Genomic DNA, 144,179 nt, shown 5'->3' on the forward strand with positions numbered 1-144,179 from the left:
CACTGGGCTCTGCACACTCACTCACTGGGCTCTGCACACTCACTCACTGGGCTCTGCACACTCACTCACTCTGCACTGCACCCACTCACTGGGCTCTGCACACTCACTCACTGTGCTCTGCACCCACTCACTGGGCTCTGCATATTCACCCTCTGGGCTTTGCACACACACTGGGCTTTGCACACTCACTGGGCTTTACACACTCGCCCACTGTGCCTTGCACACTCACCCACTATCCTGCTGGGGCTTTGCACTGTTTCTGTTGGGGAAGCTCTCTCCTCATCCACTTTCCCCACCTTTGTGCTGGTGAATGGAGTTATTGCTAAACTTGCACCATTCAAATACAAACCGATATCAATATGTGTTGTCAGTGTGTTGGCTCTTTATAAATATCTCATTATCTTTCTTGCAGAGACAACTTGTTGAAACTTAATTTGGTTTATTTCCTTGTTAAAATTAACTTGTCTTTCTGAAACAATTCTCAATTTCCTGAGTTTCTGCCGTTCCCCCTCCCCCAGATAAATGTTCCTATTGGGAGGAGCAAGGCTGGAAGTTGCAGGATTCCTGTCTTCAACATGAGCCACACAATAGCTTCATTGTTGAAGTCATTTTTATTACATTGACCTTTACTTTGGACTCTCATACAGCTGTCTTCATTTTTTGTATTTTGTTTTGCAACTTAATGAATGAAAAGGCTCCAGTATATTTCAGAACCTATGTGGTGAGCGAGGTGAGGTCTGCCCTGGGAATTGATGCAAATATTCGCTCTGAACAGTCATCTTACCTGTAGCAAGTTGAAGGTGTTAACGTTGCTGACCTTTAGCCTGTGCTGAGGTGTTTCTCGATGTTTGCCTCTCGCTCCTGGTACACACCCTGTGATTGAAGGGGTAAACTCAGTGTGTGTGTGTACCAGGACAATAAAGCCCTTACTTAAATCAGCTGGCAGGATCTTAAAACAGATCACTGGTGGGCTGTGTGTGGGATAGTGTAGAGGCAGCTTCAATCTCTATATAAATAAGGGACGCGATGGCCTAGTGATATTATCACTATTCTATGAACAACAAAGAACAATACAGCACAGGAACAGGCCCTTCGGCCCTCCAAGCCCGCGCCGCTCCCTGGTCCAAACTAGACCATTCTTTTGTATCCCTCCATTCCCACTCCCCATATGGCTATCTAGATAAGTCTTAAACGTTCCCAGTGTGTCCGCCTCCACCACCTTGCCTGGCAGCGCATTCCAGGCCCCCACCACCCTCTGTGTAAAATACGTCCTTCTGATATCCGTGTTAAACCTCCCCCCCCCCCCCACCTTGAACCTATGACTCCTCGTGAACGTCACCACCGACCTGGGAAAAAGCTTCCCACTGTTCACCCTATCTATGCCTTTCATAATTTTATACACCTCATCCTCCGTCTTTCCAGTGAGAACAACCCCAGTTTACCCAATCTCTCCTCATAACTAAGCCCTTCCATACCAGGCAGCATCCTGGTAAACCTCCTCTGCACTCTCTCTAAAGCCTCTACGTCCTTCTGGTAGTGTGGCGACCAGAACTGGACGCAGTATTCCAAATGCGGCCGAACCAACGTTCTATACAACTGCAACATCAGACCCCAACTTTTATACTCTATGCCCCGTCCTACAAAGGCAAGCATGCCATATGCCTTCTTCACTACCTTCTCCACCTGTGACGTCACCTTCAAGGATCTGTGGACTTGCACACCCAGGTCCCTCTGCGTATCTATACCCTTTATGGTTCTGCCATAAAGGGTGTATTAATCCAGAAACTCAGCTAATGTCCTGGTGACCCGGGTTTGAATCCCGCCACGGCAGGTGGCGGAATTTGAATTCGATGTAAAAATATCTGGAATTAAGAATCTACTGATGACCATGAAACTATTGTCAGTTGTTGGAAAAATCCATCCGGTTCACTAATGTCCTTTAGGGAAGGAAATCTGCTGCCTTTACCTGGTCTGGCCTACATGTGACTCCAGACCCACAGCAATGTGGTTGACTCTCAACTGTCCTCCAGCTGACTAGCTGTTAGTTCCCAGGGGGGGCCTGGAATGGGGGTAGGTTAGGTGTGGAGGGGGTGGGATGAGGGGCTGGAGTGAGGTGGGGGGGCGGGATGTAGTACAGTAATGTTGGGGAAGGCGAGGGATTTGCAATCCTCACAGATAGTTGTACAAAATCATTGAAACAAACAGGAGGCCATTCAGCCCATGGTGCCTGTGCTAGATCTTTGAAAGATCCAATTTGTTGCATCCCCCGGCCCGTTGCCCGCTCCCCTCCCCGCCCACTCCCTCCTCCCAGTTTTCCGCTTCCCCCCCGCCCGCACCCTCCTCCTCGTTTCCCACTCCCCCCCCCCCCCCGCCTGCTCCCCCCTCCCCATTGCCCGCTCCCTCCTCCCTGTTTCCCGCTCCCTCCTCCCCGTTGCCCGCTCCCTCCTCCCCGTTTCCCACTCCCCCCCCCGCCTGCTCCCCCCTCCCCATTGCCCGCTCACTCCTCCCTGTTTCCCGCTCCCTCCTCCCCGTTGCCCGCTCACTCCTCCCTGTTTCCCGCTCCCTCCTCCCCATTGCCCGCTCCCTCCTCCCTGTTTCCCGCTCCCTCCTCCCCGTTGCCCGCTCACTCCTCCCTGTTTCCCGCTCCCTCCTCCCCGTTGCCCGCTCCCTCCTCCCTGTTTCCCGCTCCCTCCTCCCCGTTGCCCGCTCCCTCCTCCCTGTTTTCCGCTCCCCCCTGCTCTTTCCCCAGCTCTTGTATGTACACCAATTCCCTTTTAAAGTTATTGTTGAATTTTCTTTCCCCATCCTTTCACTCAGCATTTCCCAGATTACAACAACTCGCTGCAGAAACACTTTTCCCTGTATTTCTCTCTGATTCCTCATCCAATTATCATTAATACTGTGTCCGTTGGTTACAGGGTGGCACGGTAGCACAGTGGTTAGCACTGCTGCCTCACAGCGCCAGGGACCCGGGTTCGATTCCCGGCTTGGGTCACTGTCTGTGTGGAGTTTGCATGTTCTCCCCGTGTCTGCGTGGGTTTCCTCCGGGTGCTCTGGTTTCCTCCCACAGTCTGAAAGACGTGCTGGTTAGGGTGTATTGGTCGTGCTAAATTCTCCCTCAATGTACCCGAACAGGCGCCGGAGTGTGGCAACTAGGGGGTTTTCACAGTAACTTCATTGCAGTGTTAATGTAAGCCGACTTGTAACTAATAATTAAACTTTACTTTTACTGATTTTTTCTGCCGGAGTTTAATTAAATCTGCACAAATAATCAGTTTAAAATGCAGCCTGGCAGTGATTTCTGTCGAACTCAGTTGTTGGAAAAATCCATCCGGTTCACTAATGTCCTTTAGGGAAGGAAATCTGCTGCCTTTACCTGGTCTGGCCTACTGCCCGAGCCTTTATCCTTTCTGTTTTAATTGTAGTCTAGAATTTCACACACTTTGTCTTTTTTCCTCAGATATTAATTATTGGGAGGCTGTGAACAACGCAAATGAGGAAGAGCAGACATGTCTGTACTTGACCAAGCTTTTTGAGAACTCTCTGTCCAGAGCTAAGAAGACAAAGTTGAATTGCTCTGAGGTTTTAGTTCCCGAGAGATTGATCAGAAAGATAGCCCGAGATGTCCTCTGCTTGTCATCCTGTGAGCCCTGTGGCCTACGTGGATCCATCATTTACATCAACATGGAGATTGAGAACATGTGCAAAAAACTGGACCGGATCGTGTACGATTCCAGCGTCGTTCCAACTTTTGAATTGACATTAATATTCAAACAGGAGGGGAGCTCTTGGCCAAGTCTCCGAGATTTCTTTTTCATCGGTACGTGTTTCACGCCTGGGTTCAGGCCAGCACTCAAACTCAGTCCTGGCTTCTGTCTGATCAAGAAGAAACTGTATTCCTCTTCAGCTCGAACTGTTATTGAGTGCTAAAAATAAACCCAAGCCGGCACTAAGTGCTCTTTATGCTGGGTTTGACTCATTTTCACGCCAGTGCTTCACTGTCGCATAAACATTAACTCTCCTCATTCGATCCATCTTCAGTTTTGCTGTTTAAACCCATTATCCACTTAGCAATGTGACTCCCCTCAGTGTGTCCTTTACCCGGTTTTGTACGCGCCTTGCTTGTCGAGACATTGCATTGATACTCTTTAGACCCAAAGAACTTGTCAGCCAATGGGATTTGAGCTTGTCCTTGCAGGTAATGTGGCCATGAAACTGTACAGCCCCCACAATTCCTCAGATGAATAACTGGGGTCTGAGATGGCTTGGGTGGGGAGGGGAGGGAGGGGGTGTCGATGAGTGAGGAGGAGTGAATCATGACTTGGATCCACGTCGCTATGTCCGAGGTCATTAATCGGAACTCCTTTCTCACATTTTGCTGTGGGATTACTGAAGCTACCAGCAGAGGTAGAGAGAGCTGTGGTTTGATATCCCGTCCAAATGAAAAGGTACCTCTAACAATGCCTTGGAACTGAACTAAAGTCAACAGGTTGGATTGAGCTAAATGGGGTTTGAACCAACTCTGGGAGAGCTACAATACTGAGCCAGCCTAGTGTTGGATTGACTCGGTAGTTGATTGGGGGCTGGTTAGTGATGCAGAAGCACCCCAACAGCATGGATTCAATTCCCGTACCGGCTGAGGTTATCCATAAAGACCCCGCCTTCTCAACCTTGCCCCTTGTCTGAGGTGTGCTGATCCTCAGGTTAAATTACCACCTGTCAGCTCTCTCTCTCCAAGAGAAGAGCAGCCTATGGTCATCTGGGACTGTGGCAGCTGTACCTACTTGATTGGAGTAGAACTATTGGTACAACGGGAGCCCCTAATCTCAAGGTCAAGTATGCCTCTGATCGCTCTAATTACTGGAAATTTCCCTGGTCTTTTTTTTGAAACTTTTCAGGTGTCTGTTCTGTAAGTGAGCTGGACTGTTTGAATAAGCAGAAACGGAGTTCATATATCCAGAAACCAGCTCTTACTAAGAGCAGAAAGCTCTCTCAGGTTGTAGATGGGGGAGGGGGTACATTGCCAATCTGAAGCTTTGACCTGCGTGCTAAGTTTTGGGTTAAGTAATGTGGAGAGTAGCTGGGGGAAATCTCAATTTCACATTTGCCCACTTGCACTTTCGTTAGATCAATTTGCACTTTTCCTTTGCCATCTTGCACTGCTGTTGTGAGTGTTGTTTTGTTTGCGAATGCTCTCTAAGCTGCTGCTTCAGTCATTGGAGTAATTTGAAGATTGATTCTGAGGGTTTACTCTTTATCCTGCACATTTAATTAATGCAGTAAAAACATCAAAAAGAAATGCTTATTTCAAAGGAAACTTGTACATTTTTTTTGGACAATAAAATGATTTTTTATAACCTGACGCTTTTCAATTCTGTAGATTTAAAACTATGTTGTGGAGATGCTGGCGTTGGACTGGGGTAAACACAGTAAGAAGTTTAACAACACCAGGTTAAAGTCCAACTGTTGGACTTTAACCTGGTGTTGTTAAACTTCTTACTGGATTTAAAACTAATCAAAGCTCTAGACTACTTGAAGTGACTGGAAGGATTGTACACAAGTGTAGGTCACAAAAAAATTAAACATTGACCAGAATCAAAGCAGAAATACAATTGAAATGGAGTTGACTGAAAGTAAGCAAAGTTGGAAGCCAACCTCTCCAGCCAGGAGGAACACATTAATCTGGTTTTAATGTTTCCTTTAATAATCCTGGTTAAACCTCCTGGAATTCCAGATTTGACATGCTGGATTGGATTAGGAATCTTACCACAAAGAACAAAGAACAATACAGCACAGGAACAGGCCCTTCGGCCCTCCAAGCCCGCGCCGCTCCCCGGTCCAGGATTGAATCCTGAATCCAGGATCCCCGCCCAATTGTCCAGCCTATCTACATACCAATATCCTCCACAGCTACGATGCTTTGTTCATTACAACCTATTAACTCACCCCCACCCCCCCCATTCCAGACCATGTGATCTCCAGGGAGAGGCGAAAACCCAGAGTGAAAAACCCCAGGGCCAATATGGGGAAAAAAAAATCTGGGACCTTTAAACAGCATGTCTAAAAGCAAGGGATTCCATACTTGTACAATGCTTTCCCTTCAGAATTAGCAAATGTCCAAATCATTTAAAATTAACCCAGCTACAGCAAATGGGTGGTGCGTGTGTTGACCAGTTTCAGACGGATGATTTGACATGGAGTGACTCGGACAGCGCTCTTGCCTTTTGAGGATCTGGGTTTATTCCTGACAACCGGTTTGAACACAAAGATCAGGGCTGATGTTCCAGAGCGGTACTGAGGGAATGCTACACGTTAGGGGCGGCACAGTGGTTAGCACTGCTGCCTCACAGCGCCAGGAACCCAGGTTCAATTCCGGCCTTGGGTCACTGTCTGTGTGGAGTTTGCACGTTCTCCCCGTGTCTGCGTGGGTTTCCTCTGGGTGCTCCGGTTTCCTCCCACAGTCAAAAGATGTGCAGGTTAGGGAGATTGGCCATGCTAAATTGCCCCTTAGTGCCCCAAGATGTGTAGGTTAGATGGATTAGCCATGGTAAATGTGTGGGGTTATAGGGATACGGCGGGACAGAGGGCCTGGGTAAGATACTCAGAGAGAGTCAGTCAGTGCAGACCCAATGGGCTGAATGGCCTCCTCTGCACTATAGAGCTTCTATGATTTGGACGAGATTCTAATTGAGGCCCCATCTGTCCCTCAGATGGAGGAGAATTGTTTTAAGAAGAGTCGAGGAGTTTTCCCCAGTGTCCTGGTTTAGAAATCCCTCGAACAGCATCACAGAATCCGATTCCATCGTCACTGCATATTGCTGTCTGGGGGAGTTTGCTGTGTCTAAATTGGCTGCTACATTCCCAATAATAGAACAGTAACTACACTTCAAAGACACTTCATTGGCAGCAAAGCACATTGAGGCGTTGAGTGATCAGGAAGCATGATATAAAATGAAGACTTTATAGAAAAAAACTCAGCGGCAGTGAAAAGATGCTCCTGCCCCCAGGTGTAAGAAAGATGATGTCAGAGTATCTCAGGTTTGGGAGAGGGGAGGGGAGAGGGAGGGACAAGACCACTCTGGGATTTGGAAACTGGGATGAGACTATTAAAATTGAGGTGTTATTTAAGCCGGCCTGTGAGTGCGGGTACATTCGGACAGCAGAATCCTGGATGACCCCCGGTTCACAGAGAGTATAGATAGAGTAAATAAACGGAAACTGTTTCCACTGGCAGGAGGGGCAGTGACCAGAAGGACACATTTCAGGTCATTGGTAAAGAACATGGAGATGAGGGAATGTTTGTAACAGCAAGTTGTTGTGATCTGGTGTGTGCTGTCTGAAAGGGCGCTGGAAGCAGATTCAATTCTAACTTTCAAACACTTGGTGAGGGGGAATAAATACTGGAGAAAGAGCAGGGCACAATGGACCAAATGGCCTTTTCTCACAGGATGTGGGTGTCCCTGGCTGGCCAGCATTTATTGTCCATCTCTAGTTGTCCCTTGAAGTGGTGGTGAGCTGCCTTCCTGAATCGCTGCAGTCCATGGGGTGTAGGTACACCCACAGTGCTGTAGGGTGGTTTGATAATATGCATAAGTACTTGTTTTTGTGAATTGTAGAGGCTTTTCTATCTGAGAGCTACATTCAATCAATGGTTTTGATGCACAGTTAACATTCCACAGAGAAGTGCGGGATAAGAGTTGTTAAAACGCTCAATGTCCACTGGCTGAACAGTTATTCTGATGATATCAAGGGAAGTTTGCCAAAAACATCAGGAACATTTTTATTCTGATTTTATTTGAAAAATGCCTGTGATTGACCATCTGATGACAGGAACCTCGGCTGGGTTGATGGGAGGCATAACGTGGATTCCATCAGTAATGACCGTGAGTGTCTGTTAGGTTCTCATTGGGTGGTGGGGGGGAGGAGGAGTGGGCTGGGTGTTGGTTATCCCAGCTGGCTAGGTAGTTTGATTATTGCCACCAGCACAGGATTTCATACCCTATATGGCTCAGGTAGATTCGGGGTTTGCTTCCTCGCCCTATCCAGAATACCATGAATTTTTACTTTGCCATGTGCCATGGTTAGGTGTAAAATGACCAAGAACCTGCCTCAGGCAAACAAACTCGAGGAGATGATTTTCTGTGTGCTCTGGAAGTCTTGGAGACGGAGAAAAGGCTCCTTGACTGACAGCCAGAAGTCATTCAATTGGGTGATAAAGAGTCTACTCACTTTCTGATTGGTCATGGCAAGCATCACTTTGTGAGGAAGCACCAATGATATGATGGTGGTTGTATAGGGTTCGGGCAATTGGAGGCATGAGGTCATGTGATGAAGCTTCCAGTATGTATTCAGAGTTAGCAATCTCATTTTGGAGAAGGTTAGATAAACACATGAGGGAAAAAGGAATAGAAGGGTGAGATATAGAGGGTTGGGAGGAGGCTCATGTGGAGCAGAAGAACCAGCATGGAGCAGTCGGGCTGAATGGCCTGTTGCTGTGCTGTAAATACTGCGGAATGTAATTTTGCCCCATCGATAGTCATGTGGTTTGATGTGAATTGAAATATGTCGCTTATGTTTGTGTAAACAAGAAGCCTTTAAATATTGGCAGTAGGTCACAATCGACTGGTTGAAAACACTGGATTAATTTAGTTAAGGTCCCTGATAAGTGTTAACCTTAGGATCTAATTTCAGGATCTAATCTTGAGGAAGATGCAGTAAGACTATCTATGCTGCTGTCATGTGTCAAAGCAGTAATTCTATTTAATTGAGAGCTATGATTCCAGTTCCATAACTTCATTACAAACACTGCCTCTGCAACATTCCCCTTTTTCATCCAAGCTTCAGATTTGCCACTACTGGAAGCCTTAACTCTACGCTTCACAACTCCACTGCTTTCCTAGCTGCCTTTCCATCTTGCACCCACCATAAAATCCAGCATGTTCTAGATTCTGCAGCCCCTATCCTAGCATGTGCTTACCCATCACTCAATTCTTCCTGACTTATGATAAATGCAAATTACTGCAGATGCTGGAATCTGAAACAAAAACAGAAAATGCTGGAAAATCTCAGCAGGTCTGACAGCATCTGTGGGGAGAGAATCGAGCCAACGTTTCAAGTCCAAATGACCCTTCGTCAGAGCTGATAAAGGGTCATCTAGATTCAACATTGGCTCTATTCTCTCTCCACAGATGCTGTCAGACCTGCTGAGATTTTCCAGCATTTTTCTGTTTTTGTTCTTGCTGATCTATATTGCTCCCCACTCTGGCAGCTCCTCAATTATAAAGTTCTCATCCCCTGTGTGCAGAAGGTCTCTGCGTTTCCCTTCCCTTTAATCGCTCTACAGCGCTCCGAGATCTCTACACTCCTTCATCTCCAGCCTCTTGTACATTCTCCATTTCCTTTGCTCCACCTTTAGCAATCGTGCCGTGAGCTGCCTGGCCCCCAAGCTCTGGAGTTCCCTCCCTAATTCTTTAAGAGTAGGGGGTTTTAGTTCAGTCGGGCAGCATGGCTGGTGCAGGCTTGGAGGGCCGAAGAGCCTGTTCCTGTGCTGTAATTTTCTTTATTCTTTGTTCTAAACCTTTACATCTCTCTACCTCTTGTCCTCCTTTAAGGTTCTCCTTAAACCCATCTCTTTGAGAGAGTTTTCTGGCGAATCTGTCCTAATCTCACCTTGTGCGTCAATGTTTGTCTGAAATATTGACCAGTACTCTAGATCAATCATTGACTCTGGTTGTATATTCCCCAGTCTCACCATCTGTCTCCTCTCTATCAGCACTGAACCTCAGAGAATATTCATGTTCATCAAACCAAACTCAGCCACGCTACTTTGTAGGTGCACCGATTAATGTTTCACGAATTTTAATTCTTTTTTTAAAAAAGCTCTCTTGCGAGTTCCATTCCAGATGTTCAGACGGATGATCACGTTCTCAACATCTGGCCCCAGTGATTTATTGGATTGGCCTGACGATTACCTGCCGATAATTTAGATTTATTTTTGCACCCTTCAGGTTCAAGTTTTTTCCCTGTAACTTGTTGTGAGCGTGTGTTGCGAACAGCGTGGCGTGGACAACGCAACATTTGGGACCTCAAGTGAATGAGGGGACCAACAGTTCATTTCCTTAACCGATATAATGGAGGGATCCAGAAAGAAATAGAGAAATAACAGAGAATGAAGCAGGTACTGATAGAACTGGATAGAGAACCTGGGTTCAGAGAGAGAAAAAAAAACTTAAATTTTAAAAATCTCTTAACAATTTACTAGCTGTAGGATTGAGACTCCACAGTTTTAGTTGTTTCCTCTCTGGGTTAGAGAGATTGAATGGAATCATAGGAACATAAATCTCCTTGTTACAAGAGCAGGTCAGAGGCTAGGAATTCTACAAACTCCCCAAAGCTGTATTAAATTCGACATTACGCTGTCAGCAGTGTGGTTTGCTAATGCACCTTTAATATATTGTGACCAAGGGGGTAGCAGGAGGCAGAGTGGCCTTGGCACTTTCTGCTCCCACTAAAGAGGTTCCCAACATGTGTTTTTTTTAAAAATGAGAGGCTGTAACTCAGTGACTATAAAAAAAGTGCGTTCAGAAGCAGAATGAGGATTGCTTCGACATGTGAATATTTATTCCTGAGGTTGGGACTGAGCCGAGATAAGCTTGTGACCTGTTTGCGGGAGGGCGCATGCAGTCGGAGAATGCGTAGAAAGTTAGCTGCTGTCACTGCGTAAATATCATGTTGTCTTGGCAAAACAGCAGCATGTCATGTGGCTGGGGTGATGTCAGTGAGGGAGGCTGGAATCACACCCAGTTCTGGAGGATCAGGGCCTGCTCCCAGCTCCAGGGGAGGAGCTGGAACACATAGCTGGGATCTAAACAAGCTCACGCTCTGTCAGTAGGTTTACCACGTCACCCAGTTTCCTAGATAGATAACCGATAGAAGGAAAATAGCCAGAGTTCTTGTTACACCACAAGGAATTCAAAGATTTCACAATGAATATATTTAACAGAAGATATGTTAGAGGAAAACAGAATGTATATTTACATAGCGCCTTTCAAACCCTCAGGACCTGCCAGGGTGCTTTACATCTAATTAAAGTGTTGTTATTGTTGTCTTGTCGAAAATGCAGCAGCCAATTTGCACACAGCAAGATCCCATAAACAGCATGAAAACGACGGGATAATCTGAGTGATGCGATCTGACCAGGACACACAGACACAGACACACACACACACACACACACACACAGACACAGACACAGACACAGACACAGACACAGACACACACACACAGACACACACACAGACACACACACACACACACACTCACAGACACAGACAGACACACAGACAGACACACACACAGACACACACACACACACAGACACAGACACAGACACACACAGACAGACACACAGACACAGACAGACACACAGACACACACACACACTCAGACACACACACTCACACTCACAGACACACACACAGACACAGACACACACACACACAGACAGACACACAGACACACACACACTCACAGACACACACACACACACTCAGACAGACACACAGACACAGACACACACACACTCACAGACACACACACACTCACAGACACACACACACTCACAGGCACACACACACACTCACAGACACACACTCAGACACACTCACAGACACACACTCACAGACACACTCACAGACACACACTCACAGACACACACATTCACACACACACACACACACACACACACACACACACACTCCAACACACTCACAGATACACACACACTCACAGACACACTCACAGACACACTCACAGACACACACTCTCACACACACACACTCACACACACACACACTCATACACACACACTCATACACACACTCACAGACACACAGACACACACACACTCACACACACTCACAGACACACACACACTCACAGACACACTCACACACACACACACTCACACACACACACACACACACCACACACACACTCAGACACACTCACAGACACACACTCATACACACACTGACACACACAGACACATACACACACACTCACACTCACCACACACACACTCACAGACACACACACACTCACACACTCACAGACACACAGACACACACACACACTGACACACACAGACACATACACACACACACACTCACAGACACACTCACAGACACACACTCTCTCACACACACACACTCATAGACATTCACACACACACTCACAGACACACACACTCACACACACTCACAGACACACACACACACACACACGCACACACACTCACAGACACACACACACTCACAGACACACACACACTCACAGACACACACACACACAGACTGAAACACACACACACATACTCACACACACACACACCACACACTCACAGACACACACACACTCACAGACACACACTCACATACACACACACACACACACACTCACACTGACTGACACACACCCACACTGACACACTCACACACACACTCACAGACACGCACACACTCACAGATACACACAGACACACACACAGACACTCACACGCTCACAGACACACACACAGACACACAGACACACACACAGACACAGACACACAGACACACACTCACACACACACAGACACACACACACACACACACACTCACAGACACACACACTCACACTCACAGACACACACACACACACAGACACACACACACACACTCACAGACACACACACTCACACTCACAGACACACACACAGACACACACACACACACACACACACACAGACCGACACACACACTCACAGACACACACACTCACTCACAGACACACACACAGACACACACACAGACACACACACACACACACAGACACACACACATCCCTCACTCATCTTCACTAGAGCAGTCATGTGATATTTACATTCAATTGAAAAGGCAAACAGGGCTTCGGAGTAATGTCTCATCTAAAAGATAACATCTCCAACAGTGCGGCACTCCCTCAGTACTGACCCTCTGACAGTGCGGCACTCCCTCAGTACTGACCCTCTGACAGTGCGGCACTCCCTCAGTACTGACCCTCTGACAGTGCGGCACTCCCTCAGTACTGACCCTCTGACAGTGCGGCACTCCCTCAGCACTGACCCTCTGACAGTGCGGCACTCCCTCAGTACTGACCCTCTGACAGTGCGGCACTCCCTCAGCACTGACCCTCTGACAGTGCGGCACTCCCTCAGTACTGACCCTCTGACAGTGCATCACTCCCTCAGCACTGACCCTCTGATAGTGCGGCACTCCCTCAGCACTGACCCTCTGATAGTGCGGCACTCCCTCAGTACTGACCCTCTGGCAGTGTGGCACTCCCTCAGCACCGACACTCTGGCAGTGCGCCAGTCCCTCAGCACTGACCCTCTGACAGTGCAGCACTCCCTCAGCACTGACCCTCTGACAGTGCAGCACTCCCTCAGTACTGACCCTCTGACAGTGCGGCACTCCCTCAGCACTGACCCTCTGACAGTGCGGCACTCCCTCAGTACTGACCCTCTGACAGTGCATCACTCCCTCAGCACTGACCCTCTGATAGTGCGGCACTCCCTCAGCACTGACCCTCTGATAGTGCGGCACTCCCTCAGTACTGACCCTCTGGCAGTGTGGCACTCCCTCAGCACCGACCCTCTGGCAGTGCGCCAGTCCCTCAGCACTGACCCTCTGACAGTGCAGCACTCCCTCAGCACTGACCCTCTGACAGTGCAGCACTCCCTCAGTACTGACCCTCTGGCAGTGTGGCACTCCCTCAGCACCGACCCTCTGGCAGTGCGCCAGTCCCTCAGCACTGACCCTCTGACAGTGCAGCACTCCCTCAGCACTGACCCTCTGACAGTGCAGCACTCCCTCAGTACTGACCCTCTGACAGTGCGGCACTCCCTCAGTGCTGACCCTCTGACAGTGCGGCACTCCCTCAGCACTGACCCTCTGACAGTGCAGCACTCACTCAGTACTGACACTCCAACAATGCAGCACTCACTCAGTACTGACCCTCTGACAGTGCGGCACTCCCTCAGTACTGACCCTCTGACCGTGCGGCACTCCCTCAGCACTGACCCTTTGACAGTGCAGCGCTCCCTCAGTTCTGACCCTCTGACAATGCGGCACTCCCTCAGTACTGACCCTCTAACAGTGCAGCACTCCCTCAGTACTGACCCTCTGACAGTGCGGCACTCCCTCAGTACTGACCCTCTGACAGTGTGGCACTCCCTCAGTACTGACCCTCTGACAGTGTGGCACTCCCTCAGTACTGACCCTCTGACAGTGCGGCACTCCCTCAGTACTGACTCTGTGACAGTCCGGCACTCCCTCAGTACTGCCCCTTTGACAGTGCAGCACTCCCTCTGTACTGACCCTCTGACAGTGCGGCACTCCCTCTGTACTGACCCTCTGACAATGCGGCACTCCCTCAGTACTGACCCTCTGACAGTGCGGCACTCCCTCAGTACTGATCCTCTGACAGTGCAGCACTCCCTGAGTACTGACCCTCTGACAGTGCAGCACTCCCTCAGTACTGACCCTCTGACAGTGCGGCACTCCCTCAGTACTGACCCTCTGACAGTGCATCACTCCCTCAGCACTGACCCTCTGATAGTGCGGCACTCCCTCAGTACTGACCCTCTGACAGTGCAGCACTCCCTCAGCACTGACCCTCTGATAGTGCGGCACTCCCTCAGCACTGACCCTCTGACAGTGCAGCACTCCCTCAGTACTGATCCTCTGACAGTGTGGCACTCCCTCAGTACTGATCCTCTGACAGTGCGGCACTCTGTCAGTACTGACCCCCTGACAGTGCGGCACTCCCTCAGTACTGACCCTCTGGCAGTGCGCCAGTCCCTCAGCACTGACCCTCTGACAGTGCGGCACTCACTCAGTACTGACACTCCAACAGTGCAGCACTCCCTCAGTACTGACCCTCTGACAGTGCGGCACTCCCTCAGTACTGACCCTCTGACAATGCGGCACTCCCTCAGTACTGACCCTCTGGCAGTGCGGCACTCCCTCAGTACTGACTCTCTGACAGTGCAGCACTCCCTCAGTACTGACCCTCTGGCAGTGCAGCACTCCCTCAGTACTGACCCTCTGGCAGTGCAGCACTCCCTCAGTGCTGTAAATGCAGAGCTGTTAATAGTGAGCAAGTTATTGGTGAAAGGGTTTCAGACGTACTTTATTCACCTGTGACTGAATTACAACAAATTCATAAACCTAATTCAAATGATATGTCACATGAATCTCAATTGAAAGCGGTAACAAATTTCTTACTGTATGCCGTTGCTTCGGCAACAACTTACATTTATATAGTGCTTTTCGTGTAGAAAACATCCCAGGAACATTCATCAAACAAATTCTGCTGCAGCCTCATTAGGAGACACTGGGCACCAGAGTATTGTTTAAAGATTTTGATTTGATTTATTATTGCCGCACGTATTAACGTACAGTGAAAAGTATTGTTTCTTGCGCGCTATACAGACAAACCATACCGTTCATAGAGAAGGAAAGGAGAGGGTGCAGAATGTAGTGTTACAGTCATAGCTAGGGTGTAGAGAAAGATCAGCTTAGTGCGAGGTCGGTCCATTCAAAAGTCTGACAGCAGCAGGGAAGAAGCTGGTGAGAAGAGGTCTGTTTTAAGGTTCATCTTAAAGGTGTTGGTGAGGCAGAAATATTTCGGCAGAGAATTCCAGATCTTTAGCTTCGAGGCAGCTAAAGATGCGATTGCCGATTTTGGAATACACAAGGGGATGGGCCAAGGTCTCTCAGGAACACAGAGACACACACAGAAGCCAGTCAGATGCCTAATTCTGATCCACTCTGTTCAATATGATGATGGCTGATCTGTATCCTACCATCACCCACAAACCTTGGCTCCAGATCCTTGCTCCTTCGTCAGACAAGTGGGAGTTCTGTTCACAAACAGGGCATATAAAGACACAAACTCAATTTACAAAATAATGGTTGGAATGCGAGTCTTTACAGGTAATCAAGTCTTAAAGGTACAGACAATGTGAGTGGAGAGAGGGTTAAGCACAGGTTAAAGAGATGTGTATTGTCCCCAGCCAGGACAGTTGGTGAGATTTTGCCATCCCAGGCAAGTCTGGGGGTTACAGATAGTGTGACATGCACCCAAACTCCCGGTTGAAGCCGTCCTCATGTGTGCGGACCTTGGGTATCAGTCTTTGCTCAGCGACTCTGCGTTACCGTGTGTCGTGAAGGCCGCCTTGGAGAATGCTTACCCGAAGATCAGAGGCCGAATGCCTGTGACCGCTGAAATGTTCCCCAACAGGAAGAGAACACTCTTGCCTGGTGATTGTCGAGCGGTGTTCATTCATCCGTTGCCGTAGCGTCTGCATGGTCTCCCCAATGTACCATGCCTCGGGACATCCTTTCCTGCAGCGTATCAGGTCGACAGCGTTGGCCGAGTTGCAAGAGTAGGTACCGTGTACCTGGTGGATGGTGTTCTCATGTGAGATGATGGCATCTGTGTCGATGATCCGGCACGTCTTGCAGAGGTTGCTGTGGCAGGGTTGTGTGGTGTCGTGGTCACTGTTCTCCTGAAGGCTGGGTAGTTTGCTGCGGACAATGGTCTATTTGAGGTTGTGCGGTTGTTTGAAGGCAAGAAGTGGGGGTGTGGCGATGACCTTGGCGAGATGTTTGTCTTCATCAATGACATGTTGAAGGCTCCGGAGAAGGTGTCGTAGCTTCTCCGCTCCAGGGAAGTACTGGATGATACATGGTACAGGGTATCATATAGGTACACGGTACATACACTTGCAACTCTGCCAACGATGTTTACCTGATACGCTGCAGGAAAGGATGTCCCGAGGCATGTTACATTGGGGAAACCATGCAGACGCTACGACAACAGATGAATGAACACCGCTCGACAATCACCAGGCAAGACTGTTCTCTTCCTGTTGGGGAACACTTCAGCGGTCACGGGCATTTGGCCTCTGACCTTCGGGTAAGCGTTCTCCAAGGCGGCCTTCACGACACACGACAGCACAGAGTCGCTGAGCAGAGACTGATAGCCAAGTTCCGCACACATGAGGATGGCCTCAACCGGGATCTTGGGTTCATTTCACACTATCTGTAACCCCCATGGCTTGCCTGGACTTGCAAAATCTCATTAACTGTCCTGTCTGGAGACAATACACATCTCTTTAACCTGTGCTTAACGCTCTCTCCACTCACATTGTCTGTACCTTTAAGACTTGATTACCTGTAAAGACTCGCATTCCAACCATTATTTTGTAAATTGAGTTTGTGTCTCTATATGCCCTGTTTGTGAACAGAACTCCCACTCACCTGACGAAGGAGCAGCGCTCCGAAAGCTAGTGGCTTTTGCTACCAAATAAACCTGTTGGACTTTAACCTGGTGTTGTGAGACTTTTTACTGTGTTTACCCCAGTCCAACACCGGCATCTCCACATCATCCAGATCCTTGGACAGCTTTGGTTAGCAAAACCAATCAGATTCTGTATCTGGAACAGTGTAAATCTCCAATATGATGGATATCTGAAACAAGGAGAGGACTGGTTTTCAGGTAGCTGAGATTGTTGTGGCCCTGGCGAAGAAGTTGCTTCCTTTCTGATAAGATTATCTTGGCCGCTGTAATTATAGGAGGGTAAGAAATGTCACAGTCTGAATGCTCAGCCACTCTCTGCTGTGAGGAAAAGAATGGACATCCTCAAGGATTTTCCAGCCAGTGTTAGGAGTTTACTATAGGCCCCCAAATAGTAATAGAGATGTGGAGGAAGAAATTGCTAAGCAGATTATGGATATGTGTGGGGGTCACAGGGTAGTTTAACTTTCCAAATATTGATTGGAACCTTTGTAGGTCAAATAGTTCGGATGGGGAAGTTTTTGTGCAGTGTGTGCAGGAGGGTTTCCTGACACAATATGTGGATAGGCCGACAAGAGGTGAGGCCACATTGGATTTGGTACTGGGAAATGAACCGGGCCAAGTGTTAGATTTGGTTGTGGGAGAGCACTTTGGAGATAGTGACCACAGTTCGGTGTCTTTTGTTATTGCAATGGAGAGGGATAGGGCCATATGGCAGGGCAAGGTTTACAATTGGGGGAGAGGTAATTATGATGCGATTAGGCAAGAATTAGGGGGCATAAGATGGGAACAGAAACTGTCAGGGAAAGGCACTAATGAAAAGTGGAACTTTTTCAAGGAACAAATACTGGGTGTCCTTGATAGGTATGTCCCTGTCAGGCAGGGAGGAAATGGCCGAGTGAGGGAACCATGGTTCACGAAAGAGGTGGAATGTCTTGTGAAAAGGAAGAGGGAAGCTTATGTAGGGATGAGGAAACAAAGTTCAGATGGCTCGATTGAGGGCTACAAGTTAGCAAGGAATGAGCTGAAAAAGGGGCTTAGGAGAGCTAGGAGGGGACATGAGAAGTCCTTGGTGGGTCGGATCAAGGAAAACCCCAAGGCTTTTTACTCTTATGTGAGGAATAAAAGAATGACCAGGGTGAGGTTAGGGCCGGTCAAGGACAGTAGTGGGAACTTGTGTATGGAGTCAGTAGAGATAGGCGAGGTGATGAATGAATACTTTTCTTCAGTGTTCACCAAGGAGAGGGGCCATGTTTTTGAGGAAGGGAAGGTGTTACAGACTAATAGGCTGGAGGAAATAGATGTTCGGAGGGAGGATGTCCTGGCAGTTTTGAATAAACTGAAGGTCGATAAGTCCCCTGGGCCTGATGAAATATATCCTAGGATTCGTTGGGAGGCAAGGGATGAGATTACAGAGCCTTTGGCTTTGATCTTTGGGTCCTCACTATCCACGGGGATGGTGCCAGAGGACTGGAGAGTGGCGAATGTTGTTCCTCTGTTTAAGAAAGGGAATAAAAATGACCTTGGTAATTATAGACCGGTTAGTCTTACCTCGGTGGTTGGTAAATTGATGGAAAAGGTCCTTAGGGATGGGATTTACGACCATTTAGAAAGATGCGGATTAATCCGGGAGAGTCAGCACGGATTCGTGAAGGGCAAGTCGTGCCTCACAAATTTGATAGAATATTTTGAGGAGGTAACTAAGTGTGTTGATGAAGGTAGGGCAGTTGTTGTCATATACATGGATTTTAGTAAGGCGTTTGATAAGGTCCCTCATGGTCGGCTTATGATGAAAGTAAGAAGGTGTGGGTTAGAGGGAAAGTTGGCCGATTGGATAGGTAACTGGCTGTCTGATCGAAGACAGAGGGTGGTGGTGGATGGAAAATTTTCGGACTGGAGGCAGGTTGCTAGCGGAGTGCCACAGGGATCAGTGCTTGGTCCTCTGCTCTTTGTGATTTTTATTAATGACTTAGAGGAGGGGGCTGAAGGGTGGATCAGTAAATTTGCTGATGACACCAAGATTGGTGGAGTAGTGGATGAGGTGGAGGGGTGTTGTAGGCTGCAAAGAGACATAGATAGGATGCAAAGCTGGGCTGAAAAATGGCAAATGGAGTTTAACCCTGATAAATGTGAGGTGATTCATTTTGGTAGGACTAATTTAAATGTGGATTACAGGGTCAAAGGTAGGGTTCTGAAGACTGTGGAGGAACAGAGAGATCTTGGGGTCCATATCCACAGATCTCTAAAGGTTGCCACTCAAGTGGATAGAGCTGTGAAGAAGGCCTATAGTGTGTTAGCTTTTATTAACAGGGGGTTGGAGTTTAAGAGCTGTGGGGTTATGCTGCAACTGTACAGGACCTTGGTGAGACCACATTTGGAATATTGTGTGCAGTTCTGGTCACCTCACTATAAGAAGGATGTGGAAACACTGGAAAGAGTGCAGAGGAGATTTACCAGGATGCTGCCTGGTTTGGAGGGTAGGTCTTATGAGGAAAGGTTGAGGGAGCTAGGGCTGTTCTCTTTGGAGCGGAGGAGGCTGAGGGGAGACTTAATAGAGGTTTATAAAATGATGAAGGGGATAGATAGAGTGAACGTTCAAAGACTATTTCCTCGGGTGGATGGAGCTATTATAAGGGGGCATAACTATAGGGTTCATGGTGGGAGATATAGGAAGGATGTCAGAGGTAGGTTCTTTACGCAGAGAGTGGTTGGGGTGTGGAATGGACTGCCTGCAGTGATAGTGGAGTCAGACAATTTAGGAACATTTAAGCAGTTATTGGATAGGCACATGGAGCACACCAGGATGATAGGGAGTGGGATAGCTTGATCTTGGTTTCAGATAAAGCTCGGCACAACATCGTGGGCCGAAGGGCCTGTTCTGTGCTGTACTGTTCTATGTTCTATGTTCTATGAAGTACTCTGGAATTGTAACCATTGTTGAAATAGAAGAAGCAAAGCAGTCAATTTGCGCACAGCAAGACTCCACAACAGCAAGCGCTGGATCATTTGTTTTTAGTGCAATTGGTTGAAATATTGACTCCAGGCATCAGAGAGAATTGTTACGTGATTCGTCCAAGGAGATTGATATTTCCTTTAGAAGTGTTTCTCCTTTTATTATAATTTTTGCTTAAAAACTGTCAAATAATCTCCCGTTGAGTATAAGATGAAAGGGTAAATTTTCCACTCAGGATTCAATCAGAAGATTACACCCAAGATACGACTGAGTTTGCGGTGGTTTAGGATTCTGTTGTTTGTTTACATCATCACAAATCAGCACATTGGGGAATTGTGATTGAATTTAGTCATTGTTAATTGCAGTAAAGAATATTCCCTCATGTGTTTAAAAACATTAACCTGTTACAGTTTTATTAATCCAGCTGAAAATGGCTTCTAAACTCCAACAAGTTTAGAGTGCCAGAGCCTCATCTGTTCCTCATACGACAAGCTCTTTATTCCAGGAATCGTTCTTGTGAACCTCCTCTGGATCCTTTCCAAGGCCAGCTCATCTTTCCTTAGACATGTGCCCCAAAATTGCTCACAATACTCCAAATGGGGTCTGACCAGAGACTTATGCAGCCTCAGAAGTACATCCCTGCTCTTGTATTCTAGCCCTCTCAACATGAATGCTAACATTGCATTTGCCTTCCTAACTGCTGACTGAACCTGCATGTTAACCTTAAGAGAATCTTGAACAAAGACTCCCAAGTCCCTTTGTGCTTCTAATTTCCTAAGCATTTTCCCATTTAGAAAATAGTCTATGCCTCCATTCCTCCTTCCAAAGTGCATAACCTCACATTTTTCCACATTGTATTCCATCTGCCACTTCTTTGCCCACTCTCCTAACCTGTCCAAGTCCTTCTGCAGCCCGCCTGCTTCCTCAATACTACCTGTCCCTCTGCATATCTTTGTATCATCTGCAAACATAGCAACTGTGCCTTCAGTTCCTTCCTCCAAATCGTTAATGTATATTGTGAAAAGTTGTGGTCCCAGCACTGACCCCTGAGGCACACCACTAGTCACCGGCTGCCATCCTGAGAAAGACCCCTTTATCCCCACTCTCTGCCTTCTGCCAGTCAGCCAATCCTCTATCCATGAGCTTAGAAGGATGAGGGGGGATCTTATTGAAACTTACAGGATACTGTGAGGCCTGGATAGAGTGGACGTGGAGAGGATGTTTCCACTAGTAAGAAAAACTAGAACCAGAGGGCGCAACCTCAGGCTAAAGGGACAGAGATGAGGAGGAATTTCTTCAGCCAGAGAGTGGTGAATCTGTGAAACTCTTTGCTGCAGAAGGCTGTGGAGGCCAGGTCATTGAGTGTCTTTAGGACAGAGATAGATAGGTTCTTGATTAATAAGGGGATCAGGGGTTATGGGGAAAAGGCAGGAGAATGGGGATGAGAAAAATATCAGCCATGATTGAATGACGGAGCAGACTCGATGGGCCGAGTGGCCTAATTCTACTCCTATATCTTATGGTCTTATGGCTTAATCACTTTTAAAGCAGTCCGGTATCTGTGAATAATTGTTAGAAAATGACTTTATTAAACTGTACTGAACAGTAATTTCATTGGTAGACATCATTCAGTTTCTTAGTAAAATAACTATTTCGTGATATGAAAGAAAATTAATGTTGCTGGCAGAGTCCGTGTGTCTGAGAGTATGGGCGCAGTTTGAAGAGTCATCCCTACCTGCCACAATCGGTGGAATCTCGCAATGTCTACCTCAGCCTTGGCTTGTTTTAAGGCTGTGCCTGATTCAGGGACATTTATTCAGGTATCCTAACTAGTGTTCGGGACCAGATCAGAAACCTGCATTCTGAAGCCAGACTACACCCCAACAATTTTTCTATTTTGGCATAAATATGAAGAAAGAATACTTCCCTCCAGAAGCGATTCCACCAACAAATTAGGGATTTCTTTTAACAAAACAAGCTGTATTCATAACACAGTTTAAGCTTAACTCTAACAAAATAAAATAATTTAACTCTTAACCATTGAACAATCTTTAAATGTGAAAAGAAAGAACTTCTAACTTTTAACTTTTTACTATTCAGTTCCAATTAAACAATATTTGTCTTATAGACTTAGACACCACTTTAAAAATAGTTAGCAAATCCAGGCATACTTGCTTTAACCTTGTTAACAGCTTTGGAGCTTACGGAGAGAGAGAGCACTGTTTATAGGCTGCTACCTTTAAACAGCCCTCTCCAGCAACTGAACTCAGAAAGCTGCTTTTCTCAGCTATAAACCTAGCTCCCCCCATTTCTAGTATCCGTACCCTGTATACCGAACTCACCTTTCCATTACTTTAATCAAGAAAACACCCCAAGGTGTTTGCTAACGAAAAGCTCATTAAGCCTTCTGCTAAATAAACACTTACATTATTAAACTGAGCAATTATCCTGCTTTCCTTATTACAGGAGGGATGTGGAAATGATTGAAAGGTTGCAGAGAAGATTTACAAGGATGTTGCCTGGATTGGGTGGCATGCCTTATGAGGATAGGTTGAGGGAGCTCGGTCTTTTCTCATTGGAGAGACGAAGGATGAGAGGTGACCTGATAGAAGTGTACAAGATGTTGAGAGGTATAGATCGGGTGGATTCTCGGAGGCTGAAATGGCTGCTACGAGAGGACACAGGTTTAAGGTGCTGGGGAGTAGGTACAGAGGAGATGTCAGGGGTAAGTTTTTCACTCAGAGTGGAATCGGCTGCCATCAGTGGTGGTGGAGGCAAACTCAATAGGGTCTTTTAAGAGACTTCTGGATGAGTACATGGGACTTAATAGGATTGAGGGTTATAGGTAAGCCTATATATAAGCCTAGGTAGGTAGGGACATGACCAGCGCAACTTGTGGGCCAAAGGGCCTGTTTGTGTTGTATTTTTCTATGTTCTATGTTTCCAGCATCTGCTATATTCCCTCCAGACAAACCGACTGCTTATAACAAAATACTGAATCTTAAAGCAGTGCACCCTCCAACATAAAATATATTAATAGCACGGTTTCATCACACTAAAACCAGCAGAATAAAACTGGCCAAAAACAGGAATGTGAATGGTTTTGGGCATAACTCACTTTTAAAATTTCTTAAACTTTTGCTCTGATTAAGTCAATTACATTTAGATTACACTTGACTCACTGGCAGAAACTTGACTTTGTAATCTTTAATACCCAGTTCAGTGGTTACATCTGGAAATACAGTGACTTGTGGCGAATGTTAATGAGAGACTAGCACATACACAGAAGCTGCCTGATTAATAACCTGAGTCACTTGTAATCATTTAACTGAAAGTAATAAAATTGCCAGCTTTACAAGAAGCATCCTATCAATCACCTGTGCTGATAAAATATCTTGTGTTATTTCACTGGTGTTAGTCATCTTTTATGTGTTTATATATAATTGTGCAATTTTTCTGTGGAAACTAAATTCATTGGAAAATCCTCCACTGGTTGGAGTCACACCCGGCACAAAGGAAGATGGCTGTGGTGGTTAGAAGTCCATTATCTCAGCTCCAGAACATCGCTGCAAGAGTTCCTCAGGGGAGTGTCCAAGGCCCAAACCATCTTCAGCTGCTTCATCAATGACCTTCCTTCCTTCATAAGGTCAGAAGTGGGGCTGTTCACTGATGATTGCACAATGTTCAGCACCACTTGTGACCCCTCAGATACTGAAGCAGTCCATGTCCAAATGCAGCAAGACCTGGACACTATCCAGGCTTGGGCTGACAAGTGGAAAGTAACATTCACACCACACAAGTGCCAGGCAATGACCATCTCCAAGAGAGGATCTAACCACCCATCAGCCCTTGACATTCAATGGCATTACCACCGCTGAATCCCCCACTATCAACACCCTGGGGGTTACCATTGACCAGAAACTGAACTGGACTAGTCATATACTTTGGCTACCACATCAGGTCAAAGGTTAGGAATCCTATGGAGAATAATTCACCTCCTAACCCCCCAAAGTCTATCCACCATCTACAACTGACAAGTCAGGAGTGTGATGGAATACTCCCCACTGGCCTGGATTGGTGCAGCTCCAACAACACTCAAGCAGCTCAACACCATCCAGGACAAAACAGCCCCGCTTGGCTGACACCCTATCCACAAACATTCAGTCCCTCTCCCAATGATGTACAGTGACAGCAGTATGTGCCGTCTACAAGATGCACTGCAGCGACTTGCGAAGGCTCCTTCAACAGCACCTTCCAAACCAGTGACCTCCTCCATCTAGAAGGACAAGGGTAGCAGGTGCATGGGAACACCCCCACCTGCAAGTTCATCTGCAAATCGCTCACCATCCTGACTTGGAAATGTATCACTGTTCCTTCACTGTCAGAGGACCTAAATCATGGAATTCCCTCCCGAACAGCACTCTGGGTGTACCTACACCACACAAACTGCAGCGGGTTCAAGAAGGCAGCTCACCACCATCTTCTCAAGGGAAATTAGGAATTGAAAATAAATACTAGCCCTGCCAGTGATGCTCACATCCCGTCAACAAATAAATAGAGAACAAAATTAATTTGTCCAACCTTTCTGTAACATTCAATGGTTTCATTGATCTGTGTTTGATTGTGTTAGTCTGTTCATTTATCTATCTTCGCTGTATTCTAAAACCTGCAGGTGGAGCTAGAAAGCTAAGTAACTGACATAATTCAGAAGGTTCTGGAACCTGGGTTGAGATCATGGCTAGAATCTTTTGCCCCCACAAGGGTGAGGAAGTAGGTGGGCAGGCCTGAGAATTTGGTGAGTTTGGCTTTGGGACTAATACCCAGTGCCTTCTTGCCTCACTGTTTGGGAAACTCTGGGTGAGGGAACCCATGGTCAAATTTTCTCCCCTATCTCCACTTGAGACCCTCACTTGGCCAACTGATGACTACTTCAGCGCTTCATCCTGCCTTTGCTGCAATCTCTCCAGCTCCAGGCGGAGTTGCCAATGTGCAGCCTGCATGGTTGGAGCAGCCATGCAGCTGGAGATGGGGGAGGCATGCTTCCGATCTGCACTGAGCTGTGCATGATCGAGAGAATGGACATGGGCCAGGGAGTTGGCCAGTGACAGCCAATCCCCTGCACTTGCTGCCAGCCCCCATGAACCCTCCCTGGCTCTATGACCCTCACCACATGAGGGGGTGGGGGGTGGTGTTGTTCTGGCAATGGCCACAGCCTCCACCGTGGGGCTTGTGATTGGCCAACAGCTCTTGGCAAATAGAGAGTCATCTTTCACACTTAGAAGCTGAGAATCCCGACTGTGCAGAAGGAGGCCATTCAGCCCATCCAGTCTGCACCGACTCTCCGAAAGAGCATCTTACTCAGGCCCACCTCCCTTCTCTCCGCCCTATCCCATGCATTTCCCATGGCCAATCCCCCTAGCCCTCACATCTTGGGACACTAAGGGGCAATTTAGCACAGCCAATCCACCTGACCTGCACATCTTTAGATTGTGGGAGGAAAGCGGAGCACCTGGAGGAAACCCACGCAGACACGGGGAGAACGTGCAGACTCTGCACAGACAGTGACCCAAGCTGGGAATCGAACCCAGGTCCCTGGCGCTGTGGGGGTCTTCAATCTGGACGGCTGTCCGCTGAACTGCTTGATGGGCAGATGATGCAAGGAGGTCCTGCTTAAAGTGGTGGTTCTGTTCCTGAAAATCACCACTTTAAGTGAAGCATTGGAATGAGGCATGGTTTTCTTTCAGAATCAATGTGAAAGCCAGAGTTTGTCCAGGAAAATCGATGTAAAAATGGAAGCAGTGTTCCACACCATCTGGAATACTGCAATGTAAGTAGAGAAAGTGACTTTAAAATGACTGCCTTGCCTGCAAACTTCTTCCTAGAACAGACCTCTTGAAACTCACAGTTTACAAGAGGTTCCTCAAACACAGGTACTGTATCGTACATTACAGCACAGTCCCCTCTACTGCAAAGAAACATTTAAAAACCAGAAGCCACAGAGTCCCTCAGGAACATACTGTACCGTTAGTAAAGAAATTTGAAAGACAAAGTTTACAGAACTCTGAGTACCTGCACTGTGAGATAGAGTATAGTGGAGAATTCTTTCAAAGAACAAAGTCCATGGAGTTTCGCAACTAATACAGTGTACAGTAAAAAAAAGTTTTAAAATGAAGTTTAATCTGGGGGGTGTATCTGAAATACAAAAAAAAATCAATCTCCCTTGACTGTACAGCAAGAACAAAATGGCACTGACCACAAGCCAAAGTCCAAAGATGTGCGAGTTAGGTGTATTTGCCGTACTAAATTGCCCCTTAGGGTCAGGGGGATTAGCAGGGTAAATGCATGGGATTATAGAGATAGGGCCTGGGTGGGACTGTGGTCGGTGCAGACTCAGTGGGCCGAATGGCCTCCTTCCGCACTGTTGGGATTCTATGGTTCTATGAAGTCAGACTTCACACACAATCACTGTACCTGGCTACGCAACAACATCATCACATTGCACCCTGTAAAACAGGGAACATTGCACTTTCAATGGAAGTCATGATGTGGAGATGCCAGCGTTGGACTGGGGTAAGCACAGTAAGAAGTCTCACAACACCAGGTTAAAGTCCAACAGGTTTATTTGGTAGCAAATTTGCTACCAAATAAACCTGTTGGACTTTAACCTGGTGTTGTGAGACTTCTTACTGTGCTTTCAATGGAACCCAGACATAAAAAAAAGCCCTTTAAAATAAAGCCTCTTTAAAAGGGGACACTTAAAATTGGGATTTACTGTATTTCCTCAGAGTAAGTGTCTCGCCACCTTTCCAGGCAGCGAGCAAGAAAGCTGCCGAGAATGGAAGATTTTGCCCCTTGTGTCTGTGTAGAAACAGTAAGAAGTCTAACAACACCAGGTTAAAGTCCAACAGGTTTATTTGGTAGCAAAAGCCACGAGCTCGTAGCTTTTGCTACCAAATAAACCTGTTGGACTTTAACCTGGTGTTGTTAGACTTCTTACTGTGTTTACCCCAGTCCAACGCCAGCATCTCCACATCTGTGTAGAAATCCAGTGATTGCTGAGGTATTTGTAAGTACTGTAAACAAACTTGTTGTTGATTTAGGACTGATGTTATCTATGCATTGCCCTGAGGTAAATCAGATTTGTAAGATACACAGCAAACTGGCCAGTCCATCACACTTTCTACATAGACTGCTCTGTAATGATGATCTAATTGAACCGATGACTCATTCATCCTGAATTTATATTGATCCGAATAATTATTTTTGCAGACACAAAATGATCAATCTGAAATGGTGAATATCTTAGATCTGGGTCAGGCCTTTTAAATACTAATGTCAACTTCCTTTTCCTGAACGTTTTTTGACAATTGAATCTATTTTTAAGGTTTTGCCAGTTTTTCGCTTCTGCTGCTTATTTAATGATTGGGCTAAAGTCTTCAGAGATCCTGATTGGTGCTTACACATTTAATCATGCCATCTAACACTCTCCTCCTACTCTGTGTTAAAAATAAAACCAAGCCGGTGTCCTTTTCACCAACCTACTGATTAACTAAAACCCTTCCAATTTAAATTAATCAAGAACACAAGAAATAGGAGTAGAAGTAGTCCATTCGGCCCCCTCGAGCCGGCTGTGCCTTTCAAAACCATCATGGCAGATCTTTGGCTTCAACTCCATTTTCCACTTGTTCCCCATATCCCTTAATTCCCCGAGAGACCAGAAATCTCTCTGTCCCAGAAATCTCTCTGTCCCAGCCTTAAATGTATTCAACAATGGGGCTCCCACAACCCTCTGGGGTCGAGAGTTCCTCAGGTTCACAGCCCTTTGAAGTAATTTCCCCTCATCTCAGTCCTAAATGATTGGTCCCTCATCCTGAAAAATTGCCCCGTGTCTTAGACTCCCCGACCAGCGGAAACAACCTCTCAGTGTCCACCCAATCAAAACCCCTCAGAGTCCGAATGCGATTGCCTCTCATTTCTCAGAATGAGAGAATATAAATCCAATTTACTCAGCCTCTCATCATAGGACAACAATTCCCCCCCCCCCCCCCCGCCTGCCCCAGGACCAATCTAGTGAACTTCCGCTGCAAGTATATCTTTCTTAATGATGGAGACCAAAGCTGCACACAGCATTCCAGCTCCGGCCTCACCAAATCACCAAAGTTAGAATGATGCAGCAAGAAGGAGGCCACTTGGCCCATCAAACCTGTCCTGCCTCTTCGAAGGAGATTTCTTGTGAGTCCCACTCCTGTAACTCTATCCGTGGATTCCTGAACATTCTCTCTCTTCAATGCTATATTCATTTCCTTTCTGTAGACGGGAATGAGACCATTGCTGAATGAAATTTCTAGTGTCATGTCTTTTTGTGACAGATTTCCAGTATTTGATTGGTTTGTCTTGTCTCTCTTCGACAAATCCTCCCAGGTTAGAAAATTCTGAATCCCAGAAAAAAACATTGAACTGGAAAAACAATTGTCCCTTAATGTCTCAAGATGTATAGGTTGGGGGGATTAGCCATGGGAAATGTGTGGGGTTACGGAGATGTTGCTGGGGATAGGGCCTGGGTAAGACACTCTGTCAGAGAGCCGGTGTAGACTCGATGGGCAGAATGGCCTCCTTCTGCACTGTAGGGATTCTATGATGACCAATGGATTATTTCACCTCTAAATCAGAATCACTGATTACCTGATTCCACAAAAGGTTGATTTTTCTGTCCTCGATTGTACTTGATCAGTACTTTCTCGGTAATAATTTAAGAAACAAATCTGATAAGTTAGTGTAAAGTTTTAGTGCAAACTGGAAGGTCCACAGATTACTCCAGGGCAGCACACCTTGGCTCAAAGAGTTGAAAGCTGGTGTTTTGTTAACTGGCAGCAGAGCAGCCCACAGCAAACACTGACTTCATCACTATTCAGCCTCCCTCAGATCTGTCAACGGGAACCAGTAAACAATGCCATCAATCACCAGGACAGCACTAACCCAGTAACTGGGCGGCTGAAAGCCAACTGTCGACAGGCAAAGGCTGAGAAATTGACATCTTTACAATACATTCTCTTCAACGGCCTTCTCTATCACTTCAATTTCTCAAGCATGACCACACTGGAACACGCAAGCCCTTCCATAAATACCCCAGGGCATCTCTTTCTATTAACACTGAAGAGAGCTGCCTTAAAGAAGCACAATGTCTATTTGTAATAGAGAGCATTCTGAATAAACACTGGGGACCAACAACAAATGAAAATGGCAGATTGAAAGCACCAGATTTGGTCATTATGGGATTATAAATGAAGAAAATTCTCTTTAACCAATGTTAATTTGTTGTAACTAAATCATTTCTAAATGGGACTGATGCCCCAACCCCCCCTTCACCCCACCCCCCCCCCACTCCCCCCCACTCCCCCTCACTGGTGTGAATTGTCTGACAACCTCTGCATTGCACAAAGTGCTGTAAACTCATGAAACTCAGTTCGCCCAAAACGCTTTGAGTTTTTTAAAAAATCGCCTCCTCCCAACTCTCCGCAACGATATATCCCATTGAGAAAGATGCATTGTCCATAGTGAAAGTTAAGGAGAGTGTCAAGTTGAAGGGAGAAGCAATGATATAATGATTAGTGGTAAGTCAGAAGATTGGACCAATTTTAGAAACCAGCAAAGAATGACAAATAAAAGCGAACCAACTCAGAGGATGAGAAAAAGCTAGCTAGTAAAAGTTATAAGTATTAGTTAGACCAAATGACCATAAGACATGGGAGCAGAATTAGGCCACTCGGACCATCGAGTCTGCTCTGCCATTCAATCATGGCTGATATTTTTCTCATCCCCATACTGGTCAAAAGGAAAAGAGAGGCGTATGTTAGGTCCAAGCAGCTAAAAACGGAGGGAGCTCTGGAGGAGTACAGTGAAAGTAGGAAAATACTCAAACGGGGAATTAGAAGAGCAAAAAGGGGTCACGAAATGTTCTTGGCAGACAGGATTAAGGAGAATCCCAAGGCATTTTATTCATACGTTAGGAACAAAAGGGTTGTTAGGGAAAAAATCGGACCTCTCAGGGACAAAAGTGGGGACTTATGCTTGGAGCCCAAAGAGGTAGGGGAGATCCTAAATGAATACTTTGCGTCGGTATTCACAAAGGAGAGGGATGTGTTGACTGGGAGTGTCTCGGAGGGGAGTGTTGAACCGTTGGAGAAAATCTCCATTACAAAGGAGGAAGTGTTAGGTTTGTTAGAGAATATAAAGACTGACAAATCCCCAGGGCCTGATGGAATCTATCCAAGGCTGCTCAGGGAGACGAGAGGTGAAATCGTTGGGCCTCTGACGCAAATCTTTGTCTCGTCACTGGACACAGGTGAGGTCCCAGAGGATTGGAGGATAGCCAATGTGGTCCCGTTATTTAAGAAGGGTAGGAAGGATAACCCGGGTAATTATAGGCCGGTGAGCTTGACGTCCGTGGTGGGGAAGTTGTTGGAGAAGATTCTTAAAGATAGGATGTATGCGCATTTAGAAAGGAATAAACTCATTAACGATAGTCAACATGGTTTTGTGAGAGGGAGGTCATGCCTCACTAACCTGGTGGTGTTTTTTGAAGAAGTGACCAAAATGGTTGACGAAGGAAGGGCCGTGGATGTTGTCTATATGGACTTTAGTAAAGCGTTTGACAAAGTCCCTCATGGTAGGCTAGTGAAAAAGGTTGGATCCCATGGGATAAAGGGGGAGGTGGCTAGATGGGTGGAGAACTGGCTTGGTCATAGAAGACAGAGGGTGGTAGTGGAAGGGTCTTTTTCCGGCTGGAGGCCTGTGACTAGTGGTGTACCGCAGGGCTCTGTATTGGGACCTCTGCTGTTTGTGATTTATATAAATGATCTGGAAGAAGGAGTAACTGGGGTGATCAGTAAGTTTGCAGACGACACAAAACTGGCAGGACTTGCAGACAGTGAGGAACATAGTCAGAGGCTACAGAAGGATATAGATAGGCTGGAAATTTGGGCAAGGAAATGGCAGATGGAGTTCAATCCTGATAAATGTGAAGTGATGCATTTTGGTGGGAATAATGTAGGGAGGAGCTACACGATAAATGGAAGAACCATAAAGGGTGTAGAGACGCAGAGGGACCTGGGTGTGCAAGTCCACAGATCTTTGAAGGTGACGTCACAGGTGGAGAAGGTGGTGAAGAAGGCATATGGCATGCTTGCCTTTATAGGACGGGGCATAGAGTATAAAAGTTGGGGTCTGATGTTGCAGATGTATAGAACGTTGGTTCGGCCGCATTTGGAATACTGCGTCCAGTTCTGGTCGCCACACTACCAGAAGGACGTGGAGGCTTTGGAGAGAGTACAGAGGAGGTTTACCAGGATGTTGCCTGGTATGGAGGGGCTTGGTTATGAGGAGAGATTGGGGAAACTGGGGTTGTTCTCCTTGGAAAGACGGAGGATGAGGGGAGACTTAATAGAGGTGTATAAAATTATGAAAGGCATGGATAGGGTGAACGGTGGGAAGCTTTTCCCCGGGTTGGTGGTGACGTTCACGAGGGGTCATAGGTTCAAGGTGAAGGGGGGGAGGTTTAACACAGATATCAGAAGGACATATTTCACACAGAGGGTCGTGGGGGCCTGGAATGTGTTGCCGGGCAAGGTGGTGGAGGCGGACACACTGGGAACGTTTAAGACTTATCTAGACAGCTATATGAACGGAGTGGGAATGGAGGGATACAAAAGAGTGGTCTAGTTTGGACCAGGGAGCGGCGCAGGCTAATTGTTCCTTGTTTCTCGTTTCAAGGCTTCATTCTATGATCATCTTGCTGGTGCCAGTACAGAGCGAGACTGCGGATAGTTGGGAACCTGTCTCGGGGGCAGGGAATTCATATGGTGTTCGTGGAAGTGGAAATGACTAGGGTTGGGAAGCATTTTCCGATCAGGGCCATTGTGATCTCCTGGACTCGTTTCGATCGCCTCAGGGGGTCGGAGAGGAATTTCCCAGATTTTTTTTTCCCCATATTGGCCCTGGGGTTTTTCACTCTGGGTTTTCGCCTCTCCCTGGAGATCACATGGTCTGGAATGGGGGGGTGGGGGTGAGTTAATAGGTTGTAATGAACAAAGCATCGTAGCTGTGAGGGACAGCTCGGTGATTGGTATGTAGATAGGCTGGAAAATTGGGCGGGGATCCTGGATTCAGGATTCAATCCTGGACCGGGGAGCGGCGCGGGCTTGGAGGGCCGAAGGGCCTGTTCCTGTGCTGTATTGTTCTTTGTTCTTTGTTCCTCCCTTTTCCCCATAACCCCAAATCCCCTTATTAATCAAGAACCTATCTATCTCTGTCTTAAAGACACTCAATGACCTGGCCTCCACATCCTTCTGCGGCAAAGAGTTCCACAGATTCACCACTCGCTGGCTGAAGAAATTCCTCCTCATCTCTGTTTTAAAGGATCGTCCCTTTAGCCTGAGGTTGTGCCCTCTGGTTCTAGTTTTTCCTACTAGTGGAAACATCCTCTCCACGTCCACTCTATCCAGTGTCACAGGTACACTTACATTAACACTGCAATGAAGTTACTGTGAAAATCCCCTAGTTGCCACACACCGGCACCTGTTCGGGTACACTGAGGGAGAATTCATCACGACCAGAGTACCTAACCAGCACATCTTTTGGACTGTGGGAGGAAACCGGAGCACCCGGAGGAAACCCACGCAGACACGGGGAGAACGTGCAGACTCCACACAGATAGTGACCCGAGGCCGGGAATTGAACCTGGGTCTCTGGCGCTGTGAGACAGCAGCGCTAACCACCGTGCCACCGTGCCACCCAGATACAATGAGTTTCGACAAATATTTAAAAGGGCAAAGAGTAATTAAAGTGAGCATTCATTCCTCGGGTGAGACTGGGAAACTAATGATGGCGAACAAGGAATTGGTGAAAGGACTAAACAGCTATTCTGTGTCTGTCTCCTCTGTGAAGACAATAGAAAATCCCAAGAATACTTGAGAATCATGAGGCAGGTATTTAAAACAATCAGAATCACTAGGAAAAGGCACTGGGAAAACTATTAAAACTAAAAGCTGAAAAGCCCCCTCGACATGATGGTTTACATCCTCGAGTCGTAAAAGGAGTTGCTGCAGAGTTAATATCTGCATTGGTTGCGATCTTCCAAAACTCCCTAGATTCTAGAAAGGTCCCAGTGAATTGGAAAATCATTAAAGTAACATTTCTATTCAAGAAGGAAGGAAGACAGAAATCAACAAACTTGTAGGGCAGTTATGATGTGGAGATGCCGGTGTTGGACTGGGGTGGGCACAGTAAGAAGTCTCACAACACCAGGTTGAAGGACAGTTAGATGAACAACTGTCATTGGGAAAATGCATTATTGAAATTTATTATCACAGGGCATTTAGAAAATCATGATGCAACCAAGCAAAGTCAACATGGTTTTGTGAAAGACCAAATGACCATAAGACATAGGGGCAGAATTAGGCCACTCGGCCCATCGAGTCTGCTCCGCCATTCAATCATGGCTGATATTTTTCTCATCCCCAGTCTACTGCCTTTTCCCCATAACCCCTGATCCCCTTATTAATTAAGAACCTATCTGTCTCTGTCTTAAAGACACTCAATGACCTGGCCTCCACAGCCTTCTGCGGCAAAGAGTTCCACAGATTCACCACTCTCTGGCTGAAGAAATTCCTCCTCATCTCTGTTTTAAAGGATTGTCCCTTTAGCTTGAGGTTGTGCCCTCTGGTTCTAGTTTTTCCTACTAGTGGAAACATCCTCTCCACGTCCACTCTATCCAGGCCTCGCAGTATCCTGTAAGTTTCAATAAGATCCCCCCTCATCCTTCTAAACTCCAACGAGTACAGACCCAGAGTCCTCAACCATTCCTCATACAACAAGCTCTTCATTCCAGGGATCATTCTTGTGAACCTCCTCTGGACCCTTTCCAAGGCCAGCACATCCTTCCTCAAAACTGCTCACAACACTCCAAATGGGGTCTGACCAGAGCCTTATACAGCCTCAGAAAGGAATCATGTTTGACTAATTTATTAGAATTCTTTGAGGAAGTAACATGAAAGGTGGCTAAAGGAGAACTTGTAGATGTTGTGTTTTTGGATTTACAAAAGGCCTTTAATAAAGTTACTGAACGAAATATGAGCTCATGGTACAGGGTGTGAAATTTTAGCATTGATAGAGGATTTCTTAGTTAACATGAAACAGAGTATAGGGATAAATAGGTCATTTTCAGGTTGGGTACTAGTGGAGTGTCAGAGGGGTCAGTGCTGGGACCTCAACTATTTACAATCTATATCAATAACTTGGATGAAGGAAGCAAATGTGTGATGGGTTAATTTGCTGTTGATATCAAGCTCAGTAGGAAAGTAAGTTCTCAAGAAGTCATAAATAATCTCCAAGGGAATGTAGATAGGTTAAGTGAGTGGACACAAAGTTAAGATATGAAGTATAATTTGGGAAACGTGAACTTGTCCATTTTGACAAACTTGTCCACTTTAGAAAAGCAGGACATTATCTGAGTGGCGAGAGTCTGTAGAACTATATGGAGCAGAGGGATCTGGGCCTCCTGGTACCTGAATTACAGAAGGTTAGAATGTAGGTACAGTAGGTGATTAGGCAGGTAAATGAGGTACTGATATTTATTGCAAGGCAAATGGAATATGAAAGCAGGGAAGTGTTGCTATAGCAACAGGATCTTACTTAGACTGCATCTGGAATATTGTGTACAATTTTTGTCTCCTTGCTTAAGAAAAGTGGGTTGCAGAGTGACACAGTGGTTAGCGCTGCTGCCTCACAACGCCAGGGACCCAGGCTCGATTCCCGGCCTTGGGTCACTGTCTGTGTGGAGTTTGCACGTTCTCCCTGTATCTGCGTGGGCTTCCTCTGGGAACTCCAATTCCCAGTGCTGGAAACATCCTTGTAAATCTCCTCTGCACCCTCCCTAAGTTTTTATAAAGTTCAAAGTTTATTTATTAGTGTCACAAATAAGGCTTACATTAATTCTGCAATGAAGCTACTGTGGAAATCTCCTCGTCGCCACACTCCGGCGCCTGTTCGGGTACACTGAGGGAGAATTTAGCACTGCCAATGCACCCTAACTAGCACGTCTTTCAGACTGTGGGAGGAAACTGGAGCACCCGGAGGAAACCCACGCAGACCAGGGGAGAATGTGCAAACTCCACACAAACAGTGACTCAAGCCAGGAATCAAATCCGGGTCCCTGGCGCTGTGAGGCAGCAGTGCTAACCACTGTGCCACCGTGCTGCCTAATACAATGACATCCTTTCTGTAATGAGGTGACCAGAACTGCACACAGTACTCAGGTTGTGGCCCAATGAATGGAGAAATCTGAGCACTTCAGCTCTGAAAGGTGGGGTGATCTCTGGCTGTTTCTGGTACAGAAAGGTACACGGATCAATATGACATGAAATTAAGCTATCAGATTCAAACATGTGAAACTGTTGTCAGGACGTTCGGCACACAGAGCGTGATCCCACAACAAGTGAATTTAGACAGTCGCGGAATCAGTTGTATTAATGAGAGAGTAAGGTTTGGATGAATGAACTAAGAAGAGTTTCAAAGCCTTTCACCATCAAATTTATCTTGGGATTCTGACATGCACAGACTGAATATCGGAGGTTTGTTAGACTTTAACTAAAATAATAATTTTCTTCTGACTAAATGCTGCTGTGTTTGACACGTGCTGAGCTCGGAACCACCCACCTTTCTGTCAGCAGACAGCAGTGAGTGTTGCAAAACTAAGAGTGTCTATTATTCAGTTCACGTAACAATGCACACACTATTCCATCTACCTCCACACTGACTGTCATGTGTGGTTGTATCAGCAATTCTATCCCACAGCACACTGTTATCACTGCAATTAGAAATCCCACAGAATGGAGGGATCATTATGTTATCCCAGCCTTTTAAAATAACTTCAACTCATTATGTGGTTGAAGAGACATGCATGACACAACCCAATGTGTGAAGAGAGAAAACCTAGTCACTATGTATCGAATCTACCCTTTGGGTTTGTGCTTTAGATGGTACAGTGGCACAGTGGTTAGCACTGTTGCCTCACAGCGCCAGGGACCCGGGTTCAATTCCAGCTTCAGGTCACTGTCTGTGTGAAGTTTGCACGTTCTCCCTGTGTCTGCGTGGGTTTCCTCCGGGTGCTCTGGTTTCTTCCCACAGTCCAAAGATGTGTGGGTTAGGTGGATTGGCCATGATAAGTTGATCCTAGTGTCTGCGGGATTAGCAGGATAAATGTGTGGAGTTACAGGGATAGGGCCTGGGTGGGATTGTGGTCGGGTGCAGACTCGATAGGCTGAATGGCCTCCTTCTGCACAGTAGGAATTCTATGATTCTGGTGTGCTGTAGTGCCTTTCTGTGCTGTAGGATTTTATAGGAGAGAACATCTAACTGGATTATTCCTTCAAAGAACCAAGTGACCTTCTGCTGTGTTATGCAGTTTGTTTTTCTTTAATGTTTTTATTATTAACTTATTTGTATTGGCTCTGGGCCCAATTTTGCCATCAAGTTGCACCCGTTTTTGGGTGTGAAAACTTGGTAAAGTTGGGTGTGAGGTGAGGAGTGCGATCTGTGCCCACCGCCGCACCAGTTCCCCCTTTACCAAGGCCCGAAAATGGCCGCAATCAGGACCGCCCCTGAAACGGGCACGACGGCCATTTAAACGCATTTAAATTGCTATAACGGGCTGGACGCCCAACATTACCGGCACTTTCCCCTTCACCACTGCGTTCGCCCATCCAGAATCGGCGCAAAACAGACATGCTCCATTAAAGTCCAATTTGGGAGCTCCAGTTAATGAGGAGGTAAGTGCCGGGCATCTGACGGCTTTCTGCTTGAGATTGGTGGGGGAGGGGGGAGGTGGATCCAAAGGCTGTCTGCTTCAGATTGGTGGTGGTGGGGGGAAGGGGGTCCATGCCACTCTGCTTGTGATCAGTGAGGGGGAAGGGGGGGAAGGGCCCATGATTGGTCTGGGTGGCAGGGGGGGTGGGGGGATAAGGGGGTCAGTCATGTTGTGGGGGTGGGGCAATGTCTGTGGGGGCCAGGGGGAGGCATCGTCCGCCTGGGAGCGATGTGGCAGGGGAGCAGCATTCTATCATTTTTTTCTGCGCATGCGCAGTTGGAGGCTCCGATTGGAGCTGCAGGGTTTCGGGCGCGCTAAGCCCCGCCCACAGGCGTCTGCAGCACGATTCGGAATCGCTGATATTTTTTCAGGCAGAGTGGGTGTGGGGGTGCCTGAGGACGGGTCTAAAAGTTGAATCTGAAACACTCCCAGTTTCAAGTCCGACCAGCACTTCGAATCAAAATGTTAAAATAGGGCCCTGTGTTTCAGTTGGGAGTTTTCTCATTTCTAATTCAGAGGCAATGGGTTCAAATCCCATTACAGTGACTTGTGCCTGAAGTTTTCAAATGGCAAGGGTTTGACAGACCCGTTGCCATTTTAGGCTCAATTGAATTGGCAACATGCGGAACTTCTGCCCGCATTTGGAAGAACAACCCAACCACACCCAACACCTTACAACATGGTGGCAGTGAATGGAACAACTCAAAACCTCGCAGGCACTTCAGAAAAAAATTAAATTTCTGTAAAACTAAAGGAAATATCAAACAATCATTTCGACATGAAGAAAAGCTCAAGAAATGAAGACACACAAGGAATTCATCAGAGAAAAGCTCCAAAGAAAGGCTTGGAAGCTGAAGGCAGAAATTCAATTTCTCACTACAGCGGAAGACTTCACTGAATCCCACAGATGTCAGATTGGCCGGCAGCACTCCAGCTCATCCAGGCACAGTGCTGCTGTGGCCGGAAGAGGAACTGCAGTGTCATACCTGAGGCTAAGTCCCGGGAACTTTGTTGATGGTAAGTCGCAGAGGTTCTGGGGGAGGGGAGAGTAGGGGATGCCTTGTGGGTGCCGCAAGGAGGTGATTAAGTTCATGGGGGATAAGCAGAGGCATCTAAGCCATGAGGGGAAGGCTCCCCCAGTCAAATGGGGGCTTCCGATGCCATTAAGTCACCAATTAAGGGGCTCATTGGGCCAAGTGTCAGCATCCCGTCTGTAAAATCATCGGGTCAGCATGAGTGGGACCCCGGAAGAGATTCCGTTCATGCAATTGCATGGTCCTCCCCCTCTGCCTCCAATCCTGCTGGGGGGAGCATCAAATTCAGGCCTTGAGGCACAGGTTGCAAGGCCTGAGGCATGCTAGTATCCGGTAAAACCGCACAACCTCAAACAGACCATTGTCCGCAGCAAACTACCCAGCCTTCAGGAGAACAGTGACCACGACACCACACAACCCTGCCACAGGGACCTCTACAAGACGTGCCAGATCATCGACACAGATGCCATCATCTCACGTGAGAACACCATCCACCAGGTACACGGTACATACTCTTGCAACTCGGCCAACGTTGTCTACCTGATACGCTGCAGGAAAGGATGTCCCGAGGCATGGTACATTGGGGAAACCATGCAGACGCTACGACAGCGGATGAATGAACACTGCTTTACAATCACCAGGCAAGACTGTTCTCTTCCTGTTGGGGAGCACTTCAGCGGTCACGGGCATTTGGCCTCTGATCTTCGCGTTCTCCAAGGTGGCCTTCACGACACACGACAGCGCAGAGTCGCTGAGCAGAGACTGATAGCCAAGTTCCGCACACATGAGGACGGCCTCAACCAGGATCTTGGGTTCATGTCACACTATCTGTAATCCCCACGACTTGCCTGGGCTTGCAAAATCTCACTAACTGTCCTGTCTGGAGACAATACACATCTCTTTAACCTGTGCTTAAGGCTCTCTCCACTCACATTGTCTGTACCTTTAAGACTTGGTTACCTGTAAAGACTCGCATTCCAATCATTATTTTGTAAATTGAGTTTGTGTCTTTATATGCCCTGTTTGTGAACAGAACTCCCACTCCACCTGACGAAGGAGCAGCGCTCCGAAAGCTAGTGGCTTTTGCTACCAAATAAACCTGTTGGACTTTAACCTGGTGTTGTGAGACTTCTTACTGTGTTTACCCCAGTCCAACGCCGGCATCTCCACTTCTTGAATCGCTGCAGTCCATGCTCTGTGGGTTGACCCACAGTGCTGTTAGGGAGAGAATTCCAGGATTTTGACCCAGTGACTGCGACGGAACGGCGATATATTTCCAAGTCAGGATGGTGAGTAGCTTGGAGGGGAGCTTGCAGGTGGTGGTGTTCCCAGGTATCTGCTGCCCTTGTCCTTCTAGATGGAAGAGGTTGTGGGTTTGGAAGGTGCTGTCTCAGGATCTTTGGTGAATTGCTGCAGTGCATCTTGTAGATAGTACACACTGCTGCTACTGAGCGTCGGCGGTGGAGGGAGTGAATGTTTGTGGGTGTGGTGCCAATCAAGCAGGTTGCTTTGTCCTGGATGGTGTCGAGCTTCCTGAGTGTTGTTGGAGCTGCACCCATCCAGGCAAGTGGGGAGTATTCCATCTCACTCCTGACTTGTGCCCTGTAGATGGTGGACAGGCTTTGGGGAATCAGGAGGTGAGTTACTCGTCACAGTATTCTTAGCCTATCTGGGCCCCTCAATATTTTGTTTGGAGTCTGGTGAGGATAGAGTAGTTGTCATTCCTCACCCCGATCCAAGCTTGTCTTTTCCTGTGCTGCTTCTCATACCAGTAGCTGGGCTGTTATCGTTACCTGATGGTTTCCGGTGTGGCCTCGAAGTCCGTCCCTCTCTGAGCTGGACTATTGTCGGGTTTCAGTTTGAGGCTTTTCCTGCTGTTTTCTGCTGTACCGCAGTGAGTGCAGTCACTGCTGCCACCACCTGTCATCGTGGGTTTATCTCTGCTCTGAGAACAATAAATGGAAGAGTGAATTAAAAACAGAAAATGCTGGAAAACCTCAGCGGGTCTGGCAGCATCTGTGAAGAGAGAATGGAGCCAATGTTTTGAGTCCCTGATGAAGGGTCACCCAGACTCGAAACGTTGGCTCTATTCCCTCTCCACAGACGCTGTCAGACCCGCTGAGATTTTCCAGCATTTTCTGTTTTTGTTTCAGATTCCAGCATCCGCAGCATGGAAGAATGATGTAGCCTCCGTGTTGAAGTGAAAACTTTCCTGTTTCTTGACTGTGATAGAAAAACTCAACAAAGTTTGTTCAGACAAAATAACAAGCCTTTATTTACGAAAAGACTGCATGCAGTATATGGCTGAAACTTGAGGTCAGAGAGCAGTTGGTACAACTGCTGATTCCTCCACAAGTCCGCACTTACACAAAGAATCAGTTCAGTATTTACACATAATCATTATCAGGTAGCGTGACCAGAGCATATTCAGGAATTCGATTAGTAATAGAATCATAAACAATGTCGTTAATCATGTCATAACTTGCTGACCTCCTGTAACTCTTTGTCTCATCATTCATACCCTCATCTTGTCCTTTGATGTAATAGAAGAAGGTCGGTGACTCAGTCATCCCTGACCTTATCTTGTTTTATTTACTCATACAGCCTTAAGTTATGCGGAGTCAGTCTTGCTTATATTGTACCAAATAGCTGACCAATTTTCCCATCATGCTATTCCTTAGTTCGTACAACTTCACATCCAGAGCACCTGAACCAATGAACTCAGAGACTTGGTGGGGGAGGGGAGATGGGGGTCATAGAAATTGTGTAAATACATGGGGGTAAACTGGGATAACTTGTAAATACATGGGATAAAGTCTTGGCAGGAAGTGTAGTAGAAGGATCTGGCACATAAAGAGTTAATATGGGATTGATTACAATATCACCTCTGAGGATCCAAGTCTAGGACTCAGTGCTGTGTTAGACAGAGCCATGTGTAGAAATAAGCATGGAGATCGCTCCTAGCTTGGACCTTTACTCTAACTATGTGTATAGTTTCCAGTAGTTAATAAATGCTTACTGTTGAACTACCTGAGACTATGAATTCCTTAATAAGACTGACTGAACTATTCCCAATACCTTACAGCACTGTCAGAGGGGCAGTACTGGAGTGTCGCACGTACAGCACTGTCAGAGGGGCAGTACTGGAGTGTCGCACGTACAGCACTGTCAGAGGGGCAGTACTGGAGTGTCGCACGTACAGCACTGTCAGAGGGGCAGTACTGGAGTGTCGCACGTACAGCACTGTCAGAGGGGCAGTACTGGAGTGTCGCACGTACAGCACTGTCAGAGGGGCAGTACTGGAGTGTCGCACGTACAGCACTGTATGAGGTGCCATCTTCCAGATGAAGCACTAAACAGAGGTCCCGTTTGCCCCCTCGAGTGACTGTTAAAGATTCCGTGGCACTATTTGGAAGTTGAGTTGGGGAGTTCTCCCCAGTGTCCTGAGGTTGATAATTATTCCTCAATCAAGATGACAGATTCCAGGTTATCTGCTCATTATCGCGTTTCTGTTGGTGGGATCTTGCTGTGTGAAAATTAGCTGCTGTGTTTCCTATGTGACAACTGTCACTACACTTCAAGAAGTACATCACTGGCTGTAAAACACTTTGGAACATCCTGAGGTCATGCCAGGTGCTATAGAAATACAAGTCTTTCTTTGGTTAACGTGCCAAAAATAAGTCTGAGTACAATGTGTGTTTTTTCAAATAGGGGAACACAATGTCCGTGCAGATTAATCACGCCCTGCGTTGTCAAGTACTGAGTATTATTATGTGCCATTTGGACTGAAACTGTCTAATTCCCCGCAGAGAAGCAAAGTGACAGTTCTTAGACACCAAGGCAACAAAGTCCTGCCCACTATCATCTCTCAACTGCTTCAAAGGTTGGATTGCCTGAGGCCACACGCAGCTTCCCATTGGGGGTACAAGCATGCTCCTCTGTAGAGAGCAGAATGACAGAACAATGGCTCCTCTGTGTACCCATTCAGACTGTATGGCCTCAGATGAGAAAACATGTCCACTCCTGCACCATCGCACCACAAGTACGGCAAAGCAACTGGAAGAAGGGTCCCATAATCAGCCGGTGCTGTGGGCAGTTTTCCCATCTGTCTCATTCAAAGCAGAATGACCCACACAGAGGCAGCGCTACAGGCCTGACTAATTCCATCAAACTCACAAACTAAAGGTAGCTGGAGAGAAACAAGAATTAAAAAGGGGCCGCAATGGCTCAAAACTTCAGCAAGTAACACATGTTGAATATTTCCACCTCAGACACATCACCCAATTCTGTCCTCACCTCAGCTCATCCCTTGCTGAAATCTACACCCCTGCTTTTTGATGTGGAGATGCCGGCGTTGGACTGAGGTGGGCACAGTAAGTAGTCTCACAACACCAGGTTAAAGTCCAACAGGTTTATTTGGTAGCACGAGCTTTCGGAGCGCCGCTCCTTCATCAGGTGAATGAGGATTTGTTTCACAAACAGAGCATATATAGACACAAACTCAATTACAAGATAATGGTTGGAATGTGAGTCTTAACAGGTAATCAAGTCTTTACAGGTGCAGACAATGTGAGTGGGGAGAGGGTTAAGCACAGGTTAAAGAGATGTGAATTGTCTCCAGCCAGGACAGTTAGTGAGATTTTGCAAACCTAGGCAAGTCGTGGGGGTTACAGATAGTGTGACATGAACCCAAGATCCCGGTTGAAGCCGTCCTCATGTGTGCGGAACTTGGCTATTCCCATTGCCCTCCTGGCTGATTTTCCATCTTACATCGTCCCTCACCTTAGACAGAGTTTTGGCCTGTCGGAGAAATTCAAGGATATTGGGAGCAGGCGAGGGGAGCCTTGATTCAAAGATCAACCACATCATAATTATTCAGACGTATAAGAATCTCAGGGGGTTTGACAGGACAGACACTGAGAGAGAAAAGCAAATTACTGCGGATGCTGGAATCTGAAACAAAAAACAGAAAATGCTGGAAAATCTCAGAAGGTCTGACAGCATCCGTGGGGAGAGAGTGGGTGACCCTTTGTCAGAGCTCTGTAGCCCATCTGTGCAGTTGATAGTGAAGAGGATGTGGACTTCAGAATGATATTAATGATTTGGTTTTGTGGAAAAGTGGTTAATGGAATCCGGAAAAGTGTGAGGTGATGCAGTTGGGGGGGGCAAACAAAGTGAGGGAATATTCAATAAATGGGAAGGTATTGAGAGGGATTGAGGAAGTGAGACCTTGGAGTGAATGTCCACAGGTCCCTGAAGGTGGCAACACAGATGGTGGTCAAGAAAGCATAAGCAATGCTTTCCTTTATTGCATAAGGTACTGAATACAATAGCAGGGATTTATTTTTATTCATCTGTGGGACTTGGGCATCGCTGGCTGGGCCAGCATTTATTACCCATCCCTAGTTGCCCTTGAACTGAGTGTCTTGCTGGGCCATTTCAGAGGACAGTTAAGAATCAACCACATTGCTGTGGCTCTGGAGTCACATGTAGGCCAGACTGGGTAAGGATGGCAGATTTCCTTCCCTAAAGGACATTAGTGAACCAGATGGGTTTTTCCAACAACCAGCAATGGTTTCATGGTCATCAGTAGATTCTCAATTCCAGATTTTTTTTTATTTGAATTTAAATTTCACCATCTGCTGTGGTGGGATTATGAACCCGGGTCCCCAGACCATTAGCTGAGTGTCTGGATTAATAGTCTAGTGATAATACCATGAGGCCATTGCTCCCCAAAGGGATGCAATGATGGAATGTTATAAGAAGCTGTTTAGGCCACAGCTGGGGTTTTGTGCACAGTTCTGGTCACCGCGTTACAGGGAGGACACCATTGTTCTGGAGAGAGTGCGGAGGAGGTTTATAAGAACGTTACCAGGGCTTGAAAATTGCAGCTATCTGGAGAGATTGGATAGGCTCGGGTTGTTTTCCTTAGAACAGAGGAGGCTGAGGGGTGACCTCATTGAGGTGTACAAAATGATGAGGGAGTTAGGCAGGAAAGACTTGCTTCCCCTTTAGCTAAAGGGTCAGTAACCGGGGGCGGGGGGGGGGGGGAGCATAGATTTATGATGGTTGGTAGAAGGATTAGAGGGAATATTAGGAAAAACTTCCTCACCCAGAGGGTGGTGGGTGTCTGGAATTCATTGCCTGGTTTGGTGGTTGATATTTATTAGCTGCTGCTCTGTTACCTCCAGACTTGGAGATTGGTGACTAAGGATGATTCATCTTTGGACTTAACTCCCAAGCAGTCACGATGAAGCACCTCGCTCGGTTTAGACTGGGCTGTCATTTAGTGATTGCTGATAGATAGGTCAATATCAAATGCAGAACATTATTGTTGCCACGTTAAGAAAATGGGGTGTTATTCCGATGACTGTTACCAGTTGAAGGAGAAAATTTTTACCAATAATTATAAACACCCAGTTGCAGCAATTCATCTGGGTCTGAGCCCCAACAACCCAATGGCTTCTGAACCTGTGAGTTCCAATCTTACCCTGAGGAGGATAAACACAAGCTGTCAGTACTGAGGGAGTGTGGCACTGTTGGAGATGCTGGCCGTCAGATGAAGGGTTAAACCAATGTCCCATCATTCCTGTCAGATGGATGTGAAACATCCCACAATGCTATTTTGATGAAGGCTTCTACCTTGCTCCTGGCCAGATGTTTATCCCTCAATCAACATCGTTAAGAAAAACAGATTTCAAGTCGCTATCACACCACTGTTTGTGGGATCTTGCTGTGTACAAATTGGCTGCTGCATTTCCTACGTCACAACATTGATTACACATCGGCAAGTATTCTATTGGAGACAAGGCCCTTGAGGAAATAAATACAAGCCTTTCTTTAACGTGTTTTGTGCAATTCCTTCAGTACCAATAGTGTATTTGTCAAGCAGTCTTTTAAAAGTAAAACTGACTAAATATGACAGCTGTTTAGCATTTGAAATTGTGAGTTACCTCAGCCTTGTGTAAGAATTCAGTGCATGCAAGACACCTCAAACAAAGATTCTCTGTGTACTTGCATCATGTATGTCATCTTCAGGTTTATGGAGGTCGATGCCAGGGCAGAAATGGCAATTACACAAGTTCAAGATAAGGGGGGAAGGTTCAGTGGAGATGTGCGGGGGAAGTTTTTTTACACAGACAGTGGTGGGGGCTGTGAACAAACAGGGAAAAGAGGGATATAAGCGTTGGTTAGATGGGTAAACGTGATCAGCGGAGGCTTGGAGGGGTGAAGGGCCTGTTCCTGTGCTGTACTGTTCTTTGTTCTTTGAAGCAATGTCTAAAATGCCAGTCCTTCAGATATTGACTGGGAGTTTGCAGAGAGTGGGCATGCCAGGTAGGCAGGCTGAGGGGGTATTCTGAGCCACTCCCCGACATCTGTGTGCTTCAGATATTCATAGTAACTGGCGGGACCTCAGGAAAGTAATCTCTGTACCAGGAACAGGCTGGACGGCTCGTATACCCCACTCCTGCACTGTTCGTATACCCCACCCCTGCACTGCTCGTATTCGCCACTTCTGCACTGCTCGTATTCGCCACTCCTGCACTGCTCGTATACCCCATTCCTGCACTGCTCGTATACCCCACTCCTGCACTGCTCGTATTCGCCACTCCTGCACTGCTCGTATACCCCACTCCTGCACTGCTCGTATACCCCACTCCTGCACTGCTCGTATACCCCACTCCTGCACTGCTCGTATACCCCACTCCTGCACTGCTCGTATACCCCACTCCTGCACTGCTCGTATACCCCATTCCTGCACTGCTCGTATACCCCACTCCTGCACTGCTCGTATACCCCACTCCTGCACTGCTCGTATACCCCACCCCTGCACTGCTCGTATACCCCACTCCTGCACTGCTCGTATACCCCACTCCTGCACTGCTCGTATACCCCACTCCTGCACTGCTCGTATTCGCCACTCCTGCACTGCTCGTATACCCCACTCCTGCACTGCTCGTATACCCCACTCCTGCACTGCTCGTATACCCCACTCCTGCACTGCTCGTATACCCCACTCCTGCACTGCTCGTATACCCCACTCCTGCACTGCTCGTATACCCCATTCCTGCACTGCTCGTATACCCCACTCCTGCACTGCTCGTATACCCCACTCCTGCACTGCTCGTATACCCCATTCCTGCACTGCTCATATACCCCACTCCTGCACTGCTCGTATACCCCACCCCTGCACTGCTCGTATACCCCACTACTGCACTGCTCGTATACCCCACTCCTGCACTGCTCGTATACCCCACTCCTGCACTGCTCGTATACCCCACTCCTGCACTGCTCGTATACCCCATTCCTGCACTGCTCGTATACCCCACTCCTGCACTGCTCGTATACCCCACTCCTGCACTGCTCGTATACCCCATTCCTGCACTGCTCATATACCCCACTCCTGCACTGCTCGTATACCCCACCCCTGCACTGCTCGTATACCCCACTCCTGCACTGCTCGTATACCCCACTCCTGCACTGCTCGTATACCCCACCCCTGCACTGCTCGTATACCCCACTCCTGCACTGCTCGTATACCCCATTCCTGCACTGCTCGTATACCCCACCCCTGCACTGCTCGTATACCCCACTCCTGCACTGCTCGTATACCCCACCCCTGCACTGCTCGTATACCCCACTCCTGCACTGCTCGTATACCCCACTCCTGCACTGCTCGTATACCCCACTCCTGCACTGCTCGTATACCCCACCCCTGCACTGCTCGTATACCCCACTCCTGCACTGCTCGTATACCCCACCCCTGCACTGCTCGTATACCCCACTCCTGCACTGCTCGTATACCCCACACCTGCACTGCTCGTATACCCCACCCCTGCACTGCTCGTATACCCCACTCCTGCACTGCTCGTATTCGCCACTCCTGCACTGCTCGTATACCCCACTCCTGCACTGCTCGTATACCCCACTCCTGCACTGCTCGTATACCCCACCCCTGCACTGCTCGTATACCCCACTCCTGCACTGCTCGTATACCCCACTCCTGGACGGCTCGTATACCCCACTCCTGCACTGCTTGTATACCCCACTCCTGCACTGCTCGTATACCCCACCCCTGCACTGCTCGTATACCCCACTCCTGCACTGCTCGTATACCCCACTCCTGGACGGCTCGTATACCCCACTCCTGCACTGCTCGTATACCCCATTCCTGCACTGCTCGTATACCCCACTCCTGCACTGCTCGTATTCCCCACTCCTGCACTGCTCGTATACCCCACTCCTGCACTGCTCGTATACCCCACTCCTGCACTGCTCGTATACCCCACTCCTGCACTGCTCGTATTCCCCACTCCTGCACTGCTCGTATACCCCACTCCTGCACTGCTCGTATACCCCACTCCTGCACTGCTCGTATACCCCACTCCTGCACTGCTCGTATACCCCACTCCTGCACTGCTCATATTCGCCACTCCTGCACTGCTCGTATACCCCACTCCTGCACTGCTCGTATACCCCACTCCTGCACTGCTCGTATACCCCACTCCTGCACTGCTCGTATACCCCACTCCTGCACTGCTCGTATTCACCACTCCTGGACAGCTTGTATACCCCACTCCTGCACTGCTCGTATACCCCACCCCTGCACTGCTCGTATACCCCACTCCTGCACTGCTCGTATACCCCACTCCTGGACTGCTCGTATATCCCACTCCTGCACTGCTCGTATACCCCACTCCTGGCCTGCTCATATACCCCACTCCTGGACTGCTCGTATACCCCACTCCTGCACTGCTCATATACCCCACTCCTGCACTGCTCGTATTCCCCACTCCTGCACTGCTCGTATTCGCCACTCCTGCACTGCTCGTATACCCCAATCCTGCACTGCTCGTATACCCCAATCCTGCACTGCTCGTATACCCCACTCCTGCACTGCTTGTATTCCCCACTCCTGCACTGCTCGTATACCCCACTCCTGCTCCTATTTAGTGTGGAGTTTGTTTACCATTCTGACACACTGGAGGAGGGTATTGAAACAGCTGAGTACAGCATGGGAAAAGGATAGCAGCACAGTGATAAGGGCCAGAATAGAGCAGACACACCACTTGTTTCCATTTATACAGCTGAGGTGGAGGGAATGTGAAAGATTACATTTCCCACTCTGTCTTGACCTTAGCTGTGAGTGACCATGCTGTAGTGGGAAGCTTTTCCCCGGGTCGGTGGTGACGTTCACGAGGGGTCATAGATTCAAGGTGAAGGGGGGGAGGTTTAACACAGATATCAGAAGGACATATTTCACACAGAGGGTCGTGGGGGCCTGGAATGTGTTGCCGGGCAAGGTGGTGGAGGCGGACACACTGGGAACGTTTAAGACTTATCTAGACAGCTATATGAACGGAGTGGGAATGGAGGGATACAAAAGAGTGGTCTAGTTTGGACCAGGGAGCAGCGCGGGCTAATTGTTCCTTGTTTCTCGTTTCAAGGCTTCATTCTATGATCATCTTGCTGGTGCCAGTACAGAGCGAGACTGCGGATAGTTGGGAACCTGTCTCGGAGGCAGGGAATTCATATGGTGTTCGTGGAAGTGGAAATGACTAGGGTTGGGAAGCATTTTCCGATCGGGTCATTGTGATCTCCTGGACTCGTTTCGATCGCCTCAGGGGGTCGGAGAGGAATTTCCCAGATTTTTTTTCCCCATATTGGCCCTGGGGTTTTCACTCTGGGTTTTCGCCTCTCCCTGGAGATCACATGGTCTGGAATGGGGGGGTGCGGGTGAGTTAATAGGTTGTGATGAACAAAGCATCGTAGCTGTGAGGGACAGCTCGGTGGATAGGATATTGGTATGTAGATAGGCTGGAAAATTGGGCGGGGATCCTGGATTCAGGATTCAATCCTGGACCGGGGAGCGGCGCGGGCTTGGAGGGCCGAAGGGCCTGTTCCTGAGCTGTATTGTTCTTTGTTCTTTGTTTGTTCTTTGATTGGCAATAGGCGATATTTTAAACTCAGCATCAACCGAACTAAAGGCTATTTCCAGGAAGATCATTCATTGATTTCTTGTAAAACTCTCATTTTATCTTATTTAGGTGGGGGGTTGGAGATAGATTAAACTCCTCCTCCTTAGGCAGTCCCTCGGGAAGGAGCAGGTTCTCAATGAGCTGTGGCTATGTCAGCACCTTCAGAAGCTGAGGTAGAGACAGACACACAAACATCAGGAAACGCTGCAGCCTCCTGGTCAATATAGGTCATTACAATTGGCACACACACACATGCACACTCACTCACACTCACATACACACACTCACTCACACACTCTCCCTCACACACACAGACACTCCCTCACATACACACCCTCACACACTCACTCACACACTCTCCCTCACACACATCCTCACTCACACACACACACTCCCTCACACACACTCTCTCGCACACACTCTCTCACACACACACTCTCTCGCACACACACTCTCGCACACACACACTCTCTTGCACACACTCTCTCACACATACACACTCTCTCACACACACACACTCTCTCGCACACACTCTCTCGCACACTCCCTCACACACATACACACACACTCTCTCTCACACACACACTCCCTCACACACACACACTCTCTCTCACACACACACACACTCTCAGACACACACTCTCCTTCACACACACACACACTCTCCCTCACACACACACACACACTCTCTCTCTGACGCACTCTCTCTCGCACGCACTCTCTCTCGCACGCACTCTCTCTCGCACGCACTCTCTCGCGCACGCACTCTCTCTCGCACACTGTCTCGCGCATGCACTCTCGTGCACGCACTCTCGTGCACGCACTCTCTCTCGCACACACTTTCTCAAACACACACTCTCTCGCGCATGCACTCTCTCTCTCGCACACACTTTCTCAAACACACACTCTCTCTCGCACGTACTCTCTCTCGCATGCACTCTCTCTCGCACGCACTCTCTCTCGCACGCACTCTCTCTCGCACGCACTCTCTCTCGCACGCACTCTCTCTCTCGCACACACTTTCTCAAACACATACTCTCTCTCACATGCACTCTCTCTTGCACACACTCTCTCACATGCACTCTCTCTCGCACACACTTTCTCAAACACACACTCTCTCTCTCGCACGTACTCTCTCTCGCATGCACTCTCTCTCGCACGCACTCTCTCTCGCACGCACTCTCTCTCGCACACACTTTCTCAAACACACTCTCTCTCGCACGCACTTTCACGCACGCACTCTCTCGCGCAAGCACTCTCTCACGCATGCACACTCTCTCGCGCACGCACACTCTCTCACGCACACACACTCTCTCGCGCACACACACTCTCTCGCGCACACACATTCTCTCTTGCACACACTTTGTCAAACACACTCTTTCTCGCCCGCACTCTCTCTCGCTCACACTCTCACACACACTCTCTCGCACACACTCTCTCTCTCGCACACACTCCCTCTCGCACACACTCCCTCTCGCACACACTCTCTCTCACGCACACACACTCTCTCTCTCTCACACTTACTGTCTCTCTCACACACACTCTCTCGCACACACACTCTCTCTCGCACACACACTCTCTCTCGCACACTCTCTCTCGCACACACACTCTCCCTCGCACACACACTCTCCCTCGCACACACACTCTCCCTCGCACACACACTCTCTCGCACACTTACTCCCTCTCGCACACACTCACTCTCGCACACACTCTCCCTCACACACACATTCTCCCTCGCACACACACTCTCCCTCGCACACTCTCCCTCGCACACATACTCACTCTCGCACACACACTCACTCTCGCACACACACTCTCTCTCTTGCACACACACTCTCTCACTCTCTCACACACTCTCTCTCTCACACGCTTTCTCTCACACACTCTCTCGCACACAGACGCTCTCTCGCACACACACTCTCTCTTTCGCACACACACTGACTCTCACACACAATTTCTCTTTCACACACACACATTCTCTCTCTCACACACAAACAGGATGTTATGGGGGATTAAATTGTGGTGTTCATTGAATAAAAGGGGTCGGTTTAGCTCAGATGGCTGGATGGCTGGTTAGTGATGCAGAGTGATGAAGGTTCAATTCCTGAACTGGCTGAGATTATGCCACCTTGCCCCTCACCAAAGGTGTGGTGACCCTCACCTTAAATCGCCCCCAGTCACAGCCTATGGTCACCTGGGACTATGGCGACACTTCTGTTATAGAATAATCAAATAATATTTTAAAGAATGATCCAATTAGTCCCATTGTCCTGATACAGAGATTAGCAAAATGTCCCCCTTTGTGTGTAACTGTCCAATTCCCTTTGGAACGGTATTCGAGATTCCGAGGGTTTAATCGAGTGGACGGTGAGGAACATTCTCACCGGCAGCCGCAGTAACCAGGGACTGAGGGTCAGCGGGCAAACAGCTGAGGAGATTGTATTCACTGAGTGAATTGTCTGCAGTGTGGCGGGGGCAGATTTAATATTAACTTTCAAAAGGGAATTGGATAAATACCTGTGGAGGCAACATTGGCAGAGCTCAGGGGATAGAACAGGGGGGCTAGCACAGCAATGGTGGGCTGAATGGTCTCAATCCGTGCTCTGATCGGCTGAATCTGGCTGTAATCCCGCCCACCATCCATAGTCAGACTCTGATTGGTCCAGCTGGCTGCCAGTCACCCCTGAGTGGGTGGGATTTGGGCTTGTCCCGCCTACCTGATAAGACCCGGGCTGTGATTGGTTCAGGTGGCTGTGGCGCGCACGCTGATTGGGTGGGTTCCCTTGTGGCCCCGCCCACTCCCCAGGTCCCGGACTCTGATTGGCTCGGGTGGCTGTCAGTCAGGGACTGGGCCTGCAGCCGCGGGCTGGATTTCGCGAGCTGGCCGCTCTGTGCGGGTTGATTCTGTGCTCGGGGGATGTGAGTGCGGTCCCGGGCCCCGCGCTCTGTCCGTGTGGGGCCGACGGGGAGTGCGGGCTCGCTCCGAGCGGACAGTGGGAGTAACTGGAGCCTGCGGCCTGCTCGGTTGCCAGGGCGACGCGTAGCCTGGGACTCGGGCGGGACCGGGCTGGACGATGAGTTCCCGGGTGCGGCCTCAGCAGCCGCCGTCAGCCGGCCGCTTCACCCCGGCCTCCGGGCCCCGCGCCCAGGGAGCCGAGCAGCTGGAGATGCGGCGGATCCGGGCCCCGGGGGCCGGCAGCGCGGCCTCGGCCTCCCGCCAGGCCTGGAGCCGGGAGAACCCGGGCTACGAGGCCGGGGAGGAGGAGCTGGACATGGAGCTGGACTGGGCCGGGGGCAGCCCGGGCCGCCGCTCCGTCTCCAGCAGCGGCAGCAGCGAGGAGAACCCCGGCCTGAGCCCCACTCCCAACCCGGACAGCCCGCAGCTGAGAGCCGCCCTCCCGCACTGCCTCCTGCACAGAATCCGAGGTGAGTGTCACAGCCAGCGGGGCCATTCAGCCCAGCGGGGCCATTCAGCCCCTCACGGCCAGCGGGGCCATTCAGCCCCTCACAGCCAGCGGGGCCATTCAGCCCCTCACAGCCAGCGGGGCCATTCAGCCCCTCACAGCCAGCGGGGCCATTCAGCCCCTCACGGCCAGCGGGGCCATTCAGCCCCTCCACAGCCAGCGGGGCCATTCAGCCCCTCACGGCCAGCGGGGCCATTCAGCCCCTCACAGCCAGCAGGGCCATTCAGCCCCTCACGGCCAGCGGGGCCATTCAGCCCCTCCACAGCCAGCGGGGCCATTCAGCCCCTCACAGCCAGCGGGGCCATTCAGCCCCTCCACAGCCAGCAGGGCCATTCAGCCCCTCACGGCCAGCGGGGCCATTCAGCCCCTCCACAGCCAGCGGGGCCATTCAGCCCCTCACAGCCAGCGGGGCCATTCAGCCCCTCACAGCCAGCAGGGCCATTCAGCCCCTCCATGGCCAGCGGGGCCATTCAGCCCCTCACAGCCAGCGGGGCCATTCAGCCCCTCACAGCCAGCGGGGCCATTCAGCCCCTCACAGCCAGCAGGGCCATTCAGCCCCTCCATGGCCAGCGGGGCCATTCAGCCCCTCACAGCCAGCAGGGCCATTCAGCCCCTCCATGGCCAGCGGGGCCATTCAGCCCCTCACAGCCAGCAGGGCCATTCAGCCCCTCCACAGCCAGCGGGGCCATTCAGCCCCTCCATGGCCAGCGGGGCCATTCAGCCCCTCCACGGCCAGCAGGGTCATTCAGCCCGTCCACGGCCAGCTGGGCCATTCAGCCCGTCCACGGCCAGCAGGGCCATTCAGCCCCTCCACAGCCAGCAGGGCCATTCAGCCCCTCCACGGCCAGCAGGGCCATTCAGCCCGTCCACGGCCAGCAGGGCCATTCAGCCCCTCACAGCCAGCAGGGCTATTCAGCCCCTCACAGCCAGCGGGGCCATTCAGCCCCTCCACGGCCAGCAGGGCCATTCAGCCCCTCACAGCCAGCGGGGCCATTCAGCCCCTCCACAGCCAGCAGGGCCATTCAGCCCATCACAGCCAGCGGGGCCATTCAGCCCCTCCATGGCCAGCAGGGCCATTCAGCCCCTCACAGCCAGCGGGGCCATTCAGCCCCTCCACAGCCAGCGGGGCCATTCAGCCCATCACAGCCAGCGGGGCCATTCAGCCCCTCCATGGCCAGCAGGGCCATTCAGCCCGTCCACGGCCAGCAGGGCCATTCAGCCCATCACAGCCAGCGGGGCCATTCAGCCCCTCACAGCCAGCGGGGCCATTCAGCCCCTCACAGCCAGCGGGGCCATTCAGCCCCTCCATGGCCAGCGGGGCCATTCAGCCCAGCGGGGCCATTCAGCCCCTCCACGGCCAGCAGGGCTATTCAGCCCAGCGGGGCCATTCAGCCCCTCACGGCCAGCGGGGCCATTCAGCCCCTCACAGCCAGCAGGGCCATTCAGCCCCTCACAGCCAGCAGGGCCATTCAGCCCCTCACAGCCAGCAGGGCCATTCAGCCCCTCCACGGCCAGCAGGCCACTCAGCCCGTCCTGTCCATACAGGACAGAAGGAGGCCATTCAGCCCGACGTGTGAAAAACGCCTGAACTCCCACCTAATCTCATCCACCAGCACTTAGAATCATAGAAACCCTACAGTGCAGAAGGAGGCCATTCGGCCCATCGAGTCTGCACCGACCACAATCCCACCCAGGCCCTACCCCCACATATTTTACCCGCTAATCCCTCTAACCTACGCATCCCAGGACTCTAAGGGGCATTTTTTTTTAACCTGGCCAATCAACCTAACCCGCACATCTTTGGACTGTGGGAGGAAACCGGAGCACCCGGAGGAAACCCACGCAGACACGAGGAGAATGTGCAAACTCCACACAGACAGTGACCCGAGCCGGGAATCGAACCCGGGACCCTGGAGCTGTGAAGCAGCAGTGCTAACCACTGTGCTACCGTGCCACCCATAGTCTTGAAGGTTATGACATGATAAGTGCTCATTTACTTTTTAAAGGTTGTGAGACAACCCACCTCTATTACCCTCCCAGGCAGCGCATTCCAGACCGTCAGATGGACTGAGAGTGGAAAGACAGACTTGCATTCATATAGCGCCTTTCACAGCCTCCGAATAGGAAGCCCCAAATTGCTTTCCAGCCAATGAAATGAAGTGTAGCTCCTGTTGCAAGGTAGGAGAGGGGACAGCCAATTTGTGGACAGCAAGATCCTGCAACTGCCATATGATGATGACCCAGATAATCTTGCCCTGTTTTCTGTGCAACATAAATGATGGATAAAGTAAAGTTTATTTATTAGTCACAAGTAAGGCTTACATCATCAATGAGGTTACTGTGAAAATTCCTCTAGTCGCCACACTCCGGCACCTGTTCGGGTCAATGCACCCTAACCAGCTCATCTTTCAGACTGTGGGAGGAAACCGGAGCACCCAGAGGAAACCCACGCAGACACGGGGAGAATGTGCAAACTCCACACACACAGTGACCCGAGCCGGGAATTGAACCCAGGTCCCTGGTGCTGTGAGGCAGCAGTGCTACCACTGTGCTGCCCCGGTCCCTGGCGCTGTGAGGCAGCACTGCTAATCAGCTGTGCCTCCGCATAAATATTGGTCAGGAGAACCAGGGAGGACCACCCTGCCATTCTTCAAAATAATGCCCCGGATGTTTTGCATCTACTTGTGCAAGAGAGAGTGCACAGCGCCTCGGTTTAGTGCCTCATTTGAAAGACTGCATCTTTGGCAGAGCAGCACTCCCTCAGTACCACACCTGCATTGTGCACTCGAGGTACTGAAACGGCACACGACCATCTGACTCGAGTGAGAGTTCTACCAACTGAGCCATGACTGATACATTAATTTGATAGCCCTTTCAAAGAGCTTAAACAGGCTTGATGGACTGAATGGCCTCCTGTGCTGCATGATACTGTGATTGAGATATTTCTGGTGTCCTACCCTCTGTAAAATTTCAGCTCATCCTAATCTTTGCTGCCCATTCCTGCCTCGGCCTATCGGCTAAAGCTTTCATCCATGCTTTTGTTAGTTTGGCACTGGCATTATTGTGATATTCTCCAGCCCCGCCAACCTCCATAAACTTCAGCTCATTCAAAATTCTGCTGCCCAAGTTCTAACTCAGACCAAGTCCCAATCACCCACTGTGCTGGCTGACCCACATTAGTTCCTGAACTGACACCCCTCAGCTTTTAATCTTCTCATCTTTGCGTTCAAGTTTACCTGTGCCAGCCCTCCACTGTCTCTCCTGTCCCCCAATTCTGACGCTTGTGCATCTCTGAATTTCTTTGATCCACCTTCATTGGTTTCCTTCAGCTGCTCAAAACCTTCTTGGCTCCCTAACCCTCTCCACCTCTCTCACGTCCTCGGAGGTGCCCCGTGACATCTGCAGCTTTGGTGAATCTTTTGGTCACCTGTCCTAATATCACCATAACTCAATAAGGAGATATCCACTTCTGATAATGATTCTATGAAGCACCTTGAGAAATGTTGCCAGTGTTATATAAATGCAAGTTATTGAAGTCCATAAAATCCATCAGCATCTGTAACAAAAACTGTTAGTGTTTTCAGCTGTAACCCCTATATTAATGAAGCATAGGAATATTTCTGTTTGCAGAGTGCCTTTCCTGACCACTGGACGTTTAAAGGTGCTTTGGGGCCTTGGTTTATTGTCAGGCCGTGCATTCGAGATCCTAATCACTCGCCATGCCCTTTCATTCTATGAGCTCTAACTTTGTGGCATTGTACCAGGCACCTTTTTCAGGAGGTCCATATGCACCAGATCAGTCGCATTATCCTCATCAGCTCTCATTTACCTCACTTTTGATGAGGTAATAATAATTTTCCCTTAAATCCGTGCTGGCTTTGTTTATTTAATTTGCATTTGCCTAAGTGACTATGGATTTTGTCCTGAATTATAGACACGCTTCCCAACCACCAAGGTTAAACCCAGTGGCCTGTAACTGCCAGGCTTATCTTTATACCCTTTTAAATGAGGGTGTAACATTTACAATTCTCTAGTTCCCTGGCATCACCCCTGAGTCCTAGAAAGCTTGGAGAATTATGGCCCGTGCCTCCATTCGCCTCCCTCGGTATCCCTGAATGGATGTCATCTGGTCCTGGTGCCTTATCAACTTTACGTACAGTCAGCCTAACTAATACTTGTCAATTTTAAACTCTTCAAGTGTCTAAACTACTTCCTCTTTCACCATGACCCAGGCAGCAACTTCTTCCCTGGTAAAGACAGGTGCAAATTATTCATTTAATAACCTCAGCCATTTTTTGGTTCTAATTGCACCCTGCTTACCACCCTTTTGCTATTAAGTTCACCTCTTTCACCATCCTAGCCTCATTAGCAATTGAACTGGGAATTTTCCTGTTTTCTGTCACTCAGTTCCACATTAGGCACTGCAACCCCCCATTGAGTCATTGGTCTGCTCTCTAAAGGATCATTTTGTTGAAATATTTGATTGGAATTAGAACTAGTTAATACTAAAATAGTTCAGCAAAATGTTGACTTTTAAACCAAACAGTATTCAAAAGTAGCTGGTTTCAAAAGTAGAACATTAAAATTCCTCACTCTGCACCTTAGCATATGCACCAGCTGCTTCCCCACTCTTCCACATCTTTGAACAAAGACCCAAAAAACATGGATGAAGGTGTAATTTCCCCGTTTGGATCTGATTTTTATATAGTTGCTCAGGTCTGTTAACGCAGTACATAAATGTGATCTTCATAGAAATCATAGAAACCCTACAGTGCAGAAGGAGGCCATTCGGCCCATCGAGTCTGCACCGACCACAATCCCACCCAGGCCCTACCCCCACATATTTTACCCGCTAATCCCTCTAACCTACACATCCCAGGACTCTAAGGGGCAATTTTTTAACCTGGCCAATCAACCTAACCCGCACATCTTTGGACTGTGGGAGGAAACCGGAGCACCCGGAGGAAACCCACGCAGACACGAGGAGAATGTGCAAACTCCACACAGACAGTGACCCGAGCCGGGAATCGAACCCGGGACCCTGGAGCTGTGAAGCAGCAGTGCTAACCACTGTGCTACCGTGCCGTGTTATACCGTGTATAAGTGTACACATTGGGGCGACACGGTGGCACAGTGGTTAGCACTGCTGCCTCTCAGCGCCAGGGACCCGGGTTCAATTCCGGCCTCGGGTCACTATCTGTGCGGAATCTGCACATTCTCCCCGTGTCTGCGTGGGTTTCCTCCGGGTGCTCCGGTTTGCTCCCACAATACAAAGATGTGCAGGTTAGATGGATTGGCCATGTTAAATTGCCCCTTAGTGTCAGGGAGATTAGCAGGGTAAATACAGGGATAGAGCCTGGGTGGGATTGTTGTTGGTGCAGGCTCGATGGGCCGAATGGCCACCTGTACTGTAGGGATTCTATGATTTCAAAAAATTAAATTTGATACTGTGCTACATTGATTTTTAATCTGGAATCAAAATTCACCGTTTGCTGTGTTAACTACGAAGATTGCCACAAACATGCATGACAGCATTTGTTAAAGTTAAGAAATCAAGAAGTAGTGGAAACTCTTATTGTGAATTGGTTAATAGAAGCTGAGCTGCAGGTTTGTGGGGTAACATTCTTCAGTATGTTAAACGTTCCATGCGCTGAATCTGGCAATGTGATGCCTGGTCTCTTATTGAAGGAAGAGCTTTCATGGCTGTATTGCCTTATCATGTCTTAATATCCCAAGGCACTTTGTATAATACAATAAGTTAGTAAAACTCCAATCACTCTTTGTTTTGTAGCTGCAAACGACAACCATTCTGCACAAAAAACAGTCCCATAAACAGAAGCAAGATTAATGGCCAGTTAATCTTTTATATGGTGACTATTGAGGAAAGAATGTTGGCAGCGCACTGGGAAAGTCTGAATCAGCAGACTGGACCCCAGTTCGAGAAGATAATGTGTTCTAAGTGGTCAAACAGAATGCCCATGTGTGGATTTGTTAGCTTGGTTTAGGGACTCTTCTGCTCAGCAATGGGTTTCTGTACAAACCTGGACACTGAATTAGAGATCCTTAGATCAAAGCTATAACTTTTAATCCCCCTGATCTGATTGGATAATGTAGGCTGCTTCAACATGGAGACGAAAGATTGCCCTGTTGATGAGCTAGACTTTATCTAGGTGGCCACCTGGCTATTTTTCGAATTTAGATGGTTTTGGGTCATTTGATCAAAGTTAACAAGATATTAAAGGGAATGGATGGGATAAAGAGAGAAACTGTTACTGCTATTGGGATGTCTAGGATTATGGGTATTGTGATCCCGTTTGATAGCTCAGCTGATAGAGCGGAGAATTGTAGATGATTAAAACTGACCAGGAGCATAGTCTAAACGCAGCATACTGGAGCGGAAAGGAGAGGTCGGAGAATCTCCTTGGAGGGAAAGGAGAGGTCGGAGAATCTCCTTGGAGCAATGGTGTGTTTTACTATCATGTGTGGCAGAAGTGAAGTCCAAACCTTAAAGCATGATTCAATGTGCCAAGTATAGGTGAATATGAGAAACCCCATTAATCACTCGTACCTCATGTATACTCGGGTTGTTCGTGTACAATAGTGCCATCTGTGTTTGGGAGGCTTCCAGAATTCTAGCTGCCATTTGTTTCAAAGATTCATGCACATAAGAATCTGATTAATCTAATCAAGTTCTGATTAATCTAACTATCAAAGAGACATATAAATGATTATCCAAACTGGCTCTGAGAAGACTTGGAAAGTGTTCTGTTGTTCACGATCTGTTCTTCCCACTCCAGCCTCTAATGTTTCTTGACATAGGACAGCAGATGGTGTTTTTGAAAGCTGCTTTGCTAGTTGATTCCAGCATTGTGTTTGAATGTGTTGATGGGATGATTTCATTCCGAAACCATCTACATTCTTCTACTAGCTGTAATCCCACGCAGCTCTATGAATCCAAGGTGCACTGTTGTAATGTTTGTGTAGGTTGTACTTTTGTAATAGATGTACTAGCCATGATCTGACATCAGTTATCCATAGAATAAATCATAATGTAAGATGACATTCTGATTCAGCACTAATTGTAATCATCTCTTCTGCAGAAACGTGGGAAAAACACATTTGTTACGTTAATTTTTGTGCCAAAAGATCTTGCATTAGGCTTTCAAATTCCCACCCAATAAATTATCTTTACAGCTGAACAATTCAAATTTTTAAAAAGTTTATTAGTGTCACAAGTAAGGCTTACATTAACACTGCAGTGAAAATCCCCTAGTCACTCCGGCGCCTGTTCGGGTACATTGAGGAAGAATTTAGCACGGCAATCCACCTAACCAGCACGTCTTTCGGACTGTGCTTTTGTACTTTATGCCCCTATTAATAAAGCCCAGAATACTATCTGCTTTATTAACTGCTCTCTCCTCCTGTCCTGCCACCTTCAATGATTTTTGTACAGATAAACCCAGGACCCTCTGCTCCTGCACCCCTTATTTATATTGTTTCTCCATATGGGAATGAAGGGATATGATCCCTGGAAGGGGAGGGGGTTTTAGTTCAGTCGGGCAACATGGTCGGTGCAGGCTTGGAGGGCTGAAGGGCCTGTTCCTGTGCTGTAATTTTCTTTGTTCTTTGTTTTTCCTACAAAAATGCATCACCTTGCACTTCTCCGCATTGAACCTCATCTGCCACCTGTCAGCCTACTCCACCAACTGATTCCAAGTTTTGTGTCATCTGCAAACTTTGAAATTGTCTCCTGCACTCCAAGATCGAGATTCCTGAGGAACATCAATCACTACAAACCTTCCTCCACCTGAAAACATACTCTGTGCTTCCTATTATTCAGCCAATTTTGTATCCATTTGATTTGATTTATTATTGTCACATGTATTAACATACAGTGAAAAGTATTGTTTCTTGCGCGCTATACAGACAAAGCATACCGTTCATAGAGAAGGAAACGAGAGAGTGCAGAATGTAATGTTACAGTCATAGCTAGGGTGTAGAGAAAAATCAACTTAATGCAAGGTAAGTCCATTCAAAAGTCTGACAGCAGCAGGAAAGAAGCTGTTCTTGAGTCGGTTGGTACGTGATCTCCAACTTTTGTATCTTTTTCCTGACGGAGGAAGGAGGGGAGCGTGGGGTCCTTAATTATGCTGGCTGCTTTGCTGAGACTGCGGGAAGTGTAGACAGAGTCAATGGATGGGAGGCTGGTTTGCATGATGGATTAGGCTACGTTCACGACCTTTTGTAGTTCCTTGCAGTCTTGGGCAGAACAGGAGCCGTACCAAGCTGTAATACAACCAGAAAGAATGCTTTCTATGTTGCATCTGTAAAAGTTGGTGAGAGTCGTAGCTGACATGCCAAATTTCCTTCGTCTTCTGAGAAAGTAGAGGCGTTGGTGAGCTTTCTTAATTACAATGTCGGCATGGGGGGACCAGGACAGGTTGTTGGTGATGTGCAGCGTATCAGGTCATTACTGTTGCTTTTATTCCATGAACACTATCGAATGCCTTTTGAAAGTCCATGTGCGCCCCATCAACACCTTAACTCATTGACCCTTGCTGTTATCACCTCAAAAAGCTCACTCAGTTAAACACAATTTCCCCTTCAGGATTCCTTCCTTGTTCTTCCTAATCATGATGTGGAGATGCCGGCATTGGACTGGGGTAAGCACAGTAAGAAGTCTCACAACACTAGGTTAAAGTCCAACAGGTTTATTTGGTAGCACAAGCCACACAAGCTTTCGGAGCACTGCTCCTTCATCAGGTGAGTGGGAGTTCTGTTCACAAACAGGGCATATAAAGACACAAACTCAATTCATGAAATAATGGTTAGAATGCGAGTCTTTACAGGTAATCAAGTCTTAAAGGTACAGACAATGTGAGTGGAGAGAGGGTTAAGCACAGGTTTAAAGAGATGTGTATTGTCTCCAGACAGGACAGTTGGTGAGATTTTGCAAGCCCAGGCAAGTTGTGGGGGTTACAGATAGTGTGACATGAACCCAAGATCCTGGTTGAGGCCGTCCATGTGTGCGGAACTTGGCTATCAGTTTCTGCTCAGCGATTCTGCGTTGTGTGTTGTGAAGGCCGCCTTGGAGAACGCTTACCCGAAGATCAGAGGCTGAATGCCCGTGACTGCTGAAGTGTCCCCCAACAGGAAGAGAACAGTCTTGCCTGGTGATTGTCGAGCAGTGTTCATTCATCCGTTGTCGTAGCGTCTGCATGGTCTCCCCAATGTACCATGCCTCGGGACATCCTTTCCTGCAGCGTATCAGGTGGACAACGTTGGCCGAGTTGCAAGAGTATGTACCGTGTACCTGGTGGATGATGTTCTCACGTGAGATGATGGTATCCGTGTTGATGATCCAGCACATTTTGCAGAGGTTGCTGTGGCAGGGTTGTGTGGTGTTGTGGTCACTGTTCTCCTGAAGGCTGGGTAGCTTGCTGCGGACAATGGTCTGTTTGAGGTTGTGCGGTTGTTTGAAGACAAGAAGTGGAGGTGTGGGGATGGCCTTGGCGAGATGTTTGTCTTCATCAATGACATGTTGAAGGCTCCGGAGAAGATGTTGTAGCTTCTCTGCTCCGGGGATGTACTGGACGATGAGGGGTACTCTGTCCGCCGGGTTCTGTGTTTGTCTTCTGAAGAGGTCGGTGCGGTTTTTCGCTGTGGAATAAAAACTGGGCGAAACACGAAAATGAGACTCAAAGTCTTTAAGTTGGTTCCATTATCAAATTTCCCTACTCTTGTATAATTCCTTGTTGCAAAAATGACATTCACACATTCTGTCCATTTTATTTTCTGGTAACAATTTGCCTCATCACTAGCCTGCACTCCTACCTTCTCCTTTAATTCTGAGCAGTGAGCAGCGTGGATGTTCGGATAGGCTCTTGTTTATGATCAGGCAAGTGATTTGAAGTGTGCCAATACCATCTAGCCTGCATTGTGAAACATGGCAATTTGACTGAGATACCAACCAAGTTGCTGCTGTCTGAAATTGTAGCCCATCTCAAGTCACGCTTGGAAAAAAAAAAGTTGCAACTCATTTTTTGGAATATCTTATGGACATCCTGTCGGCACACACATTGTGTTTATATAAATATATATTTGGATTACTTTGGCTAAGCATTGCTGCTGTGTTAATGCAGAAATGGTGAGGTTTCATTCTGGGGTTGTTTCTCTGCCAATCTGACTGTAGGGGCAGGCTGGTAGATGTGTCCTTCATACGAATGTAGGCTGTTTGTACCATATAAGCCGCAGCTGATGGAACATCGATAGCTATGTGAGACCTTTGCAGTTTATGCAAAAACCAAAGCAAGAGTGAGTTTGACAGTGTTACGCCATGCATTGTGCGTTACTTATTCAGTGTGTGCAGAGTCACAGCCCATTGATAGCCTTGCCAGTGGTTAGATGGAGTTATTTAGCTCACCTTCACATTTAGTCAGCAGACACTCCTCGACAATATGTGTCATTGTTTGGAAGCAGCCTGGATGGTCTTGGTGACCCACTGATGTTGAGTGGCTGCGCAGAGACCTTGGCCAGTCCGGAAACAGTTTAAAAGGATCAATGCATCATACATTGATTGATTTGGTAAAAGAATTGATTCTGTAGTGATGTAAGCCAATCAGTGGCAATAGTTATAGACTTGCCCTATTTTAAATATCATGAAATTTGGTCTGTTTAAATATATTTCTACTTTTAAAGGTCTGTGTATTCAATAAATATTTTCTTTTTAATGATTCTTTTTAAAAAGCTGTACTAACTTTTATAATTTTTACTGTTTTAAATTCTGGATAGTGCTGGATATTTTTTAGCCTCGTTTTGAAAGTCTGTATCATTGTCCTGTTTTCTTCAGCTTTATGGGGGACACGACTGACTGTGGATCAAGCTGTTAGCAGAGAAAGATACCTGAAGAACATGCTGCGAGAGCTGGTGACATATATTGTTTTCATGGTGATTCTCTGTATCTGTAAGTGCAATCTCTTTCTTAACTGGGTCAAAAGGAATAGAATTTTATAGCATTAAATAAAATTTGGAATGGGAGCTGTTCTGTGTTATCAAAACACAAGTATAATCAATAACCCATATTAGTTGGACCTGCTTTGAAGAGAAGAATGGCCAGTGTGCTGATTTAATGTGTGATAGATGGGATGATACCATCTAGTCTTATCACAATTAGATAAAAGACCGATCGGAGGGTCCTCCGACAAGTGACCAAACCAGTGTGTGTGCAATGGCATCGCTTCAAGAGTCAGATCCATTAACTGGAGAATTCATTCTTCACTTTAATAACCATGTAATTGATCCTATCTGGTATCAAACTCGGCTCAATCATTGTCACTTCCAAGTTATTTGGCCAAGTTTGGCGTGGATTGCTACTATTAGTAAATTTGTAAATGAAGTAGCAGCAATATCAAGCAGCCATTTTAAATCTTTCACTATTCAAGAGTAATTGTGATATTTGAGCATCTTCCTCCCTTTAGAAAATGCATTTGAGCTGTTGAAGACCGATAGTAATTGGTGTGCTTATAAAAAGACTAGTGTATTCGCAGTGGCGAGTCCAATAGAGTTCTCATGAGCTGATCATTCATCTCCGGTTATGTAACCAGCTGACAAGGTTGGCATCAATGGGATGATCTGATACTATGTGAAATTGGGACAAAATATGACATTTTGAATTGTACAGTATGTAGGGGCCATTCAGCCCATCATGCTGTTGCTAGCTCTCAAACGAGCTATCCATTCAGTCCCACTGCCCTACTTCCTCATATTCCTGTATTTTTCTTTTATTTCAACACAGGCATACAAATCCTTTTGCAAGTTACTATCTGATCTGCTTCCACCACCCTTTAATGCAGCACATCCCAAACTGAAGCAACTGGCTATGTTTTTAAATTTTTAAAAAATTGCTTTTGGATTGTCAAAATCTTTTACTGAGGACAAAACTGGTGTCTGGCTGTAAATTTGGATGCATTTCCTGTGGCATTACTCACATTGACTATGAGGTTTCTGTAAGAAATAGAGGTTAACATGAGCATGGACACTGTGGACTGTGAGCACATGAAAGAGACCTGGGGTCGACCAATACTGGGCTTGAGTCTCAGGATCTTGGGATCAGGAGCACAGAAATGGTAAATGTATCTTTGTGCTCTATTACTGAATTTGCTGGTTTATCCAAACTTTAGTAAACATAAATTTCCATAAATTACATGGTGAAACACACAAGGTCATTGTATGTGCAGTTCACTAAATTTATGTATGAAACTTCCCCAAGACTGCAAGAGTTTGGGGAGATTTTTAACTTGACAAAAAATCAATATAGAGGCAAATGATCCAAACGAAAGATCCATTTTCCTTTCTATCAACAAAGGAGCCGAGGTGATTGCTGCCTGTCTCAACAGTTTATAATATCAAATAATTTAGCACTAATTCATTCCTTGCTTGAAATAACTGCTTGGAATTTAATCCCAAATTTGCTTATTTCGGAAAGAGTTAAATTCTTGAATTCTCGCAGGATGTTTGTAATTCCTGTTGATTCACAGATTGCAAACTGCACATGCTGCTGGAATGACCCAATATAACTGAAAAACTCTTAACTGTAATGGAAAAAAAAACATTTGTCATCTAGCCTTGGAGTTAAAAAAGAAATATGATTAAAGACAATTGAGTGGATAAATTGAATTCCATTTTTAAAGTTTATCTAACTTGTTGCATTTTAAATTTTATTTTATATATTTTTTTAGAATGTACATTTCAGTTGTTGAGGGAATAAATGCCAGGTGAAATCTCTTAAAAAGCATTGAGCGATTCGATTGGATTATCCACAAACCAGAAACAATAGTCAGTTGGTAGTATGGAACTTGAGTAGTGCTGAAAAAAACATGATGTCGAAGCTTTTCATCTTGCACTCATCAGGGCAGACGCAAGAATACCAAATTTCAAAGGGAGCAACGATTGATATGACATGAGAAAAGGGTGCTGATTGGTTGGCAAGTGGATGGTCGCGGCATTACCATGGAGAACAAAGCTGGGAATTACTGTCTCTCTCCCCGTGACTCCCCCCTCTGTATGATGAAAAATATCGTGGGCAGTTGAACCGTTCCAGAAGGGACTTGTGTTTCCAGCGAGTAGGAGGAGCAAATTGGTGGCAAGAGACAGAGAGAAGGAGCATTTTTACAGAGCTCTCTACTTGTGACTCACTCCTGTGGATATTCTAGATACAAAGTGAAGCAATTTATTTTTGAAACTTGCATTCAAGTCATGGTCAGGGCTTCAGCCATCCTCAAAGGATGAATAATTAACATATTTTGTATCTTTTTCCTCATCCTACACGCTTTGGGCTCATGCTCAATGATAACCAACATTGTGGTAGAAATAGAGGTGTACAAAGTAGAAACAAGCTGCAAAACCCAGCAGCCAAAGTCATACAAGCACGCTGGCAGAATCTGCATTAGAGAGGGTGCAGAAAAGATTCACAAGAATACTTCCAGGGATAAGGAACTTGCATAGATTGGTGAAGTTGGGATTGTTTTCCTTGAGAAGAGAAGATTGAGAGGAGATTTAATCGAGGTGTTCAAAATCATGGGGGGTCTGGACAGAGTAGATGTTCCCATTGGTGGAAGGATCGAAAACTAGAGAACACAGATTTAAGGTAATTAACAAAAGTAGCAATGGTGGTATGAGGAAAAACGTTTCCACAAGGTGAGTGGAATGCACTGTCTGATTGTGGTGGAGGCAGATTCAATCGAGGCATTCAGGAAAGAATTGCATTATCTGGAATTGAAGATTGTGTAGGGTTGTGGGGCAAAGATGGGGGGATGGCACTGTGAATTGTTCTTTCAGAGTTAGCCAGACACAGGCCAAATGGCCCCCTGTCTTTGTAAACAATTTGAGATGCTGGATCTGGCTTGATATAGTTGGTTGAAGTGACACTGGAGTTGGCCGCTGCAGGTTTAGTGGTGGCAGCTGTACAATATTGCAGTACTACATCATTCAGACACAAAGCTGTAGTCTGGTTTTGTTGAGAATGGGACAAAAAAGACACTATGGAAGTGACAAACTCTGTCTTGAGGAAAATAAAACCTGCACTCTGGCTTTTGATCAGATGTTTGTATTTATACTCGGCAGCAAATAAGTTTTGAATGCCTTTAAGTTATGCGGTGATCCCATTTCCTTCACGGGATTAAAGAGTTGCCTTTGTTCTTGCTGGGTCTTGTGCCTTCACTATGTATAAATAAGGCCAGATCCTCCATAAAACCCCAGTCTGGAGTCAAATCAGTAAGGTCAGCCGTAATCTTGAATGGCGGAGCTGGCTTGAGGGGGGCACATGGCCTACACCTGCACTTGTTTATGCTCTGATGTGGAACCTCTAAAATACTGCAATTCAACAGACCCAGTCACTTAAGCTTGCTTTCGGCTGCAGTTTCATGAGGTCCCCACAAGCTTGTTGTAAATGTCTATCTAGATTAAAGGTTCCAGAATGAGAGTTAAAGGAAAGTTTCCATTCACATGTTTTGATTTCTGTTGCAGTGACATGTGGGATGGTTAGCTCCAATATGTATTACTACACCAAAGTCATGGCCAGTCTTTTCCTGGACACTTCCTTCTCTGAAAATGAGAGAACCAGTTTCAGAAGTGTGTCCAACATGGATGATTTCTGGAAGGTACAGTTGCAAATTAAATACTTTTAAATTAATGAGTAGAAATGCAACCACAAAAGAGCATTTGGCTATATGAATTAGCTATCGCTGTCGTTGTTCATGCATGTACTTATTTTCTCATTTATCTTGTGGCCACAAGCTGCATGCATCAAAATTTTCATTTATTGCAAGATGGTTAAAGAAAAGACACCTTTGAAAGTGCAATCGTAAATAACCGGGAGAGCTTTTCTTAAAAGGAAGTGGGTTTGGACCAGGTTGGGGAATGTATGAGGAGACGTATAGAGCAGAGTTAAAGTATTTAAATAGCAAGATCCATAGCTATTTGGAAAATAGTTTCTCTGTGGTACAGGCTAAGTAAGGAGCAATGACAGGCGAAACTGAGGCACTACACCATCACTTGCTGGGAGGACATGGCCTTGTGGCAAATGTCTGTTACAAATGTGGGCAACATGGGAATTTAAAATGGAAAACGTTGACACAAGTGCATGACAAATCTGATATTAGGAAGGCATCAGGCTTGAGAGAGGATGTAAAAGAATGTAAGGTCTGCACCATAAATTGATGGCTTAAATCGAGTCCATGGTAGATCAGATTGTACATGGTCTGTGGAAGGAGATGTCTCTAACCAAAATGCGCCTTGTCTCCAGTCTAGGGCTGATGAAACAGCTCTCGAAGAAGAACACCCCAATGAACCCCTATTTGTCCAACCTAATTGGAGAGAATGAATAAAATAACCCTCTTGATAAATTTGTTGCGGGGTGGGGGAGGAGGAGGAGGGGGGGGAGGAGGAGGGGGAGAGGGGGAGGAAGATCTTGAGTCAAAATTACAGAATGGTTCGTTTAAAAAAAACACTTGTACGCACTTCTGGTTGTTTAGATGTTGATAGATTTTATGGACAATTGGGAATATTGTGCATTTGTTCATTAAATGTCTTCCCTTCTAGTTCACAGAAGGCCCCTTATTAAATGGGCTTTATTGGGACCTGTGGTACAACAACGAAACACTAGCTGAGAACAAAAGTTTCATTTATTATGAAAATCTGCTTTTGGGAGTTCCTCGCATCAGGCAGTTAAAAGTGAAGAATGAATCTTGTAAAATACATGAAGATCTAAAAGATGAAATCAAGGAATGCTATGATGTCTATTCAGTTGCAAATGAAGATAAGGCACCATTTGGCCTTTTGGATAAAACAGCGTGGGTGTCATTTAACTTTTAATTCCTACTATATTTCTATGAAAATTATTTATAAGAGTGATCACTGAACTGCACAATGGAAAATAAATTCTTAAAATGGTGCTCTGTGTTACGAGCAGACATTAAATTATTTGAATCCAGTTTTTTCCCCCCTTAATGGAGCACTTGTCCATCGCACGATGGTACCATTCTGATTGTTTTCTCCATTTTCCTGCATGTGAAGTTTTGAGCAAAGGGATATGAATATAGCTTTATGCTTTAACTGCATTCATAACAAAATATGCTGATATTGTCCAGTGGGACCTTGCTTCTCACCCTGAATGGCTTAAGAGAAGGAAATACAGGATAATCTTGTAATCGAGAATTGGGTTTAGTGTGTTGTAGTCCGATTATTGACTCACATTCAATAATTGGGAGTTCCTCGCCCTGGAGGGCGGCACGGTATCACAGTGGTTAGCACTGCTGCTTCACAGCTCCAGGGTCCCGGGTTCGATTCCTGGCTCGGGTCACTGTCTGTGTGGAGTTTGCACATTCTCCTCGTGTCTGCGTGGGTTTCCTCCGGGTGCTCCGGTTTCCTCCCACAGTCCAAAGATGTGCGGGTTAGGTTGATTGGCCAGGTTAAAAAATTGCCCCTTAGAGTCCTGGGATGTGTAGGTTAGAGGGATTAGCGGGTAAAATATGTGGGGGTAGGGCCTGGGTGGGATTGTGGTCGGTGCAGACTCGATGGGCCGAATGGCCTCCTTCTGCACTGTAGGGTTTCTATGATTCTATGACATTATTGCAGCTTCTGGTGGCAGTTTCAACTTCCCCTGAATGGGTATAAACCTGGGCTCCACTGGAAATTCAGTTCCATTCCAGTGCTGCCTGTCAACTGGTACCATTTATTGCTCAATTTCAGTTGATCTTTTAAGATAATTCAATGCATCATTATCAAATGATTCACAACTCCTTTGATAATCGTGGTTGGTTGCCACACTGTGGAGTTTGTTTCAAAGCCAAATAGACTCAGACTTCCATATTTGATTCCAAAACTTCAATATTGCTGAAAAATTACATTTTGTCAAAGCTTTTTAAAACGGCTTTATACAGTATAAGAAAAGAGTGTAGAGGTATTGATAGCAATGTTGCCATGGAGAATGCACCTGTTGATGGTGACTGACAGTGAATTGCCAAGCATTGCTGGAAATTTAAACCAGACAGCTTGATTCCGGTCACAGTACTGCCCTGAGGAATGAACCAGTGAATGCTTTTCACTTGTCCGGCTGCCAGCTGAAACAGGCACAATGTGTGTACCTGTTCTTTCTGTCCACAATGGACAGGGCCCAGTGTATTAATATATGTAGCTTCTAGGATGTGTAAATATACCACTCTATGAACCTGACTGACAATCTTAAATTGGTTATTAGGTTAATTCTTAGCACATGGAGGACTCATTACTAAATGATGTTCAGTCGCAGAATCACATCTAATGTTGGATACTGTGTTTTGAATTCTGCAATCACAGGCTGATTTGGTTCAGTCTCTATCGTGTCTGTTGTGGGACACGCTGTTTGATATGATTCGCCAGTCTTTGGGAAGTACAGCCTACATACCTGGCATCACACTGGCACTGAAATCTATATACCACATTATTCAGTTGTGCGATAGGCTGGATGTCTTTTGGCTTGATGGTAGCATTGCGTTAGTGGCAAATAGCACTTGTGTTGCAACTGCAGGGTAACAGCGTAAAATGGCTAGCACGGTTTAAGGGGAGAGATACAAAAAGGTGCAGAGGGGAAATTTTTTCACACAGAAGGTGGTGAGTGTCTGGAACAAGCTGCCAGAGGTAGTAGTAGAGGCGGGTACAATTTTGTCTTTTAAAAAGCATTTAGACAGTTACATGGGTAAGATGGGTATAGAGGGATAGGGGCCAAATGTGGGCAATTGGGACTAGCTTAGTGGTTAAAAGAAAAAAAGGGCGGCATGGACCTGTTGGGCCAAAGGGCCTGTTTCCATGCTGTAAACCTCCATGACTCTATGACCTGTTGCTCAGATATTTACATACTTGCCCTTCCAGAGGAATCCTGGGCACATTTCAGAACCGAAAGTGACAGCATTGGGCCTTGACTGGGATTTGGTGACACGAGGAAAGAGTGTATATGTGACATTTAATTGAAGGCTGCATCAGGCTTGATTGTGATGTCTTCTATAGTCAAATAGCCTGGAACAATCATTCTCCTCTGTCTGTCACTTAGGCTGCTTGCAGTAACTGAAGCATGATCGAGAGCTTTTATTTTTAACTCTGAGTAGAAATATTTCTGTGTTGGTTACTTTGCTTCTCTTTTCAAATTAAACCAGCTGGATTTATACAAGTGAGAAAGAACTGCAAGAGACCAGCTACTGGGGATTAGTGGCTACGTACAGTGGAGCTGGATATTACCTGGACCTGGCAGGCAATAGAGACGAGACAGCAACAAAGCTAAAAGTGCTGAAGGAGAACCTCTGGCTTGACCGAGGCACCAGGGTTGTGTTTATTGATTTCTCTGTCTACAATGCTAACATTAACTTGTTTTGCGTGATCAGGTACGACCCGTTTTAAATGTTTTGTTTGTGGCTGTGTTAGAAACCTCAAACTCTCTAGCTTTTTTTAATCAAACACGGGCTTTCCCTGTAAGTGACAGAGCCTGCAGTGGCTTAGGGATAGGAAGATGCGATTGTACCTGTATAATGTTCTGTACGTAAGTTACTGGCGTAAACCAGAGAACTGCAGAGCGCAAGTTGCCTCTCATGATGTCACCTATAGTCTTGTTTTTAGACATTGCTTGGTAAACAATGGAATTATTCACTGTTAGGAATTTTAACCCAACACTGGAGATCAGTTTTGTACAATTTGAATGGGAAATCATGCTTGACAAATCTGTTGGAATTCTTTGAAGATGTAACTAGTAGAGATGACAAGGGGGAGCCAGTCGATGTGGTATATTTGGACATTCAGAAAGCGCTTGACAAAGTCCCACACAGGAGATTATTGTGCAAGATTAAAATGCATGGGATTGGGGGAAGTGTATTGAGATGGATAGAAAACTGGTTGGCAGAGAGGAAACAAAGAGTAGGAATTAATGGATGCTTTTCAAATTGGCAGGCAGTAACTAGTGGGGTGCCACGAGGATCGGTGCTGGGACCCCAGCTATTCACAATATATATTAATGATTTGGTTGAGGGAACAAAATGTAACAACTCAAAGTTTGTAGATGATACCAAGTTGTGTGGGAGGGTGAACTGTGACGAGGATGCAGAGATCCTTCAGAATGATCTGGACAGGTTGGGTGAGTGGGCAAATCAATGGCAGATGCAGTATAATTTGGATCAATGTGAGGTTATTCACTTTGGAAGCAAAAACAAGAAGGCAGATTACTACCTGAATGGCTGTAAATTGGGAAAGGGGAGTGTGCAGTGGGATCTGGGTGTCCTTGTGCACCAGTCACTGAAGGTAAGCATGCAGGTGCAGCAGGCGGTAAAGAAGGCAAATGGTATGTTGGCCTTCATTGCGAGAGGTTTCGGGTACAGGAGCAGGGATGTGTTGTTGCAATTATACAGGGCCTTGGTGAGGCCACACCTAGAATATTGTGTGCAGTTTTGGTCTCCTTTTCTGAGGAAGGATGTTCTTGCTCTCGGGAGAGTGCAGCGAAGGTTTACCAGGCTGATTCCGGGGGATGGAGGGACTGATGTATGAGGAGAGATTGACTAGGTTAGGATTGTTTTCGCTGGAGTTCAGATGAATGAGGGGGGATCTCACAGAGACTTATAAAATTCTAACAGGACTAGACAGGGTAGATGCAGGGAGGATGTTCCCGATGGTGGGGGAGTCCAGAACCAGGGGTCACAGTCTGAGGATTCGGGATAGACCATTTAGGACGGAGATGAGGAGACATTTCTTCACCCAAAGAGTGGTGAGCCTGTGGAATTCATTACCACAGGAAGTAGTTGATGCCAAAACATTGAATGTATTCAAGAGGTGGCTGGATATAGCACTTGGGGCGAATGGGATCAAAGGTTATGGGGGAAAAGCAGGATTAGGCTGGTGAGTTGGATGATCAGCCATGATGGTGATGAATGGTGGAGCAGGCTCGAAGGGCTGAACGGCCTCCTCCTCCTCCTATCTTTTATGTTTCTATGTAATTAACAACTTTGATTGAAGGGGAATATTTTTTGCTGCTAACTTTCCGATGTAGGGGAGAAGGTAAATCAGAAGTTGGATTTTTTAAGAAAAACAACAGTTCACAAATGTGAAATTTGCCATCTGTTTAAAAGGGCTTAAATTAGTCTTAAGCATAGAATAATTATGGGATCTATTGTCAGTACAAAAGACAATGTCAGTCGTTTAATATTTGCAAGTATGAATAATCAGAAAGGAGCAGGTGTAAAGATGCCTTTGTGAACAGTGATTCTAAATGAATCCAGATCTAAGGAAGCTGGAGCATCCATAAAGGAGTGAAGTGTGTGAAGCACTCGGAGCTGGGATCCAGGCTAGAATCGCTAAGATACTGAGAATGTCAATGCAGCTGTGGTGCATGTTTCTGCTTCCTTCAGATATTGAGGATGGATGGATGAGGGTAAAGCAATATGACCTCTGATTTCTGCAGGAGTTCTTTTGATTTTCTACAGCTTCAGAACAACCTCCGAGAAGTGACAGGAAATGGCTGGTGCCAATGGGGTTGCTGCAATCTCTCACTGAAAGCATAGTGCCGATTGTGACAATCCCCTTCCCCCCCCGAACCCCCAAAAAGCAGTCCTTCAGGCATGTGTCTAGGAAACTGAAGCCAGTGAGCAATGTTCACAGGAAATTCTTTGGATTTGTCTGCACAATGAACCGAATGGCAAAAGAGAGAAAAAAGATTAGCCTAATCATAAATGGCCACATTGAAGTTGGATATAATGTATTCCCTCAGTTTAGCAAATATAATTGTTCATCCCTCATCATGCAAGCTACATGGGTAGGAAGAGGTATTTTGAAATGTATTCTCTGTTAAATCAGGAATTGGCTCATGTTAGTCCTGCCTTTTGATCGTTAACAGTTTATTTTTGTCCCAATCGGACAGGTTGGTCGTTGAGTTCCCAGCAACAGGAGGTGCTCTTTCATCTTGGCAATTTCAGACAGTGAAACTTATTCGCTACGTATCCTCATTTGACTATTTTGTGGCAGCCTGTGAAATTGCCTTCTGTATTTTCATATTTTACTACATCATTGAGGAGATTCTGGAAATCCAAATTCACAAATTGTATTACTTCAGGAGTATGTGGAACTGTTTGGATGTTGTGATCATTGCGGTAAGTATCTAACAGTGAAATGAATGCAATGATTTTGTTACATTATCTGCAGAAATCCCCTAAAAACACTAACTTTAGCATTCAAAGCAAGAATTCTGTGGTGCCGCATCTTTTATATACAAAAAAAACAGGTGAGAGATTGCAAATCCCTACAGGTCAATAGTGGCCTCCAACAGTTCAGATAATTAATTCCTTGTATTCTCTTGGGCATTATGGTAACCAAAGGAGATTGAATCTTAATGACTTTCACAAGTACAAATTAGCAGTTATTTGGAGGTCAGTGCTGTGACTTGGCAAAAATCCTTTTAACTAAGTTATGAGCAGCCGATTAAATGTAATCGCATGTGACACAACATCATGACAATGCTGCTGTCTCTACCCAAGTAGAGATGATGTGGAGATGCCGGCGTTGGACTGGGGTGGGCACAGTAAAAAGTCTCACAACACCAGGTTAAAGTCCAACAGGTTTATTTGGAATCACGAGCTTTCGGAGCGCTGCTCCTTCATCAGGTGAAGTTAACAAACACGGCATATATAGGCAAAGACACAATTGCAAGATAATTACTGATTGAAATGTGAGTCTTTACAGATAATCAAGTCTTTACAGGTACAGACAGTGCGAGTGGAGAGAGAGATAATCACAGGTTAAAGAGGTGTGAATTGTCTCAAGCCAGGACAGTTAGTGGGATTTTGCAAACCCAGGCAGTATGGTGGGGGTCACAGGTAGTGTGCCATGAACCCAAGACCCCGGTTGAAGCCATCCTCATGTGTGCAGAACTTGGCTATCAGCTTCTGCTCAGTGATTCTGTGTTGTCGTGTGTCGTGAAGGCCACATTGGAGAACGCTTACCCGAAGATCAGAGGCTGAATGTAGTAGAGAACAAGTAGAGATGATGTTGATTCAATGGGGGTAGTAATTGTTTTCTTTTCTTGTTTTCCAGCTGTCCTTGGTAGCAATTTGCATCAATCTCTATCGCACATTAATAGTCAGAGAATTACTCGGAGAGTTACTTGAGAACCAGAATTCGTACCCCAACCTCGAGTCTCTGGCATATTGGCAGATTCAGTTTAACAACATGGCTGCAGTGGTGGTGTTTTTTGCATGGATTAAGGTATATTTATTGTTAAACTATATAACTTGAGCACCCAGAAGATTAAGTTCCTTGTTCAAGCCTTTCAACTCCAAATATTTTCTGTATTTGTTTTTACTTGGAATTAAGTCATAATAAGGCTTAAAGTTTATCTGCGTATTGAGAACAGCATGACATGGTGAGGATAGGTTCATAAAACGCAAACAGCTCCAAACTGTAACTGGGCGGCACAGTGGCACAGCGCCAAGGACCCGAGTTCAATTCCGGCCTCGGGTCACTGTCTGTGTGAAGTTTGCACATTCTCCCTGTGTCTGCATGGGTTTCCTCCGGGTGCTCCGGTTTCCTCCCACAGTCCGAAAGGCGTGTGGGTTAGGTGGATTAGCCATGCTAAATTGCCCTTTAGTGTCAGGGGGACTAGCGGGGTAAATCTGTGGTGTTACGGGAATAGGGCCTGAGAGGGATTGTTGTCAGTGCAGATTCGATTGGCCGAATGGCCTCTTTCTGCACTGTAGAGATTCTATTCTATTCTATGATTCTATACTCCTACTCACAGTGCTTCAAAAGACCCATTCTCCTATCCATGTCAGACGGTTATTTGTCCAGGCTGCACTTCAATTAAAATTTTCAAAATGAGATTGATAGATGTTTGTTGGGGAAGGGTGTTAGAGTCTCAGAATGAAGATGGTTAGATGGGAGTTAAGATGCCGATCAGCATGACCTGATTAAATGATGAAACAGGCTCCGGGGGGGACTGAATGGCTTCTCCTGTTCCTATGCAATGTTGTGCCAGCACCAGCAGTTAATAATGGGGAGGTGCCATTTAAGAGTTGAGGTTCGTTTTATACAATATTGTGGAGGCCATTCGGCCCATCGAGTCTGCGCCGACTGTCCGACAGCATCTTAGCCAGGTCCACCCCTGCCCAACCCTGTAACCCCAATTCATTCACCCCAATAATCCCCTAATTTATACATCTCTGGATACTAAGGGGCAATTTAGCATGACTAATCCACCTAACCTACACATCTTTGGAGTGTGGGAGGAAACCCACGCAGACACGGGGAGAATGTGCAAACTCCTAACAGACAGTGACTCAAGGCTGGAATTGAACCCGGATCCCTGGCGCTGAGAGGCAGCTAGCTATTGTGCCATGGTGCAATTAGAAAGTGAAATGGATTTATGACATTAAATTTTTATTTTCACAGATCTTCAAATTTATTAGCTTCAATAAGACCATGACCCAGTTATCTTCCACCATGTCCCGCTGTGCCAAAGATGTCCTGGGCTTTGCCATCATGTTTTTTATTGTTTTCTTGGCATATGCTCAGCTGGCATACCTTGTCTTTGGCACTCAGGTTGATGACTTCAGCACTTTCCACACCTGCATGTAAGTGTCTTTTGGGTTGGGAATTTGAGTCTCAGTTGGTTGGAATGCTCCAAAATCCCTGCTGTGTTTAGGCACATCCAGAAATGTAATCTGGCAACCATCAGTTTACATGTATTGTTTTTTTCATATGTGCACACAGGAGATCTCAGTCTCCTCTTCATTTGCTCGCTCTGCATCGGTCTGCAGTCACTCTCACCACTGTCATGCATTTCTGTTATTCGTAGAATCCTATAGTGCAGAAAGAGGCCATTCGATCCATCGAGTCTGCATTGACCACAATCCCACCCAAGCCCTATCCCCATAACCCCACATTTACCTTAGCTAGTCCCCCTGACAATGAGTGGCAATTTAGCACGGCCAATCCACCTAACCCGCACATCTTTGGACTGTGGGAGGAAACCGGAGAGCCCGGAGGAAACCCACGCAGACACAGGGAGAACGTGCAGACTCCACACAGGCAGTGACCCAAGTTGGGAATCGAACTCTGGTCCCTGGCGCTATGAGGCAGTAGTCCATATGGTTTAATTTAATTCCTCCTTTATATTGCTGTTTAACTCACCTTGGTTCACGAAATACTCAGTGATCACTCTGTCTCACTGAGTACCACGTGCCCCAGCTGTTAGAGGAAGGAGCTTGATGACATTTTGTGTCTGTTTCAGTTCTTGGTTCTTCAGCTTTTTACCCAGTCCCACCTGAAATTAACCATCTATCTCTGTTTATAAAGCTGCGCTATGAGAAGCTGGAAATGAAGGGTGGGTGAGTTTGATAGCTGTGACGTGCAGTCACATTCCCTGACACTGCACAAGTTGGGTTAGACAGAACCATTGTACATGCTTATGCAGCTTAGTGGATATAGATTGGAATGTTTGGCAAAAAATTCCATTTTCCATTCAGTTCTTAATTTGGAGTGTTTATTGGATAAACCCATTGTACAACTACAACCAATGGAGATATCATCTCCCTTATCAAGAACATATTTCTTATTTCTGAATTAAATTCTGTATCCTATCCTCACTGATATCGAATGTCGATAGAGGTGGCGGATTGTTCACAAGTGGCAGGACCTGTTTTTGAAATTGCAATTTTTTTTTCCTATTTCTAGCTTTACTCAATTTCGCATCATTCTGGGAGATTTTGATTTCACCAAGATTGAAGAAGCTGACCGGGTTCTGGGACCAGTTTATTTTGTTACTTTTGTCTTCTTCATTTTCTTCATTCTCCTGGTGAGTAATGAGCACAATCATCCCGAAGGAGAATCAACAATAAGTATTTGCACAATACTTGCAATTGATTCCCCCATTCTTGGTTATTGCATTATTTTCTGTTGCTACAGGACTCACTTTCTCAGGCGTGTGTGTGTGAGTATTTAGTCACTGGTACTGGCTGAAGGAGTGTAAGGCTTGGTCTTGGCTGCGAATCGGGTGATGTCCCAGTTGTGGTTAAGTTCACAGTGACCACGGTTCAATCTGGCTCGATACTGGGTGAAATCCAGAGGATAGCGTGCAGTTTCATTGAATCATACCCGGTCTTGAGCTTGAAACTCCAAAACAGGGAGATTGATGCAAAGACCTCTCATTTTGTAAACCATCCCATCCTAAAGTTGACCTCTCAATGCAGACTCTCTTCCACTGTTTGAAAGGGAATGGATTGCCATCTTGTGTTAACAAACATTCAGGGGCTGAGGGGTGCACTGTCTATAACACCACTCTCTTTACACAGTAACTGATCCTTTAACACTTTATGATCAGTACCACAGGAGATCTACCATTCTGTAAAACTATTATTGCCTCATAAGTAGTAGGTGGCACGGTGGCACAAAGGTTAGCACTGCTGCCTCACAGAGCCAAGGACCCAAGTTCGATCCCCAGCTTGGGTCACTATCTGCATGGAGTCTGCATGTTCTCCCCGTGTCTGAGTGGGTTTCCTCCGGGTGCTCCAGTTTCTTCCCACAGCCCGAAAGACGTGCTGGCTAGGTGCATTGGCCATGCTAAATTCTCCCTCAGTGTACCCGAACAGGCACCGGAGTGTGGCGACTAGGGGATTTTCACAGTAACTTTATTGCAGTGTGAATGTAAGACTAGCTGTGATACCAATAAATAAACTTTTTATACTTTATAAAATCCTATTTATTTCTACTTGAGACTGATTTCCAGTTGATTTCTGCTTATTTCAACAGAATATGTTTTTGGCCATCATTAATGACACCTATTCTGAAGTGAAATCCGACCTGGCCCAACAGAAAAGTGAGATGGAGCTCGCTGACCTTATCAAGAAGGTATTGATTGGATTTTGGGCATTATTTGGATTTTCTCATGCGGAAAGCATTGCTGATGCGTTGCATGTGCAGAGGGGATTTTTAACGGGCACATTTGTGGTTTGGTTTAAGAATTTAACATTCTGACCATTTAAGATGTTGTTGTCTTGTGATATGTCTAGGTTGATAATCTTACCAATAATGTATCAAATCCTTAACTGCAGTCGTGTTTTGCATTTCCGGCTAATGGTTCTTGGTCTAATTTGGTTCTGAAAGCCTCAGATAAAATTTTAATTGCCATGTGTGATGGTTATTCTCAGAATTTCACATGGAAAGTGCCCAGATGACAACTTGGCGCTGTGACATGCAGAGCTCCAAGACTGCAAGCTTGCTTTTCCTCTGGATGCTGCTTACTCTTGGATCAGTGCCGTTGATAGTTGTCACCTTCCATTCCTTGTTTCTGATCTTCATTGCAGAGACAATCCCATACCATTTGATGTTCCATATTCCTAATTTGAAGATTGTTTATTGGGGTTTTGTTCTTTTGCCTGGTTATTATTTTGCCACTTTGTGGATTCAGACTAAGTGTTGGTGTCGTTGGTGACTTTGGACACCTGAAATAAAGGTGCTTGCTGTTTAATTTAACCAAAACTAGTGACAGCTTTGTATGGATCAAAAATGTGCATCACCTGATATTAAAAGCAAAATACTGCACATGCTGGAAACCTGAAATATAAGCAGGAAAATACTGGAAAAGCTCAGCAGATCTGTGGAGAGAGAAACAGAGTTAACGTTTCGAGTCAATATGACCCTTTTTACAAAACTGAAGAGGGAAATATGATGAATTATATTGTTGGAGTGGGGATGGGGCAGAATGGAAGGTCAGAGATAGGTCAAAGCCAAGGAGAAACTGACAAAGATGTCATGGAATTTGTCTCGTGTCCATGGCAGGGTGACACGGTGGCACAGTGGTTAGCACTGCTGCCTCACAGCGCCAGGGATCCGGGTTCAATTCCCGGATTGGGTCACTGTGTGTGGAGTTTGCACATTCTCCTCGTGTCTGCATGGGTTTCCTCCGGGTGCTCCGGTTTCCTCCCACAGTCCAAAGATGTGTGGGTTAGGTGAATTGGCCATGCTAAATTGCCCCTTAATGTCAGGGGGACTAGCTAGGGTAAATGCATGGGGTTAGGGGAATAGGGCCTGGGTGGGATTGTGGTCGGTGCAGACCTGATGGGCCGAATGGCCTCCTTCTGCACTGTAGGATTCTATGACATTGTCAATCCTCCCCCCGCCCCCCACCAAATAATTTATCATATTTTCCTCTTCAGTTTTGGAGAAGGGTCATATGGACTTGGAGCATTAACTCTGTTTCTCTCTCCACAGATTCTGCCAGACGCGCTGAGTTTATCCAGCATTCTCTGTTATTGTAATGTATAACCTGGCCTGGAGTACTGGTGTGTTCTGGTGGAGTGCTGTCTTGAGCCTGTTCTAATCACAGTGGCTAACTCTGCCATTTGCCAATTTCATTAATGGTTCTCTGTTCCAAGGCTCCTAGAATTTCCACATTCCACTATTATCTCAAGCAAATGCTGTTTTCAATAGAAAAGATCCATATACATACATTTCTCCCGCCTATCCCCATGGATACCTGCTTTACATTCCATTGCATTCCATCCCTGCACAATTAGTAATGTTTCCACAGGCACAGCACAGCTCAGAATGCTGGTGCCACCGTAACAAATGCATATCTTGCTTTAGGTGATTGACCTACTCACGTACAACTGAATTGCAAATGTTGGACCTGTGATAATAGAGTTTTAGTTCAGAAGTTCAAAGAACAGGCATGTATAACAGCACAGTCAGTGCTCCTGCTAAGATGCAGGCATGTTCAGCTGTGCAGGAGCCTGGAAGATACCATGCAGCTTAGTTCTGTGATAAATATCACTCATGCATACAAATTGTAAATGTACCACCTATGAAAAAACCTGCCCCACCCCCCACAGACACACACACGCAAGCGCGCACACACTCACACATACATACACGGTTACAGGAAATTGAGTACACCCAGTTGTCTGGTTACCAGAGGTCTCAGGTGTTTGTAAAGTTTTGATCTTTAATCTGATTACTTTCCTATTAGTTACCTTGCCTTCGCCAGTGACTGTTCATCCTTTTCTTTAACTAGGGGTGCAGCAAGGCCATGGTGAGACTGCGGCTGAGAAAGACAACAGTGGATGATATCACAGAGAGTCTGCGTCAAGCTGGAGGCAAACGGAATTTTGATGAGTTACGGCAGGATTTGAAGGGGTACAGTGAAAATTACACAAGGAATGTTTTCCAGTTGGTGTACGGTTAATTTTTTAAAAATCATATGTATTTTTCACTCTGTGTAGGAAGGGTCATACTGATGCAGAGATAGAAGCAATCTTTGCCAAGTACGATCAGGAAGGAGATCAAGAACTGACGGAACATGAACGTCAACAGATGAGGGATGACTTGGAGAAAGAGCGGGTGAGTTAGCTGGTTTCATTTGTGTAAGTTGTAACATCCTTTCTACATTTGTTAATCAGACTACAGTGGTAATGTCGTAGGGTAATACAACGCAGAAAAGGCCTTTCGGCCCATCGAGTTTGCACTGACAATGAACATAGAACAGTACAGCACAGAACAGGCCCTTCGGCCCACGATGTTGTGCCGAGCTTTATCTACCACTAAAAGCATTCTAATCCCTTTTTCAAGCACTTGTCCCATATCTTGAATGTTTTGATATTTCAAGAGATCATCCAAATATTTTTTAAAGGTTGTAAGATTTCCGGTCTCCACCACCTTCCCAGGCAGCGCATTCCAGATTCCCACCACTGAGTGAATTTCTTTTTTTCTCTCATCGCTTCTGAATCTCCTGCCCCTTACCCTGAAACTGTGCCCTCTCGTGATTGACCCCTCGACCAATGTGAATGTAAGTTATTTGTATGAGTTGGTTGAATCTGTTTCAGATGATGGATTAATAACGTAACAGATATTATTGGTGGTATAAACACAGACTCCACTGACTAATTTCAGTTTGAATTTTAACCCTTTTCAAGAAAATAAAATCTTCTGGAAATTTTCTCAATGTGCTGTAGATGGAGGCTTGGAATCTAATTAACCAGTCACACTTAGAGTTATATTTACGTTCCATCTTATTGAACCCTCTAAGTGCTCATTTAGTGAATTATATTTCAGTTATAGTCAGCTGGGTAACTGTGATGTTTGCATTGATTGTATTGAAGCAGTGTAAAGATGATGATGAAATGGATCTTTGTCTCAACTGATTCTTTGAGCAGATGTTTGTACACATGAAACTTCATATCAACAGAGCTTGACAGGTGAGCTGCCTAGGAAAGAACCTCTTGAGTTGTGTCTATTTTGACCTGTACAGTGCTAGGTTGGATTGAGCCAGAAGGTGGGGCTGTTATTTACAGTCCCAACCATCTTGTGCTATTATCAAAGATTGCCCACATTGTTTCTTGGAGTTGCTGTAGAGTACTGCTGTGTTTGCCGTATTCCGTTCATTTTTCCTGCTGCGGCACAGGGACAAATTACTGAATTTCCCTAATCGCAGACAAAATAATCAAAGATGAGTCTTGGCCAACTTGGATAGCTTTGAGCACGGTGGCACAGTGGTTAGTACTGCTGCTTCACAGTGCAAGGGACCTGGGTTCGATTCCAAGCTTGGATACTGTCTGCACGTTCTCCCCGTGTCTGCATGGGTTTCGTCCCACAGTCCAAAGATGTGCGGGTTAGGTGGAGTAATCATGGTAAATGCACGGGGTTATGGGGATTGGGAGCGGGTTGGGTTGGGGTAATTTGCTCTTTCGGAGATTCGGTACAGATATGATGGGCCGAATGGTCTCCTCCTGCACTGTAAGAATTCTATGGAGAAGCGAGCAAGGCAGGGTCCTTGAATTGCTGGACCCCTGTGCAGTTAACAACTTGGTGGACAGAGACTTAATCTTGAAGAATCACAGTTGGCATTGAGCAGGTAGTTCTGTCATGTGATTCAGTGATTGAAATGGGAGCCACAACTGAAAGGCTGGAGGCAGCTTAGCCTGGAATGGTGGGGGGAAGGGGGTGGGGCCATTTGTCCAGGTGGCTGAAACTCTGCATCTTTGAGAATGGGGTCCACTTTCAGGACTGACTAGTGATCCCATGAAATAACTCAGAAATGTGATGTTTTTAAAGTATTCTGTTCTGACATGAAATGGTCACTAATAAGAAATAAGAACAGGATTAGGCCATTCGGCCCATCGAGTCTGCTCCGCCATTCAGTGAGATCATGACTGATCTGATGTGATAATCCTCAACTCCACTTTCCTGCCTTATCCCCGTAAACCTGGATTCCCTTACTGATTAAAAATCTATCTCAGCCTTGAACATCCTTAATGACCCTACTCTGGTAAAGAATTCCACAGATTCGCTCCCCTCTGAGAGAAGAAATTCCTCCTCATCTCCGTCTTCAATGGGTGACGACCTTACTCTGAGATTTTGTTCTCTGGCCCAAGACTCTCGGTCCCCTCAGAATCCAGTTTGGTGCCTCTCGTTCTTCCAAACTCCAATGAGTACAGGCCTAACCTGCTCAATCTCTCCTCGTTAAAAACATCGAAAACTGGAGCAGGCTCGGTTCCTCAAGCCTGCTCCACCATTCATTATGGTCATGGCTGATCATCCAACTCAGTAACCTATTCCCGCTTTCTCCCCATATCCTTTGACCACGTTAGCCCCGTTAGTCTGCTCCGACCACAATCCCACCCAGGCCCTATCCCCGTAACCCCACATATTTACCCTGCTAATCCTCTGACGTTAGGGCCAATTTAGCATGGTCAATCAACCTAACTCGCACATGTTTGGACTGTGGGAGGAAACCGGAGCACCCGGAGGAAACCCATGCGGACACGGAGAGAATGTGCAAACTCCGCACAGGCAGTGACCCGAGGCCGGAATTGAACCCGGGTCCCTGGCGCTGTGAGGCAGCAGTGCTAACCACTGTGCCGCCCTTTCCCTTTGGTAAATCCATGCTGACTGTTTTCTAAGTGCTCTGCTATTGTTATTTAATAACGGACTCTAGCGTTTTCTCTCTAAACCCGGGATCAATCTAATGAACCTTCTCTGGACTGCCTCCAATGCCAGTATATCTTTCCCTCGATAAGGGGACCAAACCTGTTCACCGTGGGCGTGTTTACGAGATTTGCACCAACTCCACATGCTTTCCTAAATTTTACACTAGTTTTTAGTATGACATTTGCACTGTGCGGGGCAGGGGATGTGCAGATGTGTGACATTTATTAGCCTGCGTGGGTTCAGATTCCAATTCTGTCAGCGTAGAAGGGTCAGTGTACAGTCATGCCTAAAATTCTGGGATTTTGTTTTAAAGGATGATTTGGACTTGGATCGGAGCTCGTTACCTCGATCAACCAGTGGCCGGAGCTTCCCGCGGAGCCTGGACGATTCTGAGGAGGAAGATGAAGAAGATAGTGGCCACAGTTCGAGGAGGAGAGGCAGCAGCTCCAGCGGAGTTTCCTATGAAGAGTTCCAAGTGTAAGTGTTTAGATTTGTGCTTCATTTATGGAAGGTAACATCCCCCATCCAGAGGATAATTTCCACATTTACAGGTGATCTAAAAGTCTGAATGGTGGTCAGCAGCGAGAGGACAGTAAACAGACCAGGAGGACAGACTGATGGAACGGTGGAATCAATGTGCAATTTCTGTCACTGTAGCATTGCTTTCTTTGCCAGGCCATTATTGTCCAGGAGAATTGGTTCTTAATTCACTCATTGTTTAAATAAAACTAAAACTAAAAAGTTAATTAAACGGTACAACGTAGAGGCGATTCAGGAACCGAGAAATCGGGCTGTGCGTAAGCAAATCCTTGAAGGTCGCATGACAACGTGAGAAGGCTGGTGAAGAGTATGGGATCCTTGGCTTTATTAATAGAAGCTGTAGAATATAAAAGCAAGAAAATGATGGTAACTTTTGTAAAAGATTGGCTAAACCTCAACTGGAGTCAAGTGCTCAATTCTCGGCACTAGGAAGGAAGTGAAGACTGTTTCCTGTGCGGAGGGGATGGTAACCAGAGATGATGTGAGGAAGCATTTTTACGTTGAATTGTGATTTGGAATGAATGCACTGTCTAAAAGGGCAAGGAAACAGATTCGATATCTTTTGAAAGAAGATTGGATAAGTAATTGAAGGGAAATATTTTGCAAGGCTCTGAGGAAAGAACGGGGAGGGGGAGAGAGGGGGGTGGTGTGCAGTGGGTAGAATTAATTGGATAGCTCATGTTAAGAGCCCGACACAGGCCTGGTTGGCAAATGGTCTCCTCTGTGATTCTGTGGTTCCTGCTGGGAGGGGAGTTTTCACAAGTTTGAGCTTTTAGTACCTCCCCTTTGTATATGATTGTGGACAGTAGATGCTCCAAGCTTGAGGAAATATCAGAGCCCCAGCATGACGGAGTTCTCATCCATTGTCCTCGTCTGGACAGTCACTGCCGAGGTTAGTAGTTGCTAATTAGGAGTGTGAATCTTTGCCATTCTGTGTCCTTCTCCCTTGTCTGAGAATACTAAGGGCAGTTTGTGATTGCAGCAGGGATCAGCTGCTTCAACAGGGGCCAGGTTTCAAACCATTGACTCGAGAGGAGCAGCCAGGCTGCTGGAGAGTTTCAAACAACAAAGGAAATTGCAGCATGGGAACAGGGCCTTTGGCCCTCCAAGTTTGCACCGACTATTCTGCCCGTCTGAACTAAAAGCCCCCTAGCCTTCCGGATATGACATTTAAAATCATAAACTTGTTTCCAAAGGGGTGGCACAGTGGTTAGCACTTACAGCGTCAGGGACCCCCCTGGGTTTGATTCCCGACTTGGGTCACTGTCTGTGTGGAGTCTGCACGTTCTCCCCGTGTCTGCGTGGGTTTCCTCCGGGTGCTCGGGTTTCCTTCCACAGTCCAAAGATGTGCAGGTTAGGTGGATTGGCCATGCTAAATTGCCACTTAGTATCAGGGGGAGTAGCTAGGGTAAATGCATGGGGTTATAGGGATAGGGCCTGGGTGGTATTGTGGTTGGTGCAGACTCGATGGGCTGCATGGCCTCCTTCTGCACTGTAGGATTCTATGATTCTGTGACCATATCCCTCTATTCCCATCCTATTCACGTATTTGTCCAGACACACCTTAAAACTCACTCTCATATCTGCTTCCACTACCTCCCCTGGCAACAAGTTCCAGGCACCCACTACTCTCTGTGTAAAACATCTCCTTTAAACCTTGCCCCTCGCACCTTAAACCTGTGCCCCCTAGTAATTGACTCTTCCACCCTGGGAAAAAGCTTCTGACTGTCCAATGGACTTTCCATCTGGAGTGAAACCACTCAATTTCAGCAGAAACTCAAAAACAGCATTGACAAAATTGCTGTTTAAATCCTAAAATGTATTCCTACAGTTAAAATCCATGCCCAGAATGTTCAGTCTGGTTATTTAATGAGTTTGGGAAATAATAAATGGACTTGAGAGGAAGCACATGAGGGAGGCAGGAGTAGAAGGATGATCTGATGGGGATATGAAGGGATCTGGGAAGAGGTTCATGTGGAGCAGTGACAATGGCAGAGACCAGTTGGGTTAAAGGACCTGTTTCTATAAAGTAGAGGCTATTTAAAACAGCTGCTATCATAAATAGCCCAGGAATTAGTTTGAAAGCAGATTCTTATCTAATGATTTGATTCCTTGATGCTCAGGTTGGTAAGGCGTGTGGACCGTATGGAACATTCCATCGGGAGCATTGTGTCAAAAATCGATGCAGTCATTGTTAAGCTGGAGGCCATGGAGAGAGCTAAGCTGAAAAGGAGAGATGTGCTGGGCAGGTTGCTGGATGGTGTTACAGAGGTGAGGTGAACCTATCTGATTATTGGATGCATAAGGGGCTTTCTTTGCTGTTAATGGTTTAGTTGTACAGGCAGTCACTATTATCCTGTTCGGCAGTAGGATATTTTAATTCTCTCCCAGGTCGCCGGCCCCAAAATAAACAATTCGAAGCTTTTCAATTTGAACAAGGCAAACTACCTATTGAACGTTTTGTCATCAGTTTAATTTTTAAAAAAAAAATTTATTGAATGGTTTGATGCTTCAACAAGTAAAAAAATAAAATATATTTCATGCTGGGGTTGTCCAGACAAAGCAGGCAAAACCTTAAAATTAGGTAAAGTCTGTTCAGGGTTTTTTTATTGATTTGTGGGACATGGGTGTCACTGGGCTGGGCCAGTATTTATTGCCCATCCCTAGTTGCCCGTGGAGGGCAGTTGAGAGTCAACTACATTGCTGTGGCTCTGGAGTCACATGTAGGCCAGACCGGGTAAGGACGGCAGATTTCCTTCCCTAAAGGACATTAGTGAGCCAGATGGGTTTTTCCGACAATCGGCAATGGTTTCACGGTCATCAGTAGATTCTTAATTCCACCATCTGCCCTGGCGGGATTCGAACCCGGGTCCCTGAACATTAGCTGAGATTCTGGATTAATATGGTGATATGGGGAAACGCTTCTTCACACAAACACTGGATAAAAGCAAATTACTGCGGATGCTGGAATCTGAAACCAAAAGAGAGAATGCTGGAAAATCTCAGCAGGTCTGGCAGCATCTGTAAGGAGAGAAAAGAGCTGACGTTTCAAATCCAGGCGACCCTTTGTCAAAGCACATGTGTTTTGTCAAAGCTTTGACAAAGGGTCGACTGGACTCGAAACGTCAGCTCTTTTCTCTCCTTACAGATGCTGCCAGACCTGCTGAGATTTTCCAGCATTCTCTCTTTTGGTTTCACACAAACGCTCATGAAAATCTGGGGTCCTCTTCCCTAAAACGCTGTATATCAGTTGAAATTTTCAGGAGGAGAATAGATTTTTGTTCGGCAAGAGTTATGGAATCAGGGTGCGGAGGTGGAGTTAGAAACAGATGAACCATAATCTAATTGAATGGCTGGACACACATGAGGGGATGAGCGCCTTCTGTTCTGACGTGCCTATGTTCAGAAAATATCATTTAAAACTCAACGAAAGTTGTGAGGTGAAGGAGTTGCATTGATAGCATCAACTCTATAAACATTCTACTTACACTTGGAAGCTGGGTCACAAGCTACAGGTTCATTTTTAAATGGGGCATCAGACAAACAGGGCAGCAATGGAAGCGAGATAGCAATGTTAATTTTTTCTGCTGGGGTGCTAACACTCGTAAGAGCGTTGGTTCTGTAGCAAGATGCTGAACTTAAATTGAGGAAACATCCACTTGTCCCACAGGATGAGCGACTGGGCCGTGACAACGACATTCACCGCGAGCAGATGGAGCGATTGGTGCGAGAGGAGCTGGAACGCTGGGAGTCTGATGAAACTGTGTCACAGCTGAGCCAACACCTCGCAACGCCCCTGGGAATAAACGGTAGATCTCGGTCCCGCAGCTCCCGCCCATCCTCCTCTCAGTCTACTGATGGCGTAGAGGCTGGGGGGCTCGGGGGCAGTCACGTTTAGTCTATTAATTCGCGGGCGCTCGATCCCTCGCCAGTGTCATTTGCGGGCACTCGATCCCTCGCCAGTGTCATTCGCGGGCGCGCGATCCCTCGCCAGTGTCATTCGCGGGCGCTCGATCCCTCGCCAGTGTCATTCGCGGGCGCTCGATCCCTCGCCAGTGTAATTCGCGGGCACTCGATCCCTTGCCAGTGTCATTCGCGGGCACTCGATCCCTCGCCAGTGTCATTCGCGGGCGCTCGATCCCTCGCCAGTGTCATTCGCGGGCACTCGATCCCTCGCCAGTGTCATTCACGAGCACCTCGATCCCTCTTGTGTATTCATGAGGCGGTTTGACAGTTCATCAATACTTTTATTGTTTTTTAAGTCACTGTTTTCACCCAGTTGTGCCTTGATCGGTTGTGCTTAAATAATTGCACACACTTTGGAATGAATTGTGAAACATGCAATTATGCATTTTTGTAAACACTCATTAGTATGAAATGAAGGAATTGTCTGTTTGATGCACGTTTTATCAAGAAATTCGAAGGAAGTTAAGAGTATTTTAATATGGCCTTTGTTAGTAATGCTTTGTCTGGCAAAATTTAAATTAGGAGCTGTAATGTGTCTATAACTGAAAAGATTACTTGGCCAAAATCATTTTTGGACAAACTTGTGAACTTACAGCTTTCATACCAGATAGATCACACACAAATGTTTTAAGACCATTCAAAATGAGCCTAGGTTGTAAACAATTACAGCCCAAAGGTCTTGGAGGGACTTCCTTTTAATGCCTTTGTCACACCTCACACATGCGAAGGATTGAGTGCTCATTGTGAGTGTCATTCGCGGGCACTCGATCCCTCGCGAGTGTCATTCGCGGGCACTCGATCCCTCGCGAGTGTCATTCGCGGGCACTCGATCCCTCTCCGAGAGACCAATAATTACATGTAAACAGTCACAGTAAATATGTTACGTGAGTGAATGCTTAAAATTGTTTGGAAACTATTTTTGAATAATCATTAAACACAAATATTTGCACAGGTTGCTTGGGAATTTTGTTGCTTTTAATCTAATGAAGGAGAGAATGAGAATTGGATCGGGTTTTTCAAAAAAGAAGAAATTGTATTTAAATGATTACATTTTGAATTGAGAAAGAAAGTGCATTTGCCAAATGAAATGTCTTGTAAGATTATCTTTTTACCTGTTGTATACTTTTCCTAAATCGCTTAGGTTTGACATTAAGTAAGTAATGTTGAACAAGAATTGACTTGTACCTATTAATGCATCACACAATAAACCAAATAAAGTCTATTAATATGTGATGTGTAGGAACTTTAACAAACTTCATTTTGAAGTGCATTATATCATGGGCTATCCATGTCGTATTTTGACGCTGTGCGTACCAATGCATAAAGTGTGTAGTTTTGTAGAAATTGGATTTTTATACTTTCTGCATTTTATCTCAAATATTCTGCTCCAATTTAATCTATTTGTGTGCAATGTAACTCCTGATTTAGTTTTATCGAGCTGTGCGGTAGAGGTACAACGTTTGATAGATTGCAAGTCTGTGCATTTTATAGGTCACCAGACTCTTGTATTCAAGCACTTTACTTAATAAACAATATAATTTTCTGCTGAATTAATGGTCTCCCTGTGTTTTGTTACATAACCAATGTAAAGAGGGTGTGACGCAGAAATTGGCTTTGATGTGTTATAACATGTGCCAATGAAATTGTTTCCCAAGGCTGCCTTTTACAAGTTTTGAAATGCTACTCTTATGCCTTCAGATTTTGTTTTTTTTTGAGACAACACAGTAGCTGTTTGCTTGGTTAGCACAACGGAAATTGGTGTTTTGGAAATGTTGCTAAGCGTATGCTGATTTGTGATTGATGCCCATTTTTGAGTCAATATTTAACCAGCTAAATGTGGTGGTCCTTTGCTGATCTGGCAGAGTAAGTGTGATATTCTATAAATTAGGGCACAGGATGGCAGTTTTCAGTCGGGTCATCTTAGCAATCCAGGTGCGTGTTGCAGATAAATTTCTAAATGTTAAAAGATAAGTCAGGTCATTCCCGATTCTGCTGGACAAAGGACATGTTGCCTCCCTGTAATTGACGAATGATTACGGCCATGGAGCTTATAAAATTCAGCTGAAATATTTCACCTGCCATTTCTTTATCCAGACTGAGTGTGTGCTTGCTGTGTTTATTTTTGTCTAAAGTCTTGGCAGATAGTGGCTGCGAGATGGTCTTCAACCCGATGCTCATGACTGGTTGTGTTCTATCTCTCTGCCTCTCTCTATGAGGCCAGCATCATCTATTCTTGCCTCTGACCCCAGCCACAACTTTTATTTCCGTATTTCTATTTCTACAGAAAAACAGATCGTCGGATTCACTGTTGATGGTGTTTACACAGAGCTGCCAGTATTGGTTGCTGTGGTAACTGAAATGTCCTGACACAAAGTTTAGACAATGGTTTGAGAACCAGGCGATAAAACCAGTCTGGTTATCTGGTTGGACATCCTCTTGATGAAACTGGTTAGGTGGTGACAGAATCTGAAAGATATATTGACCTTGGAGGAAACGTAGAACGGCACTGGGTCAGAAAGATTTAATTAAGTGGATATATTGCATAGGTGACTTTTATATTCTCCGAAGATTAGACAACCAATAGATGATCTTATTGAAGTGTTCAAAATAATTAAAGGATTTGAGCGGGTAGAAAGAGAGAAACTATTTCCTCTTATGATTGGAGGGGAGGGAGATCGGGGAGTCCAGAACAAGGGAAATTAAAAGCCAGGCTATTAGGGAATTAAATCAAAAAGTTAAAAGTTTATTTATTAGTATCACAAGTAGGCTTACATTAACACTGCAATGAAGTTACTGTGAAAATCCCCGAGTTGCCACACTCCGGCGCCTGTTCGGGTACACTGAGGGAGAATTTAGCACGGCCAATGCACCGAATCAGCATGTATTTCGGACTGTGGAGGAAACCGGAGCACCCGGAGGAAACCCACGCAGACACAGGGAGAACATGCAGACTCCACACAGACAGTGACCCGAGCTGGGAATTGAACCTGGGTCCCTGGCACTGTGAGGCAGCAGTGCTAACCACTGTGCCACCCTAGGAAGCAGCTTCTCCATCTGATGGTAATTTGTAACTCTTCCCCTCCCTGCCCCCAAAAAAGTGGAAGCATATTTATAAATGTATTTCCTGTCGTTTCGAATTGTTGACCGATGTCTGTTGAATCATTAGCTTCACCCCAAAAATGCTGGTATTCTGAAGTGAATCCATCAGTTTCCCCATTACTATTCTGTTTTAACATTTCAGCTGTGTGACCTTTCATTAATTCTGTTTCTCTCTCACCACAGTTGCTGCTGAATGTTTCCTGGTGGGGATATGACCAGACACGGATGTTGCTTTTCATTTCTTTTGAATGACCGCAATTTCATTTAGTTTTAACATACCAGGGCTAATTGGTTTATGAAAGTACCAACGTTCATTATCTGAGGCTTATTAACCCCTACTGTCCCCACCCCCGTTTACCAGCATTGTAAAGAATATTGTGATCTTCATAAGAACTGGGAGCAGGAGTGGGCCATCTGGCCCCTCGAGCCTGCTCCGCCATTCAATAAGATCATGGCTGATCTTTTTGTGGACTCAGCTCCACTTACCCGCCCGCTCCCCATAACCCTTAATTTCTTTACTGTTCAAAAATCCATGTCCTTGCCTTAAAAACATTCAATGAGGTAGCCTCAACTGCTTCACTGGGCAGGGAATTCCACGGATTCACAACCCTTTGTGTGAAGAAGTTCCTCCTCAACTCAGTCCTAAATCTGTTCCCCCTTATTTTGAGGCTATGCCCCCAGTTCTAGTTTCACCCGCCAGTGGAAACAACTTCCCTGCTTCTATCTCATCTATTCCCTTCATAATCTTATATGTTTCTATAAGATCTCTCCTCATTCTTCTGAATTCCAATGAGTATAGCCCCAGTCTACTCAGTCTCTCCTCATAAACCAACCCTCTCAACTCCGGAAGGGCATGTCAGGGCAAGTTCGCACCTTGTATTACAGAGGAGGCTCTCTCCCAAAAAGCATCGAACACCGTGACCAAAGTAAACTTATTTATTAATGTACAAGTAATTAATTTTAAAAAGTTGAAGCAAATTTCTATTTGTCACTTCTTGAATTTCAGTAGTTTGAATATGTCCGAAATTTTCAGCCAGTTAGAAATCTGGCAAAACAATCCAGCTGGGAGGATCCGCTGTTCAGTCCCGAGGAGACAAAGTCCCCCGGTTTTTTAAATCCCACCCCTAGGTTCAGCAACACATTTAATAGTGAAACACGTGATTAACTCCAGGAGGAAAGGCAGCCCTCAGCACATGGCTCACGAAAGTTTCTTCATGTAGATGAGTTTCAAATACGCAGAGCTCAGGAAGAAAATAGTCAGAACACTTAACCCCAAATGATTCTGCCACAAATCCCATGGGGTTGTGCCAATTCCCATGTCCTGAAGGTGCTGAACCCCCGTGCAGCTGTAATGAAAAAAATAAAATAATCAAATGGGACATTTGCAGAAGAATTTGACATCTGACACAATTTGCCACACAGTTAGATCCTGACAGTCTTATTCAATCCCTCTTTATCTCACATTGACTGTATATCCCTTTGCTTATTCCCCTGTGTTTATCCATCTTCCCCTTTATTCAGTTCGGCCACCCCGGAGATAGGTAACTAAATTCTCCCCACTCTCTGGGTAAAGAAGTTTCTCCTGAATTCCCTATTGGTTTATTAGTGGTTGTCTGATGTTCATGAACTCTAGTTCTCAAACATTTGATGTGGAGATGCCGGCGTTGGACTGGCGTGGACACAGTAAGAAGTCTCACAACTCCAAGTTAAAGTCCAACAGGTTTATTTTGGAATCACGAGCTTTTGGAGCGTTGCTCCTTCACCTGATGAAGGAGCAGCGCTCCGAAAGCTCGTGATAAACCTGTTGGACTTTAACTTGGAGTTGTGAGACTTCTTACTGAAACTTACTAGGAAGGCAAATGCAATGTTAGCATTCATGTCGAGAGAGCTAGAATACAAGAGCAGGGTTGTACTTCTGAGGCTGTATAAGGCTCTGGTCAGACCCCATTTGGAGTATTGTGAGCAGTTTTGGGCCCCATATCTAAGGAAGGATGTGCTGGCCTTGGAAAGGGTCCAGAGGAGGTTCACAAGAATGATCCCTAGAATGAAGAGTTTGTCATATGAGAAACGGTTGAGGACTCTGGGTGTGTACTCGTTGGAGTTTAGAAGGAGGGGGGGATCTTATTGAAACTTACAGGATACTGCGAGGACTGGATAGAGTGGATGTGGAGAGGATGTTTCCACCAGTAGGAAAAACTAGAACCAGAGGGAACAACCTCAGGCTGAAAGGACGATCCTTTAAAACAGAGAGTGGTAAATCTGAGGAACTCTTGCCGCAGAAAGCTGTCGAAGCCGGGCCATTGAGTGCCTTTAAGACAGAGATAGATAGGTTCTTGATTAATAAGGGGATCAGGGATTATGGGGAAAAGGCAGGAGAATGGGGATGAGAAACATATCAGCCATGGTTGAATGGCGGAGCAGACTCGATGGGCCGAGTGGCCTAATTCTGCTGCTATGTCTTATGGAAACATTTGTTCACATTGTTGAATCCCTTTATTTCTAATTACATCTACCATTAATATTAGATTCAGTGCTGGTCACAACAACAGTGAATAATGTCAATAGCGGTGAGGGGCAACAGATGCTAATGAGTGGTCCTCCTTCATCTCAGTGGGCGATAAGAGTGAAATCGGGTTTGTTCACTAACCATGATGCCATGGATAAGATTTACATTTAATACACACTGAGTATTTCATAATGAGTGATGGAAAATGCTGCTTCATTTATATATTATTAGAACTATCATCAACTTCAAAATGGTAAAAATCAAAGATATATTGACACTTTGGACATAGAGGGGGCGCATGGCTCTCACACTCAATGTTGTGAGCAATCAGCACCCACCTCACTTCACTTGCCCTTACTTTACGAACATATCACTTCACTTGTACCAGTGGGAAAAACAACCACATGGATGGAAATCAGAATGTGGCAACTGTGTATGTGGGTGACAGTCAACAAAGTCTCTTGTGGGCCTCACTCAGAGTCCAGATGGGCTTTGTATGGCTCCCAAGCCTGTAGTGTGACATGTATAGAGATTAAATCTCAGAGATAGTGGTCAGGATTGGTCACCCTTAGCCTTCCCTTGGAAAGAACCCCTGGCCTGTTCAATCTTCCGGGAATATCTCCGTTTGATATCCTTCTAGTAAATCTTTGCACCTTCCCCTCTTCCCCTGATTCGCACTTTGGCAATCTCTGATCCATTCTAATTAATACGGTAACTTACGAGATTTGAACTGGGGTCGGATTTGGGCAGTGACAGCCTTTCCCTGTAGCTGAGACGTTGTAAAAGAAGTTCAGGCCCACAAATTCATTAACCATGAGCGCCTATTTAACAAATAATTACAAATTACAATCGGAACCAGGGGTAGGACACACAGCACAGATAGACAGTAATTGGTTATTTGCAAACAGCCCACACAATATTTTAGTGGACTAGAATCACAGGGTAAAAGCAAGTTACTGTGGATACTGGAATCTGAAACCAAAAGAGAAAATGCTGGAAAATCTCAGCAGATCTGGCAGCATCTGTAAGGAGAGAAAAAATCATAGAATCCCTACAGTGCAGAAGGAGGCCATTCGGCCCATCGAGTCTGCACTAACCCTATTCCTGTAACCCCAGATATTTACCCTGCTAATCCCGCTGACACTAAGGGTCAATTTAGCATAGCCAATCAACCTAACCCGCACATCTTTGGAGTGTGGGAGGAAACCGGAGCACCCGGAGGAAACCCACGGGGAGAACGTGCAGACTCCGCACAGACAGTGACTCGAGGCTGGAATTGAACCAGTGTCCCTGGCGCTGTGAGACTAGTAATCTCAGTTGATGAGTCAGTACTCCTCCATGTTGGACACCACTTGGAGGAAGCACTGAGGGTAACAAGGGCACAGAATGTACTCTGGGTGGGGGACTTCAATGTCTATCACCAAGAGTGACTCAATAACACCACAGACCGAGCTGGCCGGGTCCTAAAGGACATCGCTGCGAGACTGGGACTGCAGCAGGTGGTGAGGGAACCAACAAGAGGGAAAAGCATACTTGACTTCATCTACATCACTCATAGAACGTAGAACATAGAACATTACAGTGCAGTCCAGGCCCTTCGCCCTCGATGTTGTGCCGACCAGTGAAACCAATCTAAAGCCCATCTAACCTACACTATTCCAATATCATCCATATGTTTATCCAATGACCATTAAAATGTCCTTAATGTTGGCGAGTCTACTACTCCTGCAGGCAGGGCATTCCACGCCCTTACTACTCTGAGTGAAGAACCTACCTCTGACATCTGTCCTATCTATCACCCCTCAATTTAAAGCTATGTCCCCTCGTGCTAGCCAACACCATCCGAGGAAAAAGGCTCTCACTATCCACCCTATCTAATCCTCTGATCATCTTGTATGCCTCTATGAAGTCACCTATTAACCTTCTTTCTAACGAAAACAACCTCAAGTCCCTCAGCCTTTCCTCATAGGACCTTCCCACCATACCAGGCAACATCCTAGTAAATCTCCTCTGCACCCTTTCCAATGCTTCCACATCCTTCCTATAATGCGGCGACCAGAACTGTATGCAATACTCCAAGTGCGGCCACACCAGAGTTTTGTACAGCTGCAACATGACCTCCTGGCTCCGAAACTCAATCCCTCTACCAATAAAAGCTAACACTCCATACGCCTTCTTAACAACCCTAACAACCTGGGTGCCAACTTTCAGGGATCTATGCACATGGACACCAAGATCTCTCTGTTAATCCACACTACCATTAGCCCAGTACTCTGTAATCCTGTTACTCCTTCCAAAGTGAATCACCTCGCACTTCTCCGCATTGAACTCCATTTGCCACCTCTCAGCCCAGCACTGCAGCTTATCTATGTCCCTCTGTAACCTGCAACAACCTTCCGCACTGTCCACAACTCCACCGACTTTAGTGTCATCCGCAAATTTACTAACCCATCCTTCTACGCCCTCATCCAGGTCATTTATAAAAATGACAAACAGCAGTGGCCCCAAAACAGATCCCTGCGGTACATCACTAGTAACTGAGCTCCAGGATGAACATTTCCCATCAACCACCACCCTCTGTCTTCTTACAGCTAGCCAATTCCTGATCCAAACCGCTAAATCACCCTCAATCCCATGCCTCCGTATCTTCTGCAATAGCCTACCGTGGGGAACCTTATCAAACGCTTTACTGAAATCCATATACACCACATCAACTGCTTTACCCTCATCCACCTCTTTGGTCACCTTCTCAAAGAACTCAATAAGGTTTGTGAGGCACGACCTACCCTTCACAAAACCGTGCTGACTATCCCTATTCAAATTATTCCTTTCTAGATGATTATAAATCCTATCTCTTATAATCCTTTCCAAAACTTTGCCCACAACAGAAGTAAGGCTCACTGGTCTATAATTACCAGGGTTGTCTCTACTCCCCTTCTTGAACTCCACCTGTTGCAGTTGCATCTGTCCAGGACAGTATTGGTAAGAGTGATCACTGCACTGTCCTTGTGGAGACAAAGTCTCGCCTTCACATTGAGAATAACCTCCATCATTTTGTGTGGCACCACCACCGTGCTCAATAGGATAGATTTTGAGCTGATCGAACAACTCAAAACTGACACGCTCGGGACCATCAACAGCAGCAACGAGAGAGAGTTGCCCAGTTCTGACCATCTCATCTGTATTGTGTGGTTACACGGACCTGAATTTGGTTTATTGAGTTACTAAATTGGATGTTGTTTGGGAAAAGGGGTAAGTGTGAGTTCAGGGAATGTGGGTACAGTTTGGGAACAAGAGGTAATTTCAGAGAAATTGTGTGTTCAATCATTCATATGTTAAATTGTCAGTGTGTATTTTAGTATTTTTGCTTTATTTATTGTACACACAAAGACTGGTCAGTTTTCTCATTGAGTGTTATGTGGTTCCTCACATTAATCCAAATAAATATACACCACTCCAAACCAATATTTCAAGTTGGGACACTCTCAAATATAAATGGTTAGCACTGCCGCCTCACAGCGCCAGGGACCCGGGTTCGATTCCCGGCTTGGGTGATTATCTGTGCGGAGTCTGCACATTCTCCCCGTGTCTGCGTGGGTTTCCTCCAGATGCTCTGGTTTCCTCCCACGGTCCAAAGATGTGCTGGTTAGGTGGATAGCCCCTTAGTGTCAGGGGGACTAGCTAGGGTAAATATGTGGGCTTATGGGTATAGGGCCTGGTGGGATAGTTGTCGGTGCAGGCTCAATGGGCCAAATGGCCTCCTTCTGCACTGTAGGGATTCTGTGATGACATCAATGAGATGAGGAGATCAGGATATTGAATTCGATGATCGGCCATGATCAAGAGCTATGGTGGAGCAGGCCTGAAGGGCCGAATGGCCTCCTCCTGCTTTTGGTTTCAATAATTCTATATTTCTATTTGTAACACGAGTTACAACCATTCCCCAGATTTGCCAATGTGTCTCTCATACACTTACACACTCGCCATCACTATTATCTCCAAAACAAGTGTATGGTATTTGATTTTTAAATTTCAGCCTTAACATCACCTTTAATCACTGCAGCTCCAGCTGGAAATTGGGAGACCCAAATCTCTGCAACTATTTTCAATCTGCTGCAAACAAACACGTTATCCATTGGCCTTTTTCCTTTAACTCCTTCTAATTTCTTCTATCATCTCCACAGTGAACTAGTGTTTAGTATTGTATCTGTACCGTGCTCTCTGCCCCTCTCACTTTAACTATATCTATATAGCGTGGTCTATATCTACAGCGATATCTATAGCGTGATCTCTGCCTCTCTCTCTCTTTAACCCCGTCACCTGCTCCAATATCTCCTTATGTGGCTCAGTGACAGATGTGATGGTCCTTTCTCTCTGTCTTTACCACACACGTAGCTCATTGCTTATAGTCCTGACAATGTCATTACACTTACAGTGACGCCATACCGAGTGATACTGAGATACTGCAACCAACCCAGCCACTTGACAATTCCCGGAAGATGCACCAAAAGTCCAGAATAGACCTAAGGACAATTTCACAGAGTTAGTCATTTTCACACACGCACGATTGTTTTTGCATGTTAATTATTCAATTTGATTCAAGACATCCTGGACCAGGCTCAAGGACGATAATCACCTCCTCCTGTTCCTACATCCTTACATGTGGCTCCGTTTGCAGTTCCCTTGTCTCTGTGGGGCACGGGTGTGGATCCAGCACACACCTGAGCACAAAATATCAAACTGACACTCCAGTGCAGTACAGAGGGAGTGCCGCACTGTCAGAGGGTCAGTACTGAGGGAGTGCCGCACTGTCAGAGGGTCAGTACTGAGGGAGTGCCGCACTGTCAGAGTGTCAGTACTGAGGGAGTGCCGCACTGTCACAGGGTCAGTACTGAGGGAGTGCTGCACTGCCAGAGGGTCAGTACTGAGGGAGTGCCGCACTGTCAGAGGGTCAGTACTGAGGGAGTGCCGCACTGTCAGAGTGTCAGTACTGAGGGAGTGCCGCACTGTCACAGGGTCAGTACTGAGGGAGTGCCGCACTGTCAGAGGGTCAGTACTGAGGGAGTGCTGCACTGCCAGAGGGTCAGTACTGAGGGAGTGCCGCACTGTCAGAGGGTCAGTACTGAGGGAGTGCCGCACTGTCAGAGGGTCAGTACTGAGGGAGTGCTGCACTGCCAGAGGGTCAGTACTGAGGGAGTGCCGCACTGTCAGAGGGTCAGTACTGAGGGAGTGCCGCACTGTCAGAGGGTCAGTACTGAGGGAGGGCCGCACTGTCAGAGGGTCAGTACTGGGGGAGTGCCGCACTGTCACAGGGTCAGTACTGAGGGAGTGCTGCACTGCCAGAGGGTCAGTACTGAGGGAGTGCCGCACTGTCAGAGGGTCAGTACTGAGGGAGTGCCGCACTGTCAGAGTGTCAGTACTGAGGGAGTGCCGCACTGTCACAGGGTCAGTACTGAGGGAGTGCTGCACTGCCAGAGGGTCAGTACTGAGGGAGTGCCGCACTGTCAGAGGGTCAGTACTGAGGGAGTGCCGCACTGTCAGAGGGTCAGTACTGAGGGAGGGCCGCACTGTCAGAGGGTCAGTACTGAGGGAGTGCCGCACTGTCAGAGGGTCAGTACAGAGGGAGTGCCGCACTGTCAGAGTGTCAGTACTGAGGGAGTGCCGCACTGTCACAGGGTCAGTACTGAGGGAGTGCTGCACTGCCAGAGGGTCAGTACTGAGGGAGTGCCGCACTGTCAGAGGGTCAGTACTGAGGGAGTGCCGCACTGTCAGAGGGTCAGTACTGAGGGAGGGCCGCACTGTCAGAGTGTCAGTACTGAGGGAGTGCCGCACTGTCAGAGGGTCAGTACTGAGGGAGTGCCGCACTGTCAGAGGGTCAGTGCTGAGGGAGTGCCGCACTGTCAGAGTGTCAGTACTGAGGGAGTGCCGCACTGTCAGAGGGTCAGTACTGAGGGAGTGCCGCACTGTCAGAGGGTCAGTACTGAGGGAGTGCCGCACTGTCAGAGGGTCAGTACTGAGGGAGCGCCGCACTGTCAGAGGGTCAGTGCTGAGGGAGTGCCGCACTGTCAGAGGGTCAGCGCTGAGGGAGGGCCGCACTGTCAGAGGGTCAGCACTGAGGGAGTGCCGCACTGTCAGAGGGTCAGTACTGAGGGAGTGCCGCACTGTCAGAGGGTCAGTGCTGAGGGAGTGCCACACTGTCAGAGGGTCAGCACTGAGGGAGTGCCGCACTGTCAGAGGGTCAGTACTGAGGGAGTGCTGCACTGTCAGAGAGTCAGTACTGAGGGAGTGCCGCACTGTCAGAGGGTCAGTACTGAGGGAGTGCCGCACTGTCAGAGGGTCAGTACTGAGGGAGTGCCGCACTGTCAGAGGGTCAGTACTGAGGGAGTGCCGCACTGTCAGAGGGTCAGTGCTGAGGGAGTGCCGCACTGTCAGAGGGTCAGTGCTGAGGGAGTGCTGCACTGTCAGAGGGTCAGTACTGAGGGAGTGCTGCACTGTCAGAGAGTCAGTACTGAGGGAGTGCCGCACTGTCAGAGGGTCAGTACTGAGGGAGTGCCGCTCTGTCAGAGGGTCAGTACTGAGGGAGTGCTGCACTGTCAGAGAGTCAGTACTGAGGGAGTGCCGCACTGTCAGAGGGTCAGTACTGAGGGAGTGCCGCACTGTCAGAGGGTCAGTACTGAGGGAGCGCTGCTTAACAGACCTGGAAAGCATTTTGTAAATAACAAAAGAATTACAATTAAATTGAGGCAGCTGAGAGAGATCACACAGTGAGGAGACAGGGTGAGTTTGATTACACTCTCTGGAATGTGATGTACAGAGGGATGAAGGAAGGAGTTTTGTCAAGAATTGACTTAGGAACCTGAAACAAAACTGCGAACAGGGTACGGAGTCGGGGCAGGACAGCAGATCCAGAGGAAGTTGGGAAGATTGAAATAGAAGGATGAGAGTTTTGAATTTGGGAAGTTGGGAGCAGGAACTAATTGGGGTCAATGAACGAGGGTGAGAAACGGGAGTGTCCGAACACCAGCACTGGGAAGAGGAGGCGGGGCCCAGGCTGCATCCCATCGTCCCAGATGTTTCCTCACGAAACACAGCTGGATGTGGGAATACCCAAGATAAAAATCCCAATGTGTCCTGTAAACGTTTGACCTTCTAATTCCATCTCAATCACCCGGAGTGTTCCTGGTTCCTTTCTGCAAAGAAAATAAACAGTTGGTCGTGAGATACTTACGGTCATCAGGACAAAGATCAGAGACAAGATGATATTTGCGACGGTTACCACCTGCCCCCCAGCAGAAACAGACAGAGCCAAGGCTGAAGACGTGTAGGAGACCATCATTAGGGTGAGCACCGATATGGAGATTGCAGGCACCGTCCGCTTCAATCCTAACACACATTGTAAAGCCGGTAAACTCACAACTCAGCAATTTCTCATAACTCAACAACTGTTAAATATCGAGGGCTTCCAGAGAATGTTTAATCTGCGGCACGGTGGCACAGTGGTTAGCACTGCTGCCTCACCGCGCCAGGGACCTGGGTTCGATTCCCAGCTTGGGTCACTGTCTGTGTGGAGTTTGCACGTTCTCCCCGTGTCTGCGTGGGTTTGCTCCGGTTTCCTCCCACATTTTGAAAGATGTGCTGGTTCGGTGAATTGAACCAAATAGACGCCGGACTGTGGCGTCGAGGGGAATTTCACAGTAACTTCATTGCAGTGTTAATGTAAGCCTTACTTGTGACTAATGCATAAACTTTAATTTTTTAACTTTAAGGAATGGATTTTGTATCTAAAATGATACATCCGCTGTTTAGTAATGCACGCTCTTCCTTAAGAAGTGACGACTTTAGGTTTTTACCCGTGCTAGTGTTGTATCAGAGATAGGTTTCCTGATTGGAGTCTTTCACTCCAGCTTAATGCACCCCAAAGGCAGCAAAGGACACTCAATCTTAAATATAACCACCTAGTGACGGCCAGGGTAGGTTCAACAGTTGTGTGGCCAGTGTCTACCAGAATGGAATAAGGAATTTGGAAGAGTTTTGTCCAGGATTAACTGCAGGAGTCAACACTGTCAGAGGGTCAGTACTGAGGGAGTGCCGCACTGTCAGAGGGTCAGTACTGAGGGAGTGCCGCACTGTCAGAGGGTCAGTACTGAGGGAGTGCGGCACTTTCAGAGGGTCAGTACTGAGGGAGTGCCGCACTGTCAGAGGGTCAGTGCTGAGGGAGTGCTACACTGGCAGAGGGTCAGTACTGAGGGAGTGCCGCACTGTCAGAGGGTCAGTACCAAGGGAGTGCCGCATTGTCAGAGGGTCAGTACCGAGGGAGTGCCGCACTGTCAGAGGGTCAGTACTGAAGGAGTGCTGCACTATTAGAGGGTCAGTACCAAGGGAGTGCCGCATTGTCAGAGGGTCAGTACCAAGGGAGTGCCGCACTGTCAGAGGGTCAGTACTGAAGGAGTGCTGCACTGTCAGAGGGTCAGTACTGAGGGAGTGCCGCACTGTCAGAGGGTCAGTACCGAGGGAGTGCCGCACTGTCAGAGGGTCAGTACTGAAGGAGTGCTGCACTGTCAGAGGGTCAGTACTGAGGGAGTGCCGCACTGTCAGAGGGTCAGTACCGAGGGAGTGCCGCACTGTCAGAGGGTCAGTACTGAAGGAGTGCTGCACTGTCAGAGGGTCAGTACCGAGGGAGTGCCGCACTGTCAGAGGGTCAGTACTGAAGGAGTGCTGCACTGTCAGAGGGTCAGTACTGAGGGAGTGCCGCACTGTCAGAGGGTCAGTACTGAGGGAGTGCTGCACTGTCAGAGGGTCAGTACTGAGGGAATGCTGCACTGTCAGAGGGTCAGTACTGAGGGAGTGCTGCACTGTCAGAGGGTCAGTACTGAGGGAGTGCCGCACTGTCAGAGGGTCAGTACTGAGGGAGTGCTGCACTGTCAGAGGGTCAGTACTGAAGGAGTGCCGCACTGTCAGAGGGTCAGTACTGAGGGAGTGCCGCACTATCAGAGGGTCAGCGCTGAGGGAGGGCCGCACTGTCAGAGGGTCAGCACTGAGGGAGTGCCGCACTGTCAGAGGGTCAGTACTGAGGGAGTGCCGCACTGTCAGAGGGTCAGTACTGAGGGAGTGCTGCACTGTCAGAGGGTCAGTACTGAGGGAATGCTGCACTGTCAGAGGGTCAGTACTGAGGGAGTGCCGCACTGTCAGAGGGTCAGTACTGAGGGAGTGCTGCACTGTCAGAGGGTCAGTACTGAGGGAATGCTGCACTGTCAGAGGGTCAGTACTGAGGGAGTGCCGCACTGTCAGAGGGTCAGTACCAAGGGAGTGCCGCATTGTCAGAGGGTCAGTACCGAGGGAGTGCCGCACTGTCAGAGGGTCAGTACTGAAGGAGTGCTGCACTATTAGAGGGTCAGTACCAAGGGAGTGCCGCATTGTCAGAGGGTCAGTACCGAGGGAGTGCCGCACTGTCAGAGGGTCAGTACTGAAGGAGTGCTGCACTGTCAGAGGGTCAGTACTGAGGGAGTGCCGCACTGTCAGAGGGTCAGTACCGAGGGAGTGCCGCACTGTCAGAGGGTCAGTACTGAAGGAGTGCTGCACTGTCAGAGGGTCAGTACTGAGGGAGTGCCGCACTGTCAGAGGGTCAGTACCGAGGGAGTGCCGCACTGTCAGAGGGTCAGTACTGAAGGAGTGCTGCACTGTCAGAGGGTCAGTACCGAGGGAGTGCCGCACTGTCAGAGGGTCAGTACTGAAGGAGTGCTGCACTGTCAGAGGGTCAGTACTGAGGGAGTGCCGCACTGTCAGAGGGTCAGTACTGAGGGAGTGCTGCACTGTCAGAGGGTCAGTACTGAGGGAATGCTGCACTGTCAGAGGGTCAGTACTGAGGGAGTGCTGCACTGTCAGAGGGTCAGTACTGAGGGAATGCTGCACTGTCAGAGGGTCAGTACTGAGGGAGTGCCGCACTGTCAGAGGGTCAGTGCTGAGGGAGTGCCGCACTGTCAAAGGGTCAGTGCTGAGGGAGTGCCGCACTGTCAGAGGGTCAGTGCTGAGGGAATGCTGTATTACTTGAGGGACGTTGCTAAGGGAATGCTTTAATATTAAAGGTGGGTGTGGAGGATAAAGTAATATCCATCTGAGTAGATTGCTTCACTTGCTTTTAATTGTACATCTTTCTTCCTCAAGAAAGTAAATTTACAAACCCCCAACCTCATTCATGTTTCCCTTTCATTAATATTTGAGGGGAGAACTGATAGATTTCCTCCGGGTGCTCCGGTTTCCTCCCACAGTGTGAATGACGTGCTGGTTAGGTACATAGACCCGAACAGGCACCGGAGTGACTCGGGGAATTTCACAGTAACTTCATTGCAGTGTTAATGTAAGCCCACTTGTGACTAATAAATAAACTTTAACTTTTAACTTAGATTTGTCCAGGATTGTGACAGTTAGACTAAGTGAAGATGTTCTGTAAGTTTTAGGGCAAATCCTCCATGATTAAAGAACCCAGGGATAAGGGAAATGGCCAACTGGCTGTCAGGAACCTTTACAGCCACATGAATATGCAAGGGGCTGGGAATAACGAGAAGGTCAAGACAGGGATAATCTAATCAACAGGAAACAAAGGAGAAACCATGGCCAGCAGACAAGGAGTAAATAGCCCAGCAGCAAGACAATGAGAACAGAGATCATTCCATTCACAGACAACATCAATGACTCAGCTCGCTGATGGGATTCCAATCAGGATGACTCAGAGAACATGTAAAAGACATTAAAATATCAATTAAGGGCGGTCCCGACAGTTCCTGGCCCTTTTTGTCCCAGGCAATCGAAACTATCAATGATCAGAAACTGTTTTGTGTGAGAGAATCACTGGTTCAGGTTTTAAAAAGGGACAAGCAAGCTCTGGCTTCCCTCTCTCCTCTCTCTTCTCCTGTTCCTGCCTCTCGTTCGTCTCCAGCACGCAGCCCGAAGCCCACTGAGCAATTTAAACTAGGATTGTGAGTACCCTCCAGTAATTCGCGAAGTTCCCAAGATCATCATAGTGGATGAGGCTTTGGGAAAGGGGGGGGGGCTTTTGCATGCACCTTTCATAGTTTAAGACACTGGTAAACTTGTGTAAAGTAAGCATTCCCGTTGTGCCCGTTTTAGTATTCCTTCCATAGCTATAGTCTTATAGAGCATAAGGCATTGTGTGTTGTTTTCCTGGTGTTTGGTGATTGACCTTGATGTTTTAACAAATATATATATATATATCTTTGACTTCCATTGGAATCCGTTTTGATCTTTTCAATTTCTCACCAACGATCTCTGACCAAGTCACAATATTAAATATTCCTTACCCATAATTCCGGAGTCTAGAACTGAGGGTACCCTGGGCGCTTCGAAACCGCCCACTCAGGAAAGGCTGCCAGGTAGGGGATAGACAGCAGTTTCCTTTTCTCTCTCTTGGGAGCGCTACTCTAGTGAAGTAGACGCAAGGTGGCCGTTGTTCCATCGGCGAGAGAGAGAATCACTCGGGCATTGGTGGGGTTTGGGTGACGGAGAACCAAACCTAAAATAAGCCCAGTGGAGTTAAAAAGAGGGATCCCGCTACAGTTCTCATTAACTGAAGATATGGGGACTGAACACTGAGCTAATATTCAGGGGGGGATATGAGGGAGAACATTTTTACACAGAGTGGCACGGGCTTGGAACTCACTGCCTGAGGGAGGGGGCATCGAGGAAGCTGACTGGTGAATGGGCTCTTGGGTCGGGGCTACAGCAGGTAATGAGGGTGGAGTGGCACTGATTGGATTGTTCTAGGGAGGGCGCAGACTTCATTCTGCGTCATTATGATTCCCTGACTCAGAATCAATGATGCACGTCTAATCTTCCATCATCGTTCTGTCTGTGCGGAGTCTGCACGTTCTCCCCGTGTCTGCGTGGGTTTCCTCCGGGTGTTCCGGTTTCCTCCCAAAGTCTGAAAGACGTGCTGGTTAGGGTGCATTGGCCATGCTAAATTCCCCCTCAGTGTACCCGAACAGGCGCCGGACTGTGGTGACTGGGGGATTTTCACAGTAACCTCATTGCAGTGTTAATGTAAGTCTACTTGTGACTAATAAATAAACTTTAAAAAAACTTAAAAGTTCATCTGTGTATGGTGTGTGTGTATGTGGGTGGATGAGTGAGTGTATGTGAGTGAATGTGTGTGTCTGATGTCTGTGTGTGGGTGTGTGGGTGTTTGTGTGTGAGTGTGTGTGAGAGTGTGTGTGTATGTCTCTGAGTGTGTGTGTGTGTATGTGAGTGTGAGTGTGTGTGTATGTCTCTGTGAGTGTGTGTGTGTGTATGTGAGTGTGGGTGTGTCTCTGGGTGTGTGGGTGGGAGTGTGTGTGTCTGTGAGTGTGTGTGTGTGTGTATGTGAGTGTGAGTGTGTGTGTATGTTTCTGTGAGTGTGTGTGTGTGTATGTGAGTGTGGGTGTGTCTCTGGGTGTGAGGGTGGGAGTGTGTGTGTGTATGTGAGTGTGTGTGTGTGAGTCTGAGAGTGTGTGGGTGGGAGTGTGTGTGGGGTGTGTGTGTTTTCTGTGTTTGGAGTGAGGAGAGACTGAGGAATGTGCTGATCTTCACTCACCGACAAGGAGGTAAGTTGTACTGTTGTAAATAACACTCGGCATGGTTCTCAGAGGCATCAAATCGAATAATAACTTGGAAATGAAGTACGCGGGTAGAGAATAGTACCCACTGATATATTCATGGCTATTGTGGAGAAAAATTAACAATAATTAGTGGGTGAAATAATTTGTGGGGTTAAGTTTCCCTTCAGGTGCAATTGTGAAAAGACATTTAAAATTTGCGGAGCTAATACGTGGATATTTATCGATGGAAATAAGCAGAGTCTGAGGCTGGAATTCTCCGACTGTTCCTGCTGCCGCTCACAGCGAGAACCGGAGAATTCGGCACTCAGTCAAAACTCCATTCGCTGCAGCGGGACTGGAGAATCCCAGCTATGGCGCAAGGTTGGAGAATCCCAGCCGCGGGCGAGGTCGGAGAATCCTGGCTCAGAATTATAATAATTCTATTGTAAAAATGAAGTTCTAATAAATGACATTTAGATTGTAACTGTCTAGAATCCCTTTAAAATATGTGCTGACAATTCTTGATGTCTGATGGACAAAGGTAAATGTGTTTGATAACATTTTTATAATATAATTAATGAACAATAACTTGTATTTATTTGGCACCTTATCAGAGTAAACATGTCCCTTCCGGAACATTGTGCTTTGGTAAACTATTTCTTACTTAATACTATTCACAACACTTGGAATACTGTGTACAGTTCTGGTCACCCTATTATAGAAAGGATATTATTAAACTAGAAAGAGTGCAGAAAAGATTTACTAGGATGCTATCGGGACTTGATGGTTTGAGTTATAAGGAGCGTTTTCTCCCGTTTCCTCCCACAGTCCAAAGATGTGAGGGTTAGGTGAATTGGCCATGCTTAAATTGCCCCTTACTGTCAGGGGAACTAGCTAGGGTAAATGCGGTAAATGTATGGGGTTATGGGGATAGGACTTGTGTGGGTTTGTGGTCGGTGCAGGCTTGATGGGCCGAATGGCCTCCTTCTGCACTGTAGTATTCTATGATTCTACGAGAGGTTGGATAGACTGGGAGCGTAGGAGGCTGAGGGGTGATCTTATAGAGGTCTATAAAATAATGAGGGGCATAGATCAGCTAGAAAGTCAATATCTTTTCCCAAAGGTAGGGGAGTCTAAAACTAGAGGGCATAGGTTTAAGGTGAGAGGGGAGAGATACAAAAGGTTCCAAAGGGGCAATTTTTTCACACAGAGGGTGGTGAGTGTCTGGAACAAGCTGCCAGAGGTAGTAGTAGAGGCGGGTACAATTTTGTCTTTTGAAAAGCATTTAGATAGTTACATGGGTAAGATGGGTATAGAGGGATATGGGCCAAATGCGGGCAATTGGGACTAGTTTAGTGGTAAAAACTAGGTGGTATGGACAAGTTGGGCTGAAGGGCCTGTTTCCATGCTGTAAACTTCTCTGACTCTATGAAGATTTATACTAAACCGTTCCCCTCCTAAATACCCATTCAGAATATTTGTGAATTCAATATTAAACATTCATTGCTGTCAATACACAAACTATCACTTCAATTTTTAGTTCATAAAAATAAGTGCTGCACAGAATGTTATATTTTCCATAATCATTGGTGAATAATCATTTGTATCCCGGAATTTAACATGTTGTCGTTACATTTTTCTTATTATCTGTGAGTAAGTTTTGAAATTATTGGAATGATCCAACTATTCATCTCTTTCTCTCAAGAAACTGTTTGAAATGTAACAGCTTAGCAAAGTTCGACAGAGAGTTAATATATTTTTAAAAGGCTTGTTCTCCTTAGAGCAGAGAGGATTCAGGGAGATTTAATAGAGGTGTTCAAAATTATGAAGAGGTTTGACAGAGTAAATAATGTTTACAGTGACTGGGATTCCAGATTGAAGATAACCAACAACAGAACCCGAGGGGGAGGTGAGGAGAATGTTTATACGCAGCGAGTTGTTGTGATCTGGAAGGGGCTGCCTGAAAGGGCGGTGGAAGCAAATTCAACAGGAACTTTCAAAAGGAAATTGGATAAATACTTGAAAAAGAATTGCAGGTAGTTTTTTTTTTAAAAAGGGGCGGTACAGTGATTGGCACTGCTGCCTCACAGCGCCAGGGACCTGGGTTCGATTTCACAGCGCCAGGGACCTGGGACGCATTTGGAATACTGCGTCCAGTTCTGGTCGCCACACTACCAGAAGGACGTGGAGGCTTTGGAGAGAGTACAGAGGAGGTTTACCAGGATGTTGCCTGGTATGGAGGAGCTTAGTTATGAGGAGAGATTGGGTAAACTGGGGTTGTTCTCCCTGGAAAGACGGAGGATGAGGGGAGACTTAATAGAGGTGTATAAAATTATGAAAGGCATAGATAGGGCGAACGGTGGGAAGCTTTTCCCCAGGTCGGTGGTGACGTTCACGAGGGGTCATAGGTTCAAGGTGAAGGGGGGGAAGTTTAACACAGATATCAGAAGGACATATTTTACACAGAGGGTGGTGGGGGCCTGGAATGCGCTGCCAGGCAAGGTGGTGGAGGCGGACACACTGGGAATGTTTAAGACTTATCTAGATAGCCATATGAATGGAGTGGGAATGGAGGGATACAAAAGAATGGTCTAGTTTGGACCAGGGAGTGGCACGGGCTTGGAGGGCCGAAGGGCCTGTTCCTGTGCTGTATTGTTCTTTGTTCTTTGTCTTTTGTTCTTTGATTCCCGGCTTGGGTCACTGTCTGTGTGGAGTCTGCACATTCTCCCTGTGGCTGCGTGGGTTTCCTCCGGGTGCTCTGGTTTCTTCCCACAGTCCGAAAGGCGTGTTGGTTAGGGTGCATTGACCTGAACAGGCGCTGGAGTGTGGCGACTAGGGGAATTTCACAGTAACTTCATTGCAGTGTTAATGTAAGCCTTACTTGTGACACTAATAAATAAACTTTAATAAACTTTTAAAAAGATTTCTGAGGACAGAGCAGGGCAGTAGGACTAAAGTTTAAAGTTTATTTATTCGTGTCACCGGCGCCTGTTCGGGTACACTGAGGGAGAATTTATCATAGCCAATCCACCTAACCAGCACGTCTTTGGATTGTGGGAGGAAACCGGAGCACCTGGAGGAAACCCACGTGGACACGGGGAGAACGTGCAGACTCCACACAGACAGTGACCCAAGGCCGGAATTGGACCGGGTCCCTGGCGCTGTGAGGCAGCAGTGCTAATGACTGTGCCACCGTGCCTCCCCAATTGGATTGTTCTTTCCTCTGGCTGAGGTATGATGGTCCGAATGGTCTCCTTCAGTGCTGTGTGATTCCACTTTGAAAACTCTCTGGACAAAGCTCAGATCCTTCTTCCTGATTCTTTTCCTGTAATTTGTCACCACAGTAGTACTTACATGAAAATCTTCTTTTCCGAGATTAGGAGTTCAATGTTGGAGATGCTACTGTACATCTGACAATTAACTATAAAAAACAAAAGTCCAGTTCTGTAAAGGAAGGAAAATAAAGGAATTAGTTTTTCACAATGACCAAAGGACAGGATTAAACTGTAATCCACCGGATCCCTGTGCATGGGATCTGGGATCATTAAGCAGCCTTCACTCAGTTCACTTCCGCAGTCACTGATTCAGTCTGAACACATGTTGCAAAACTCCAATTCTAACTAACCCCAGATGGTTCAATATTCATGTCAGAATATCAAATATCAGCAACTTCAACAGGAACTCGGGGGTAGAAATCCTGCTCTGAGTACCATCCAGAAATGGGGTGGTAAATGCTGAGCAAATGAGCGAGTTCAGCTCCAGGTCCCAATTTCCTGCAGTAATTCCTTTTGCAAAATCACCAACATAAACGGGGGGGACGATTCTCCCAACCCGTTGTGCTGCTTTAGGGTCCTATGGGGGGGTGATGGTGGCGATTGCTGTGGGGGGGTCCCGCTGTCACTCTGCATTTGGGATGACTGGGAGAGGGAGGGAGGAGGTGATCAGGGCTGGCAGGGAAGAGGGGGAATCATAGGCCTGGCCTGGGATGGTCCGGGAGGCCAGCGATCAAGGGGCTGGTCAGGGATCAGGAGGCCGGCAGTGCGGGACCGCTGCACATGTGCCAATCTTGGTGCTGACAGATTGGCGCGTGCGCAGTGGCGCACTCAGCTCTCTGCTGCCGGCCTCTCCAGCGGGAATAGGCCCCGCCCCTGGATTTTCCACGTGAATCACGCGAGTGCACAGTGAGAGATTCATTCTGGTAATTACGCTAAGAAAAGGAGGAAAATATTCCCATTTATCACATAGAACATAGAACAATACAGCACAGAACAGGCCCTTCGGCCCATGATGTTGTGCCGAGCTTTATCTGTAACCAAGATCAAGCTATCCCACTCCCTATCATCCTGGTGTGCTCCATGTGCCTATCCAATAACCGGTTAAATGTTCCTAAAGTGTCTGATTCCACTATCACTGCAGGCAGTCCATGCCACACCCCAACCACTCTCTGCGTAAAGAACCTACCTCTGATATCCTTCCTATATCTCCCACCATGAACCCTATAGTTATGCCCCCTTGTAATAGCTCCATCCACCCGAGGAAATAGTCTTTGAACGTTCACTCTATCTATCCCCTTCATCATTTTATAAACCTCTATTAAGTCTCCCCTCAGCCTCCTCTGCTCCAGAGAGAACAGCCCTAGCTCCCTCAACCTTTCCTCATAAGACCTACCCTCCAAACTAGGCAGCATCCTGGTAAATCTCCTCTGCACTCTTTCCAGTGCTTCCACATCCTTCTTATAGTGAGGTGACCAGAACTGCACACAATATTCCAAATGTGGTCTCACCAAGGTCCTGTACAGTTGCAGCATAACCCCACGGCTCTTAAACTCCAACCCCCTGTTAATAAAAGCTAACACACTATAGGCCTTCTTCACAGCTCTATCCACTTGAGTGGCAACCTTTAGAGATCTGTGGACATGGACCCCAAGATCTCTCTGTTCCTCCACAGTCTTCAGAACCCTACCTTTGACCCTGTAATCCACATTTAAATTAGTCCTACTGATGCGCGATTGATTCACACGGGAGGCTAGGACGTACCCGGGAATAAAGGCTTTTATTCACAACAAGATTGGAGCACACTACTTAACAATACTATCCCAGACTAAGGGCTACTAGGAAGTAGCAGTGACCTTTATACTCCTGTAAGAAGGCGGAGCCGAACGGAGTGTACCACATAAACAATGATAACAGGTGGAACACCCAAACCCTAACCCCAACAGTAACAAGAGTAACATATGTACAAGTACCCATAGTGGTAACCATCTATGGTTCACCACACCTACCAAAATGAATCACCTCACATTTATCAGGGTTAAACTCCATTTGCCATTTTTCAGCCCAGCTTTGCATCCTATCTATGTCTCTTTGCAGCCTACAACAGCCCTCCACCTCATCCACTACTCCACCAATCTTGGTGTCATCAGCAAATTTACTGATCCACCCTTCAGCCCCCTCCTCTACGTCATTAATAAAAATCACAAAGAGCAGAGGACCAAGCACTGATCCCTGTGGCACTCTGCTAGCAACCTGCCTCCAATACGAAAATTTTCCATCCACCACCACCCTCTGTCTTTGATCAGACAGCCAGTTACCTATCCAATCGGCCAACTTTCCCTCTATCCCACACCTCCTCACTTTCATCATAAGTCGACCATGGGGGACCTTATCAAACGCCTTACTAAAATCCATGTATATGACATCAACTGCCCTACCTTCATCAACACACTTAGTTATCTCCTCAAAAAATTCTATCAAATTTGTGAGGCACAACTTGCCCTTCACGAATCCGTGCTGACTATCCCGGATTAATCCGCATCTTTCTAAATGGTCGTAAATCCCATCCCTAAGGACCTTTTCCATCAATTTACCAACCACCGAAGTAAGACTAACCGGTCTATAATTACCAGGGTCATTTCTATTCCCTTTCTTAAACAGAGGAACAACATTCGCCATTCTCCAGTCCTCTGGCACCATCCCTGTGGACAGTGGGGACCCAAAGATCAAAGCCAAAGGCTCTGCAATCTCATCCCTTGCCTCCCAAAGAATCCTAGGATATATTTCATCAGGCCCAGGGGACTTTTCGACCTTCAGTTTATTCAAAACTGCCAGGACATCCTCCCTCCGAACATCTATTTCCTCCAGCCTATTGGCCTGTAACACCTTCTTTTCCTCAAAAACATGGCCCCTCTCCTTGGTGAACACTGAAGAAAAGTATTCATTCATCACCTCGCCTATCTCTACCGATATCTATCTCCATACACAAGTTCCCCCTTCTGTCCTTGACCGGCCCTAACCTCACCCTGGTCATTCTTTTATTCCTCACATAAGAGTAAAAAGCCTTGGGGTTTTCCTTGATCCGACCCACCAAGGACTTCTCATGTCCCCTCCTAGCTCTCCTAAGCCCCTTTTTCAGCTCGTTCCTTGCTAACTTTGTAACCCTCAATCGAGCCAGCTGAACCTTGTTTCCTCATCCCTACACAAGCTTCCCTCTTCCTTTTCACAAGACATTCCACCTCTTTCATGAACCATGGTTCCCTCGCTCGGCCATTTCCTCCCTGCCTGACAGGGACATACCTATCAAGGACACCCAGTATTTGTTCCTTGAAAAAGTTCCACTTTTCATTAGTGCCTTTCCCTGACAGTTTCTGTTCCCAACTTATGCCCCCTAATTCTTGCCTAATCGCATCATAATTACCTCTCCCCCAATTGTAAACCTTGCCCTGCCGTACGGCCCTATCCCTCTCCATTGCAATAACAAAAGACATCGAATTGTGGTCACTATCTCCAAAGTGCTCTCCCACAACCAAATCTAACACTTGGCCCGGTTCATTTCCCAGTCCAAAAATGTGCGGGTTAGGTTGATTGGCCATGCTAAAATTGCCCCTTAGTGTCCTGAGATGTGTAGGTTAGAGGGATTAGCGGGTAAATATGTAGGGATATGGGGGTAGGGCCTGGGTGGGATTGTGGTCGGTGCAGACTCGATGGGCCGAATGGCCTCCTTCTGCACTGTAGGGTTTCTATGATTCTATGATTCTATGAGTACCAAATCCAATGTGGCCTCACCTCTTGTCGGCCTATCCACATATTGTGTCAGGAAACCCTCCTGCACACACTGCACAAAAACTGCCCCATCCGAACTACTTGACCTACAAAGGCTCCAATCAATATTTGGAAAGTTAAAGTCTCCCATGACAACTACCCTGTGACCCCCACACATATCCATAATCTGCTTAGCAATTTCTTCCTCCACATCTCTATTACTATTTGGGGGCCTATAGTAAACTCCTAACAACGTGACTGCTCCTTTCCTATTTCTAACCTCAGCCCATATTACCTCAGTGTGCAGATCCCCCTCGAAGTGCCTTTCCGCAGCCGTTAAACTATCCTTGATTAACAATGCTACTCCTCCACCTCTTTTACCAGCTTCCCTACATTTACTGAAACATCTATACCTCGGAACGTCCAACAACCATTCCTGTCCTTGTTCTACCCACGTCTCCGTAATGGCCACACTGAAGACCCCGGGGCTGGAGGCCGTCTGTAACATTTACTGACTCGTTTTCATTCATTAGCATTTTGTTGAATTTTTTATTCTTGCCCAATGATATTCGAGTTCTCGATTTGTACCGGATTGGACTGACCTGTTGTGAATCCCGACCCGATTGGTTCTCATATGGTAAAAAACACAACCCAGAATCAGGCAGAGCGTCAACCCGATTGTCACCTGCAGCCAGAGAAAGAGAGAGAGAGAGGAATCAGATCGTGTCGATCGATCAAAACAGCCAGCAGCAATGCCCAATCCATATCCAATTATTATAAAACCCCTCTATCCAATCAGTTGTCAAACTGTGGCCCAGTCTGTGTCTCCTACATTACAACTGTGACTACACCGCAAAAGTATTTCATTGGCTACCAAAAGCTTTGGGACATCCTGAAGTCATGGAAGGTGCTGTAAAAATGCAAGTCTCACGGTGGCACAGTGGTTAGCACCGCTGCCTCACAGCGCCATGGACCCAGGTTCGATTCCTGGCTTGGATCACTGTCTGTGTGGAGTCTGCATGTTCTCCCCATGTCTGCATGGGTTTCCTCCGGGTGCTCCGGTTTCCTTCCACAGTCCAAAGATGTGCAGGTTAGGTGGATTGGCTGTGCTAAATTGCCTCTTAGTGTCAGGGGGGCGAGCTAGGGTAAATGTATGGGGATAGGGTCTGGGTGGGATTGTGGTCGGTGCAGACTCAATGGACCGAATGACCTCCTTCTGCAATGTAGGGATTCTATGATTAAATGTGGGCCAGAGTTCTCCGAGCTTGCCGGAGGCTGGGATTACCCTGTCTTGCTGCTGCTGTGGATGGAGCACCAGATTCTCCATTCTTGCTGGCAGTGATAGCGGGGCATCTGATTCTGGAGAATTCTGCCTGAGGTGAGTACTACTCTCCCTCCATTGCAAAGTCCAGTACCAGCAATATCTGTTCAGTGTTAATTCTTCCCGTATCTGGTGATGCCGCCTGTGGGTTCACCGGGATTAACCGGTGATTAACCGGTGATTAATGCCATGCTGGAGGCACAGTTTCTGGTCTTCTTGCAGGTCTGTACTCAGGTGACCAGCTGATCCCGTGGAACAGCCGACCCTGACTGTGTTCCCAGTGAGTGTGAGTGAACTAATTCGGCCCATCGAGCCTGCACAGACCATAATCCCACCCAGACCCTATCCCCATAGCCCCATGCATTTACCCTAGTTAGTCCCCCTGACACTAAGGGGAAATTTTAGCATGGCCAATCCACCTAACCCACACATCTTTGGACTGTGAACAAAGAACAAAGAACAATACAGCACAGGAACAGGCCCTTCGCCCTCCAAGCCTGCACCGACCATGTGTTCCTAACTAGACCATCCGTCTGTATCCCTCTATTCCCAGTCTGTTCATGTGGCTATCTAGATCAGTCTTAAATGATCCCAGCGTGTCTGCCTCAACCACCTTGCTTGGCAGCGCATTCCAGGCCCCCACCACCCTCTGTGTAAAATACGTCCCCCGCATATCTGTATTGAACCTTGCCCCCCTCACCTTGAACTTGTGACCCCTTGTGTTTGTCATTTCTGACCTGGGAAAAAAGAAGAAACCGGAGGAAACCCATGCAGACACGGGGAGAATGTGCAAACTCCACACAGACAACGACCCAAGCCGGGAATTGAACGCGGGTCCCTGGCGCTGTGAGGCAGCAGTGCTAACCACTGTCCCATCATGCCGAGGTATCAGGTTCTGCGGCCACGTTCTCTAAACCTCTCCGCCTCCCCACATCTATCCATCTCTTCCTCCCCACCTCTCTTTACAAAGAACAAAGAACAATACAGCACAGGAACAGGCCCTTCGGCCCTCCAAGCCCGCACCGCTCCCTGGTCCAAACTAGACCATTCTTTTGTATCCCTCCATTCCCACTCCGTTCATGTGGCTATCTAGATAAGTCTTAAACGTTCCCAGTGTGTCCGCCTCCACCACCTTGCCTGGCAGTGCATTCCAGGCCCCCACCACCCTCTGTGTAAAATATGTCCGTCTGATATCTGTGTTAAACCTCCCCCGCTTCACCTTGAACCTATGACCCCTCGTGAACGTCACCACCGACCTGGGGAAAAGCTTCCCACCGTTCACCCTATCTATGCCTTTCATAATTTTATACACCTCTATTAAGTCTCCCCTCATCCTCCGTCTTTCCAGGGAGAACAACCCCAGTTTACCCAATCTCTCCTCATAACTAAGCCCCTCCATACCAGGTAACATCCTGGTAAACCTCCTCTGTACTCTCTCCAAAGCCTCCACGTCCTTCTGGTAGTGTGGCGACCAGAACTGGACGCAGTATTCCAGATGCGGCCGAACCAACGTTCTATACATCTGCAACATCAGACCCCAACTTTTATACTCTATGCCCCGTCCTATAAAGGCAAGCATGCCATATGCCTTCTTCACCACCTTCTCCACCTGTGACGTCACTTTCAAGGATCTGTGGACTTGCACACCCAGGTCCCTCTGCGTATCTACACCCTTTATGGTTCTGCCATTTATCATATAGCTCCTCCCTACATTATTTCTACCAAAATGCATCACTTCGCATTTATCAGGATTGAACTCCATCTGCCATTTCTTTGCCCAAATTTCCAGCCTATCTATATCCTTCTGTAGCTTCTGACAATGCTCCTCACTATCTGCAAGTCCTGCCAATTTTGTGTCGTCCGCAAACTTACTGATCACCCCAGTTACACCTTCTTCCAGATCATTTATATAGCAGAGGTCCCAATACAGAGCCCTGCGGAACACCACTAGTCACAGGCCTCCAGCCGGAAAAAGACCCTTCCACTACCACCCTCTGTCTTCTGTGACCAAGCCAGTTCTCCACCCATCTAACCACCTCCCCCTTTATCCCATGAGATCCAACCTTTTTCACCAGCCTACCATGAGGGACTTTGTCAAACGCTTTACTAAAGTCCATATAGACGACATCCACGGCCCTTCCCTCATCAACCATTTTGGTACAAGATGCTCTTTAAGTCTTACCTCTTTAGACGGCCTTTGGTCACCCGCACTAACATCCCCTTATGTGTCTCGGTGTCTAATTCTGTCTGATTACGACCCTACGGTGGCTGGAATTCTTCGACCATTCAGGCCCCATTGCCGCTGCAGTGAGGGTGGAGAATTTGGGGCCCAGACAAATCTCCATTCATGGAGTGGGACTGGAGAATCCCAGCTGCGGGCGAGGGTGGAGAACCTGGCTCAGTGTCTTGGGATGGTTTACTATGTTAAAGGGCGCTATATAAGGTTATTGTTGTAGTCCAGCAACGTTCCCCTGAAAGGCAGCTAGACAAATCCTTGGGGCCAGGTAGAATCCTGACGTACCTTTGGAGAGTGTTCTGTTTAATGAAAAAGGATGTGCTGTCCCAGTACAGGCAAGGGAATTGCCTGACTGTGCAAAAGGAGAGACAACTAGAATATTCCAGAACGTCCAGTGTCAGGACTTTTTCTTTTTATTTATTTGTGGGACATGGGTGTCGCTGGCTGGCCAGCATTTATTGCCCATCCCCAGTTGCCCTTGGAGGGCAGTTGAGAGTCAACCACATTGTGGTGGCTCTGGAGTCACATGTAGGCCAGACTGGACATTAGTGAACCAGATGGGTTTTTCCGACAATCGACAATGGTTTCATGGTCATCAGTAGATACTTAATTCCAGATTTTTAAAATTGAATTCAGATAACACCATCTGCCCTGGCGGGATTCGAACCCGGGTCACCAGAACATTAGCTGAGTTTCCTGGAGTAATAGTCTAGCAATAACACCACTAGGCCATCGCCTCCCCATGGGGCACTCAGAGGGAATCAGGTCAAAATCCACTGGTGTGTCAGATCTAGTCAAGGAATGGCTATTTGTATTTAAGATTGATGTGTTTCAATGATTCCTGGGATGGTGGGTCCGTCATCTGAGGAGAGACTAAGTCGGTTAGGGTTATATTCACTGGAGTTTAGAAGAGTGAGAGGGGATCTTGTAGAATCGTATAAAGTTCTAACAGGGTTCGACAGGGTAGATTCAGAAAGAGTGTTCCCAATGGTGGGGAAGTCATAGTTTGAGGATAAGCGGTAAACCTTTTAGGACTGAGATAAGGAGAAATTTCTTCACCCTGAGGGTGGTGAATGTGTGGAATTCACTCCCACAGAATGTAGTTGAAATGTGTGATTTCAAGAAGAAATTAGAAATAGCTCTTGGGGCTAAAGGGATCGAGGGGGAAGGGGGGATCAGGATATTGAATTCGAGAATCAGCCATGATCGAGATGAATGGTGGAGCAGGCTCGAAGGGCCGAATGGCCTCCTCCTGCTCCTAGTTTCTATATTTCTATATTTTAATGTCGATAAATTCATTTAAGTTCATTTTGGTTAATGGATCGGTTAAAATAGCACAGAAGGAGAAGTGTTAAATATTTATGCAAGACTTCTGTAAAGGTTAACTTGTGACTCATTCTGTTTCTAAAGTTTAAAAATGCTTGATAGTCCCAGCAGCCTCAGAGACCCGGCGACAAAGGTGTTTTCATCCTGGCCGTGCCCTGAATTTCAATGGAACATAACAACAGAGGGATAAACGTGGGTAAAGTGCCCAGTGAAAACTGCCAATCACAACCAGTTTGTTAACTATCCACGTGTTCATAGAATCCCTCCGGTGCAGTCAGAGGCCATTCAGCCCCTCGAGTCTGCACTGATTCTCCGAACGATCACAGTGGTAGCACAGTGGTTAGCACTGCTGCTTCACAGCTCCAGGGTCCCGGGTTCGATTCCCGGCTCGGGTCACTGTCTGTGTGGAGTTTGCACATTCTCCTCGTGTCTGCGTGGGTTTCCTCCGGGTGCTCCGGTTTCCTCCCACATGCCAAAGATGTGCGGGTTAGGTTGATTGGCCATGCTAAATTGCCCCTTAGTGTACTGAGATGCGTAGGTTAGAGGGATTAGTGGGTAAATATGTAGGGATATGGGGGTAGGGCCTGGGTGGGATTGTGGTCGGTGCAGACTCGATGGGCTGAATGGCCTCTTTCTGTACTGTAGGGTTTCTATGATTAATCCTACCCAGGCCCTCCACCCTATCCCCGCCATGGCTAATCCACCTACCCTACAACTGCTGCTAAAGGGCAGGAAACAAGGACAAAAGCAACCCAGTTGCAGTGGAGTTTTATCTTCATCATTAGCTGCAATATGACACTATTCACAGCCAGACTGCTGTCACTGAAAATGCTGCAACAACTCAGCGCATCTGCAAAAGAGTCATTCGCACTCGAAACGTTCACTCTGTTTCTCTCTCCACAGACGCTGCCAGACCTGCTGAGTTTTTCCAGCATTTTCCCGTTTTTATTTCCAATTCCCAATATCTGCAGTATTTTGCTTTTGTTAATTTTTTTGAATGTTGACGTGAGGAAAACATTGTATTTAGTTGCATATCACCGTTCACAACTTCAGGATGTTTTCTAAACACTTTAAAGCCAATGGAATATGTTTGGAGTGTTAGTCATTGTTGGAACATGGGAGATAAGGCAGCCGATTTGCACAAAGCAAGATCCCACAAACAGCAGTGTCATAATGGCCACACAACTTAATTCATAGAATCCCTTACAGTGCAGAAGGAGGCCATTCAGCTCATTGAGTCTGCACCAACAACAATCCCACCCAGGCCCTACCCTGTAACCCCATGAATTTACCCTGCTAATCCCCCTGACACTAAGGGGCAATTTAGCACGGCCAATCCCCTGAACCTGCACATCTTTGGACTGTGGGAGGAAACCGGAGCACCCGGAGGAAACCCATGCAGACACGGGGAGAATGTGCAGACTCCACACAGACAGTGACCCAAGCCGGGAATTGAACCCAGGTCCCTGATGCTGTGAGGCAGCAGTGCTAACCACTGGGCCACCGTGCCACCTGATGATTGATATAATCATAGAAATCATAGAAACCCTACAGTGCAGAAGGAGGCCATACGGCCCATCGAGTCTGCACCGACCACAATCCCACCCAGGCCCTACCCCTACATATTTACCCGCTAATCCCACTAACCTATGCATCTCAGGACTCTAAGGGGCAATTTTTAACCTGGCCAATCAACCTAACCCGCACATCTTTGGACTGTGGGAGGAAACCGGAGCACCCGGAGGAAACCCACGCAGACACGAGGAGAATGTGCAAACTCCACACAGACAGTGACCCGAGCCGGGAATCGAACCCGGGACCCTGGAGCTGTGAAGCAGCAGTGCTAACCACTGTGCTACCGTGCCGCCCTGGTGATGATGCACACTGGTCAAGACTCTGGAAGAACTCCCCTGCTGTTCTTCAAATATGCACCGAAATCTCTTTTACGTTTAGCCAGGAGGGTTGAGAGGGCCTTGAGTTAGTGTCTCATCCAAAATGCGGCAGTGCTGAGCTCCAACAGAACCCGAGAGTCAGCCTGGGCACTGTGCTCACGTCTCCAGAGTGAGGCCAAAGCCTACAGAGCTCAGACACAAAGGTGACAGGGCCACATCTCCAGCCCTGTGTCACTGCAGATGTTGCAAGCAGTCAGCTGGCCAGAATAAACCCCCAATAAACACGCTGAAGCTTACCGTTAAGATTGGGACGCGAGGGTCACCGAGATACTTCTTGAATATTCGCTTGCACAGCCACTTTAGCTGGTGGGGCAGTGATGTTGTGCGTTGGATCTGCTGTTGGGAGAGTACCATCTGTCGCATCCTGCTATAAGTGGACAGTTTCTCCAGTTCTATCTGCAGCTCTCTGAAGTGGGAGGATGCTCGATAGATACACACTAATCTATCACAGGTAGTGGGAGCATTCTGCTGCTCAGCACTTCCGAAACCTGCGTCCAAATGTGGGAAAATCATGAAGCAAGTTACAGTGAGATGAGTCTCAGAGAGCACGCAAAAGATCGACCCAACTCCCCGCCTGCTGGAATATCCAAATCTCCCTTTTGAAACTCTGTGCTTCCCTCTCCTGTTCAGGCAGTGCACTGACCAGAAGTTGCTGCCTACACATATGTTTCTCAGTTTTGAATATATTCATCAACTGAACAACCACACCTCCCTGAGACAGAGAATCATAGAATCCCTACAGTGCAGAAGGAGGCCATTCGGCCCATTGGGTGTGCACAGACCACAATCCCACCCAGGCCCTATCCCTGTAACGCCATGCATTTACCCTAGCTGGTCCCCCTGACACTAAGGGGCAATTTAGCATGGCCAATCCACCTAACCCGCACATCTTTGGACTGTGGGCGGCACGGTAGCACAGTGGTTAGCACTGCTGCTTCACAGCTCCAGGGTCCCGGGTTCGATTCCCGGCTCGGGTCACTGTCTGTGTGGAGTTTGCACATTCTCCTCGTGTCTGCGTGGGTTTCCTCCGGGTGCTCCGGTTTCCTCCCATAGTCCAAAGATGTGCGGGTTAGGTTGATTGGCCAGGTTAAAAATTGCCCCTTAGAGTTCTGAGATGCGTAGGTTAGAGGGATTAGCGGGTAAATATGTGGGGGTAGGGCCTGGGTGGGATTGTGGTCGGTGCAGACTCGATGGGCCGAATGGCCTCCTTCTGCACTGTAGGGTTTCTATGATTCTATGATTCTATGAAAGCGGAGCACCCGGAGGAAACCCACATAGACACGGGGAGAATGTGCAAACTCCACACAGACAGTGACCCAAGCCGGGAGTTGAACCCGGGTTCTTGGCACTATGAGACAGCAGTGCTAACCACTGTGCTACTGTTCCAAAGATTCACCAGCTTCCGGGTGTAAAAACACTCACTGCCATCTCTGCTCGCAATGGCCAAGCCTTAGCTGGACATTCAGAACCCAAGTTCCCATTGCCTCAGCCGAATTGTAGCTCCTGTGGTGTTTAGTGACTGCAGCCGGCTGCTTTTCCCAACATTACTCTTGTCCTGGGAATTACCACAGGGGCAGTCTGAGGGACAACGGCCTATTGGCTCCATAAACATACAATCAGCCAAATCACTCTGCCACTAATGTCCCAGTGCAGCTGTTTGGTGTCTGAAGTGCCAGCTTGGTTGGTGACATTCCTGCCTCTGAATCGCAAGTTATAGAGTCATAGAGGTTTACAGCATGGAAACAGGCCCTTCGGCCCAAGTTGTCCATGCCGCCCTTTTTTTAAACCCCTGAGCTAGTCCCAATTGCCCGTGTTTGGCCCAAATCCCTCAACACCCATCGTACCCATGTAACTGTCTAAATGCTTTTTGAAAGACAAAATTGTACCCGCCTCTACTACTACCTCTGGCAGCTTGTTCCAGACACTCACCCACCCTCTGTGTGAAAAAATTGCCCCTCTGGACACTTTTGTATCTCTCCCCTCTCACCTTAAACCTATGCCCTCTAGTTTTAGACTCCCCTACCTTTGGGAAAAGATATTGACTATTTGGCTGATCTGTGCCCCTCATTATTTTATAGACCTCTATAAAATCACCCCTCAGCCTCCTACGCTCCAGAGAAAAAAGTCCCAGTCTATCCAGCCTCTCCTTATAACTCAATCCATCAAGTCCTGGAAGCATTCTAGTAAATCTTTTCTGCACTCTTTCTAGTTTGTGTTCAAGTTGTGGGTTCAAATCCTACTCCAGAAACTGAGCACAAAAAGCAACTTTCACTCTTCCAGTTTCATCGACTGTGGAAATCCCAACAACATGTTTTCAATAATTTACCGTTTATTTTTGAGCCGAAACAGTGGCTGAACTCAGGGGCCGGCTGCACCTGGGGAGGGGCCGGCTGCACCTGGGGAGGGGCCGGCTGCACCTGGGGAGGGGCCGGCTGCACTTTGGGAAGACCTGAAAGAAAGGTTCAGAATTTTAAAAAACATTGAACAGAAATGGTTATTCATCCAACAATTTAAATTCAGAACTTCAAAACTAAGGTCAATAACTGAGGCAAGGTTTTAGGGATTGTGGGGGCAAGGAGAGTAAAATACAGATCAAATGTGATCAAACTGACTGATAGAACAGCCTCAAGGGGATGAATGGTCTCCACCTTTATCTGTGTTATTAATTCTGTCCAAGCTGCTCCATCCACTGACTCTGTCTACACTTGCTGCTGCCTCGGAAAAGCAGCCAGCATAATCAAGGACCCCACGCACCCCGGACATTCTCTCTTCCACCTTCTTCCGTCGGGAAAAAGATACAAAAGTCTGAGGTCACGTAACAACCGACTCAAGAACAGCTTCTTCCCTGCTGCTGTCAGACTTTTGAATGGAACAACCTTGCACTAAGTTGATCTTTCTCTACACCCTAGCTATGACTGTAACACTACATTCTGCACTCTCTCCTTTCCTTCTCTATGAACAGTATGCTTTGTCTGTATAGCGTGCAAGAAACAATACTTTTTACTGTATGTTAATACATGTGACAATAATAAATCAAATCAAATCAAAATCAATAAAACTTTATTTCACCTATTTAACCTCCTGAAGAGAATTGTTTCTCACTGTAATTCAAGCCTACAATATGTTCACATTCCCAGAAGGAAAGCTAACATTGGGCTTCATACAACATTTCATTTCCTTTGTTCATTTTACCATTAGCTCTAGAATATTCAGCTATCTTTTTGCAGAAGCTATTCATTGACACAGTGTGGGATATTTTATGTGAGAGTGCAGGGTTCAGTAAAAAGGAACACTTGAATAATTTAGAAACAACATTGGAACATCTTCAAACACATGGTCTGCATATCAAGAAAGAAAAGTATGATTTTTTTCTAGATGTCAGTCCAGTATTTGCATCACATAGTAAAGGCCTCCATGTAGCACCTGAAAAGATGAATGCTATTTTAGAAGCACCACATCCAATGAAAGTGATGCAATAGAGGTCCTTTCTAGGATTAGTAAGTTATTATAGTAAATTAGTTTATAACTTAGTGACATTTTTGAAGCCATTACGTAATTTACGTGTGTGAAACAGTCATGGGACTGGACAACAGAATGGGAGAAACATACAAGGATGCCAAAGATGCTTCGCAGAAGTCTGAAGGATTGGTTCATTTTGATATGAAGCTACCATTACTGCTTCCTTGTGACGTTTCACCTTATGGAGCGGGGCATTCATTTCACATATTATGCCTTTGGGAGAAGAACAACCAAGAGCTTTTGCTTTGCGTACTCTGACTGGTGCTGAATCTAACTATGCTCAGCTGGGAAAAGAAACATTGAATCTAATTTTTGGCGTACAAAGGTTTCAACATTATTTATTTGGTCATAATTTCAAATTACTAACTGATCATCAACCCTGAACTGCTATTTTTGGGCTGTATAAAGGCATACCATTGTTAGCTGCTAGCTGATTGCAAAGATGGTCACTGATCTTGTCTGTACACTCTTACAACATAAAGTATTCATAATCAGAGTGCCATGCTAATGCTGACGCATTATCACACTTACCTTTACCTTCTGAGCAGATGCCACCAACTAGTTTTGCTAATATTCTTTATTTTTCGCAAGTAGATCATATGCCTGTGACAGCTTCTCAAGTTCAGAGACATACCAGAAATGATTCCGTGATGGGGAAGGTGATGGATATGATATTGAAAGGAACAATAGCTAGAGCACATTGTCCGCATCCTAATTTAACACATATGTGTCAAGAGAGCTTGAGTTGACTGTCCAAGATAGGTGTCTATTGTGGAGAATCTGAGTGATAATTCCTCCCAGTCTGCGTGGAAGAGTTCTTGAATGACTACATGAAAGACATTCTGGAATAGTCGGATAAAGGAATTAGCATGTAGATATTTTTGGTGGCCGGTTCTGGATGCTCAGATTGTAGAAAACGTGGGAGAGTGTCAATCCTATGGATGAATGAGAAATGCACCATCGTTGTCTCCTTTACACCCATGGGAGTGACCTAACATGACATTGCAATGATTGCTTGTAGATTTTGCCAGTTCATTTGAGGGTTATATGTTTGTAGTCATAATTGTTATACACTCAAAGTGACCAGAAGTTGTTACCATGAGATGAACTACTTCTGAACAAACCATTGAAAAACTTGATGAAACGTTTGCAAGATTTGGTAAACTGGAATAGATTGTTAGTGATAATGGCTCAGATTACTCCACAAGAGTTTGAGGATTATCACAAAGATATGCAGCATATAAAATCTGCACCTTATCATCCATCAAATAATGGATTAGCTGAACAATTGGTACAATCCTTGAAACCTTCTTTAAAAGCTTCAAAAGAGCAAGGTTCGTTATCATGTTGTGTGAATAGCTTTTGGCATCTTACAGAAACCCTACTCATGCGACTACCCAATGTTCACTTGCATTACCACTCTTAAAGAGAAAGTTAAAAACTATGTTTGATTTGTTATAACCTCCAGAAGCTTCAGAGATAGTAGAGCATCAGCAACAATCTCAAGTTGCAAGATGAGAAGTGATGGCAAAACAACACTCATTTCACCAAGGAGATCGATTGTCAGAGCGTAATTATGCCATGGTTGGAAATGGATGTCAGCCATAGTTTTAGCAAAGATAAAAGCAAAATACTGCAGATGCTGGAATCTGAAACAGAAACAGAAAATGCTGGAAAATTTCAGCAGGTCTGACAGCATCTGTGGAGAGAGAATAGAGCCAACGTTTCGAGTCTGGATAACAAGACAGCTCCAATTTCTTACACTGTTCAAACTGGGGATGAACTAGTTTGGCGACATCATGTTGACCAAATGTTGTCATCTCAAAGTGTTTTCTTTGAATCATCTCCAGAAGTACCAATTTCTTTAGTTCCGAGTGTTGTGAATACTATGCCAGAAGACTTAGTTACCTGATGATTGTGTCTTTGCTACTATACCACGTGAGAATGATGCAGAATTAGTTCCAAGAGAAGAAGTGTCTACTGAAGTTCCAAATCAGACTTCTGGGTCAAAGACTGCCAAGTTCCAGAGCTGACTCAGCAGAGGGTGCAGGTCGCGGGGGTGGGTGTGTGCGATGTGGGTCCGGGGTTGTGGGGACGGGTATGGGAAAAGGTTTTAATGTTTCTTCATTAGTGTCATAAGTAGGCTTACATTAACACTGCAATGAAGTTACTGTGAAAATCTCCCAGTCGCAACACTCCGGTGCCAGGGGATGTGTGGGGGGTGTGTGGGGGGTGTGTGTGGGAGGGTGTCGGGGGGTGTGTCGGGGGGTGTGTGCGGAGGGGAGTGTGGGGGGTGTGTGGGGGGGTGTGTGGAGATGTATATGGGGTGTATGGGTCTGTGTGTGGGGGTTGTGTGTGTGGGGGGGTGTGTGGAGGGGTGTGTGGAGGGGTGTGTGTGGAGGGGAGTTTGGGGGGGGTGTGGGGAGATGTATATGGGGGTGTGGGTGTGAGTGAGGGTGTGTGTGTGGGGGGATGTATGGGTGTGTGTGTGGGGATGTATATGGGGGTGTGGGAGTGTGGGTGTGAGTGAGGGTGTGTGGGGGTGTGTGTGGGTGTGTGTGTGGGGGTGTGTGTGGGGGTATGGGAGGGTGGGTGTGGGGGGGTGTGTGGGTGTGTGTGTGTGGGGTGTGGGGGGTGTGTGGAGATGTTTATGGGGGTGTGGGAGTGTGGGTGTGAGTGAGGGTGTGTGGGGGTGTGTGTGGGTGTGTGTGTGGGGGTGTGTGTGGGGGTATGGGAGGGGGGGTGTGGGGGTGTGTGTGTAGGGTGTGGGGGGTGTGTGGAGATGTTTATGGGGGTGTGGGAGTGTGGGTGTGAGTGAGGGTGTGTGGGGGTGTGTGTGGGTGTGTGTGTGGGGGTGTGTGTGGGGGTATGGGGGGGGGTGTGTGGGGGTGTGTGTGTGGGGTGTGGGGGGTGTGTGGAGATGTATATGGGGGTGTGGGAGTGTGGGTGTGAGTGAGGGTGTGTGTGGGAGGGGGTGTGTGTGGGGTGTGGGGGGTGTGTGGGGATGTATATGGGGTAGTGGGGGTGTGGGTGTGAGTGAGGGTGCTGGGTTGGGGTTTTCTTTATGCTGAATAAACAGTGAGGCAGTGAAGCAGTAACGAAGGATAGAATTGTGTTTGATGTTAGAATGGTGAATGCACACATACCCGGATCAGCCCGATTCTCCGCAGCTTTACACAAGATATCGAGAAGCACATCAACAGGGTTGGACTGTGAATAAAACTTGTATCCTGTATTTACAAAATAAAACAGATAATAGTCATGTGACAGGTAACAAGATATAGACAAGTGAACCTAACGTCGGGACTGGGGAAGTTTCTAGGGTCGATTATCAAGGATTTCATAGCTCAGCATTTGGAAGGCAGTGGTATAATCAGACAAAGTCAGCATGGGTTTACAAAAGGGAAATCATACTTGACGAATCTATTAGAATATTTGAGGCTGTAACCAGTAGAGTTGACCGAGGAGGACCAGTGGATGTGGTTTATTTAGACTTTCAGAAAGCTTTCGACAAGGTCTCACAGAGCAGACTACTGTGTAAAGTTAAAGCACATGGGATTGCAGGTAATGTCTTGAGATGGATAGAAAGCTGGTTAGCAGATAGGAAGCAAAGAGTTGGAATAAATGGGTCTTTTTCTGATTGGCAGTCAGTGACTAGTGGGGTTCCGCAGGGATCGGTGCTAGGACCCCAACTGTTCACATTACATATTTATGATTTGGAAGAGGGAACTGAATGTATTATCTCCAAATTTGCAGATGATACAAAGTTGTGTGGGAGGGTGAACTGTGAGGTGGATGCAGAGGTATCTTCAGCGTGATTTGGACAGGGTGAGTGTGTGAGCATCTGCATGGCAGATGCAGGATAATGTGGATAAATGTGAGGTTATCCACTTTGGTAGCAATAATAGGAAGATAGATTATTACTTGAATGGGTGTAAATTGAGAGAGGCGGATACTCAGCGAGATCTTGGAGTCCTCGTGCATCAGTCGCTGAGAGTGAGTGTACAGGTACAGCAGGCAGTAAAGAAGGCAAATGGTATGTTGACCCACCTGCAGCTCAGGGGAAGCTGATAAACCCAAAGGGGAAGAATGGAATAGAGGGTTATGTTGACAGTGTCAGAGATGCAGAAACTCTTGTTCCAGCTGAATGGCACGTTTCGGTGTAAATTGTGTGTTAAAAAACAAAGTTTCTGCACCCGCTGCCTATCCTAAAATGCTGAAAATGTGGATTCAAATTTCACATTCAGAATCCAAAAATCTTTACTATCTTAACCGCCGTTGTGTAATCCAGAGAAGCACAGAAGCTGCTAATCATGTTTAGGGATATCCTCTAGAACAAACATTTCTTACCTCAGTGTTTAGTCTGAGTGTAAGTGTTGAGTGCTGGATGAGGTGGTGACACCATTGATCGAGGGGGAATTAGAGGAAAGAAGTGTTTACCCAAAGATGTTGCACTGATCAGGAATGTGGGATAACAATATAGCAAAGTCTGACATCCCACAATCCTTCCTCCAGTCTGACATCCCACAATCCTTCCTCCAGTCTGACATCCCACGATAACCTGCCCTAAATTTCTACAAGTTCAGCTAATCTGATAATCCTCAACTCCATTTTCCTGCCTTATCCCCATAACCCTCGATTCCCAATCTGTCTGTCTCAGCCTTGAACATACTGAACAATCCAGCCTCTACAGCCCTCTGCGGGAAAGAATTCCACTGATTCACTCTCCTTTGAGAGAAGAAATCCCTCCTCATCTCCGTCTTCAATGGGTGACCTCCTTACTCTGAGATGATGCCCTCTGGTCCCAGATTCTCCCACAGGAGGAAACAACCTCACAATATTTATCCTGTTAATCCCCTGAGAATCCGATATGTCTCAATAAGGTCGCCTCTCATTCTTTTAAACTCCAATGAGTATAATTTACTCAACCTCTAAGAAAATCCCTCCATACACAGGATCAACCTAGTGAACCTTCTCTGGACTGCCTCCTATACCAGTATATCTTTCCTTAGAGAAGGAGGTTAAAACTGTTCACAATATTCCAGGTTTGGTCTAACTAGAGCCTTGTATAGTTTTAACAAGACTTCTCTGTTTCTGTACTCCATTCCTTTTGAAATAAAGACCGACATTCCATTTGCCTTCCCTATTAGCTGCTGAACTTGCGTGCTCGCTCTCCCCAGTGTCCTGGCCAATGCTAATTCTTCAACCAACGTAAAACAGATCACCTGATCATTATCACATTGAGGTTTGTGGGATCTTGCTGTGCACAAATTGGTTGCCACATTTCCTGTATTGCAACACACTCAAAAGTACTTAAGGTTATCGAGTCATAGAGGTTTACAGCATGGAAACAGGCCCTTCAGCCCAACTCGTCCATGCCACCCTTTCTTTTAAACCACTAAGCTAGTCCCAATTGCCCACATTTGGCCCATATCCCTCTATACCCATCTTACCCATGTAACTGTCTAAAAGACAAAATTGTATCTGCCATCGACTACCACCTCTGGCAGCTTGTTCCAGACACTCACCACCCTCCGTGTGAAAAAATTGCCCCTCTGGACCCTTTTGTATCTCTCCCCTCTCGCCTTAAACCAATGCCCTCTAGTTTTAGACTCCCCTACCTTTGGGAAAAGATATTGACTATCTAGCTGATCTGTGTCCCTCATTATTTTATAGACCTCTATAAGATCACCCCACAGCCTCCTACGCTCCAGGGAAAAAAGTCCCAGTCTATTCAGCCTCTCCTTATAACTCAATCCATCAAGTCCTGGTAGCATCCTATAAATCTTTTCTGCACTCTTTCTAGTTTAATAATATCCTTTCTATAATAGGGTGACCAGAGCTGTGCACAGTTCGCTGGTTGTAAAGTGCTTTGCACTGCCCTGGAAGGCACTGTGGAAATACATTCACAATCAGATGGCGCATGAAATAAAATGAAATAATTCTTTTCAGTTCTATTGGTTGGTTAGTCTCTATGTGGCGTTGTCTATGGCAGTCTGAAAGTGAACGACAAGCAGAAAAGCACTTAAACTCAGCATTTATATAAACCTCGATGCTGATTCATCCAAAATACTTACCGATTGTTTTGAAGTAGTCGATGCAATGTTTGGCATGGCCATGGTACATTAGTTTACCATTAGTCAGCAATGTCAACGAATCAAATTGCTTAAACATTGAATAACGTGGTTGGTGAACTGAGAAGATGATTGTTTTCCCGTGTCGTGCCAACCTGTGGGGAACATACATCCAACATATGTAAATATTAAAGCCAAAAGATTCCGGAACCTTCCCCAGAGTGTAAGCAGGTTAGCGAAAAGAAACCAGATTGAAATGATACTGCTACATAAGCTTAGCTCCAAAGCAGGCACATGTTGGACAACTCTTCCAAAGAGCTAGCACCAGCAGGACAGACTGAATGGCCTTCACGGGAAATACTCCAGGTTTCCCACTGGCGGCAGCACTTAGATATTTTTCAGGAGAATTGTGGCTGTGTGTGTCGCTGGCTAGACCAGCATTTATTGCGCTTGAGAAGGTGGTGGTGAGCTTGAACTACTGCAGTCGCTGAGGTGTAGGTCCACCCACCGTGCTGTTATTGAGGGTCTTCCAGGATTTTGACCCAGCGACAGCGAAGGAACAGCGATACATTTCCAAGTCAGGATGGTGAGTGACTTGGAGGGGAACTTGCAGGTGGTGGTGTTCCCAGCTGTCCTTGTCCTACTAGATGGTAGAGGTGGTGGGTTTGGAAGGTGCTGTCTAAGGAGCCTTGGTGAGTTGCTGCAGTGCATCATGTAGATGGTACACACGGCTGCTACTGTGCGTCATTAGTGGAGGGATTGCATGTTGAAGGTGGTGGATGGGGTGCCAGTCAAGCGGGACTGCTTTGTCCTGGATGGTGTTGAGTTTCTTGAGTGTTGTTGGAGCTGCACCCATCCAGGCAAGTGGGGAGTATTCCATCACACTCCTGACTTGTGCCTTGTAGATGGTGGACAAGGTTTAGGGAGTCAGGAGGTGAGTTACTCACTGCAGGGTTCCTAGCCTCTGACCTGCTCTGGTAGTCACTGTATTTATATTCCTTTATAATAGCTCCCTTTTTTCAGACATTCGGTGGGTGGGAGCGGAGGTTAAACCCTGTATAACAGAGTTGTTTTAGCCACACTATTATTACAGGAAAGTACCTTCTCAGTAAATGCAGGACAGTATTGGCGTTACTGGTGTCTAAACCACTCGTTGGTTCATCGAGGAACAGGACGCCGGGATCTCTCACCAGTTCCATGGCAATACTTGCTTTTTTCTTCTCCCCATCAGAAATGCCTCGAGCAAATGAGGTTCCAATCTGGCAACAACAATCATTGGGGCATCATGTGTGCAAAATGTTCATGATAATAGAATGATTACAGCAGGAGGCCATTCAGCCCACTGTATCCATGCTGGTTCCCTGCCAGAGCTTGTTCCCACTTTCCCGCCTTTTCCCCGTTGCAATTGTTTAATCTTTGGCTCATTACCAAATTTGCTTTTGAAAGTCATGCTTCAATTTGCTTCCACCTCTGTCAAGGTTACCCATCCCTGGTCCTCACCACTCACTGTCTCCTGACTAACCAATTTTTACAACTACCTTAAATCTCTGTCCTCTGGTTCGCAACCCTTTAACCAATGGGAACAGTTTCTCCCCACCTACTCTGACCCGACCCCTCACGATTTTGAATACCTCGATCAAAGCCCATCTCAACCTTCTCCCCTTCTCCGAGGGAAACAGTCCCATTTCCTCCAATATATTCATGTTACTCAAGTCCCTGGAACCATTCTTGTAAATCTTCTTCGCAATGCCGTCACGCATCCTTCCCTAAACTGCAGCACCCAGCGTGCCACACAATGCTCCAGTTGAGACCAAAGCAGTGTTTTATAACCATTTGCCATAATCTCCTTGGTTTTGTACTCACTGCTCTGTTTATAGAGCCAGGAATCTGTACAAAGAGCAAAGAACAAAGAACAGTACAGCACAGGAACAGGCCCTTCGGCCCTCCAGGCCGGTGCTGATCATGATGCCTGCCTAAACTAAAACCGTTTGCACTCACGGAGTCCGTATCCTTCCATTCCCATCCTATTCATGTATTTGTCTAGTTGCCCCTTAAATGCCGCTATCGTACCCACTCCCACCCCCTCCCCGGGCAGCGCATTCCAGACATTCACCACCCTCTGTGTAGAAAAACTTGCCTCGCAAATCTCCTCTAAACATAATCTTGTAAACCTCTATCAGGTCGCCCCTCAACCTCCGTCGTTCCAGTGAGAACAAACTGAGTTTATCCAACATCTCCTCATAGCTAATGCCCTCCAGACCAGGCAACATCCTGGTAAACCTCTTCTGTACCCTCTCCAAAGCATCCACATCCTTTTGGTAGTGTGGTGGCCAGAATTGAACACTATATTCTAAATGATGCCTAACTAAGTTTCTGCACAACTGCAGCATGACCTGTGAATTTTTGTACTTAATGCCCCGACATGCTGTGTGCCTTCTTGACAATCTTATCCACCTGCGTTGCCACTTTTAGTGATGGATGGACATATACGCCCAGTACTAACCACTCAGTTAGCCACTCCTACTGCCCTTATCAATAACCTCCGGGCCTCTCTGTTCCTGAACCCCCTTTTGAATGGTGCCCTTTATTTTATATTGTCTCTCCATATTCTTCCTGTGTCACTTCACCCTTCTCTATATTAAATTCTAGCTGCCACACGCCAGTCCATTCCTGCAGACTGTCTGTTACTCCTCAAAGTCCTTCTGGGATTTAAACTGCTCAACATTTACCCTCAGCTGTGTCCTTAACCGATCCTGTGAAACAATTGGCTGCTGTGATTCCTGTACTGCACTTTAAAAAGAATTTCATTGGTTGGAAGGCATTGTGGGATTTACCAAGGTCGCTATACAAATGCAAGTCATTCTTTGGCAGAAGCAGTGAAAGTGGTTTTCTTGTCGATTAGAGAACCACACAGATGTTACAGTGAAAATCAGTTCATTGGAGGGTTGCGGGAGGTGGGGGAGGTGGGGTCATTTTGCATTCTCAATAATGAATGGAATGGAAATGGAAAGGCAACATTTGACAGTGTGGGTGGGGGAGGAGGTTCCCATTGGACACTGAGCCTCAATGAACCAGATTAAACCCCACTGAAGATAAGTTGAAGAAGTGTTCTTGATGCTCGCCCCCAATACAGAAGAGAATTTCCTGTGGCTCTGTGAATAGCCCATCAGAATGGGGAAACAGTGGGCAGAATGTTACGGCCGGTGGGAGCTTCCCATCTGCTACAGTGAACGGAGATTAGGCTGGATGCCAAGTTCTCCGACCACACTACAGCGGGAGCGTGGTGGGAACAGCTGGTAAGGTCATGCCCAGCACCGGTCACTGACATAGCTCTAATGGCAAAGCAACCCAAAGTGCTTACAGGAGGATGAATCAGACAGGAATCGGATTCTGAGCCACATTAGGAAATATTGGAACTTGGTCCCAGAGGCAGATTGTAAAGAGTGTGAAGGGGACAGAGAGAGGCTCAAGGAGCACATTTCTGAATGGAAGGCTCGGATAGCTCAGGACAGGCCCATCAATGGTCAGTGTGACGGAAAAGGGGAGAAACCCTCATCCACCAGGAGCACACATTGGAAACTGAGGCACAACGCTCCCCCAAATTTCCTGATGCACAATGTATGTCGGCATAATCGGTCACCAAGATCTCAAATCTGGAGAATAACCCCAATGATTGTGTGATTTCTAATGCAACAACTCTTCCCGAGAATACTCAAAGGAATTGACCATGGGGTCAGCACATTGAGTGCAAGAGAGGAACAGAGAATATTGTGTCTTAGAAAACAGAATTGAAACATAAGTGGGGCTGACAGCTCATTTTATGAATGAACCTGTGCTGAATTTCGGGGTAAAACTCTACCTTGGTGTTCTCTACTTTCGTGAGTCGAAGATCTTTGATGAGACTGTTGACTCTTTTTGTTCTTTCCAACTTGCTGGTGTTCTTTGGCAGCCTCAAAGCAGCAGAGAATTCCAAATTCTCCCTCACCGTCAGCGTCCCAGTCATCGTGTAATCCTGTCATATGAAAGTGCTAATTACCACAGGAAGGACAGTGTATCCAAAATTACCAAATAATCCATCTCACAACTTGGGAAAGCGAACGGCCAAACAATTAAATCAAGGGCTTATTGGTTTGAAGAGAGATTGCAGAAAGAATGAAATATAGGGAAAAATAGGCGTCACAGTCTGAGGTTTCAGGTAGACCCCCATTCAGGATGGCGATGAGGAGACATTTCTTCACCCAAAGAGTGGTGAGCCTGTGGAATTCATTACCACAGGAAGTAGTTGATGCCAAAACATTGAACGTATTCAAGAGGCAGCTGGATATAGCAGGTGGGGAAAATGGGATCAAAGATTATGGGGAGAAAGCAGGATCAGGCTATTGAGTTGGATGATCAGCCATGATCGTGATGAATGGCGGAGCAGACTCGAAGGGCCGAATGGCCTCCTCCTGCTCCTAAGTTCTATGTTTATGTCTATATTTGTATACTGTATAGTGTGACGTTAGTGTACCTTTAAGGGATTTTTAAAAAATCATGTTCTCTGTAGCTCTCGGCTCTCATTCCTGTTGGGCAGGAATATAGAAGTCCTTTTATTGCTCCTTCAGTGGTTTGAATGGGGTTTGTGTATTTGTTTACTCTGGGTGGTGTTATGAACCTACATTGTTAGGAGGAAGATCATGTGTTCTGGATACTTTTCTTTCTTCCTCGTGAATTTAATGTTTCACTTTCTGTTTGGCTGTGCTGTTAGTTTTTAGAGGGGAAATCAAACTGATGTATCTTCTAGAAACTAACTTCTGGTTTCAGCCTCTCCTGTGGGATTAGGCCCCACCCCCTGAAATGAAGTGATATTCACGCTGGTGGCCTCTGCATTGCGCAGAGTGCGAGAGATTCCTCTCTGGACTCCCACTGAGAAAACCAGTGAGAAATACTCCAGTTTTCCCACGAATCTGACACTTAGAATTTTTTGGGGGCGAATTCCAGCCTCTATCCCTATAAGACATCAACACATCAAATAAAAATCTAATTTATATTACAAAACGTCCAGGGACGTAAAACGAAATACAGTTTGAGACTCAAATGACAGAATTCTCACGTGTACGACATATCCGGCGATGCGATTGAAGTTTATTGGTTGCTGGGTCCCATCTATGAGTACCTCACCGGTTAAACCTGAAGGATTCTTCCTTGCGGCCAGGATGTCCAATAACCTGGAGAGAGAGAGAGACAAAGAGCCACAGTTCTTTATCAGCTGCACAGCTACTGTCTGTATTTCCATTTGTAAAATATCTGACAGCACCAATACGCGAGGCACTCACGTGGTTTTGCCGCTGCCCAAGGGGCCCATGATGGCATTCATCCCAGGCTTCATGATGCCACTGCAAAGCAAACAAACACACCAGCAATATTACACATGGCCTCAGTTCCACACACAGCCTTTGTAACGTCTCCAAATCAGGAAATGTCAGCTGTAATGTACGGCACACAATTCGCTTCTTATTGGAAACGCAGCTCTTAATAACACCAACAAACCAATCATTGCCACTGTGCCAACTGATTGCTGCACTAATTCATCCTCAACACCGGTGCCCCACAAGGTGTTCTCAGCCCCCGACTATACCCCTTATACACCTATCTCTGTGTGGCCACATTCCCCTCCAATTCGATTTTCAAGTTTGCTGACGACACCACCGTAGTGGGTCGGATCTCAAACAATGACGAGACAGAGCACAGGAATGAGATAGAGAATCTGGTGAACTGGTGTGGCAATAATAATCTCTCCCTCACTGTCACCAAAATGAAGGAGGTTGTCATCGACTTCAGGAAGCGTAAAGGAGAACATGCCCCTGTCTACATCAACGGGGACGAAGTAGAAAGGGCCAAGAGTTTCAAGATTTTAGGTGTCCAGATCACCAATAACCTGCCCTGGTCCCCTCATGCTGACACTGTAGTTTAGAAAGCCCCACCAACGCCTCTACTTTCTCAGAAGACTAAGGAAATTTGGCATGTCAGCTACAACTCTCACCAACTTTTACAGATGCACCATAGAAAGCATTCTCTCTGGTTGTATCACAGCTTGGTATGGCTCCTGCTCTGCCCAAGACTGCAAGGAACCACAAAAGGTCGTGAATGTAGCCCAATCCATCATGCAAACTAGCCTCCCATCCACTGACTCTGTCTACACTTCCCACTGCCTCGGCAAAGCAGCCAGTATAATTAAGGACCCCACGCACCCCGGACATTCTCTCTTCCACCTTCTTCCATCGGGAAAAAGATACAAAAGTCTGAGGTCACGTACCAACCGACTCAAGAACAGCTTCTTCCCTGCTGCTGTCAGACTTTTGAATGGACTTAACTTGCATTAAGTTAATCTTTCTCTACACCCTAGCTATGACTGTAACACTACATTCTGCACTCTCTCATTTCCTTCTCTATGAACGGTATGCTTTGTCTGTATAGCGCGCGAGAAACAATACTTTTCACTGTATGTTAATACATGTGACAATAATAAATCAAATCAGATCAATTTACATTCATATAGCGCCTTTGACACCAAGATGGTTCACAGAAACAGTGACACTTTCTTGTTTCTTAATAGTTTCTCCTCAGAATTAAAAACAAACTTCTGGTCCAATCTTGTATTCCCGAGCTACCCCTGACCGAGTGACTTGTTCAGCATTTCACAGGAAAGCTAAGATTCCAGCACATTGTTATGGGTCTGGAGTTAGGGCATGCTGGGGTAAGGGTGGCAGATTCCCTTCCCTAAAGAGCATTAACGAGGGGTCTTTATGACAATTGATGATAGTTTCATGAGTGGTGGAGGAGAGGGAGGGTTCCTGTCTCTCCTGTGGTTGTCATGTGGGATAGAAGAGAAAGATTGGTTTCATGTTGGTGTGAAAGGAGATTAGAATCGTCAGCTCCCGCCCTCAATGGCGGCATTCTCTCCCATCATGCCATATCAGGAATGTAATTCCAATGCATTAGAATATCGTGAGTGCTCATTACCGAGGGACTCACTGGAATTGCGCCACTACGCTGGGTCAAAACACCAGGCCTGTGTATTAGTTAAGCTGCTGTGACTCACAACCGCACATTAACAATGTGCACCCGGCCACCTGCGCTCCACTTGTCACTTTGAGCTTGTTCTCCCACCCTGCATCGCACAGGGCCCACTGCCTCCCAGTCTCCGTGCCCGCTTCACAGGTGGCACTGCGTACCAGACCAAAGATAATGGTGGGTACAGGGGGGAGGTGCCTACTCGAGCACAATGGGGAGAGAGCCTCATACAGAAGGACGTCAGCGAGTCGGGGGCAGAGTGGGCACCTGGCGCAATGTGGAGTTGCTTCTTTTTATGTTGCTGAGCTGCTAGAGGCAGTTCTTGTCCCAGTCCAGAGCGGGGGAAGGGGTGCCAGTCACGTTCAGCGAAGTGTTCACGTGTTGTGGTCACAGCGTTATGTGCGTCGGTCCAGGGGGGTCTATGGCACAATACTGGGCCCTAGATGGTCACCTCATTCAGGGACTGTGGCATCTGCAGCCATTGGATGAGGAGAGAGGAGGGTAAGAACATTCAAAGGGATCCTAAATGAATACTTTGCGTCGGTATTCACAAAGGAGAGGGATGTGTTGACTGGGAGTGTCTCGGAGGGGAGTGTTGAATCGTTAGAGAAAATCTCCATTACAAGGGAGGAAGTGTTAGGTTTTTTAGAGAATATAAAGACTGACAAATCCCCAGGGCCTGATGGAATCTATCCAAGGCTGCTCAGGGAGACGAGAGATGAAATCGCTGGGCCTCTGACGCAAATCTTTGTCTCGTCACTGGACGCAGGTGAGGTCCCAGAGGATTGGAGGATAGCTAATGTGGTCCCGTTATTTAAGAAGGGTAGGAAGGATAACCCGGGTAATTATAGGCCGGTGAGCTTGACGTCCGTGGTAGGGAAGTTGTTGGAGAGGATTCTTAAAGATAGGATGTATGCGCATTTAGAAAGGAATGAACTCATTAACAATAGTCAGCATGGTTTAGTGAGAGGGAGGTCATGCCTCACTAACCTGGTGGAGTTTTTTGAAGAAGTGACTAGAATGGTTGACGAGGGAAGGGCTGTGGATGTCGTCTATATGGACTTTAGTAAAGCGTTTGACAAAGTACCTCATGGTAGGTTGCTGCAAAAGGTTGGATTTCATGGGATAAAGGGGAGGTGGCTAGATGGGTGGAGAACTGGCTTGGTCACAGAAGACAGAGGGTGGTAGTGGAAGGGTCTTTTTCCGGCTGGATGCCTGTAACTAGTGGTGTCCGCAGGGCTCTGTATTGGGACCTCTGCTGTTTGTGATTTATATAAACGATCTGGAAGAAGGTGTAACTGGGGTAATCAGTAAGTTTGCAGACGACACGAAATTGGCTGGACTTGCAGATAGTGAGGAACATTGTCAGAGGCTCCAGATGGATATAGATAGGCTGGAAATTTGGGCACAGAAATGGCAGATGGAGTTCAATCCAGATAAAAATGCGAAGTGATGCATTTTGGTAGAGCTAATGTAGGGGGGAGCTATACGATAAATGGCAGAGCCATAAAGGGTGTAGATACACAGAGGAGAAGGTGGTGAAGAAGGCATATGGCATGCTTGCCTTTATAGGACGGGGCATAGAGTATAAAAGTTGGGGTCTGATGTTGCAGATGTATAGTACGTTGGTTCGGCCGCTTTTGGAATATAGCATCCAGTTCTGGTCGCCACACGACCAGAAGGACGTGGAGGCTTTAGAGAGAGTGCAGAGGAGGTTTACCAGGATGTTGCCTGGTATGGAGGGGCTTAGTTATGAGGAGAGATTGGGTAAACTGGGGTTGTTCTCACTGGAAAGACGGAGGATGAGGGGAGACCTAATAGAGGTGTATAAAATTATGAAAGGCATAGATAGGGTGAACGGTGGAAAGCTTTTTCCCAGGTCGGTGGTGAAGTTCACGAGGGGTCATAGGTTCAAGGTGAAGGGCGGGAGGTTTAACACGGATATCAGAAGGACGTATTTTACACAGAGGGTGATGGGGGCCTGGAATGCGCTGCCGGGCAAGGTGGTGGAGGCGGACACACTGGGAACGTTTAAGACTTTTCTAGATAGCCATATGAACGGAGTGGGAATGGAAGGATACAAAAGAATGGTCTAGTTTGGACCAGGGAGCGGCACGGGCTTGGAGGGCCGAAGGGCCTGTTCCTGTGCTGTATTGTTCTTTGTTTGTTTGTTAAAGGTCTCATGGGGGTGGAGGGGGGGGGGGGGGGGTGGAGGGAGGGAAGGAGGGGGGGGGAGGCTCTCTGTATGTCCCCATGCACTAGTCCTCAGGATATAGATGGACAAGGACCACATGGGGCAAAGGCACAAACATCCGTTGCAAATGATTTAGGAGGTCTCACAGGGATATCCCCCAACATCACAATGATTACAGGGACCATAAGACATAGGGGCAGAATTAGGTCACTCGGCCCATTGAGTCTGCTCCGCCATTCAATCACAACTGGTAGGGGAGCGAGCGAGGGTCCTGACTGCAGGAAAGCTGAACATTGCGTTCCCCCAGGACAATGAGGGGGTCCAAGTTGGTCAAGCGGTAAAACCTCAGCACCACCATCTTGAAAGCTGAAGCGATGTCTCAGCAGAGAATGAAAGTGAGAGAGAGAGAGAGAGACACTGCTTTCTTCCACCAGTTTCTGGTTGAAAAATGAAAATGAATCAGTTTTCTCCTTCAAGCTTAGCTCCTCCCATTAACCACCTGACTGTCCCTGTCAATCAACCTAATCAAATCTCACATGACTCTGCATACCTAGTCTAAAACCCCAGGAGAACATAAATAAACAAAGATCCAATAACTCCACAAAGTAACACATTCTGATCTAAAATTAATTATTACCCTGCATTCGCAGCATTTGATCAGCATGTTTCCCAGACAAACCAAATCTTGTAACAAAACACTGCCTCTTAAAGCAATTCCACCTTAAACACAAAATATATCAAAATAGCACAGTCATCACAGTGCCTCATCATTCTGTACACCTCGATGAGGTCCAAGCTCAGCCTTCTCTGCTCCAAGGAAAACAGCCCCAGTCTAACCAGCCTCTACATAGCTGAAACACTCCAGTCCAGGCAACATCTCAGCGAATCTTCTCTGCACCCTCTCCAGTGCAATCACATCCTTCCTATAGTGTGGTGACCAGAACTGCACACAGTACCCAAGCTGTGGTCTAACGAGCATTTTATACAGCTCCATCATAACCTTCCTGTTCTTATATTCTGTGCCTCAGATAATAAAGACAAGTATCCCAAATGCCTTCTTAACCACCTTATCTACCTATCCTGCTGCCTTCAGGGATCTATGGAGATGCATCCCAAGGTCCCACTAGTCCACTGTGCTTCCTAGCATCCTACCATTCATTGTATATTCCCTTGCCTTGTTAGTCCACCCAAAATACATCACCTCACACTTTCCAGGGTTAAATTCCATTTGTCACTGTTCTGCCCATCTGACCAGTCTCTCTGTATCATCCTGTAATCTAAGCCTTTCCTCCTCACTATTTACCACACCATCACTTATTGTGTCACTTGCCAAATTCCCTCTTGTAAACCTGAATTGACCCTGTCTCCACCACACTCTCAGACAGTGCATTCCAGATCCTAACCACTCACTGTGTGAATCTGTCTCCACCACACTCTCAGACAGTACATTCCAGATCCTAACCACTCACTGTGTGAATCTGCCTCCACCACACTCTCAGACAGTGCATTCCAGATCCTAACCACTCGCTGTGTGAATCTGTCTCCACCACACTCTCAGACAGTGCATTCCAGATCCTAACCACTCGCTGTATGAATCTGTCTCCACCACACTCTCAGACAGTACATTCCAGATCCTAACCACTCGCTGTGTGAATCTGTCTCCACCACACTCTCAGACAGTACATTCCAGATCCTAACCACTCACTGTGTGAATCTGTCTCCACCACACTCTCAGACAATGCATTCTATTACCTGTTGCCTTGAATCTGTGTCCTCTCATTCTCTATCCTTCCACCAATGGGAAAAGTTTTTCTCTATCTACTCAAATTTGATTGAATTCTTTGAGGAGGTAACTAAGTGTGTAAATGAAGGTAGAGCAGTTGATGTCGTATACATGGATTTTAGTAAGGCGTTTGATAAGGTTCCCCATGGTAGGCTCATGAAGAAAGTAAGGAGGTGTGGGATAGAGGGAAATTTGGCCGATTGGATAAGTAACTGGCTATCTCATAGAAGACAGAGGGTGGTGGTGGATGGAAAATTTTCAGACTAGAGACCAGTTACCAACGATGTACCACAGGGATCAGTGCTGGGTCCTCTGCTATTTGTGATTTTTATCAATGACTTGGAGGAGGGGGCTGAAGGGTGGGTCAGTAAATTTGCTGATGACACCAAGATTTGTGGAGTAGTGAATGAGGTGGAGGGCTGTTGTAGGCTGCAAAGAGACCTTGATAGGATGCAGAGCTGGGCCGAAAAATGGCAGATGGAGTTTAACACTGATAAGTGCGAGGTGATACATTTTGGTAGGACAAATTTGAATGCGGATTGCAAGGTCAACGGCAGGGTTCGGAGGAATGTGGAGGAACAGAGAGATCTTGGGGTTCATATCCACAGATCTCTGAAGGTTGCCACTCAAGTGGATAGAGCCGTGAAGAAGGCCTATAGTGTGTTAGCGTTTATTAACAGGGGGTTTGAGTTTAAGAGCCGTGGGGTTATGCTGCAACTGTACAGGACCTTGGTGAGACCACATTTGGAATATTGTGTGCAGTTCTGGTCACCTCACTATAAGAAGGATGTGGAAGCATTGGAGAGAGTGCAGAAGAGATTTACCAGGATGCTGCCTGGTTTGGAGGGTAGGTCGTATGAGGAAAAGTTTGAGGGAGCTAGGGCTTTTCTTTTTAGAGTGGAGGAGGATGAGAGGTGACTCAATAGAGGTTTATCAGATGATGAAGGGGATAGATAGAGTGGACATTCAGAGACTATTTCCTCGGGTGAATGTAACTGTTACTAGGGGGCATAACTATAAGGTTCATGGTGAGAGATATAGGAGGGATGTCCGAGGTAGGTTCTTTACTCAGAGAGTGGTTGGGGTGTGGAATCGACTGCCTGCTGTGATAGTGGAGTCGGACACTTTAGGAACTTTCAAGCAGTTATTGGATAGGCACATGGAGCACACCAGGATGATAGGGAGTGGGAGAGCTTGATCTTGGTTTCGGACAAAGCTCGGCACAACATCAAGGGCCGAAGGGCCTGTACTGTGCTGTACTGTTCTATGTTCTATGTACTCTGTCTAATCCCCTCATTAATTTGAACACCGCGATCAAACCTTCCCTCAGCCTTCCCTCATCCAAGGAGAACAGTCCCAATTCCATTCCCGTGTCACCGTTTCTTATTGAAGACTTTATATCAACAACATTAAGGTTAAGAAACAGAAAGTTACCTGATGCCAATTAGGACCTCCTTTGTGTATTTGATGCGGTTATAAAATGGACCGTGACTCAAGTTCACTTTATAGAAGAGATTTGAAAAGCTGACAATCTGTCCATAAGGATATTTCACAATCTCAAGTTCCTGTTCGGACTCTCGGAAGAACTGGATGTGACTGATGATCTGTAATTCTGAATTATTGCCCATTCCTCTCCCATGAGTTATCTTTTCAACAAGTTCATCTCCTGAATTATCAGGCATGACTGCTGTATTATCCGTTTCTTTGCGAATGCTCTCCGCTTCCATAACCACTTCATCTGCACCCAATTGTTTTCCCACTCCAGCAGGCCCCTCTGAAATTAAGTCAGTGTTGGTCTCCCACGTTTCTGATGTTGAGTCTGTGGAACTCGATATTTCTCCATTCACAACCAGTCCAGTTCCTGTTAGGTCAGGTGTTACTCCAGTTACGTCTTGGCCGCTGACTGTTACTGATTCTGCTTCAATGCTCAGTTTCTCAGTCAGGTCTATGTTCCCCCTCTTCTCAATCTCTGCTTTGGCAGATTGGGACATTTCCTCCCCGCTGAGGTTCTGCATATCTGCTCAATCTTTACCCTTCCATTTGCCATCTGTGTGTATAAAGAATATCATTGAATCATAGAATCTCTACAATGCAGAAGGAGGCCATTCAGTCCATCGAGTCTGCACCGACAACCATCTCACCCAGGCCCTATCCCCATAAACCCACCTATTTACCTTGTTAGTCCCCCTGACACAAAGGGCAATTTAGCATGTCCACAGAATAGAATAGAATCCCTACAGTGCAGAAGGAGGCCATTTGATCCATCGAGTCTGCACCGACAACAATGCCACACAGGCCCTATCTCCATAACCCCACATATTTACCCTAGCTAATCCCCCTGATACTAGGGTCAATTTAGCATGTCCAACCAACCTAACCCGCATATCTTTGGACTGTGGGAGGAAACCGGCGCACCCGGAGGAAACCCACGCAGACACGGGGAGAACGTGCAAACTCCACACAGACAGTGACCCAAGCTGGGAATTGTACCTGGGTCCCTGGCACTGTGAGGCAGCAGTGCTAACCATTGTGCCACTGTACTGCCCATATATAAAATACTTCAATATTCAGGGCTCACCATTGAATGGAAACTTCCCTGGGCCAGCCAGAGCTGCTGGAGCAGGTTAGACAGATGGGCGGCACGGTGGCACAATGGTTAGCACTGCTGCCTCACAGCGCCAGAGACCCGGGTTCGATTCCCAGCTTGGGTGATTAGCTGTGTGGAGTCTGCACGTTCTCCCCGTGTCTGCGTGGGTTTCCTCCGGGTGCCCTGGTTTCCTCCCACAGTCCAAAAAAGTGCAGGTTAGGTGGATTGGCCGTGCTAAATTGCCCTTTGTATCCCAAGATATGTAGATTAGGGGAATTAACATAAAAGATAGGAGCAGGAGGAGGCTATTCAGCCCTTCGAGCCTGCTCCGCCATTCATTACGATCATGGCTGATCGTCCAACCCAATAGCCTAATCCTGCTTTTCCCCTCATAACCTCTGATCCCATTTGCCCCAAGTGCTATATCCAGCCGCCTCTTGAATACATTCAATGTTTTGGCATCAACTACTTCCTGTGGTAATGAATTCCACAGGCTCACCACTCTTTGGGTGAAGAAATGTCTCCTCATCTCCGTCCTAAATGGTCTATCCCGAATCCTCAGACTGTGACCCCTGGTTCTGGACTCCCCCACCATCGGGAACATCCTCCCTGCATCTACCCTGTCTAATCCTGTTAGAATTTTATAAGTCTCTATGAGATCCCCCCTCATTTGTCTGAACTCCAGCGAAAACAATCCTAACCTAGTCAATCTCTCCTCACACATCAGTCCCGCCATCCCCGGAAT

General features: G+C 46.8%; 3 protein-coding genes across 4 annotated transcripts; 2 read left to right on the plus strand and 1 right to left on the minus strand.

Moving 5' to 3' along the window:
* The first annotated feature begins 3,206 nt into the window (after positions 1-3,206).
* Positions 3,207-5,357, plus strand: LOC144485399 (DNA damage-inducible transcript 4-like protein). The gene has a single exon (XM_078203611.1). The coding sequence runs from the start codon at positions 3,343-3,345 to the stop codon at positions 3,928-3,930; it is 588 nt and encodes a 195-aa protein (XP_078059737.1). The 5' UTR covers positions 3,207-3,342; the 3' UTR covers positions 3,931-5,357.
* Positions 5,358-52,047: 46,690 nt separating this feature from the next.
* On the plus strand, positions 52,048-89,710 carry pkd2 (polycystic kidney disease 2). Of its 2 annotated transcripts, XR_013496178.1 has the most exons (16): positions 52,048-52,635; positions 63,523-63,636; positions 67,197-67,330; positions 68,271-68,521; positions 70,859-71,083; positions 73,600-73,828; positions 74,769-74,939; positions 76,122-76,303; positions 77,406-77,526; positions 78,480-78,578; positions 80,743-80,864; positions 80,951-81,068; positions 83,968-84,131; positions 86,318-86,465; positions 87,865-88,251; positions 88,313-89,710. XR_013496178.1 is itself a non-coding variant. In XM_078203681.1 (15 exons), exons 1-15 carry the CDS (start codon positions 52,284-52,286, stop codon positions 88,090-88,092), a joined length of 2,658 nt encoding a protein of 885 aa, XP_078059807.1. In that variant the 5' UTR covers positions 52,048-52,283; the 3' UTR covers positions 88,093-89,710. The 2 variants fall into 2 exon arrangements, 1 of the variants encoding a protein (XP_078059807.1); XM_078203681.1 differs by having other exon boundaries at positions 87,865-89,710.
* A 4,816-nt stretch (positions 89,711-94,526) lies between these two features.
* Positions 94,527-142,301, minus strand: LOC144501402 (broad substrate specificity ATP-binding cassette transporter ABCG2-like; the record flags this gene model as incomplete). Its single annotated transcript, XM_078225130.1, has 15 exons — positions 142,282-142,301; positions 135,133-135,192; positions 134,910-135,024; positions 133,677-133,829; positions 130,919-131,076; positions 129,821-129,972; positions 126,890-126,973; positions 122,551-122,673; positions 120,462-120,712; positions 113,992-114,074; positions 109,707-109,796; positions 106,349-106,473; positions 100,994-101,148; positions 98,199-98,288; positions 94,527-94,586 (listed from the first exon to the last, which is right to left on the minus strand). Coding segments are annotated over exons 2-15 (1,692 nt in total), but the record flags the coding sequence as incomplete, so codon positions are not given.
* Between the last annotated feature and the right edge of the window lie 1,878 nt (positions 142,302-144,179).

Source organism: Mustelus asterias, chromosome 1 (assembly GCF_964213995.1).
Source record: "Mustelus asterias chromosome 1, sMusAst1.hap1.1, whole genome shotgun sequence".
Taxonomy (NCBI): Eukaryota; Metazoa; Chordata; class Chondrichthyes; order Carcharhiniformes; family Triakidae; genus Mustelus; species Mustelus asterias.

Bases quoted from the DNA above. Each gene is read 5' to 3' on its own strand.
- LOC144485399 (XM_078203611.1), top strand. From the start codon at position 3,343: ATGTCCTTTAGGGAAGGAAATCTGCTGCCTTTACCTGGTCTGGCCTAC.
- pkd2 (XM_078203681.1), top strand. From the start codon at position 52,284: ATGAGTTCCCGGGTGCGGCCTCAGCAGCCGCCGTCAGCCGGCCGCTTC. The intron at 67,331-68,270 runs GTACAGTTGCAA...CTTCCCTTCTAG, and splicing joins ACATGGATGATTTCTGGAAG to TTCACAGAAGGCCCCTTATT. The intron at 86,466-87,864 runs GTGAGGTGAACC...CTTGTCCCACAG, and splicing joins TGCTGGATGGTGTTACAGAG to GATGAGCGACTGGGCCGTGA.